This window comes from Dromaius novaehollandiae, chromosome W (assembly GCF_036370855.1).
Source record: "Dromaius novaehollandiae isolate bDroNov1 chromosome W, bDroNov1.hap1, whole genome shotgun sequence".
Classification (NCBI taxonomy): Eukaryota; Metazoa; Chordata; class Aves; order Casuariiformes; family Dromaiidae; genus Dromaius; species Dromaius novaehollandiae.
The window spans coordinates 17,816,320-17,960,498 of record NC_088130.1 but is presented as its reverse complement, the minus strand read 5'-3'; the positions used below and the strand labels follow the sequence as shown (position 1 = coordinate 17,960,498).

The following is a 144,179-nucleotide window of genomic DNA, read 5'->3' as shown; positions in this document are numbered from 1 at the left end:
ACTTATAATTTGATTATAAATGTAAGAGATTTTTCTTTTGTAGTGACTGCAATTTTATTTGCTATCACCTTTTTTATAAGCGTTATCTATGAATTAACAATTCATGAACATATAAATTAATTCTTATAAATAACCAATATTGTAAAAATCCTCTCACACACATAGGATCACATTTCTGACAGATGAGTTTCAGAAATATCTAATAGATAAGCTGCTTCAGCAAAAATCTAGTTTTACCTTTATTTAAATGTTGTTTTATCAGCTTCACTCACAGCAAAATTGGCCAGTTGTACTTCAAATGGGCAGGTAAGACTGCACAATTTGTACAAAAATATTCTCTCCTCAGCCATCTTACTTGAAGATATAGTAAAGGACTCTGCCTTGCACCAGCATTATGCACACATTAGTGGTCCTACATAGGAAATGTATTGCAGAAATTTTCATAACATAACGTTTCAGTCTGTAAACAATACTCACACCCACCCAAGCTCTCTGAATGAATCATTATGAGTCCATAGTAGTGTTACTGTTGCCTATTTTTTATCTGCATACTTTATTTTTATATTAGTGGAAAAACATGTTAAAACAACCTTCCATTAGCAGTCAGAAAGATGCCTTCTCAACTTTCCTTTAATTTCTCTGGGATAATACCTCACTATCAGAAATAAAAATAAAGATGATAAAGAACCCTCCTGTATTGCTTGATCACTTTCTACTCATAAAAAAAATGGTAGAGTGATCAAAAGAAATGTTTATTACTTACAGAGGTGACAACTATCCAGGCAGTATCTGAACCCTGAGACTATTAAGTAAAGGAGTCACAAACAAACAAGTTTGCCAGGATTAACTTAAATTGTCAGTGTAGCTTTGACTTTTATTATTGGGTATCTTAAAAGGAAGCAGAAACTCACCCAACAAAAAGTTTTCTAGAGGAAAATAAAAAAGTTGTTTGTTACAAGCAAAACAAACTCAGATAATTACTCAAAAAGCAAACCAAACTCCTAAACAGAATTCTTTGATTAGAAAAAGAGAAGGTATTATACAGTATATGTGAACTTTAATCTTTCTACACATAGATGTTTTAATGCCAGGCTCACAGAAAGGATACTTTCACAGGAGAAATGCTAACTAATAGTGCCAGCCACCATCATATGCAAAAGTCCTTTATCAAGAATATGCTTAGCAAGGACACCAGGGCGATGCCATGCAAAACATTCACTATCACTCACATTCCTGGGAATTATTATGAAGTAAAAATCTTCTTGGTTTCCAAAGAGTGCCAGAATCAAGCTGGACTAACATTTGCAGAAGTACCTCCCTCTTTTGGGTACACAAGCTGACCACAGCTTGTGCCTCTGAGCAGAGCAGCCAAGGGCAGAGGCACCCAAAACTCTCAGGCACTCCCCAAAAATCTAACCAATATACACCTCGGATAAAGACTGAAAGTCCTCTTTTGTACCAGTTGAAGAACTTCTAGAAGTTTAATAATCATAAAAGCTTAATCATAAGCATAAAAGCTTAATCATAAGCCTAAAAGCTGGTATGAAAGGTTAATGTGTTATGGCAGGCTCCTACACGAGGCAAAGGATAACAGGGTTTGGAGGGCAACCTACTCAGACAGTTTGTCAGCAGGTTGCACTTGGCTTCTAAGGCAATGGGATAATTATCTGAAGAGTGTCAAGTGGGCAGCTGCCACTGATAGAAGAGTCTTTAAATGATGCAATGACCCAAGTGACCTGCTGGTCTAGGAAAGATGATATAATCATATTCCATCACTCACTGTAACAAGTTATTACCAGAGACTTTTTCTAACACTGTTCAAAGCCCATAGAATTAAGACACAGACAGGGCATATTGCAGTGCATCTGTGACATGCATATCTTTTTTGTAAGATGAAGCCTTGAACACTACCATTATTCCAGTGCCTCACAGTGAGACAAAAGATTATTAAAAGATTACCTTTATTCACATTCCGACCACATCATTGACATACAAAGCACTTTTAGGAAAAGATGGTAGTCGAACTGCCCTGTCCATAACAGTGTAGCACCTTCCTCTCTACCCTGCTGTGCTACATCTATGGCATCCCAAGACTACAGTGGGGGAAACATTAGGCACCTGCTATTTGCCTCAGAGAAAATGTCTGATTGTTTCGGTGGTATTACAGCTCTTGCTAACCTTGCTGTAAAGAGGACCAGTGTACTAACCGCTCAGATGTGTCTGATACTTCATCCAATAGGAGACTGTATTACATGTGTGTGTACCAGTTCACACACTTACTACTCCAGTTGGACTGTGCTGATCTTTAAGCATCTGGACTTCTCTGTGGAAAAATATTGCATCTGGAAGCGGTAGAGACTGTTCTTTTTGTTAAGCAAGTTTTTTAGTCTGATCAGACTTAGCAGAGATTTCGACAAAATTATTTGTTATTTTTGGGCTTTCTCAAAAACCATTTTGTGAAAGTTATGGCAAATCCAAAATATTTTGGCTAGGAAGCTAAATCACACCCAAGATCTTTCCCATATATCCTTTTAAAACCTCTGGAGTTTAAAATACAGTATTGAATAGGAAGAACTTATACAAGTCTGCCTTCCTGTCACATCTGACTCTCCCTTTCTATTTTTCTGGTCTTCTACTATCAGCATTGCACGAAACAACGGTTTACTCAGATTGGTCAACATTGGCATAGCCTTCTCAGCATTTCTTAAGGATGGCTCATAAAGTATGACCCTGTCTACAAAGTAGACTCACAAGAACATAACAGGGTCTATGAGGCACTAATCTCATCAGCAATTCCAGAGTAGACAGTTGGCAAAAATATCTAGTGATGGCCAGACTGTGGACAAACACAAGAAAGCAAAGGGATTTCACAGGAGACCCAAAGTATCTATTCATCTAGTTGTAAAAAGCTCAGGAGCATGTTTTGTTTCTTCCTTCCATCATCCCGTTCTCCTACCCGCAGGAGCAAGTTTTTGTAGGAGACCGATATAGGAAATCCTGCTTCAGGCTTGAGGTTGCTGAGGGGTGTAAGGGGTTGTTGGTACCTTATTTCATTTCATCTCAAAGCAGTATTTGACCAGCAACAAACATAGCATATGATGCAATTTTTCTGTTAATTTCCTTTAGGAATAAACAACAGATCACAGCTTTTCAAGGTACCATTAAGGTCTGATAACCAATGCATATTTGGTGGTATCAGCAACCACCTTAGACACGCTGAGAATTTTAACGCCATCCACATTTGAATATTATGCATTTAGTAAGGAGAAATTCCCCTCATTTATGTCCTTTTTCTCATTTATTGGATCTCATCTCTATATTTTAACAAGCTCTATTTTTAACAGTATTTAAGCCAGAATTTGTTATAAATGAAAGAACAAGGCCATAACATGCTCCCCAGTGCTTTGCACTCTGTGTGCTTCAACTTTAGATTCATAATTCCCCTGCATAGTTTGTGCTTAATATCATTTGCAGTAGTAATAGGAATCATTTAAGAGCAACATATTTCCTTTGGATAACAACCTTCTATGATATCCTTTGAAACTACAGGACGTAGAAAAAGGGAAAACCTTTCAGAACATCTCATCTGAACTCCAGTGAGGATAACACTATATATGAAAGTATTTTTCCCAAGTTCTTGCAATGCCATTTAAAATCTCTCTCATACTGAGGCCGTCACAATATTGCAGAGAGCTATGCCATGCCTAGTCATTACTCTGTACCAAAAATATAGGTATACTATTTAACTATCACCCAAGGCCTGTTTCAATGCCTGATATTTGCTGCAAGGCAAAGTAAGCATCAGTTACCTATTCTTCTCAGGCAGCATACTTTATTTTAATAGCACTTTATGAGAAAGAAATTGCAAAGGGCTCAGCAACAGTGTCTGCCTCAGGTTAGGCTCCTGACTGCTCTGACCTCCAAATTGCTTTTCAGAAAATGAGCAAGCAGACCAACTTTAAACACCACAGGATGGCTGGTCACGATGCAGAAGAGCTGAAGAAATTCTGGGAAAAGATCATTCAAGAACAAACTAAGCAACGAGAAGGTGAAGAGTCTAGATTAAGCAGAAGTGCCTTGAACAAGTAAGTGTCATTTTTCCTTTTGCACAAGAAAGCAGGCATGTTATCACATGCTTTAGAATAAGGTAACCCGTTATTGTAGTGCTTTTTCATAGCACAGATTGTGTTCTGGATCTTTGGCACTTATCCTCTCACAGCTGTTTGTCTCATATTTCCATGGCTCTTCTGTATGGAAACTCAGACACTCCTCACCCCTGAACCTCATGAGCATTCTTCAAAGGCCTTGGAGCATAGCCACATTAAAATAAAGCACCTTGACACTATGACTTGTGACAGCCAGAAAATATCAGGATTTTTACCTGGAACTGGTGCAGCAAATAAAGAAAAACATATTATATTAAGGGCACAGAAAAACCACCCATTAATGTGGAATATTAGGAAATCCATAGCACCTTTATCACATTTAACAGCCCTTTATATCATTTAAGCCTACAGCTAGATATGCTAAAACCTGTTTTTCCCACTCCATGGAACACATTTCAAAACCATTCCTGTTTTATAACAGATAAAAAACAAGGCTTTTTGATTTTTTTTGCCAAAAAAAAATATAGAACAACAGGCACCACCGAAAAAGAGCTCTGGTCTTGGTAGACATACTCTACTGCAATGTGGGATACTGCTTCAAATACTTGCTCTACTTGTTGTACCTCGGGAGTTTGAACCAGGATCCCACACACACCAAGGGAGTCCCCTGACCAACAACTGAAGGGGCAAGAAGATAGGAAAGGTGTGTATTTTTTTTTTCTGATGGGGTTTCCACCTGAAGTTGACAAAGATGTTTTCCTGCTTAAAGTTTTCTCAAAACTGGAATATTCATATAAATTAATTTGATTTCAACAAAGTGGAATGTGCTGGTAAAGGATTTTCTTTAAGCAAAATTCCAGGAAATCTGTTCCTGGTGCCCAAGGAGAAAGCTAGGATAGTCATTTTAAAGATACGGGAACTAAGATCTCTGCAGGCCTCGTGTCCCAGCAGAACCAAGTGTAGAGAGCCCTGTTCTCGGGATCCTACTTCAGCTACTCACTGACATTCCCAATTCCCCAAGTTGCTGGAAAGAAGACACAGTGTTCATAGTGTCCAGCCAACATTAACAACATTTTTAACTTCACAAATGTCTTTTTATATGATTTTTTCTGAATAGAAAAAAAATGCACCAAAAGAACCTTGAATACGTCATAATTAGTTCAGGTCACAGCTGAAACAGACCCAAGCAGGTTCATTCAAGGTCACTTGACCAAAGCCCACGTTGTTCAAAAAGTGTTCTATAATTCAAAAAGAGGTACTTTTGGAAGGTTACTGACATTGTCATTATAAAATCTACAGGACCACTATCTCATATAACTGGCACTTGAGAGAATTAGATGGCTCTAAGTATAAGCGAGTGCTTCCTCTGTGACCCCTAGGATGCTAGCTAACAAGCAACAGCAGGGAAAAGGCAGTGCTTTGAATGGCAAATATTTCCTAACTAATTGCACTGATTTTTTGAGGCTTGACTATGCTCACAAAAGAGTAGTGAAGTCAAGGCAGGGCATACCAAATGGGAAAAGTTTAATAGACAATTTGCAAACAAACTCAGAAGTCAAACTAACACAAGTGTCCATGTATAACAGCTACAGTTCAGTTATTCTCAGATGAAATTTTTAGCTGCTATTCTTATTAGTACATCAGATGTAATATAAAAAAAACCCCAAAACTATATTCCATGATGCATTTGGCATTGACATGTGACATCTAATCCTATAGCATTGCTGGGTCAGGTGTTTCATAACATGATTTTCTTTGGAAAACGACCCTGCCAACAAAGATCTCATGGTGGTCCCTAGTGATTTTCTTTTCAGTCTGCACTATACTTGTATCTTAAAGCTATGTGGATCCTCTTGCATGTGACATTAATTCCTTTCATTAAACACATATAAGGTCTACAGAGATTTGGGGTCCTAACTGGTTACACTTTCTTGTTCATTTCTTGCTTCAAAGTAAAACCAAATGGACATAATTAAAATCCTGCTTTCACTTCTCCAGAGTACCTTACAACAAAGTTTAGGGAGTTTTAATTGTAACTTTCAATTTATACATTGCGTGACCTTACCAGGAAGGCAGTCCTTCTGTGTGGCTTTGAGAATACCCCAGAGGGAAAAAAGAGCACTTCACACTAATGACAGTACTTCAGCAGTTGTTTGACTCATTAGGAATCTAGCAGCGTCACCCACTGATACCATCAACGCTATCCCTTTCTCCCCTGCATTCCCAATCTAGTAAGCTAGAGAGATGTGTAGATGGTAAATAAATACGGGGCAAGTGCAATGGTGATGAAAGAGAGGTAAGCTTCGATACTGCTGAAAAGCCCTGGACACATTTGAAAGATTTGGCTCTGTGCTTGCTAAGTGCTTGTTCTCTCTTTGCAGACTTCGCCATGAATGGACTCAGAGGCTGGAAGGCCAAGCAAAACAGGTCCAGGCACACATGAAAAAGCGGAAGGAACAGATGACGCTGCTGTCTATTGAGGCTCTTCCCTCAGCAGATAAAACCGTTGCTTAAAGATACCGGGAAAACACAGAAAGCATTGGGCCTGACCCTGACCTTCTGCATGCACCTGTGAACGAGCAGTTACACGGCTGGACAGGCAAGAGGTCAGAATCAGGCCCTTTCCCAGACCAGCTGCAAGAGATACCAATAAAGCCCTGCTGAATTTCAGTGCAAGAATAGCCACAGTACAAATCTCCTAAAAACTGCTGAGAGAGAGACGAGAAGCAGGCACCGTTAATTTTGTATGATATATGATTGCTCTGATGCAGCAGGGCTTTGTTATGTAACTCTGCATTTTCAAGTCACGATAACATATTCCTAGGAAAGATGATCTCTTATTTAATAGGTATAATACTTTCAGATGGCTGCATGCAAATTTGCACATTTCCATTCACAGAGCTCATACACAGTCTGGCTTAATGCAGATATAATCTATCCTGCCTGTCTTGATGAGTCACTAGTGAAGGTAGTTGAGGATTAGTGTGATCAGCTGGCTGGAAGGAAAAAGATACTATTCCATTCTTTAATGGAATCTGGAAGAGAAAAAGGATGAGCTTTTCTGATCAATGTATAGGTGATTCTCCAGATCTTAATCATTAAATGAAGAGAGGAAAGGATTCTGGCTTTTCTGGGGTAGGTAAGAAAAAGACTACTGAGGTTACTATGAACTAGTTTGAGAAATGTCAGAGGAAGCGAGTATGAGAGTTTGAAAGACAAGGCAGCAAATCAGTTCATTATAACAGCACAGGAATACTCTGCAAGGTATCACTTGCCAGACCTGGTTTGCACTAATCCAAACATTTTTTGTATTTCATCTTCTTCTAGGTCAGATGAAATACATGAAGAAAATAGCTAAGCACAGGGTAACAGTGTGTGAATTCTGTTTACCTACAACTCTGTATAGTTAAATATCATATATTTTCGATGCAAACATTTACTCATCTCTTCAATTCATTACTTTGATACTAAAGAGAACAGTCATAAGTCTAAACAGTTATTTTTTTCTAGTGACGTTGAGCCAGATTCAATTTTACCTTACATCTTTATTTATACTGAGTACACAGGAATACATTTGATAAATTTTAAAACAAAACAAAAATCAAAGTAAACCATTTTGACCTTACAAAAATGCTTTTTTATCCCTTTAAAACCACATTTCATTGAAATACAGTTTTACAGGAGGTCCCCACTTTTAAAAAGTAGTATTCTCCCATAGGAAAAAAAACATTTTATCACAAAAATGATGCTGTTCCATAAAAGATTAAACATTTCTGCAAAGTTCTTTGGTTAATGAAAGCTTAAGGGAATGTAGAATCAGACTCTTCATATAATCCAACCCATAAAGCAAACATTTTTTTCCAGTGTTTTCTTCTCTTAGAAAAGCAAACTGAACAACAATAAAGTTGTAGCTGCTTTTGCCTTTGCTGTACTGGTCTCCTACTTCTACGTTCTTTTATTTCCCATATTTTTGCAAAAAGTTCTTATGCTGCCATACTAGCTAAGCACTGATCTCTTGTGAAATAGGTCAAATAGGGCTTGAACCTGCTGCTACTTACATACAAAACAAAATACTCCACTATTCCACAGCTGTTGCTAAGGGCCATAGGCAGGGCCTATTGAAATGGAGAAGTGTCCTATTCCCCACTTCTGAAAACCAGAGGCCTGATAATCTACTAATTTAACCACTGCTTTATAGAGTTGTAGTCTCACCTAAAACAGTGCAGGTTACCCTCACTTTATGCTGGGGCGACAAGAGAAAAAGGTCTCAGAAAACCGGCCCATAAGCATTTGTTGTTCTTTAAAGTTTAATGACAATATTTTTAATTACCAGGAACACTTTTATAACAGTATATCTGATTGCTTATTAAGTTATTGTTGATATTATAAAAGGTACGGTAAAAAGAGCGCACAAATAGATGCAATCCAACCAGTAATTTTCAGCACTCCCCAGAGAGTACCGGAGAACCACATTAGGTCCCTGAGCACCAGCTTTTCCATTTGGAGCTCTGAGGATGCTGCGGGACGTGTGAAATCACCTTCACTGCAAGCAGGTAGCATCGGACTGACTACACACCAGAGGAGTGTCACGGGCATTGTTTATCACAGCAAGTACATGGAAGCTATTTCAGCTGTGAATGCATCCCTGATACATTCACTGCAGAGCCGAGTTTATACATAACAAGTGTGAAAGACGAAAATCCTCCCACTCTTAGTGAAAAAAAGCTCTCTGGGAGATGTTCAAGTGCATATGCATTAGCCATGCTTACCAATTCTAACACATATTTTACAGGACAGCAGTATCCTGGCACCCCCATGATATCGGATATCAGCTGCTTTTTGTTCCCAAAGGTGTGTGTTCCTCCATTTTCACTGCTACTGCTCACACAACCAGAGTGAGAAAAGAATCAAGCGCTGGAAATAATAAAGTCTAGTGGGCAGATGTAACCAGATATGCTGCTTGCAAATTGAAAAGCTGAAGGCAGATAGTACGGTGAAATATAGCATTTTTTCCCTTTTGCCTTAGTTACTGAGTTGGTGGAATTCATGCCTGAATTTGGGCATTTCAGACATGCCTGAAAATGTGAAACCTAGCTACCATTAAAAAAGCAAGCAAACAAAACACTCAGGTTGGATTGTTGCATTAGAAAACATCTGTCTGATCCACATGCACAGTCCCCATTGATGAAACAAAACATCCACTGAGCATAAGCTTCTGGGATACTTTAAGCACAGTATTTTTCCCTCCTCTGTCCCTGGTTCTTCCCACTTTCCCATGAAAAAGGAAGATTCAAATGAGAATTTAGGCTATCAGCTCCACTGCACTAACCATGTTAAGAGCATCAGACTAGCTATTTGAGAGGAAAAACTAATTAAGCAGCTTTTCTTTTTTTTCCCCTGGAGTTTATTAATTTGTCTAGTAGAAACAGACTTGGAATTCAACATCAGTTAGTCGGCATGCACAGATCAGTACCACCTTGAGCCTGCATTAGCAAGGCATTACCATTCCTTACATCTGCATGTAAGCCAGCCCAGTACTTGCCCAAGCCAGTAAAGAACAAATAGAGTTGTAGTACAAGGCAGGGACTAAAATTTTGGTCATGGGACTTAAACCTTATGATGCATGATGCAATAGATGTGGATCATATCTATGAAGTAATGCAACTTACTTGGCATACTGGTGTCAGCTGCAGAACATCCACTAGCATGCCAAATTTATGTGCATGGCAGATGGTGTAAGCACATACTACACTCATTCACATGGTTACTATTAAGTACTGCTTCTGATCCCAAAACCAGGAACTAATAGCTTGAGAGACAGCAAGGAATGCTTTCTTAAGCTGTCTCTGAGCAGTGGCTTGCTGTTGAAGTCCTGCGTGCCCAAACCAAGGCAGTCAAAGGAGTGAATTTAAACCACATTCAGATGCAATCCAGCTTTATTCAGAGACTGTCCAGAAGCACTCACAGATACGAGGTGTTTAAAGAAACAGTAACCAACCACCTTCCAGCTGTTACCCTGGAGTTAGTATTTTAATTAAGAGCAGAAGTGACTTTTTTAAGTGAATCCCCCAGCTGCCTCCACTTACCACACACTGATTTGGCTCACAGAGCAGATCCAGTGCATGCAAACCAGATTTCGTTCAGGGGAAATTAAACTAGACCAGAAGTCTTGCTCCAAGTGCACACCAAAGGAGCCCCAGCCCCTTAGGATCTGAGACAAGTACTAGTTCTCCAGACATCTTTGAGCCACCTGTAGATTGGGGATGTTCATTTCAAGGAACAAAATTAGATGCTTTCTGAAATAAAGCCCTGAACCACATACACTCCAATACAGAGACCTCAGCACCAGTCACTTTGATATACTAAGCTGCTCATAATGCACTGAATCACTTGCTAATGCAGACAAGTGAATGAAACAATACAGAGGAGCTCTGTGCATGTTAGTACATTGCATGCAGATCCAAAGGTAGTACCTTCGCAGTTCTGATGCATCTGAGCTCAGGATCAATAATTTAATTATATAGTCATGCAGATGTGCCAGCCTGCATAACTATTTGGCTTGTTCAGCTGACCTGCCAGAGCTGGATGTGTTGGAACAGAGTTTACCCACACTAATATAACACTTGGTACAGATTTGGCTTTTGAAACCATAAAACAGCTACATGTGATTCAGTTCTACAATTAAATAATAGGATTATGAGGATAATTACTGATTTCCTAGCCCAAATGATCTTCCTAATTACAACCTGGCTGTGGCCTGAGGGCTGGTCTTCACTGTCTTAGCTATTAAACACACTTGATTGGGGTTTCACTGCCACAGTGTGAATAAGGAATAGTAAATCACATAAAACTTGTGCATTAAAAAAATACTTGTGGATTGAAAAGGGCATCTGTAGATAAACGAGGATGAAATAAAGAACAATTTTAGAAGATCTTATATTTCCTAGGGATGCTTCTGTTCATAAACTAAGCACTGCTATACCATTTCTTTCTAACAGAAAAGGCAGCAGTTATTCATGATGTTACATTTGGGCCAAAATTCCACGCAAAAATTCAGTAGTCAGGACTGCCAATACAAAAATCTCCTTATTTCTCCCACTTCTCATCTATTTCATCTGAGTGAGTTTATAGTACGGTACTTTTTGCACAGTGCTTCAAAATCCATGCTAAAATTTGTATGTTCGCAGAAGCATTTGTTATTATTCAGGCAGCAGACTTTTAGACTTTTAAACAGGGTTCAAGCTAAGATGGATACAAAGCAGGGAAAGGTCCAGCCCAAACAAGGGCAATCTGGCAAAGAGCCTGAAAACGTTTAAGTTACCAGGGAAGACAAACTGGATAATAGGTTGCTGTGCACTACCTCTATAATTAAGTGTACTTGTGTGAAATGCCATTCCTTAAATGAAACAACAATTTCCTATTACTGACTATCGAAGTGTGAGTCTACTGGCTTAATCTTTATCTGGTACTCAATGCCAGTTGTCAGCCTCTGTGGGTCTGTCTACTCATGATATGAACCGACTTCGTAGGTTCATAATCAGGATCACCATTTCTTCCATAGCAAACAGCATAAGCATCAGTGAGAGTTAAAATTTCAAACAACTGTAGCAATAAAATGTCGCGGCCCGAAAGGAGTCGTTCAGGACGACCTCCCTCCCCTTGGGGCCAAACGACCAAGTTCGTGATGCCCTTGGACTGAATTAAGGTGAAACGACACCAGCCAACCGGTTTTAAGATTTATTAACACAAAGATAAGGCATGTGGTCAAATAGGATAATTCAATGGCGAATACTGCAACTAGCTAGACAAAACAGATCTTACCAACATTCAACAAAAGAGAGGGGGAAAGAGAGAGAGAGAGAGAGAGAAAGATATCACCACCCGTGGATCCAGCGGCGTCCTGCTGGTCCTCTTCCTTTGGGAGTCTCGGCAGTGGGGGGGCTCCCGTCTGGTGGTAGGTGGGTCCTCTTCACCCTGGGTGTAAGTTTCGGTGGTGCGCGTGCAGTAATTACAACTCGAGTTGGGTCCGACCCTAGGTTAGCTCGGAATGACACGCGTGCAGTGGTTACAGCTCGAGTTGGGTACCTCCAAAGAGGGACCCTGAACAAAGAGATCCCTGGGCAATTATAGCTTTTTCAAATTAAGTTTCCCACCCCCCCACGTGGTAGTTCAGACCAATAGTAATTTTTGAGTCTGGGGTCTCCTGCTCCTTATTGGATCTCATCGTTGTTCCTAGGCAGGCTGTTTCTTTTCTCCCTTATCTTTTCTGTTGCAGTTTCTGCAGACAGGTGTGTCTTCCTTCCTATAGGTGTGTCTTCTTTCCTCGGGTCCCACCATCATCTCTCAAGGTCTTGACAAAGAGGTGGTAACTCCAGCAATTAGCACTGTTTCAGCAGTGCACAGGAATGCAAATTGCTGGTAACGCCCTTATCATTCCCGCCTGCAGCAGCTCTGGGCCCTTTCTCACTGTACTAGGGAGTGCGGCCTAAGGCTTCAGCAAATTTAGCCACTCATGCCAAGCAAGTTTTATAGAAGTTGTGCTAAAAACAGATCCCAAAGTCTCTGCCCGACTGTGGTCTCGTTCAGTGCAGGCTCGGTGTGTTCCGGGTGGTCGCAGGGAGACCATCTCAGGGGTCGCAGCAGCCCAGTCCTGTTTCCGCCAGGGACAGATGGCTTGTTCGGGGTTATGGCCTGCCTGCACCCCATGCACCAAGAAATGTTTAAGGCAAAAAATTCATTCATCTGTCCGCCACACCACCCCGTGACTTAAACATTGATTGGTATGTCTCCTTCCTGAAGTCTTCATCCACAGTGGTGATATGAGATAGAGAGAGAGAGATATCAGAAAGAAGTATAGAAAGGGTAGAACAAGTCATGGGAAGAGTAAAAGGAACGATACAGGTTCAGGTAAAAGGTGCTTAACAGTGGTTACACAGAGGTGTTGCCCAATGCAAGCTCATGCTTTAACAATTTTAGCAACTTTTAACTTCACAGAACACACATCAAAATTGAGTTAACGAAGGTAAGTGATTGTTACAACAGGTATAACAGCTGGCAAATGCGGTATGGATGTCAATATGCAATTTCCTCCTTCAGGGTAAACTGGGAATGGGTTTAAATGATGGGTACTGTGGTTGGCTGTGGCCAATAGATGGCACAGATTTTCTTTATGCCGTCGGGTGAGGTGGTAGGAACAAATTGCATGTCGGATTAATTGAACAAAGCAAGGAATTGTACAAGGTAAAAACATTAAAGCGGCAACTGCACCTAACAAATACAATATTAACTGTTTCACCCACGGTGCCCCCGGTAACCAGGACCACAAATTGCCACTCCAGCCGTTCCAGGTTTGGACGGGGACATGGGCTATTTTTCTGATATCTTTGGTTAACTGGAGAACTACCTCCCCTACATCATCTGTTTCTAAACAACAGTTGGAAATATTTAATTTCCCACACACCTCTCCCTCTTCAGCTAACAGATAGTCTAAAACCATGCGGTGCTGAAGGATTGCCATGCGCATCTGTTGGGACTGCAGAGTTAAAAGATCTTTTGCATCAGCGGTTTTGTTGGTAATAATTTCTAGAGCCACTTTTAGGTTGTAAATTGGTTCTCTTGCCCCCGATATTAGTTCATTAGGATTCCAGGTTGCAGGCCCGTAATGTTGAACTATTCGTTCAGGAGGCCACTCATTATTTCCCCATTTTTGCATCTCACCCAAATCTACCTTAATGGATCGCGTCTTACGGGCAACCCTTCTGTCTCCGAGGTTATCATATACTTTTATGCCTAACCAAGGTCCGCCTGTTTCTGGTAAAAGGAAAAACAAAGGTCTGATAATCCCTGTATAACAAATTCCCGACCACCCCGCGGGTAAAAATTTATATGCCGTGTGTCCACAGATCCAATAATGCCCCTTCTTAGCTCCGATGCCCTGAGCAAATGGCCTGTTTATCCCTGGTGGGAATTGAAAGTAAGTTGTGTCTCTGTCACCCAGAGGGCTGAAAAATGTGGTTGCCCCATCACCTATTCGGCCGGTACAATACCAAGCCCCAGAAGTGTCTTTCCATTCGCAGGCTCGCTTGTAAGGGGGATAATTGGGTCGTTGGTGAGTTACAGTTTCATTTTTGTTTGACCAGTATCCCCCAAGTCCCCAATTGTGCCCTGTTTCATTGAGCCACATCCATAGCTGGAGATTCCTGTCTTTATCGAGTAGCTTACAAGTGAGTGTCCATTGACTTTCCCCCACTTCAATCCCTCCCTCCTGGGTACAATTTAAACAATATTGTCCCATGGCTGGGAACTGAATTGGCCAGGTCCCACCGTCGTTCCACGTGTCATCCGCGGTTTCGCTGTAATTGCTTACGATCTGGTCTGGGGTGAGGGATGTGGACATCCACGGCCAGCTTGATAACCCTATCGGTCCTCTGCAAACCCAGCAGTGGCTTAAATTGAAAGTTTGGCTTACTGCTTTCACCAGCAACACGAACTCGTTGTTCTCGAAGAGATTAAATGAGTTGGGGGAAGGTAGAGGGAGTGGTCGTTCGTTGCCCTCGTGGATGCATCCTTGAATCAGGATGGTCCAGAGTAGTAGGTGCATCTTGGTCAGACCACCACCCTTGAAAACATAAATAAGAACAAACTCGCTCCTCAGGTCAGAAGGAGGGAATAATCCATTTTGTGTGAATCTTGTGGGTTTTCCCACTAGCATCTTTTGCTCTCCAAGTATATTTATTATTCTATTAACCTCCCAGCAGTTTTGCTCCCAAAAAGGAAGCCATTCCGGGCAGCCTTTGAACACCATATATGAGTCCAAGTAGATGTGTACAGGGGAGGTAGCCTGGCCTTTGCATTGGGATACGCTCCACACTGCAGCCAGCTCTCCCACCTGCGCACTGCCCTCTCCCTCTGTAATGATCTGCTCCTTAGTCCCCACTTGCAGCGCCACAGCCTGGTATCTCCAGGTTTTCCCTTTCTGCTTTGAGGAAGCATTTAGGATCTGATTGGAAAATGAGGGAGCTACTAGAATTACAGAGGGGAGTTGGGGGGTTTCTTTATTCAAGTCTGCCTCATCTTGTATATTTAAAACTTTAGCAGCTCCCTCTGTTACGGAGAAGACTTTGCAATAGTGCTGTATTTGTGTGTACCATTTTCGTACAGAGGCTCTCTGAGCCACCCCGTCAGGGGGCGGGGTCCCTGCCAGGACCGCTTTGGTCACCTTGAACGGACCTTGGAGAACTATGGGTTGCTTTCGAATAGTTCGTTCAGCCTCCCTTAGGGTGAGGCTGACTACAAACAGCCCCTTCTTCCATGTAGTGTACTGTTTTTCAGCGTCATATAATGGCCTGGCAATAATTGAAAAATCAGGAATGTGCTTCCTCCAAAATACGAGCAGCCCTAGAGCATGTTGCAGGTCCTTTTTGGACTCCAGCATTTTAATTGAGTCTAATGAGGACAGGGTATCCGGGGGAATGCAGGTCATCCCCCCCCTCCACCAGATTCCCCAAAATTTTACTTCACTGGAGGGAGTTTGGATCTTTTCAGACGGAATTGTCAGCCCTGTCTGCTCTAGGTGAGCAATAATGTTGCACTGTGTTCTCTCAACGTCCTCTACCTGGCTCCCTCCCATGAGCACGCCATCTATGTATTGATAAATTTTGACTCCCACCTGTATGGGGACAGTTTCGAGCTCTTGTGCTACCGTAGGGGGATGCTTGTACCCCTGAGGTAGTTGAGTGAACTTGTATTGCTGTCTCTCCCACGTGAAGGCAAAATGCTCTTGGTCCTCAGGCTGCAAAGGGACCATAAAAAACATGTATTTGACATCGATTGTTGCCATCACGGGGTGGGACTTCTCCTGGATAGTCGCTATTAATTCAGCAATATTTGGCACAGCAGCCGTCAGTGGGCCTGTATTGTTATTCAGATGCCGATAATCAATTGTCAATCTCCACTTTCTGTTTGGTTTACAGACTGGCCACACAGGGGAGTTACAGGGTGAGTAAGTGGGAATAATTATCTCCTGTTCTCGTAATTCAGTTATTACAGGGGCAATTCCCTCCCTTGCTCCTAATGGCAGAGCATAGGGTTTGACATTGATTATTTTTGAAGGAGGAAGTGCGGGTGCTGACTGAAGCAGCCTCGTCGAGGCTACAGGGAGGCCAAACGTCCATTCTTTTCCTCCCGAGTCTACCCAGGCACGGCCTTTTAGTAGGTCAAGTCCCATAATATTTGTTGGCAAATCTCCTAGTATCATTGTGGTTTCAACTGGAGATTCATCACCTGGCAGCCAGCATTTAATTCGGGCTGTCGGTTGTGGCTTAGAATTGCCAAAAACATCAGTGACCCAGATCGGTTTCTTATCAGCCACTATCCCATTGTTATCAGCAATATCCTTCCGAAGAGCTGATATCTGGGCCCCAGTGTCTACTAAGAAAGTAACTGGAGTTTTAAAGGGCCCTAGTGGGAAAGTTATCAACAAGTCTCCTCTGCTGTTTTCTGTGAGCCTCCTTAAGTGGACCCACTGGCCATTCCCCGGCTCACTTAAAAGGGACAGCTTGGGGGGTTTTCCCGACTCCGGGCTTTTAAAATCAATCAGATCAATTTCCTGGGGTGCAGACGGGGTTACTACTCTAGGTTCTTGGGATAAGGGAGCAGGATCTTTGGGATTAGAGGAAGATGGGGTTCCCCTTATCCTGTCCCAACTTCTTACCAAACTTTCCAGGTTGGGAGTTGGTAACCTATCCATGACTTCTCTGGGAATTCCCTTTGAAATGCCTTCTGCCCACAATAATTGTCTCCTGCTACCCGACACCCGTACCGGTTTCCCAGGATGTGGGGGTCGCGGCGATTTATGTTGCCTCCCACTTTCCTCAACTCTTCTTATTTCTGCTTTATGCTTTGTTTCCCCCTGGCCAGTGAACCCCATACGCCTTCCGTAATTAATTAATTCCTGTGCCACTTCCCCCCAAGTCATGTCAGGGGAGCCTCCCCTTCCCCTCGGTCGGAGAGCTCGTAATCGGTCTTGCAGCTGAACAGCATATAGCTTTAAAGCATCAGGAAGTCCCCTGATCAGAGGATGTAACCTCTCGGGGTCTGCCACACACTGCATGGGGGAGGGCTGCTGCGGAAGCAGCAAACGGTCATGCATCAATTGGAGGCAAGCAGTTTTCTGCACGCTTTCCAAAATGTGGCCCGCTGTGGGTGTTTTAATAGAAAAAGGGTCTCCTCTTTCCATTGGGTCTAATCCTCCTGCCCAGTAGGCTACCCTCTGGGTCAAGGACCATGGTTCCCTATTATCATTTGTGGTTAGGAAGACTCCGGGTCCCCAATATCCTCTAGCCTCATCTTCGCTCAGCAGAATGCGATCCCCCCCAGTGAGGGAGACTCTCCACACATACTCAGTTTCAGTTTCCCGGGAGCCCCGGGAGTATTTTTCCTGTATTTTAGCCAAGTCCTGAGGGGAATAGGGGATAATACGCGTGGTATGTTGTTGAATACCCCCTTGACCATTATCAATGGTTTCAGTTTTAATCAAGGGTCTCATTACTACGTTCCCATCTCCAGGATAAAAGAGGTTCCTGCTCTCTTCTAATTCTTTAATTGGATATATGGATTTTAGATCAGATGCCTGTTTTCCGTCTAGTTTTGCCAAATTCGAGAATCCCAGTTCACTATCATCAAACCCCCGCCTGTTTTCTTCCAGTTCAGACCGCAGGATTCTCTCTCGGTCTAATGAGTCCGATAAGATTGTTTGAAGTCGCTGAGTATGGTTGCGCTCAGCAGCAAGTTGACTTTGCAAGTTTCTCACCTGTTCTTGCAAAGACTCAATTGTCTCTTTGTCTCGACTCTGCGAGTTTCTTATCTGTTCTTGCAAGGACTCAATTGTCTCTTTATCACCTTGCCTCTCCCTCTGGGCAGCAATTAGTGCCGCCCCTAAAACAGCACAAACTGTTGCTTTTCCTTTCCCGGTTTGTAGTTTTCGTTCCTTTGCCAAAAGAGTGATCCTATCTGCCACCGCCTTTGAGTCATGCCAATTGTTTTGGGCCCAAGCCATGCCAGGAAGAGAGGGCAGGGCTTTATAGCCCTTCAATTTTTCAAAGAGAGGATTATCCTCCATTGTCGGATCCTCAAATCGATCCCAACAACAACTATCACACAACACAAAAGGAGACTACTCCAAATTATTCAGCCTACTGTGGGTTCACGTACCCAGTGTGGATCTTTACAACAAGATCCTCTGTACTCCAAATTATTCAGCCTACTGTGGGTTCACGTACCCAGTGCGGATCTTTACAACAAGATCCTCTGTACTCCAAATTATTCAGCCTACTGTGGGTTCACGTACCCAGTGCGGATCTTTACAACAAGATCCTCTGTACTCCAAATTATTCAGCCTACTGTGGGTTCACGTACCCAGTGTGGATCTTTACAACAAGATCCTCTGTCCCCGCTCCTGGCAGGCACTTCCCAAGGAAGGGGCCACGCTAAGGGCCCTGGTCCCTTCTGGTAGGTTCAGTATCTCAAGGGCATCCTGCCGACTACGCCAATTATGTCGCGGCCCGAAAGGAGTCGTTCAGGACGACCTCCCTCCCCTTGGGGCCAAACGACCAAGTTCGTGATGCCCTTGGACTGAATTAAGGTGAAACGACACCAGCCAACCGGTTTTAAGATTTATTAACACAAAGATAAGGCATGTGGTCAAATAGGATAATTCAATGGCGAATACTGCAACTAGCTAGACAAAACAGATCTTACCAACATTCAACAAAAGAGAGGGGGAAAGAGAGAGAGAGAGAGAGAGAAAGATATCACCACCCGTGGATCCAGCGGCGTCCTGCTGGTCCTCTTCCTTTGGGAGTCTCGGCAGTGGGGGGGCTCCCGTCTGGTGGTAGGTGGGTCCTCTTCACCCTGGGTGTAAGTTTCGGTGGTGCGCGTGCAGTAATTACAACTCGAGTTGGGTCCGACCCTAGGTTAGCTCGGAATGACACGCGTGCAGTGGTTACAGCTCGAGTTGGGTACCTCCAAAGAGGGACCCTGAACAAAGAGATCCCTGGGCAATTATAGCTTTTTCAAATTAAGTTTCCCACCCCCCCACGTGGTAGTTCAGACCAATAGTAATTTTTGAGTCTGGGGTCTCCTGCTCCTTATTGGATCTCATCGTTGTTCCTAGGCAGGCTGTTTCTTTTCTCCCTTATCTTTTCTGTTGCAGTTTCTGCAGACAGGTGTGTCTTCCTTCCTATAGGTGTGTCTTCTTTCCTCGGGTCCCACCATCATCTCTCAAGGTCTTGACAAAGAGGTGGTAACTCCAGCAATTAGCACTGTTTCAGCAGTGCACAGGAATGCAAATTGCTGGTAACGCCCTTATCATTCCCGCCTGCAGCAGCTCTGGGCCCTTTCTCACTGTACTAGGGAGTGCGGCCTAAGGCTTCAGCAAATTTAGCCACTCATGCCAAGCAAGTTTTATAGAAGTTGTGCTAAAAACAGATCCCAAAGTCTCTGCCCGACTGTGGTCTCGTTCAGTGCAGGCTCGGTGTGTTCCGGGTGGTCGCAGGGAGACCATCTCAGGGGTCGCAGCAGCCCAGTCCTGTTTCCGCCAGGGACAGATGGCTTGTTCGGGGTTATGGCCTGCCTGCACCCCATGCACCAAGAAATGTTTAAGGCAAAAAATTCATTCATCTGTCCGCCACAGAAAGGTCCAGCCCAAACAAGGGCAATCTGGCAAAGAGCCTGAAAACGTTTAAGTTACCAGGGAAGACAAACTGGATAATAGGTTGCTGTGCACTACCTCTATAATTAAGTGTACTTGTGTGAAATGCCATTCCTTAAATGAAACAACAATTTCCTATTACTGACTATCGAAGTGTGAGTCTACTGGCTTAATCTTTATCTGGTACTCAATGCCAGTTGTCAGCCTCTGTGGGTCTGTCTACTCATGATATGAACCGACTTCGTAGGTTCATAATCAGGATCACCATTTCTTCCATAGCAAACAGCATAAGCATCAGTGAGAGTTAAAATTTCAAACAACTGTAGCAATAAAACAATTGCTTGACAATAACCAAAGGGGAAACAAAGATGCAGTAGGAAATCTGAAAGATAACATTTAGCTTGGCTGTTTTCACAAACTGGTCAATTTCTTAAAGACTGGACGCTTCATTTGTTTTCCACTGTAATGATGCTGCACACCCAACCTGAGCATTGGTGCTATTTGATCAGAACTGTAACTTCCCTGTATATTTTGACTGTTCAACTGTATACAGAAGGGAAAAAAATAGATGTAAAAGCGAAAAGTTCTTAATTCTATTAGCTTTAGTATCTAACACAAAGGAATCATATCTGCAAAATAATGATACAAAAAGCTCAATCTGTATTGCTTATTTGCAAGTAAGTAGTAGAGAAGCATGTTTTTGCTATCATTTATTTTATTTTCACTCCTCTAAACTTCTATAATAGTAATGCAATTGTTAACCAGAATTGGAGTTAGAGTTTGCAGTATGTGTCACACATGTAATTAGGCAAGGAGAACATAGAATTATTGGAGTGGCCAACAGTGTATTTTGGATAAACCTTTTGAAAAAGGACCTGCATTTCCCCTGATATCTAAATTTTAATGTTTTCAGTGTGATGTTGATTCCACTGCAGCTTCTCAAAGGAAATTTATTCTGTAAGATGTGTATTAGTGCCTTTGTATGTATTCTAATAAGTGAAAACCTACACAATTGTTCATTTTTACGTGTACAAAATTCCAAATAACAATGCTTTCTCATTAACTACTGGATATTGTTGCAGCAGAGTTCTTATTAGAGCTTAATGATAAAGTATTAACTAATGAATTGATACTTTGCAGGTTTTGGACAGTATATGAGTTTACTAATTTTGCTGATACTGTCTCAATCATTAAATATGTATTTATAATAACAAGACTAACAGTTACTGAAAATAAGCCCTACAAGCAGTAAGGGCAGCCTAATGTGAAATATCAGAAACAGCAGTTATTATCCGCCATCTCAAATGAACACTTAATAACCTGGAACTAAATCCCTTCAGGCACCATTTATGATATGTACACACTTCTGTTGCAGTGATGACAAATACTCCATTTTCCCAGAACTAATGACCCCTCTATAATATGTACTGGGGGGCTGACAATTGTATAGAATGAGTCTGTCAACAAACTAACAGAGTGCAGCCATGTTTGAAAAGTTTTATGCCTAAACCACAGGCAAATTTCAGCAATTCCAGCCCATAATAAGCCCCTCTGGAGCCATATCGAAATTCTGTAGCATGTGTTTGGTCAAGAGAGTTTCTGCATATGCTTTGTTTATTTTCAGTTGGGTTACCTTTGGCTGTTACAGATAGTTAGGAGCAAAACATGAAAGTAATTAATATGTAACACTTCACTGTGTTCTAACAAAATATTAGTGTCTCATGGGATGTTTTACTGCTTTAATTGGTGGGTGCACTAAAGGATATCATCTTTATTTCAAAATGCAAACATGTTTTTATTCCAAGACACCTCTGAAGAAGATTTCATACTAGGTACTGGTGTATCTTACAGCTTCATTGCAGGGATTTGGACAGCACTCAGTTAATTTATCACTACAAAGATTAAAGATGCAGAAAATAAGTATAGCTTTAACTGCATTAACTGCTGTATCTATAGTTTAACTTGGACACGTCCCAGAATCACCAGAGAAGACAGTAAGTTCTGATGACAGACTAGCACCTCTCCCAACAAGCTAACTTTGAAAAGTATAATACAGATTAATCCAAATCCTGTTAGATTTGAGCAACTGTTTTCAACAAAAGCCAGCAAAGTTGAGCATGTGCACTGTCTGGTTCCATTAGTGCCAACTTACCATTCATTCAGGTACCCTCTTACCTTTCAACATTTCTTTTCTCTTTTGGAAGGTTTGTGTCTTAACAGCAAAATCACAGTCACATGTAAAATCATCTGTATTTGAGATGCATTTACCAAGCCATCCTTTCTCCTAAAAAACAAATAAACCAAAAAAACCTATGAGTTAAACTTGGAATTTCTGGCAGTCATTTTGTAAGGGTTCTCATTCAAGTGCAAATTCTCCCGGCTGCCTCAATGCACCTTAGTAAAGTCTGGTATTTCTGTTGGCAAGCAGGAAACAAGACTTTGCAGCTAGGCTGCAGAATTTTTGAATGGAGGAGCTTTATTTAAACTGTCAAGAGACAACAATAAAATATGAGTCAAGAAGACATATGGCCTACTAGCATGAATTCTAGTCTACGTGACAGGGCTTCTTGAGTTTTGCTCTATATGTGGCACATAATTACTGCGTATCTCTGACTGGGAAGCTGTATCTTGTAGGTTTAGAGCAATTCCTGACTTGCACACATACATTTTTTAACAAGAATATAGTACTTGAAAGACATGTCTCAGAAAATTAATCATTGAAAACAAGCAGAAATAAAAGCAATTATGCCTTGAAACTCTAGAAAATTACTCCAGATTAACATATCAATACAAAAAAAAACCAAGCTAAACACACACAAAGTAATTTTACCTGGGTGAAATATAGCTTTTCTAGCAAACACCTGTTAAATTTAATCAGTTACAATTGAAACAATGAAAGCCTTCCACATGGAGGCCTGGAATTACAGTTAAAGACAAGTTTTTCTGTTCCACTGAAAAGCACATGCAGACAATATCATAAATGCTTCAGTAATTCCAGTATCAAATTTAAGAAAATATCAATTCATAATTTCCTGACTCCAGCCTGGACACAATACAGACACAGTGCTTTTTCTCCCAATTTCTTAATATTTGGTGTTCTGCACAATTTCACCTAGCTGTTTGCCAGCCAGAGGAGGAATAGATCACACCAGAAAACCCTGCAAGGGAAAGTAAAACACTGATTCAACACATCTCCCCAGCAGCTGCAGAACGTGGGTTCTAGGAGGCTCTCAACACAAAATAAAGCTGCTTCCAGAGCAAAAATCCTTTTTTTTTCCTTCAGAGGAGTAGGGCCCAAGAAGGGACATTCAAGTCGCCATGACAGTGTTGGCAAATGAAGCCTCCAGTCCCTCAGTCTGGAACCAAGCTCTGCCTTTTCCTACATGACATGTTTTACACTTCTGTATCTGTGTGGCTGAGGTGGGTCTCCACCACCTTCTCAAAGTGCCAAAGAGAAGGACATGCAGATCTGTGCAACAGGTCATGCCAGAGGGGCAGCTGCCTCAACAACTACCATCCTGCCAGCAGCGCCAGGAGCCAAAGCTACAGCCTCATCCTTCTTTCATCTCACTTTTCACAGCCTCCTCCAGCTACTTCAAGCTGACTGCTAGTTACTAGCTATTGCAGCAATGACAGCCGGTGAGGTTCATAGGAGACGAGGTGGAAGAGACTCTGAGGAATCAAGATACTCTCTGACTTTCTCTTCCCCATCACCCTTAGATCGCATGTTTGCCTTTACTGGGCTGGCAGGGGCTACTTGAAAACTGCCTGCTGCTCTCATGTCAGGCCCTGAGGCAACCAGCTGCAGCAGTGGAGCAGTCACTGCACCTTAGGCAGTGGGCACTGGGCCAGCCTTCTCTTTGGTGCTCCCATGTAGCTGTATCACAAGAGGAGCAATGTGTAAGCAAGAGAGAGATGGAGAAGAGAAAGGAGGATCATGGCAACAGTGCCAGGGCACAGCATCAAGGAGAACAATGGACGTTCTGGAGCCAAACAGAAAATCCCTCAGAAAAGCTTTAAACTGCTTTTCTACATTTTTCTATGTAAATAAAAGGCTGTTCAGAAGAAAAATTGGCATGTACTCTTTGAAGTCTGCTTTCTCAGATGCCTTTTTTCCTATGCTAACATTTCTCAGAATTTCCTGTAGAGCTCTCTTAACAGTCATGCAAATTTTTAACCAGACTGGTACAAAAAAAACACCCACGCCCTATTACGCGGTACTGTCGATCCCTGGTATTCAAACACCATCGACTAACCTCCCAGAAACTCGTAATAGTGTTTAAAAAATCAAGAGGTTATTCATTAAAAATGCTGAGTTCCTATTATTCTTGAGTTTCAAGCTTTCTGGCCTTTTCCTACAACTCTGCAGGCAACAAGCATTTTTCTGCATTTTAAATCCCTAAATACCCTTAAAAATTTAACTTTTAGTCTTTTATTCTCAAGCTCTAGAGGCTTTTATTAACAGAGCACCAAACATGCTGATACTGAGATGCAATCTTAGAGTTGTCAATGATGGTTAATAGCCACATTAAATGGTTACATTGCAAACAAATTATGAGAAAAGACCGTATCTATCCTGACTCAGAGTCAAATTGCTCTGTAGGACTATTTTTATTGAAGAGAGGCTTGTGTTAGTTCCATCCCCTTGACCTCACTTTTAGGGCAAAGTTGCACAAAACAGTTGAGCTAGTGTAACATTAGTCACTGCCACCAAAAAGGGCCTTCCTGCCCTGCTTGTGCCTCTCGCTTCTGTCTCTGGTTTCATGTGGCTGCAGTGTCCAGCACTCCACCAACGCAATTCTCTAGCTTAGTGCAAACCTAACCAGATTCTCCTGGGTGAGCTTTCTGCTGGGTTAGCGAGAAGTGGCTCACCAAGGGGTCTGACCAAGACTGGGGCAGGCACAAGGAAGTGACGCGTAGGTGAAATTAGGAGGGGAGCTGAGGTGGGAAGGAATTACCTTGCATAATGTCACACCTCACCAGGGCGGAGGATTAAATATGCAGCCCTCACACCATACAACTACATTCCACATGTAATAAATGCATGTGCACAAAACATGTGGATTCAATGGTTTTCAATTGTCCAGAAGGTTCACGTACACCTTTGCTGTCTTTAGCCTTGAGCACTATGTAGGCTATTTACAAATACTCTGGAAACACTCCTGCGAGATCAAATTATTGAAGAATATAGCTTTGTGTTTCCAGCTTCATGGCAATAAATGTGAACATACAGCAATGGTATATTGCTCTCTGCTTGTTTCAAGGTGAGGACTTCCAATGATTCATGTGACCTGTTATAAGCTGTCATCTTTTGGCTAACCTTCTCCTTCTGTAATTCCGACAAGGCTTTGCAAGTTGACAGGGAAGTTCCTGCTTTTGGGGCATTCAACACTGATGCTCTAATTCTGACCACATTTAACAGTGAAAATCCAGCAAATTCCCAATGAATCTCAATTGACCAATAGTGCTTTCTTCATCAAATAGCAGGACTGGTTGAGTCCTGACTTTCTTTCAGTTCTCTTCATTGAGTCCAGTACTGATGACCTTCAAGTCACACTACAAGTCAGAAATATCTTAGTCAGCTAGCAGAGCAAAGGTGCCATAGAAATTAGTAAAATAATAATTCACTGTCCATGGAACTACTAAGAGTGGATGAAGAGAGACAAAGAAGAATAGGGATTCTCAGCAGCTTTATGTTTCCTCTAGATAAAATTCAAAAGATAGATAGTTTGAGATCCAATTTACATGGAATTGAGATTTCAATAAAATTTGCATCAAGAGACTAAGTAAATGCAGAAAGTTATTCAGACAAAGGAGAAGCTGGGAAGGAGCGTACTGACTACATTTAACATTTGTCTCCAAGCAGGGGAGGTATCGTTAAAAGATGCAGCTCAACTATTCTCAAAGGGGAAAAAAGTTTTACACAATATAGTTCACTTCCTAAAACTCAGGGGACTTTTCCTTTCTTAGATAGGGATAAGCTAATACTCTCAGGTAACAGAATTGATGTTTTAATTAGTAGTTTTAAACACATCTTCCCCCAGCTTCCAGGTAATATACCAACATTGATTTACCTACTGCCTGAGGAAAAAAGGTTTTGTTGTGTCATAATACCATATATACTCTTGGAATTTTATACTGCTTTGTTGAGAAAGTCCTAAGGATCTTAAAATTTCATATGAAATTGTATTTGTGAGAATTATATATTTTAAAAAAATCTTTAGAAAAAAACCTTCTTTCTATAGCACAGAAACAATCAATGCAGGAAATGCAAGATATGCTTCTTGTTGAAAATTAAATTTTTACAGGCAAAGACTGTAATACAAAATACAAATAAATCTGAATGAAGTAGATTACCAAGAAAAACAAACAAAAATTATTTTTAAAGTTATTAGCACATTGAATATATAAAATGTAATATACAGCATAGATATGTAATACAGCATATATGTGTATATACAAAATATTTTATCAATTACGCAGAACAGAGCTAGGATTTTCCCTACTTATGAGTTCACAATTTCATTCATGTCCAAGATAGGAGCTAAATATAAACATTTTTTGATCAGCTCAAAGCAATAACGAGAGAGAGGAAGAGAGTCAGAATTCCTGGACAGATCTGGTCTTCTTTTTTTTTTTTTAATGAAAAACTAAGTAGTAAATTCATTTTCTCGTCTCTTCTGAACAGCTTCTGCTGTATGACTTGAAAACTGATCTACTGGTGCAACACAAGGCAGAAGTTTCATTTTTGGTGTTTCTTAGGGCTCCTGCAGAGATGTGTTGGCAGATCTAGTACTACACCATTGTCTGTCCTGGCTGTCTGACTCTGTTTCCCACATTCCCAGTCCATAGGAGCTCCCAAGCACAATCCGCTGAACTAGCTTAAGCCAAGAATGAAGGTTTTGCACTAAGATCAATTGTCCTTGAGCTGGGACAATTCAGGTACAACTGCAATTTCTATTCTGTTATCCTTGCCAAGAAAAGTGGTAACCTGTAGCTGATAAGCAGAAATGGGTAGCTGGTAGTAACATCCTGAACTCCTGCAGCTAAATCTGCCATAACTCATCTGTCAGAGACCTAAAGCCCCAGCTGAAGCTGTTGCAGAGAGACAGCCTATGCAAACCATCTTAGTCAGCACTAAAGAAAAGTCGATGTTGGTGTATCCAGCCCAATCAACTGCTCTTCAGATTTATTAAAACAAGTAAATGAGCCAAGGAGGCAATTTTTAGGTTTTTTAGGATGGAGAATGAGCAAGAGGGATGAACACCTGTGGAGAAGGAGGAGTAAAAATTTGAACCCTTCACCAGGAAGACATAGTAAGAAAAACACCCACCTGCCTGACAAATATGATCACATTGCTTTGTTATCCGAAACTAGGAGATGAGCAAGAATTTAACATGAAAAATAGTTAGGCTCTTCAAACCTTCGTAAGGCTGAGAGATGTACATGGAAGTTATCTGCTTTATGCTGCCTTTTAACATGTTTGTTTTCCCTACAGATGAATCAAGGACAAGTAAACTGGAATAGAGGGAAGAGTGCCACAACTTTTGAAATCCAATCTGTCTTACCTTATACTGCTAATTTGGGGATGGAGGAAATTATGTGGTTCAATTTACAATTAGGATTCCTCGATAATGATGCCTTTTTTTTCCACAGTTCTCACACAGGACACACATCTTTTCCAGAGACCTAAAAATAAAGTATATTGCACAGTCCAGCTGTAGGGTTGTTTAACTTGGTGTGACAGACTGATCAGCACAAATATAGACAACTCAAAAGAGACGGTGAGGTGCTTTGACCAAACGGATGATTTGAAGGGCATGGCAAAGGAGCAATCTGAGCAGCTGTCAAAAGGTTAGACTTTCTACAATGCGGTAAATGTTCCAGAAAGTTCCCTATTATGTGTCTATAAACAGCTCTTCACAGTGAAGGAATGTATTGTTTTCACATACCGAGGCTCACTCATCCGTACAAAATTAAAAATAATACATGTAGTAAAGGGTAAAGCTCTCTGTGATCTAAGCACACCTGCAGTGAAGGCAAATCCCTTGCCCTTTACTATAAAAATGAAACTACATCTACACAACGCCAAAACTTGCTAATTAATATTACTTTTGGTTTTGGCTTGCCAGATTACAAGTTTAGCTAAAAACATTTCTACCCTTCAGGAATTTTGATTGCCACATCCATTAATCATGCCAAAATATCCCTTAGGAAATGGAACTAGCAGTTTGGATAATATTCTGTATGTTAGCTCAGAAACAGATTTTACTTTCAAATTTTTTTCTTTTTGGGAGAGGGAAGGCTGAACTGTTACTCAGAATGACAAGCTGAATGTCTAAAATAGCACCCACAAACTAAGAAATCACTATGGCTTTATTTTTTCACTTTACCAAAGTTTCACTACACAAGATCAACTACCCTGAATAAAACCAAAGCTCCATGGGAAACACATGTAATACCAGGAGCACAACAAGGTCTTAGCCATAATGCCACTGGCTGGCAGACGAAGCTCTTTCGGAACGAGATGCCCTAGTCTTGAAAAATGTATGCCCTTCTTTACCTTGGTACACAGGCTAACCTCACTGAGTCATTAAATTAGCCTCACTTAAGTGAAGCACATACAAAATTTTATTGCTAAACTAGATTTAAAGAGCATTCAGAACAAGTTCTGGTATTTCCCACAACTTGGCTACTCTTCATAGTACAAGTGATAGCCACAGATGAATGAAGGCATAAGTGTCATGAGGTGAAATCGCAGCCCCATTCAAGTTAATGGAGTTTTGCGACTGTGTTCAGCGGTGCCAGGATTTCACCCGGGCCTCCATTCATCAAGCACAGAATGACAGGGTGTTGGAACCACCTCGGCTTCAGGCGTAAGCACGCTGATCTGCTCAGAATCCCTTACCCTTACTGCGAATTTAGGCAAATACAGCTGCATAGTTCCTTCTTTCCTCCTCCCATAGTCTGGTCTTTCCGCTCCATTCTTTCACTTTCTCTCTTACTAGCAGCAGCTTTTCTGAAGGCCAGAAAAACCTCTCCTCTATCAAATAAAACATGCGAGCATTCCATGTCGGTGAGCAGTGTCCACGTGGTAGGCACTCCAGCCTGCCTGGGTGAGAATTGTAGTAGTCTCAGGAGATGATTGGAGAATATTAAATGAAATTACTGTGATGCATTTTGCAACATTTTATAAACAACAATTCCGCAAATTTCTTTCTTCTCCTCCCCTGTTATTTCCCCAGAATACAGCCTTCAACATATAATTCATAAACACATATAATTTTGGTGTGATGTCTAAAATAAAAGAATTATAAATCAATTTTTCATTATTTGCCCAGACTCTTCTGCTTTTGCAAGAGTTCAGACTCAAATAACAGCATAGCATTTACAGAAATTGTTAGACTGCCACCTATTGGAAATAGATGTACAAATAAAAAAGACTTCAGTTAACCTGCATAAAATAAGCATTTATTATCCAAGCTTTGATTTTAACTATACCAAGTTAAAAGGCTTTAAAATGCATACACTTCATGTTCTGTTCATAATTATGTCAAAATTTAGATCAATGTGTAGCTTTTAAAGTGAGCCTCTCCAAGGAGTAAAACACAAGAAAGGGGTAGAGATTTATAGACCTGGAGTATCACGGAGCAAAAATCAGAGCAGATTCACTAGAATAACCACCTGCTTAAAATCTGAGTCACATTGTTAAACTCCATATCCACTTTTGGAGTGAGTTTTATAACAGATCTTGGTTTGCACTCTGCAGAGATATATGTGATACTTAGCTTTCTCCCTTTAGTTATGTCTTACAATTTGAATATAAATGGATAATTTTCCCCAAGAAAAGCAGATGCCTTTTGATAAAACCTTTTAAAAGAACACTTAAAAGTCAGGAGGTTTGATTTCACAGTCTTGGGACAGTACAAACAATTTGTATAATAATGATCCTTAACAGTCATTACTGTTCAGAGGATACCAGGGTGATGCAATGAGTGAATTCTCTCCACTCTCTGCCCCCATGAACAGATAAATCTATGCTTTTTCCTCCATTCCCTCCCCAGAAGTATACCTTCAGGCCTTCTAAACTCCTTGGAGTCAAAATGTGCTGATTCACACTTGAAATTAAACTTGATCCAGTCTTCAGCCTTGAACTTCATACTTGGGCTGTCTGCCCTCTCTCCCCACTTACTGCCCGACAACCGGCAAGCTGGGAGCATCATGGCCTAAAGAGCATCACTACAGAAAACCTCACACATCTGCTTCATCTTCTCTTGCCTTTATTATTGCAGCCTCTTCCTCCACAGCTTTACAAGCTCCCACACCAAAACACCTTTTGTGTCACTAGCTCTTTTCTGCCCAGACATCCCAGGCTTGACCTCAGGATCACACTATTCCTCTTCCAAGTCCTTCTGTTAATTAGCACTGACCTCTGCCCTGCTCATGACAGCTCTTTCATGTCTCTGCTAAGGAGAGCCACACAAACACATTGAGCAGGTGCTTTTGCAGATGGATCTATTCTAAAAAATACACCAGCAAAAATTATACCTGCTAGTATGATGTAGAAAAGCAAACAGGAAGACTAACAAAGCACAGAAACAAAGCAAAGCAAAGTACACTGAATGTAGGATAAAATATAAAATAAATTATATATATTTACATAATGTATATTTTATATGATGTACTATATTAAATACATATTACATTAAATATATATTACATTAAATATGCTTGCTTAACATATTTCATCCTCAGATCATTCCCAAGGTCAGCCATTCTGATCAGTGCAGATATCCTCACTGGTCTAAAATTCCTGATTCAGATTTCTTTTGCTTGGTAATATTTTATAAGATGTTTACAAAAAATGACCTATGGAATGTCAGTATGAATTACTAAAATAGATGCTAGTCTTCCTTATTTGCAGTCACCTTTTTTATTTATATTGTTGATGAACTGACTTAGAAAGTGATTCTGTCACTGACTGTCACTGTTCCTAGTCTGTCATCCCCTTTATTTCCAGCAAGTATCTGGTGTATATTTTCTTTCTTCACAATCACTTCCTCTTTTTCCTGTTAAATTACATCATTCTACCATTGCACACTTTTTTATTCTTTAGTTTTATCTCTTCCTCCAGATCCCACAGAGTATGCTGCAGGCTTCTCTGTGGTTTGTAAAAGACCTTTTCTCTTATGGCTTTCTCTTGAAACTTCAATCATTTTCTGCCTCCTCTTGGGGCATACTCTCACCTATAATTTCCCTGCCTTAACAAGCATATTTTCTTATTCTGTGGACATATTTACAACAAAAGTTCAGGGAAACCAGAAGTAGCATTTCTTCAATGCAACAGTAGTGGACTCATGTCTGAGAGCAATGACATGATTCCTATGCCCATTTTAATATCTCCACTTATTTACATTGCATACTAAGAAGAAGTACATATGAGGAGAATAAGAACACTTCTGACAAAATTCTCGGTGAAGTCAACAGGACAAAATTTTTTTCTGCTCCAGGTGTCACGCCATATTTCCAACTTAAAATAAATACTTATGGCATAAATTTTTCACGTAGGAACTAGTATGGCTAAGGAGCACAGTGTTAACTTCTCTGGTGTTCACAAAACTCTTGCAAGAGGTATTTGTGATGAGAATTTTGTGAGCCCAAATCCTGGGCTCCTCCTGGTCTTCTTTATCCTTTCAGCCGCAACTTCTTGGCAGCTCCAGTAGCAGTGGACAAGGAACTTGGCCCATTCCCTCATTCACTGCTTCTCAAGAGTGGCAGTCAAGTGCTAGGCCCTTGTCCTAGCTATTAGGTCACCTCGCTATTCTAAGCATTCGCTTGCTTAAAGTTTCATTTTAGTAGCTTTTATAAAAATTGGCAGGGAGGGGGAATGTAGTTTGCTGATGCTTTTCCTGGTGGACTGGATGAAATGTAAATTAGGTCAAGTTAATCTCCGTGTTGTTGTTTAGATAGCAGTGCTCATTCAAATGGGAAAGAAAAATTGAATATTTTAATTTTTATCCATAGCCAGGAAGAAATTACAATTTCAATATGATCTTCAATTGTAGATAGCTTATTTCAATCACCTCCAAAATTTTTCTCAAAAACTTTCCTGAAGATATTTTGAAGAGTAGTATAGAATATATGAGAACAGGAGTTTAGATGCACCTGTAAGCTAAAAGCAGGAAGGGCAGATTTAGGAGTACTGTTGGCCGGGATATAAAAGAACTCTGGGAAGGAGATATAGTAAGTAACTGTGGATGGAAATTCATATTTTTCATAAACAATGTAGCTGGATACAAGCAGAAAAAATAGGCAAGCAACCCTCTTTTCTCTCACCTTCCATAAAAAAGAAAAAGAAAGAAAGAAAGAGAGAGAAAGAAAGAGAGAAAGAGAGAAAAAGAAGGAAAAATCCTAAGGTCTGAAACCTTCTTCAATTGTTTTAGGATACCACTGATCATATGATTTAAACTGGATACGTATACCAAGTAAATGAGGGGATTTATAGTTTCCACTTTATGGATTTCTCCCTTATGATATAAATATCAGTAAAAAGCTCCCATGAGGTATGGCAAAATATGCTTTTAACCTTTGCATACATAATTTCAGATCAGCCTGGCATCATTTGACTAAGAATGAAACCATATGTCACATAATGGCTCAGGGGAGATGCTGACATATGGAGCCTTTCATGCTTTCACTGCCAGTTTGAATCTGGCCCAGGTCAGTAACAACCAACATTGCTACCATCTGAAGGCTGTTGGGTAATCTGTGTGAAATGAGTGGGCCATCGCAGTTCAGATCCTACAGCAAAGTTGTCCACAAGAAAATTACCATTACAGATGGCTCAAACTGGCCCTCGTGTTGACAGTATCAGCAAGTCAGCTAAAGATTAAATAACTAGAGTTAGTACGCAGCTTTCACTTTGGAGAAGTCACTCCCCTAAGTAAGGGATAAGAGACGTTCACAGGCAGGACAATTTTTTGAGACAAAACCCTGTACTGGAAGCCACAGCACTCCCCAGCCACATTGGGTCACCTGTAGCTATTATGCATTAGCATTACACCACCTCCTCCCAGCTCTTCCTCTTTGCAATTTTAACCATTTAGACGCATCAAAGTTTAATGCCTGCCTTAATGCTCCACACACTACAGCGGTTATTTGGGTAATGACAACTGTTTTCTAAAGTGAAGGTTCAGACTTGTGGGAAGTGTATCTTTTTAAAAAGGAGAATACAGAATTAAACAGCATCATGATGAGGAGATGTTAAAACGTGCAATCATTTTATGAAGGGTATGGGAAGGGTAAGGGAAGAAGATGTTATAGGATAACAAGCAGTTAACTCTTCCTGAAATACTATCCTGGGAATAAGAAAGAATTAAATTAATAATATCAATATGTGCATTGCATTAGAGTACACTGAAGGCCTAAGGAAAAAAAAAAAGACATTTTAAAGCCTCTTAGAAAAAAAAAAATTACCAGGGAGCTTTCCCTTTGCAGTAGTGAAAACATTATATGTCTATATTACTGGTTCTCAGTTAGGCTTCCAAAAGTAAGATTCGGTTTCTAATTCCTACTGGAAAATTTATGAAGACAGATATTTTAATGCATAGCATGACACCAACATACTGTTGGGAAATGAAGGTAAGCAAATTAATTGATAATGCAGTTCTTTATGCAGTCTGTGGGAGCTGCATCACAGAGGAGGCTAACAGTAGGTGTTTACAAAGACAACAGAAACTGGGAGATGATTTTAAAAACAGGACTATTCTTCCTGATCAGACTACATTCCATGTATTGCCAGGTAACCAAAGAGCTTATGTGAACGCATTAGTGTTAGTGAATCACTATCTCGCTGATATAACAACCCATATATACCTATTTACACAGTTTTTTGTGTTATTAGGCTTGATATTTTGCAGAGTTTTTTCCTATCACAGTTTTGTGTTCCAAATATGCATATATCAAAAAGCAATACACACCATTTACACATTTCCCTTTTTCTACTATTGTAAATTATATTGTTATTTTAGAAAAGATACATATTATGTTAAACAAGTCCTGAAAAGGATCCTGTCAGATTCAATCTATACTCCCCTGTGTCACTATAGTAACTAGGCTATTATCTATATCTCAGCTCTTTCTCCTGTGTCAGACTTGACTCCGTTCACATACAAGGCCCCACACTCCCTGTCTCCCAGAGTCTCTTTTTTGCACCTCTCCTAGGTTGTTAAGCCTCAGAAGCAGAGCTGTAGCACAGATGCCAAGAGGGGGTGCTACCCCGGCATAACTTTGTGTGAGAAGATTTCCAATGAGGGCATATATGAGGGACAGCACCGGCTGCTGCTATGCAAGCGATGAGCTGAGCAGGCAGTAACTGCAGAAGAAGAAGAAACAACCGGCGAGAGATGCGTTCCATGCAGGGGGCTCACGTGGTCAAACCAAGGCTCCGAGGAGTGCAAAACCGAAGCACTGGCATGGGGTAATACCTGAAAGCCGCAGTACATTGCCCTCTCTGAAAAACGTTCAGCTAAATCCAACTGCTTATTTTTCCGGGTCCCCAGAGACATATTATCTTGACTTCTTCCTTAAACACTTCCCAACTATCTCGGTGTTTATAGCTGAGTGTAGACCAGAGGTTGCTCTGATTAACCTTAGCATTTGTCATAAACTCAAGCCATTTCTTCCAGAACGTTTGCTTTCAGATAGTTTAGATTATTAAAATATGTTCGGACATACAATATCTATTGAATTCTTTATTCCTTTCTAAATGTTAATTTTTGCCTTGGATTTCTATTAGGCATGGAGTTCAAACTCACAGAGTTTTTTGAACACGGACTACAGATGAATGGTGTCTACCCCTTCGGTTTTCTTTGTCCTGATAATAAGGTGCTTTCATTTGGGCTGCATAAGACGTAGAGGACAGTTTAAAGTGTACATATATTCATTAATCTAAGACTTTTTAGAAGATTAATAACAATATGTTCATGATTGATTTGGGGGTTTAAAACAATTTCATTGTTTAACCTAAGTAGGGTTCAACACTGTTTTAAAAAGAACGTACATTTTTCCATTTACCAACAGTAATGAATAACGAAAAAGACAATTGTCTTACTGGGCTGGGTAGTTTATCTGAACACTAGAAACAGTGCCCAATTAAAACACAAGGGTACTATCCTTAATGCAAGTAAATTGTTAACAGTTTCTAAAAGTTGGGGGGAAAACATTGTTCTAGATAATGGTTTGGTAGTATTTGGTTCAGCAGTACAATTGGTCTGGCTGAGGAAGAGATATCATGTAATTGGTTTTGGCATGGAGAGTTGGGATATTTGAATTGGATAAGGTAAAAGGGAATCAATACACAGACTGATGCTTGGACTAGAGAGCTGGCTGGAAAAGACATCCCTCCATTGTACCTCTTTCATACTTAACTTCCCTCTTCTGTAGTTAAAAAAAAATGTAAAAAAAATCATAGTAGTTAGGTAAGTGGTTGATAAAACGCACATATCCATCAGTAATTAAACAAATCACTGAACAGAAAAAGAACAGCCTGTCATCCCTTCTTTACAGATGGGCTGGTTAAATTTTCAGGCTGATTCCTCGTTAATGGCCAGACTCAAGCACAATTTGGGTTCGGGGTATCTTTTCTTTGATAGGAAGCTTACTGTATCATGACATGACATGCCTATCCTTTTTTGAACCTTTAACAAGGGCACTATATTTTCCCTTTGCTTGGACTAGAAAAATTTAACTGCTTAAGTCATGTTTCAGAATTTTTTCATATGATATCTACCCAGACAGTGGAAATTAAGGAGACATATATTCTAACTCTGACCTTTGCAAAGAGAAGTGGCTAGTAAAGCATATCATAAATATACACAGAGAGAGTAAAGGGTGGGTGGAGGGAAACAGGCAAGATATTTCTAGTAAAAGGAGTCAGCAGATTGGACAAACAGATGATCCCTGAGACAGACCTAACTGCCTGGCCTGGGGAGCAGCTCTGCTGGAAAGGTCTTTGTGGGACAGCAAGCTGAGCAGGTGCCAGCAGCAAGCCCTGGCAGCAAAGGGGGCCAACAGTTTCCCGGCCTGCATCAGCCAGAGGACAGCCAGCAGCCCAAGGAATCAGATTTTTCCTGGAGATGAAATTATTCCTCTGGGCACTTGTCTGGCCACACCTGGAGTACTGCATCCTGTTTTTGTCCACCTAGTTGAAGCTAGACACTGAAAAACTGGAGAGGTTCCAGTGCAGGGCCACCAAGGTGATCAGAGGGCTGAAGAACTTGACACATGAAGAAAGGTGGGAGGAACTGGGTCCGTTCAGCCTACAGAAGAGAGGGCTCAGGGGAGGTTTATTCACGGTCCCTCAATACCTAAACAGTAGTTACAGAAGAGATGAAGGTACTCTCTAAACAAGGATGCACGGTGACAGGAGAGCAGGCAACAGGTACAAGCTGATTCAAAGAAAATTCCATCTGGATATAGGGAAAAAAATACTTCACTGTAAGGACAAATAAATCCTGGAAGTGGTGGATTCTCCCTTGCTGGAAATATCAAAGACTCAGCTTGACAGGGCCCTGGATAATTTAATCTAAGACCCTGATTTCAACAGGATGTTAGAACGGATGCTATCCAAGGCTCTCTTTCAATGTAGACTTCTCCGTGACTCTGGATTTCTATTCTGCTGGAAACTTTTTTTTTTTTTTTTTGGTAATTGACTGCAGGCAGATTGGGTCAAAAAAACAAATATTAACAAAAATATTTATTACTTTGAAGCAGAAATTTTACAAAAAATGATTTGGAGATGTTCAGATATTATTCCAACTTAGTTCAGCAAAGACCTGTGCCCAACCAGCTGCAGCCCTGCCCTTACTGTAGTCCAGAGGCCTTGTGGCTCCTTTTTCTTCTATGGGCCGAATATCCAACCAGATAGCAGACTGCTGCCATCACAGAAATTGTGGCCAAAGTTTGGTCAGAAGAGAAAAATAAGAATACAAATTATGTCCAAAAAAGATATTTCTGCATTCTAAAACTTAGATTGTGACATCATTATGTTGCAAAATAACTTTAAGTGCTACTAAAAGTGCAGAAAATAGTGTCTGCCTATTCATACTTTCAAAGCTGTAAAGACTACATTCTTCCCCAGAAGGCTCCTTTTCCTTTTGTCAAAAACTCTGTTCATACTGATTGCTACAAAGGGTAATAAGTATCTTGTGAGTGTTGCTGAGAAAGATTAGGCATATTCATTGCTTTCTCTGCTTACTCATCTCTTCCTCAGAGATCATCCTTTTCTTTTAAAAGGATAACTCTAGGACAGGACTATGTGCCTATTACTGTTCTGAATGCAATATGATATCTTTGGATAAAAGCAATTACAAACAATATTGCCTATATTTTTGAAAATCACTGCCTTTTTTTTTTAAACTTTTATCAACACAAAACATTTCTCTCTTTCACCTCAAGGCTTTTTTCTATTTGGAATTATCTTTTTACCCTTTTACTCCAAAGTCACTCAATTTATAGTACCTCCATTATCTTTTTATTAGATATTACTCGGGTACTTGCTTCACCTGTTTGATTCTGAACTCAGTGCTGCACTCTTTCCCAGATAGTTATATACTTTCTTTCCTGTTATGACTGGTACTAGTAATGCTATTCCTTTCAGGATGCCAAAGTCCAGTCGCAGTAATGCTCATAAGAAATTGCAGAACTTGCACAACTTAGCATAAAGAGCTTGATAATAGTAATAATACTACTTGTTTTCTCTATCGTCTCTGCTATCACATCCAGATATCCACTCCGATGTATTTGTCGTTTCCATAATCTTGCTATTTATCACACTTCCCAGTAAGTTTTCCAGACTAAAGATAAACGCATATTAAACATTATTTGCTAAGAATACTAACAGCTTGAAATACTCCACTGATGTACACAGCTTGTTCCATCATTCTAAGTATGCCATAGATCAAGCTACCTACCTGCGATGGTGAGCATATTAAATCACTTGAAGTTCCATTTGCATGATCATCTTTCTAAACACTCTTGCTGTGTTGCTGACTCAAGCACTTTGAAAGACTCACTTGAAATTACTGTTTAAAAATGCGAACATTGTCTTCACTGAGTATGCAGGAAATGAAATGTGTTAGCTCTTATCCATTTCAAATTAGATTCAGCACATAACTCTCTAAAGTGAGCACACCTAGCTGTAGTTTACATTTGTCTCTCCAGTAAGCTTTTTAATCAAAAGTAATTCAGTGTTAAGCATATCGAAAAGCCTTTCATTAGCCATGGATGGGGCTTGATTTATTCATATGCTGCACAACATATGTTGCTGATGCTGTAATCTATCACATCGCCAATTTTAAATAAGTGTTTCCGTTTTTGGTTGCTATTTTGGCAAAGTGCCCATTTGCAGTTTTGCACTGCACAATGCAGGAATGTTCAGTGTGCTCCTGGGGGCTGGTTTGCACTGGTGACTCAACTGGTGGACTAGTCATAGGACATCAGGTGGCAGACTGAAGGGGATTTTTTTCTGTTTGCTTGGGTCATGCTGAGTTTTCTTTCTCCCAAAGTAGTTTCAGGCCATGGTTTTTATTTGCATACTGTTTTTGTAACAGTTGCAGTTACCTCCCTGCAGGGCCTTTGCAGAACTGAGATGCTGCTCAGAACTTTTCAAGTATGCAACAACCAAAGCCACAAGGCCTTAGCCTGAGTAAGGTATCTAACTTGAGTAAGATATTTCAGCGCACAAAGCTCAATGGTAACAGAGCAGGGCTGTGTCGAGGCACAGCCGCTGGAAGGGGTTCAGTGCCTACATTTACCGACATGTCACCAGGCAATTCACACAGGACCATATTTAGAGGTATATAGGAAGTAGAGAGGAGCTCCTCAGAGTCCTGTTCAGTTTGGCTTGGCATTAAACACAGGCATTTTTGATTCCTTCTAGGTACCCCTCTGCATCAGCCAAATACTAAAAAGTTCCTCCATAGCTTTCTCACACCTCAGTTTTCTATCTCCAGAATGAAGGAAAAAAAAAAAAAAAAAAAGGTAAGTTTTCTTTCCTGCCTCCTTTTATCTGCTTAATTTTAATGCCTTTAGAGCAATGAGCTTCTCATGTAACATGGCTGAAATACTGGGACCACTGAGGTGAGAATTTTGTTGCAACTTCACTGAAGCCAAGATTTCACTTGTTTTTACACAGTGAAGATCAAGGAGGGTCATTTTGGGCTTGGACCAGCTAGGTATTGTCAAAAAAATGAGAATCATACTGCCAGTCTCATATCAATACAGCACCAGTCACACAGAAGCATGTATAAATAGGCATTTTCCTCTGGTGCCTCAGATAACCCAACCACATGTTACCTTACAAATTTATGTTACTGAAAGACAGATATTGGAAACATTCTTACAAAAATGCTAACTGCTGATAACAAGTAGAAAATTGAAATATTCCAATATGTTTAAAAGTTCTTAGTGTCTAAACACCGAATACAACTAGGCAGGGCAATAGCATCACATGCTTTACTTCACTAAAGTGACTAGAATAAACTCAACATGCCAGAATGAAATCTTTAAAAGTGCATGCTTACAGCTCAAGGATTTAGTTATATGGAAGCAAATTTTTCTAATTCCCTCACTAGTGTGCACTTTTTCAGAGCTGTCTTTACTATAGGAAAGTTGCTGACCGTGTCTGGTGAGAACTGTTAAAATGCTCTAGCAGGAAAGATTAGCAGGCTCTTGTCAATTCAGGAGGCTTGAAGGAAGGTAAAAGGAGAGACGAGCAGTCCACCAGAATATAAAATCCAGTCCATTTCCATTCATCCTGAGAAGTACAATTCAAATGAATATCCATCACCCAAATATTTTTATCTTTGTTAAAATACGTGCTCTCTCATGTATGGCAGGAGATACAGTTCAGACTCATTTCCTCACTACTGACCCTGTGTCTCCCACGAGTTCAAGCTAAGGAACAGAAACTGAATTTTTACTCTGTTGCTCTCCCCACCACCACCACAGGGGATGAAAACTTGCTTTTATGTACTCTTGCTGTGTGCCCATACCCAAGTCTGTTTCTGCCAGTCTCTTTCCCCTTAGTAGTTTTTGACCCTTATGGCCAATTTCAACCAAGTAAGACACATGGGTCTCAAAGGAACTTGCTTGAAAATAGGCAGCCAGGGAAAGGAGAAAGACCACATTAGTGCCCTAAAGATGGAGAGGCTCAGGCATGCATTCTACATTATTAGACACCTGAGATAACCTACAGAAGAGAAATTTGGTGTTTCTCAATAATCTCTGAATATTCCAATTTCCAGAAAAGATTGGATTCAAGCTCATACATTATTAGACCCCATAAGGCATGGACAACCCCTGGAAACCTGGTTTTATTAGCTCTGCAGTTCCTGGAGCAACTTTTTTTTCCTTTCTCCCACAGCCCTGTCCTCCTTCCTTCACAGTCTCACAAATGAGCTTCATTTTTTGTGTGATGGACTGCTAAAAATTTGCTAACATGATTTCCTTCAGCAACACCCTTATTCCACTTTGCTTCTGTGAAAAGTAGTCTCTTGAGCATGGAGCCCTTTGCTCCCTGTGTATTTCTTCATCCAACCCCTTGGACTGATTGCCTCTAGTTATCCATTACCTCATGTAAAGAAGGAAGGCACCAAAGCCCAACAGTAATAAAGGAGTGAGGAATATCTTCTACACTGACTGGAAAGGGAGTTATTCCTACCTTTCATCAGTGGGAAAATATTTCCTATCTCTTCTGACAAGAGAACGTCCCTTCTGCTCATCTCACTGCCCCACAAAGACCTCCCTAATCTTTAGGGGACTGACTGGAAGTTTACAATTTGCATGTACAAGTTAGGACGCTCTCAAAAGCAATCTTCGACTGAGGTAGAGCAGAGTAGAGAGAGTGATACAAAGACAGACAGTTGACTTGCAATGTTTCCTTCTCTAAAAAAGGGTATTATTTGAATTATGAATGGACGTAATTACTTGTATTTGCAATGCAGACTCATCTCTCTCAATAAAATAATACTGTATGAACAAAGATGTATTTTATAATAAGGAGTGGGGGAGGGAAAGAAAGCACATTAATTTTACAGAACAATTCTTTATACAAAATAATCTAGCAATATTAAAACAGCACCTGATAGTTTTAATTTAAACAAAATAATCAAGATTGTTTAATTAAACAGTGTTTTTGTCATATGGAACTTTTTAATATTTTATTCCACCAGCAAAATCTGATGCACTTTAAAGGCAGCCCAGCAAAGCAGATAGAAATGGAATCTGGATAAACAGTGACATCTAGTGGGACTCTGCCCCACGGAGCCTGCTGAAGGGACCATAAGGCTTACTCAGGAGCAAGTTAGTCTGAGCTGGTATTGATAAAAGTTTTCTAGGACGCATAAGCAGAAGAGTGCCTTAAATGCAGGCTGCACAACAGAAATGCTATGGTTTAGGTTAGCTGGATCTTGGCCGGGATATCTTGGGAGCTAAGCTATAAAACCTTTTGCCTTTAAAGGGCTAATTCTGAGCCGTCAGTAAAACAAATCTGCTGTTCCATTCTCTGAGAAGTACCTCTGGCAGCTGAAATGCTCCATTTCACATACAGGAACAACACTCGATGAACAAGGAGACTGAACTTTTATCCTGCTCCCAGAGGTGTTGCCTTTAGGGCAGGTTTGACACAGAACTCTGGGTCAGTGTGGGGAAATCCAAAACACTCCCAAGATCTAGCAAACCAAACCCAGATATTGTACAGTTTTGCCAGCCTGGCAGCTTTCCGAAACATGAAATTTACTTTGAAAACTGAGATGTTTAGCTCCAAGCTCAGATGAGTCAGCGAGTTATTTGGGGGGTGATTAATGAATGCCGAATAAAGAAAGCCAAGGATGAGTCATATCGCCATAACACCAAAAAAGCAAGAGAGAGAGCACTCTTGGTTCTTACACCTTTTGTGGCTTTTGTTTGCTTGTTTTCTGTTTTTTCCTCTTCATTCGGAGTAATTTCAGGCTACTGCACTTCGATTTTAGTTTCTTTAATGATATTTTTCTATAGGGCTGATTCGTAGATCAAGGAGATATTTGTCTTCCTGGTATGGTATTAACCAGCCTCCAGACTCCAACCCGCTGGTCCTTTTTTCCATTGAGTCAGCTAGTGTTAGCCCTAAAGCCTTTTCTCCACGAAGTAACAAAGTCTAGTACCCTGTCTAGCATGATCATCCCTCAAAATGGATCAACTGGTACAGTTGGCAAGCAGTACCAGACAGCAGCAATACCAGAGATTACACCTCCTTTTGCAAGCTCTTTAAAAGGAAAATGCTATCCTCACAAGTTTCATAATACTTCACCCAAATCAAGACTTTGCTGGAAAGCCAGCTAAAGCTGAACTCAAATGAGAATAAAGTTGATGGGCAGTTACTGGGTAGTTGAGAAGACCAAATGTGAGAGGGAGGGTGAAAATCATCACTACACAGAGATGGAGCAAATGGGTTTCTAGGCAGATAGCATGGTCTTTTGGCTGAGCAAATAAATACGGCTGCAGCATGAGGAGAAAGAAGCAAAGATAACTCAGATCAGTTGCAACTTGAAAGATAGCTTCAAGGTCACTCAGTGATGCCATCATACTTGAGATAGAGACAGTTCATTCGTTTTGATCAGGCAACACAGAATTTATGCACTGCTTGGCCTACAGTACCAAACAGATCCCCTGCTGGTAGTCTACAAAAAGGATCACATCCATCAGTGAATAAAAAAAAAACAGCCAATTTTTGCTGCAAGGTAATAGCATCAGAGACATCAAGATGGGATCACAGGTACATACAGCAATACACTGGGTAGAAATGACATCAGTATCACTGTAGAGAAGCAGAAACAGGACCACAGATTTGGGCTGACATGAAGTTGCAGCTGCAGTGCTTGTGAAGAAAAGCTTGTGGGTTGCTTTCAGTACCAGAGACAGTCAAATAAGTGCTCACTGAGTGTTTACTCAGCTGCTTTCTTCTAAGGAAGAAGAACCAGCTCCACAAATGGAAGTGCCAGGAGTGTATGCTAGTGGTGACAAGTACCGGTGGAAAAATGTATCAATGATGTACCTAAATTCACCAAACTCCTGGCCAAAACTACATCTACTGATTGCAATTATGTACTGCGCAATTACATCTTGCATCATAAATTTTCATAAATTTAATATTTTTCATTTGAATGATCAGAGTTGCCTTTTTCTTACTCTTTGCCCCAAGGAGGGAGTTATATACCTGCAACAAGATTAGTATCACTACCAAGAAGGATGGGGCAAATGAAGTCAGGAAAAAATGCTCAGATTTCAGATCCCAGGCTAGGTTGGCAGCTAGAAAAAACCTTACATTATAAACTGAATAAATTTGTTACCAGCATCATTGAAAGAACAAATACACTATCACAGAATGTCAGCGATTCTGAACAAAGCGTTATACACGCCAATTCTTATAAACTGTGGTGACAGAGGTTAGAAAAATATCTTAGACCATTTTTTCCAAGCACTGTATAAAGCTTATTCAATATATTTCTCTAATTCCAAAAGCTGTATATAAAAATAAAACATCTCTGCCATACTCACAAAGCACCTCTTATAACCATCATACATTTTACTTATACAGTGAACTAGTCATCAAGGATAGCTGGCATAAAAGTTTTCTCCTTATTTACAGCCACTCCAGAAATGTTCTGTCTCTTTAAATAACAGGGACTATGAAATAAAGAACCTTGGCTCATACATGCTTCATTAACATCATTTCTTCTGGCAACAGACATACAGGAACAAACAAAAATCACTTTCCCTGGTAACATTTTTGTGCATCTCAGCTTCCTTAGAATACAGCTCAACATAAAGTTAACCCTGAAACTTCTGTGGCTACAGGAAGACTTGTAATAATAGGATGTGAAAAACTGAGCAAATTTGAAAGGACTAAAGAATCACATAACTTAGGATAAATTAAAATAATAATAATAATTTATCAAACTACCTGGCATGCATCTCCCCTGTAAGTAGTGTCTTGTCCTTCAACATGAGACCTGGGCTTGGTTCTAGCACTCAGTAAGAAAATCTAGCAGAATATACACTGCAAGAAAAGATCTTTCTGTTTCTAAGCCGAAGTACTCTAAGTACACACACAAACTACCACACAATACTTCCACCTAGAACCCCAGCACTAGAGCCAAGAAAATCCAAGATGATGTAGCACTTGGATTCAGAAGAGGAGAGAAGCTCTTGGGGAAGCTGGTGTGTGTAGAAGAACAGTGAAGATTAAGGACCAGAAGGTTACACATAAATATCCCTTTTAAAATCAGAGATGGCTGGCACTCATTCCTTCTCTTTCTTTATTTCATCCTAACCAGAGCCTCAGTGCAGTGCATTATTTAAAATCAGCAAATTGAATTGAGACTGTTCTACAAATACCCCTACAGGCCTATAATATCATTAAGCACAGACCATCAGCCGAGCACGGCAGCCAGAAACAAACAGCGGGCCTGATCTGCCTTCTGCCGTCTGCCTTTACATGCTGGTGTAAACAAGGTATCTCCATTTGTAAAAGGATGCAATTGCTCCAGATTTTCTTTGGTGTAACTGAGGGCAGATTTGGCCCAGCTTGTTCACTGGCCACCAGGGCTTACAATACACATGCAACGATGCACAGATGTGCAGTGAAGTCTGAAAAACATGCTCTGTCTTTTTTTGAAGTGCATACAATGAATATTAAACAACCCCGTGAAGCTCCTGTTGCCACTTGCCTAGAATCAGCATCGCAATCCCTATTACATGCAGCGCTCTTCCGAATGCTGATGTCTATTTAAACTAATTCAGAGCAGACGAGTAAAGAGACAGGGCAGAGACAGGGAAATGGCATTTAGTAAGTGCAAGACTCTTCTGTAGCTTTATGTATTCCTTTTCTCTCTTCTTTATTTCAAACAGACTAGACATTTTATCCAAATTGGACTATTTCTGATAGCCTCAGAGCATGAAAAAGTGATTTTCACATCCAAATGCTTAAGATGCCCACAGGCCAACTTTGATTTAGGGAAGAGGAAAGGCTGCCAGGTACCAGAATACCATGTTAAAGACTGGGGTGACTAATTGAATCATAAAGGAAATGGATATGAAGCTTCACAAAAAGTGTGGTATATGGAATTTCCCTGTTAGCCACGGGGCTTCTGTAACCTTATACTTGTGTCATAAGTATACTCACACCAGACTTCAAAGAATTACAGGACTAAAGTGGCAGGAAGCTTAAAAGTACATTTAGTCAGGGGACAGCAAACAGGTGATGTAAAAGCTAATTATTTACATAACTAGGAACGCTGTATACAAACCAACATACAGTCCTATAAGTTACCTCCTAACTAGTGTATCTCACATTTTTCTTATATTTTCTGAAAAGTACCACAGCTAATGCATATCAGCAATATCCTAAAAGGACCTTACTTTCTAGAGATCACTACAGCTTCCATTCAGTAACCTGAAAATGGGTTACTGTCATTTTTAATTGTTTATCTAACAGGGCTACCCATGGCTTGGAAGAACTAGCATTCAGTAGCCATCTCAGGCTATGGTAAATTACAGCTAATGTGATCTACTCTGTCTTCCATTTCTGAGCCTATGTCCTCTCAAGGGTATCTTCCCCAAGTATTCACTTCAGAAAGTCCCAATCTAAATTTGACCCATTACTATATCTTCTGAGAAATACTTCCTTGAACAGGCAGTCACAACTTAAATTTGGTTTTTGTTGCAGAGGGAACTTGTACAAAATGCAAACTGAAGTGGACCAAAACATTAACAATGGATGCTCTGACATATATATGGGCACCAAAAAAAAAAAAAAAGAAATCAGCACCTGAAGTACAAGTGACCGAGTGTGAAGACAACAACTGGGTATCCAGATCAACATACATGGTGTCAGATTAAGCTCTACTCTGTCAGAAAGAGAAGCCAGGACCTCTAAGACACTGTAATAGTTTCAAAGATGAGCTCAAGCTATTAAACTTGGAGATAGATACTGATTTTAAATACTCTAAAATGCCCTGACACCATGGCTTTGCATTTTATTTTGAGATATATGAAAATGTAGCACACTGTATTTCTCCCAGAGCAAGTTCTTGACTAGAAATAAGTATACTGCCCCACACTTCTATATTACATACCCACCCTTCTGTTCTCCACTCAGCTGATCAAGCCTGTTCCTTACTTTCTTCTTCATGCTCAGTACATGTCAAAGCAGTATAGTGGCAGGGAAACTGTGGCTGCACCATAAACAAGTATTCCTATGTTTTCCCCAGAACACAGCTAGCAACTGTTGCTGCTATGGCCTTTGCAAAGTGTTCACAAGGAAGAAGGGATGGAGACCCACTGTTCAGTATCTTCCTGAATACTTGTGCAAAGGTTAGAAACAATCTAACACAGGAAAAAAAAGAAGCTCATTTAAATCCTTAAAAGGAACATGAGGTTGTTACCTAGCTGTCCTTGATGCTCTTAACTCAGTTTATAGCATCCCTTTGCCTAATGAGAACAGGGGGAGTTATGATAATTTTTCAGTAGATGCATAATTTACTTCTAAATTCCCCTGTATAAATCATTTTAAGGTCTGAAAGCGCCTTTCAAAGGCATATTCTTTCAAGCTGCAACTCTCGGGGGCAAATTCTGGGCATAGAAGATTTCTCCAAGAAGGCTTGTGTCCTTTTCAAACCACTCCTGCTAAATACATTCCAACAGGGTGCAGTCCTACCAACATTTTAGCAAACCAAAATATGCAAATGAGCAAGATAAAGATGAGGGGAAATGAAAATTAATTATGAACACTGAAAGAGTGGAAAGGAGGAAAGGAAAAATAAGAATAAAAAAAATGAGAAGAGCCAGCCTTTTGCTGAAGCCCCATCTTAAAAATGAACCTGCACAGTGACAGCCACAATCAGCAGGAGACTGACCTCACCACATTCGAGCAACACAACACTGGGCTATGCTTTCATGACACCAAGTGGTTAATCTGTAGAGGTGCATTCTACTGATCTCATAAGAATTCTGTACTCAAAGGTGCTTATAGATATTCCTCCTAGGCCCACCCTTGTTCATGTTACAGGTCCGAAGATGGCCTTTCATAAGTGTCACACAATGTCAACTACATTTTTTATATTTCACTCTGTCCCTTTCACCTTTCAACGGAATTTTCATTTATTTGTATTCAAAATAGTACGCAGAAGTCAGATCAAGCAATTAAAAAGATCCCATCTTACTGAAATCACACCTACGGTCTATGCAGACTAGTAAATAACTACACAATATTTTTCAAAAGAAACTCACAAACAATAAAAGAGCCCCACCAGGAGTTAGAAAGAAGCCTGACACCAAGCTGACTTATCTTATTCCCTTACAGAAGTGAGTCAGAAAAGAAAGCATATGAACGAAGAATGGGAAGAACAAATGCACCAGCATGATTGTCATTTTGTTCAGACCAGTTGTTCCTCAAAGTTAATGATTCCTAGGATTCAGATGTCTTCAGAGTCTCTCAGCAGTAAAAAATCTGCTCCTATTGAGTACGATCAGCATTCAGGAAAAAAATCACATTTTCCTTCACAATTTCAATAGTCTAGTTAACAATTAGAATGAGTACAATTATGTTTATTTCTGCTTCTTGTAAGGCTGTCATCACCACAATTCCTATACATTTTCAAGTCATTAGAATATTCTGTGAACTCTTCACACTGAACCTTGCTCTCTGTCTTCCTGTTGGACAGTTAAGCCAAATATGTCCAAATTTTCATTTGCTTGCTCATTCCTTTCATTCCTGACCTCACTGTTAATACAATTCTATCCGAGGTAACATGGAAAACATTTTCCTAGCAGGTAGGCATTGCAAATGCAGTTTAAATTCAGTTTTATTTCATTGATTAGCTCCCTCCACAGTTAGGTGACCTCCTACCAAGAACCTTATCTGTCCTGAGCTTTTTAACTACAGTCTCAGAAACAGTGGTTTCTGAGAGCACAGCTATGGCATCAAGCTACAAATGAAGAAAAATAGATTAAGGGCTCTTGAAAGGATACTAGAGGTAAAACAAGAGACTGTGGAGGATCCTGGGAACTATAATAACCTGCTGGCGGTGTTAACGTTAGGGAAATCAACTGCCGCATTCACACCAGGTGAAGCTGCTGCCTATCACAAGCTTCAGATATAATTCATTACTTAGTCTTATGTTGAGGTGACAGTCACAGGGATGGATTGTCATCAGTAGCTTTTCACGGTAAAGAAAGAATTTTTGTCTAGCAAGTTGGCTGTGAAATAAGGCATCTCACTCTTCATGCTAATTCAGAGCTTTACAGGACTTGCCTTTGGTAACTGAAGACAGATACCTTAAAAGAGCATCAGTTCTTGAACCAATCCTTAACACATTTTGTTTCTGAATAGCCTCACTTTCAATCTCATCTACATTCATTTTGGATACACTTTTTTCAAACTGTTATGTTTAGTGGACACTGACATCTTTGAGGATGAATCTGTTTCAAGAGAGATGCTATTACCAAATCCAAAGTGCAATTCTCTTAATTTCTTATTTCAGTTTTAAGAGACTGCACCCACCTGTATAGGACACAAAAGACAGGGTTTTGGTAGCTGGGGCCTGCAGGGGTGCCCTGTGTGGGAGAAAGCCACGAACCACCCTATGTCAGTCACAGTCACTTCCAGCTAATTCTGAAACTGGTGTGAATGTCCCCCTCATGAACTAAAACTTTAACCAGTGGCAGGAGCATGTGGCACTTCTGTTCAGATGTATTTAAGAAAAAGTGGCAGCCTCTGTGGGGGTAAGGAGAAACAGGAGACACATGGAAGGGGACATTGTTGAGGATATGGCTGGAGACACACTCTTAGAAGAAGGTGCTCCATGCCAGAGGAGGTACACCTCTGCAGGTACTGCAGTCCGTGGAGGACCCACCCTGGGGCATGGACACCCCCAAAGGGACTGCAGCACATGGATAAGCCATGCTGGAGCAGAGGAAGATGAGTAGAAAGCAAGAAGTGGCAGAAAGAAACCATTATGCACGCAGCCCCAACCCAGTTCCCCGAGAAGAGGCTGTTTGGCCCGTGACACCACCTCAGCCAGGCCCCTGTGGAGTCCCAATGGGTCAAGATGCTCCTGCAAGTTCAGCAAAGGAAGACACCATATGGCACCTGCAGCTGAGCCGTGTTCGCATCAGGGGTACACAGGAAGTGGATCTCCCACCAGCTTTCCTGGCACACCCAGAGATGCTGGGCTTGTTTCAGTCCCAGCTTTAGTTTCACAGACTTATTTCCTCTGAGGAAATTGTACTGTACACTCTTATCCTCCAAAGACTATTACAAGTATGTTATATAAAATGCATGCTGTACACTTGCTTCCTTTCGAGGTAAGGAATAACTGCCACACAGCACTTGTTTCTAGGCAGATATTGGGCATTAACCCCGGCGACTCCATTTGTAGTATCCTTACTCCTAAGTTAGTATTACACTAATATCCCAGCAGGATGTCAGGGTGAGCTGAATTATTGGAAGCACTGTCTTTAAGATGCAGTATTAAATCTAGATCTGGAGTATTTACAATCAGAGATCTCTATGGCACTGTAAACAAGGTTATCCCTGGAGTTCTGACTAAATTGCATTTTTGCAATTGCATTCTGTCAGCCTAAATTTTCACTGCAGCTCTGTTCAGATACTGCATACTCCTTTGCCTCTTGTCTCAAACTGTTGTAAAGTATTTGTGCACACGTCTAGAAGCCAACATGTTTCTAAGTGCTTGGAGAGGAAAACACAAGGTCTTGTAGCATCTTCAAAAGGCAAACTGCTTTTATGTGCCCTCGGACTTAAGAGTGGTATCACTACATTCCTCCCTTCAAGTGTAGGCCATACTCTGTTAATGTGAAGGCAGACATCCCAAACACTGCAGCATTAATAGGAAGCATCAGAAAAAGGTGGCCAGCAGTGACTTCAGTATTGTCAACTTCAAATGTTCAGAAAACTCTTGACCTAGAACCCATTTAAGGGTGGTACATTTGAGGATCTTTTTAGCGGCATTTGAATTCTAGGCACATGGGCTGTATTTTCAAGCTTTCCTTCATCAAGGAAACAGAACTAATAACTTTCCAGTGAAAGCCTGGAATTTCAGACTGACACTTGTCCCTCAAATGGTCAAGAGAACTGAGACCTCTGCACCCATGACAAATTACTTTCCCACTCCCTCCATCCTTTAGAAGCCTTTCCATACAGTTCTAGTGCCCTGTAACAATGCAAGACCAAATTTTGTGGCAAAACTATGCGTTAAAGCAAACACTTGTCTAGATGCCATGAATGCCTCAGCAAGCACTAATGCATAGGAGATATTGCACCCAGGAAACTAGGGAATTTTTACTCCTGCTACAGCTTTTCCCCTTATTAAAGGGGGATGTAAGAAAATTCTTTCTGGGACTCTAATTCTTTAGAGGTTTAGTAAGGCATGACCTCTTTTTTTATTATAATACTATGATTTGTAGGGGAAACTGCAGACAGACTGACAGCCAGCCTATCATCCTCTTTGTGCACAGACTTGTCTATCAAACTTGTCAAGCACAGCAGTGCAGCTGTTAACTCCCTATTCTCCATGCTTTTCTTCCAGAACTGGAATCGAGTAAATAACTTACTCTGGAAGATTACAGTCAATCTTCCTCAAAGAAAGCAGTCCAGTTCAATTTTAAATAAAATAAAAGCTATTTTTATCTCATTGTTATATCTGATGTCACTTAAATGTGTCCTATGAAATTCCCATAGAAAGCTAACGTAGTACAACACTAAAGGACTTTTCATAATTTGTCTACAAATAGCCACAGAACTTGAATTTAAATCTACTTTAATCAGAATTAACTTTTGAGTGTTAACACTGTTACCTTGTTGGAAACAGAGGCTGAAATATAATAATCTAGTTAAGACAGAGCTGCACAAATTTACAAAGAAAAATAATTAAAGATGTGAATTCCAGAAGTATCTTATTAAAGCCACAGGTGTGGATTTCAGAAGTCATTGCCATAAGACACAGAGGTATAGGCCTAAGAAGCATTCTACAATAGTCACCCATACACATACTTCATGGGAAAATAGATTATGTTTAAATATATATACATATATATTTCCAAAGTGGACCAAGTGCTTCCCAAAAAAGATATTTTTGGAGCAGGATAAGTGCTGAGCTGACCAAAAGCCATTTGATGCACTTGTTAGAAAATAAAATATATAATTTAAAACATCCCTGCTTAGACTCATCTGCCTTGGCTCTAAGCAGCCTAGTAGGAAGTAGAAGGGAGGTAGAACGGGATCCATAAGGATCATCAAGACAACTCTACTTTATTTAGTCCTGCATTATGGGGACTTTCCATTTTACAAAAGCAGCAGTGGTTATAACCACTCAGAAAAGGCTACACAAGTTACATTAGCCGTGACTAAAGAAGTGGCTCCTGCGGGTATGGCAATTCCAGACCCTGTGCTGATCCCATGTAGTCTGTCATCCAGATTTCATTCATCATCTAATACTTCCCAATAAACTGATTCTTTAAAAAATTTCCCTTTGCAGAATTAAGGGTAGCTGCACAGAAAAAAATATGTTTTATGGCTTGACTGTTACAACACCTGGCTAATTTATTTGTGTGATCAAATCAATACAAGTCACTAGAGTTCTGTGTCAGAAACCAGGAGACTGTGGCAGGACCACAGGCTGAATGTTAATGTATCTAATGAAAATTTTTGAAGAGCAGCTGTTGATCATTTTTGAACCAAGAGAGCAAGTCAATTCAGCCTGAAGAAGTGTTCTGACCCCAGGATCATGCACTGCTGTGCAAAAATGACAGAAGCTGCTTTTTACGAGTTGCCGATGCATGATAATCAGCATCAAGAAAACTAAGTGTAAGTTGTTGTGGGCATTTTATAGGAGAACAGTTAGGAAAACCAAATAAAATTCTGTTAAGATTTTGAGGGGTGAAATTGACGGGAACCAGAATGTAATCAGCCATTTTTCATTCCCTTGCTATTCTCTTCCCTTGTTTTCTTTTTGTTTGTTTTTATTCTTCAGCTCTCATGCGTGAAATCTTTGGATGCAGACAGAAGGCTGTTGCACATGCTAACTCATAACATGAAAGACAACAGTATAAAGGAACAATAGTACATAAATTGGAACTAATTTAAATGACCTTTCACCAATCTGCAAAAGTAGATAACACTGGATCATTTACAGATGATTCAGTTACAGGAGTGTGTTTTAGCTGATATGTTAATACATTTTAATTTAAGACTTCCTGTAACTAAAGTGTATTTGACATATTGGTATTCCCTCCTATTCTGTTAGCTTTGTACATAAACAAATAACTGCAACAGAAATGTGTGTGTAAAGAGGAAAGAGACGTGAATGCAACTGAAAAATAGGGAAAGACAATAAATAACTTCATTAAGAACTGAAAATCTTCTGAAGCAGATTAACATCTTTGTTAAAGAAAATAATGCAATTTTGATGCAAATACCAGAAAAAAAATAGTTTTCATGTTTAAACATTGGCATACTGTTAACAAACTGCAAGGGCCAGCTTCTTTAGCCTTAAGCCAAGGATCAGTTCTTAAAGCACCAAGTACAGAATTCACACTGACATCAATGCAAATTCCAGGTTCAGAAAGCTTTAACGACCAGGCCTTCAGTCCCAGCTGTGGCACGAATCTTACTGACAGTGGTGGAAGTTTTCATCATTAAGGAATCAAACACAGTATTTCCACTAAAGACATTTTAAAAGGCCCAGCTGAAGAACCCTGTAGTTTAAAACTCCTGATGAACACTTCACATGACAGCCACTAGAAAACATCTTAACTTTAGACTCCTTTTCTTTAAATCATTTCTTCAGGAAGGACTTGAAAGAAACTTGTGGCTTACTTGGCCCAAGTCTGGTACATACATCATCTCAGCCAGACACACAATAATCAGAGATAATGAGGCAACCTATTTTAGTCATTTTCAATGCAAGGAGACTGTGCATGGGCCATGGACTTGTAGCCCTCAGGATACAAGCAGTCAATCAAGCTTAAATGCTTGCATGCCTGCACACACATACAAGCTACCTGTATATGGGAATTGGCCTGGCCTCCTAATTGAACCCTCTAGCAAAGAGGCAAAGGAGATGTATCTGATGTCAAAGCGATGCTACTCTTGACTATATACCAAGAAATAAATGAGAACTTTTGCAAATCTCTGCTAGAAGTAGCTCAGGTTATTAACCTCTAGCAACTATATTATACCATTCACTAGCCTCAAGAAGGGAATTCCTGACTGTAGCTAAATGTCAAAGCTGCCATATGTAACAGAGCCAGTTGAACTGAATCCACTGTTAAATACACAACCAGTTCTCTATGTACCCAGAAAGTAGAAACAGCAGCTGGAAAAAATCTTCCTACAGTATGTTTTTTCAGCATAGGCAAAAAGTAGAAAACTGTGGAAAACAAAGCTGTAGATTGTTCTGCTAGAAATAAAGGGTTTCTGTAAAGAAAAGCTGTAGTATCTAAGATTTTCAAGAAAGTATTTGTTTACTAGTAAGACACTAGAAGAGTCTTATATAAGAAGGCTTACTCTGGCATGAAAACTGCATGTGATAACCTCCACTTCTATTCTCATTTTTTATCTCATAAGCCTCTGATCCAGTTTACACTATAATTTAAACACTAAAGATAATTAGCTTACTTTCTAAGAGCCTTACTACTAACAAGATACATGATAAACTGCTTGGCCAGTTTGGATCATAGCATATCTTTTATTTGCTTTTTGCCTGCACTTTATCTATTTAAATAGGTCATTTCTTCAGGTGAGAAACTTGCTTCCTCTTAGTTCTTCAAAGAAAGATTTAAATCAGCCGCACTTACTGAGAGAAATAAAATGGTGTCTGCACATGTTATTTACTATTCTTGACTCAGAGCTGGTCATCCTAGTTTTTCATTTACAGCACACAAGGTACCTACACAAGGTAGGTAGCTGCAAAACAGAAATAGATGAGATACGGAGAGCTCTGACTAGATGCATTAAAGGCTCTGTTTATGCCTTGAGGCTACTTCAATATCCAGGTGGTGCTTATTTCACTTAGTAGTGAAATTTGTAGTTACTGCTCTCCCTGTGAGGTTTGTATAACAAAACTAAATATGTCCAACATATCACAGGAGGGATGGGTGGGAGGGGTGTTCTCCATGTGTAAGCACGATCACTGAGCTATAAGACTATATTTTTCATTACCTTTAAGTTATTTTTGTGTCATGAGACAACAGTGAATCAGCATACAATACACACCGACACTGCAAACAGACTCACAAAGCCCTTAGTCTTGTGAATAACCTTGAAAAACTAAAAGGACTGAAAAACAAAGTGGTCACGTGGAAATACTTCAGCAAGTTTTGAAACTGTAAACTCTCCTCTGTCAGTAAGAAAAAGAAAGAAAAAACAAAAAGAAGCCACATCAGGAGTTTAAGAGCACTTACTAGGGGAAAAAAAAAAAGAGATGAAACCAACAATTGCACCTTGACTCTTTTAAGGCCGTAAGCAATTCTCTTTAAAACAACTGTTTAAAAGCAATTTAATTTTAGCTAGCATATAGCACGATAAACTTGTAATTAGAATTCTAGAGTAAAAAGCCTTTTAAGTGATAATTAATAACCATGTTATCTCTAACTAAATAATACTTGGCCAAAAAAAACCCCATTAAAAATACTAGCACTAAACACTTGTAGTAAATTGATAATAACATGTTGCTTTATAAATAATCACTTGTAGTAAATTGATAATAACATGTTGCTTTATAAATAATCACTACATACCCTAAACAGGGTGGTATGCTACTTATATAGGCCAAGCTACTCTTGTCAGATATTTTGTTCTGCTGTTACAAATAAAAGGATTCAGGTTACATAATTACAGCTGGCGCTCTGTTTCATTAGCCAATACAAAACAAATAAACTATTCTACATCTGTGTCTAATGATTTTTCTTCCTCTTGAGATGGTAGGAATCTGAATGTCTTATCCACAACACAGAGCAACTCAACTGTTAAGTATTTATCTAAGTTTATCTTTAAAACTGTAAATTACATTGCTGTGAAGAAAGTTGTATGAATCTTGAATGCTGCATCATGATTAACAATGACAATGTACCAATCGATTCTCCTTAAGACATTAAAAAAGACATCACTCTGATGAGCACTATGTTTTCATGATATAAACGTTTCTGTATTTAAAGATCTGTAAAGAAAGATGAGAAAGGGAAAGGAGGGAAAGTCTTCCTAATCACAACTCACATTGTAGGACTTTATGGCTTTAGTGGACCACATTCTTAGACAGTCAGTACTGTCCAGAATTTCTGAAGACAACAGATACGGATTCTTTCTTTCCATCTAAGCCAGTGGAATTTATATCAGTATTTTTAATAAGTATATATTTAAATGAATAGTTGTAAGCTTAAACTTTCAAAAATGATGGCTAATTTTGAGTGATTCCTCTTTCAGAGAAAAAGTCATTGTTAAACTTTCTTAGTTTCTCTTCCTTCTCTGTAAAGTGGGGGATGATGGCAATTTATGTTTGTATTCTAGTAATACTTGAGAACCCCAATCAAAAATTAGAACTGTATTGTTTTAGGGGCTATTTTCTCTTCTTTAGAGAACCCTTTGACATCCTTAGAAGAAAGCTGTTAGTCATCAATAGGATATTGCTGAAACCAAATGTTAACAATATGCTTCTTCAACTAGTTTAAGATGGCCAAACAGCATAAAAAAGAGATGTCTTGAGGTAGCCTTGATTGGCTTAGGTGGAAATGTTTACCAGCTCCAGTGGATAAGCTGGCCTTCTCAGTGACTTTGTTTCAAGTCAAATGAGAATGAGCTCTCTGGAGTCTAAGTACAAGATCAACTACTTGCAATACCAGGCCTGGACTGTGTCCTGTGAGTATGTGACACCCTGCCTGAGTCTTTCCATGAGCAGACTCATCCCTCTCTGTAGTCCTGCACAGAGACTGTGATAGCAGATCCCCTGGAGCAGCACCACCTCCTGAGGAGGCTCTAATTGCCAGTTCCAAAGACAATGACCCTGCTCCAGGCTGCAATGACATCTAGGTGCCAAGCTGCTCCCCCTGCTCCTGCCTAGCAAGGCCTGTGTTACCCAGAGATTTCACTGCAGCTGTAACACAGCAAGGTTACGTGGCCAGCCTGCCCACTTCAGCCTCAAGAAGCGCAAAGCATGTCAAGACCAACCAGCTCTGCTTGCTCTGCTACATCCTGAGGTAACAAAGGGTAAGCAGGGTGCTCCCCACCACTATTGTTTAGGGGCCACAAAATGCTGCTGCACAGTCCAGATTTGGCTCAGGACTGCTAGTTGAAGTGATCTGTTTGATAGGATAAAGTATACGTAAATAACTGTTAAGTGAACAAAGAAGTCTGATAGCAACAACATGGAAGGAAGACTGCCCAAGTTCTTACCTAACAGAACATAATTTTCACAGTATTCAGAAATCCTCTACCAATTTGAGCTCATTCAAAACTATTGTGAGGACATTCTGGACCACAAGATTAGTCCTGGAAGTGTGCAGCCATACCAAAGTATACAAAAAGTGCTTTACTAACATTCAAAGTGTGATTTACTATATCAGAAAAGTGTTATTATGATCACAATTAACCTGGTAAAGCCACAGGTTAGATCTATACCATGAAATAAATGTCCTTGCTGAAACGAGAGGGTTAGATCAGTGGCAGGATAGTTCTGCCTGTATATATGAGCTAGAAACTTGTACATGGCTGTATCAGCCAGGGATTGCTTCCCCTCATATTGTGATTTACGCTGCAGTGCTGTTTTCTTCATTGTTAATCTGGCATAAAGCATTTAAGAGCCTTGATGTCCTTTTTGGCAAGAATTTTAAAACAGTTAGGGCTACCTCAACTGCGGTGTTCAATTATATTGTATCATCACATGTAAATGTCTTATCTAGAACTAATTTGACCTTTCAGACATTCTGAAGTTAGAGATAATTTCTTTCACTGAGCACTATCAGAGGAACAGTAGGAAAGCACTCCCTGCTAGGGAAGGCCTATTGAAAAGCAGCTGGGGGTTATAGTGGACCTCAGGCTGAATTCAAGTCAATAATGTTGTGCTGTTGCAAAAAAGATAACCACAGTGCCAGAATGTTTAAACAGATGTACAGCCCCTGAGATGTGTGAAGTGAACCTGCCACTTAGCTGAAATAATGTGTCTAGTTTTAAGCTCTGGACTTTCTGAATAATGGAAACCATCTGGAAAGTCTAGAGGAAAATACAAAAAATGTATTCTAGAAGTTCTAGAAAACATGACCTATGAGAAGAAAGAATTGGAAAAAAAGGATTGTTTAGTCTAGCAAATAGAAGATTGAGGGCAGCCTTGCAATAGCCTGCCCAGTGACAAAAACTTCGTGCAGCAAAGGGATTGACCTGTTCCATGTGCTCACTTCCAACAGCGTAAGAAGCAATGGGCTTAATCAAAAGTACAAGGGATTTGTGTTTGAGAAACATTAACAGTATAGATACTGGGTCAGTTTGCCAAGGGGCACTCCAGAATTAACACCATCAGAGGGCCTCAGAAAGGAGAATAACTTCCAGAGATCCACCCAGTCCTATTCCCTCTCATACTACTTTTCCTCTCTCTGTTAAGAAAAAGGTACTGTCCTCCTCATGAACTTTCAGCTAACAAAATACACCCTTACAGATTGAGATATTCTTCATCTGTCTGGTGTTTTTCTTATTTTAAGAAGGTCTGCTCAGTTCATTCATTTCTATGTGTTGTTTCTGTACCAATATGAACATCTGTACTGCTCAGTATCCTCTATTCTCTGTTCACCTGCCAAAGTCAAATAAAGTTCTACTTTTACTTCAAAACAGGAAAACAGGCTCTGCCCTTTCTGATGCAGCGGCTTGACAGTTCCTAGAAGACAGATGTTTCCAGCTCACTCGCAGTCTGCTGAACTGTTGCGGCATCCTGCAAAGTGAACTCTGATCTCGAGACCTTACAATAACATCAGTGCTCTGATTACACATAATTTCTGGTCGGTTTGGTTTGGTTTTGTTATGTTTTCCAGGAACAAACTGCATTCTGGCTCACCCTGATATGCGATGATTTTGGCAGCTGATTTCTCTCTTTATTTACTCAAAGGCCCCAAACTCATCAACTCCTCCTTAAGTGAGTGAAGCATCTGCAGACGTGGAGTGCTCAGCTGCTGACCTTGCTGCTATTGGAGGTGGATCTGTTCCAGGAATAGAGACGATACCCTCCCACCAAGCCTCATACTTCATCACGGTCACATCCCCCCTGAGTTTTCTGTCTGGCTCCGCCTTTCTTTTCTTCCGTTTTTTCCAGGCCAGGAAAGCCAGGCAAAGACGGCAAGAGCTGGAGTGAGGCCACTCAGCCATGGCATATCCTCCGGCAGACCCCGTCACGCAGCAGATCTGCAGCACGCACGTCTTGCAGCACCCGGAGCCGGAGGAACTGCGAGAGGCCGCCCAGTGTCTGGTGGTAGATGCGGACGGGAAAAAGATCCCCTTCAGGGCCCTGTACGGGGAGCAGAAAGCGATCGTGGTGTTTGTGCGGGTGAGGAGAGAGGAGTTTCCAGGCAGGATTAGCATGCCTGTCTGGAGCTTAGAGGCACTTAAGCAAACTAGAAAACAAGATACATGCAGGGAGCTCCAGCTTGGCTATAAATGGAGAAGGCCTTAAACAGGCTAGGCTGGAGCAGAGAGAAAAGAAAATATTATAAAGCAGATCAGTTGTTTTCAGGAACGCCGATTCTTTGGTAAAAAGATATAACTTTTATCTGAAGGGAAAGGAGTCTGCTACCATGTGTTTAGGGAAACAACTATTATGTTCCCTGATTTCCCTGTCTGATAAGCCAGCTGTCACATTCCTAGTGTAAATAACAGCAAGGCCTCAAACCCAGTGTCCCTGTTCAGCTTTGGATAAAACCAAGATCCTAATCCGAATTTGACTGTTGCAGTGAAGTTTAGTCTCTCCTGTTCCCAGTTTCTGGTCACCTCCAAGATGGTTTGTGCCTCAGGTCAGACTCCGATGCTTCAGTGTTATGCAGTTATGTCTTTCTGACATGTCCAACTGGCTATGTTGCAGAATTTTTTATGTTACACCTGTAAGGAGTATGTAGAAGACCTGGCAAAAGTCCCCAAGAGTTTTTTAGAAGTAAGTACAATGCCCTTAATATGTATTTGTACATGGGGTTGCTGCAGTCACACAGGTCTCTTAGCTCCTGCTGCAAGTTTGCATGGTGTTTAAGCCTTCTAGGAATAAAACAGTAGCTCAAAACAAAGTTAGTACTTTCATCGCTACAATTTGCTACAATTACCATAATGCATCTGCCTAGGAGACGCGTGAAGAAATCCATTGCGCTACGGGCTCATTTGCAGCAGCATTATTTCTCCCTGCACTATTAGCTTGATGCTGTTTTTTTGCCTGTGTTCTGAACAGTTAGATGAGATTTGACAGCCATTTCTTTCTAAATTAGTACTGCTCTGGGCAGCCACCTATTCTACCACCACTACCTACCTACTGCCCTTTCTACTATGCTGGTACAGCTGACTGATAGTGGTGCATGGAATGAGATCAGGAAGTTGATCTGGATTAAAAATAGTCTTTTTCTACAGGTTATTTGTAAGCTGCACCAGTTCTGTAACCTGTTCACCAGGCAGCTGCACAAACAGAAGTGACATAGTGACAGAAAGGAGAAATGGAGTAGGCAGGGGCTGCTACACACTGGTATTTGCTGAGTGGTAAGAGATACCAGGGAGAGACATTGATCCTCTGCTAAATTAGAAAGAACAATCTGTCTCTTCTAGTCTGCTGATTGAAATTTTGTCATATTTTGCTCCCAACAGCAGCATAGCTGATGACAGAGACCCAGCAGGCCTTAGATGTAATAGGAACTTGGAGATGTAGAGGAGCAACTTCTTCAGGATCCCTTCTCAGCAGAGAAGCTTCAGCTCCCCTTCTCAGGGCAAGATTTTTTCTAAATCATTTAGTTAATGTTACTCAGTATGACATTTTTTAAATTTGGCTGCTCAAATAAATATACAGAGAGAACAAAATTCTTCCTTGCTTTTTTTAGTACGAGTATTTGATTTTTAGGAGGACTGCTTTTGCTAAAAAGCAAAGTCAAAGTGATTCTACTGGGGATGGACAAGCATTGTATCATAATATTCAAATAATCTTAAATTCTATTAATGTATTACTGGCATCTAAATAAACTTACGTTTTGGCCTGTATTTTAGGCTCAGCCCTTGTGTTGCATCTGCAAAAGATATCAGTTGCAGTCAGTTGCAAACATGCTTGCAGTCGGTTGAAAACATGACTCTACTAATGTCACAGAGAACATAAAATTTACGTATCTGTAACTTTACAGTTACCTTTAAAAAATAACTTATCCCTTAATAAATTAGTACAGCCACTTACTGTAGGTGACAGACAAAAGTAAGTGCTCTAAGTATGTAAGTGACTTTAATTTCAAATAATTTTAACTCAGTATACCCCAATGACTAACTTGGAACACTAGATTCTGCTCATGTTTTGCAGCCATGCAGAAATAGAGTTCCTCTTTATAGTTTCAATATCTATGTTCTGTTCTAGGATGCAAATGTGAGGCTTATAGTTATTGGACAGTCATCTTATCATCACATCAAGGTAAAGTAGTCATTAAGTAACGTAATTAAGTAAAGAGTATATTCTATTGTATTTTACATTTTAACAATTTGCACTGAAGGATTTTGTTCTAGGGAAAAGATGGACATTTACAACCACAGAAAAATGAGCTATTATTTTCCATGAGGCAATCCTAATAGAAGTACATGAATAAAATAAATAACTAAAAATTTTGGTTTAAAATCCACTAAGAATTGTTCAGGAAAATCTTCGCTTGATTTCACTGGAAGCTATGTTTTAGTAAAAGCTTCAGGACTAAAAATTTTTGGCCTTTAATTTCATTTAACATGATGGATTCAGAGGTTTTAAAACCAAGATTTTTTCAGAATATTTTTCCACTGTCAGTAGACTCTAATTAATTACTATCTTAAACTAAAACATATTTTTTCTATGTACATATTTTGCAGCCCTTTTGCAGTTTAACTGGGTATATACATGAAATGTATGTAGATCCACAAAGAGAAATTTATAAAACACTTGGCATGAAAAGAGGTGAAGGTAACAACACACCAGGCACATCAGGTAAGAGTAATTTTCTCTCCTTGATTTGTCTTACAAAGAACAAAAGAATGCTCTGATAAAATAGTATGATTATGATGGAAATAGGAAGGGAGCTGCCCACCAGACCATCTCTTGTAGGCTGTACTTCACTTTGTCTAAACTTTGAGAAACTTGTGTTTCTACAGTAATCAGGAAATTGTAGGCTATTCATAGCAACAACTTAATTTTGGTTTTGCCTTATGTAGTTTTGTATTTCTAGGTAACAAGTATTTTGCTGTTTCATTTAGTGCAGAGCCCTCACGTAAAATCAAACATGCTCTCGGGAAGTATTAGGAGTATGTGGAGAGCGATGACTGGCCCAGCTTTCGATTTCCAAGGAGATCCAGCTCAGCAGGGAGGAACTTTGATTTTAGGCCCAGGTGAGCTTGTTTGTTCTGTCTGTAAGTTACAGTCCCCTCCTTCAGCTGTTTGCCTTATCTGCTTCTGTCTTGGCCGCTATCCTGAGGCTTCCCAAGGAGGAAGGAGAGTTGTGCGTTGGCTGTGTGAGTCTGTTATCCGGAAGAACCCTGCAGAAGTGGCATTGCATTGTTTCCCCTCCCACAGAAAGGGCACAAAGCTGATCACCATCCTGACCAACAGGAGCGTTGCCTTCAGTGTAGTGGAACAGTGGGCTTGAAGTTTGGAGGGTTTTTTTTTTTTTAATGACAACTCCATGTTTGCTTACACTCTGCTTTTACATTTGATCTTAGGCATTTAATGTGTTTTTAGCACAGGAATAAAGCATGGAGGGAAGCTGTAACATGACAAAATCATCTCTTTGAATCATTGGGAAGCATCCTGCTACAGCAGATTTAATTCAGTTACATCCCTCAATTCCCCTTCTGTCTATAACTTAAAAAATCTTCATTAAAAATCCATGCCATAGTTTAAAATACAGTATATTGCGAAATCTACAGAGCTACTGCACAGTTTCACAAGAACTAGTAGGAAATCGGAATGCTTCTTTAATTCACTTATGTCTTAAAATAAATGAATATTTTTTTCAACTATTTACATTTTTTTCTCATTCCATTCCAGGTAATGAAGTTCATTTTTTGCACCTTGATAAACACAGGTTGGATCATGCTCCCATTAACACAGTTTTGCAGCTGGCAGGAGTTAAAACAGTAAATTTCACAAACAAATCCCAGATCATTGACATATGACACTGAGACAATATATCATTGTTTGTTTGTTATAAGCTACAAGGACAATATTCCAGAGAATTCCCACCAGCATGAGTACTGTTGTGTCTTTATGGGACATCTGAAACCCTATCTAGAATACCAGCGCACTGAATAAACTACCTTGCCTTGAAGATGGACACAAAAGTGCTATTTCTATTGTATGTAAGATAAAAATATCTGAGTCTTACTGCAAAAATTCCTTTTGCTTATTATTTTCTAATCAAACAATCTTGTTAGCACATTTTAAAAATCTTTGTTCAGGATGCACTAAATGATGGTGGAAAAACCTCCAAACCTGGCTTTGCTCAGAAGGAACTTGGGATTCTTGCCTTTTGGTAGATCATACTGGCTTTTCAATTCAATACTTTTCAGTGATATTTTAAAGGTCCCAGCACTGTGCAACAAACATATTAAAATATACCTTGAAAAATCACAATTGCAAACAGTGAGACTTAAGCTTATGCATACTCTTGTATCTTGCACTGACAGACACTACAAAATACTTTTTATAATTTTAAATAAATATTTTAAATATATCAGCTGTTGTCTGCAGTTCTTTTCTGTCCACACAAAAAGGTAGGTTTATAAAACAGGGAGAGGTGTGTCTTAAACATGTTTCTGATCAGACTGTCAGTTTTAAAGTAGGCCATAGTTGGTTAACTGTCTTCCTATGGATATTCGCAGAAAAATTTTCACTTGTAGGTAAATTTTCCCTTGGTCTCTCAGAGCAAGAGGTCTTTGAAAAAATATCCATAGTTAATTCTGTCACAGACAGCAGAGCTGAGGACAATAACATTTTGGTTTGTGGTTGTCTGATTTCTCATTACCTTTTTTCTGGCAATATTTATGTTCAGAATCTATTGCTTTCATTAGAGTAGAGCTTCCCCTCTGTTATCCACAAGCTGCATTTTAGCAATTTTAAAATGAGATTGTCTGAGATTTATGGAGGAGCGCATCCTCCTCTGCAGCTTATGAGTTTTGGCCTTCACTGTAAACTGCTACTATTCATACATACCTCAACTGCGAAACCTTTCCAACTTTAATCCTTAACAATAATGCAATTGTAAAATGGTTTTCTATGAAGAGGTTTGTCCCTGCATCCTTTAAGGTCATGGGTAGGCCCAGAGTAAACTCTTGAGGGCTCTACACCATTAAGATCATGTGAAATTAAATGCAATTTCTTTGGCCAAAAATAAAACTCATGCTTAAAAAAAAAAAGATATTAAGTAATGTAATTCCGGCAAAAGGTACTATCCCACAGCAATTTATTAATTATACACATATGTTTTATAGATGATTCAGATGTTTGAGAGAAGGATATTATTACTGTGAAAATATTGTATTCAATTCCCTACTTTGATTAAACAGCACTCAAAACAGGACTAGAAGTGATCATGTGCAGACTTTGAACTCTCATGATGTCAGGGTTGGCCTGAGCCTTCCTCAGTATTTAGCATAACAGACTGACCAGCTCAAGAGCCTTTCTGGCAGCTATGATTCACAAGAGTAAGGTCTGCTTTTAATGAACCACTGCCTCTATATTCATAAATAAAGAACTATCCTCTCCTCTTTCCAGGGTTCCTGCACCTTAACAACATTTCTGAGTAAGCCAGAAACTCTGGATACTGACTGCCTGTATGCTACTGAAACCACAGCAAAAAGCAAGCTAGAAAACTGTTCCTGTGTTTGTGAAGCACGAGTGCTATTAGAAATGCAGAAAATTTAAAACATATTCAAAGTGAAAGAATGATAAATAACCAGCTTCTTTGTAGTGTTTCCACTCTAATTCATTTATCTGATCATCACTGTCAAGGATACTGAATTTAGCTCCACTTTTGTTTTGCAGCCATTTCATTTTCATGTTCTTGGTGCCGCAGTGCTTTGATTTTAAAGGAATTGTTTGGCTGGTTGTTTTTCTGCTTGTTTTGCTGTCAGTAGAATTAAAAAAATATGATAGGAATACTTCTACTGCCAAATTTTACGTACAAACTGCAAATAAAATTAACTATACCTAAAAGAAATGTGTACCTTTAAAAGGGATTGGAAGGCATTAGGTTGTAGTTTGACAGCTCTATAGATTGAAGTCATCTGTCCTCACCCATTTCAATACTGACAGGAACCACGCCATGGCCTCTGTATTATCCCAGCAAAATCACTTCTTCTTCAGAAAGCAAAGACAAACAAAAAGAGAGAAAAAGACACAGAGGAGGAATCAGTAGAACAATCCTAATTAAGGCATAAGCCCTACATTTGTTGCATGCAGATCGACTATTGCATCTGCCCACAGCTTCACTGGAGCTCTGTGAGACAGCAATCCCCCTCGTGCATAATAAATTGTAAGAACAATCACCATGTTTCTTCATAAGAGAAATGATTTTCAAAATGTCAGCACAATTTTAAGTCTCTTGTGCTATCTGAAAAAGTATTTTTAAAAAGGGATGCAGCAGAAGGTGGAAAAGAGTGGGACATAATTGCTGACCTCATACTCAGCTGAGGGTAAAGTACTTTCAGTGAGGGCTTTTGGCATGGCCAGTTAGACAGAGATGGGAGGCTGCAGTTTTTAGAAGTTGTTTCAACTATGCTCTTGGTTTATTTGAGCACCTACTTAAAATACTAGTGTATTTTAAAGTATCGTTGTGCTTGAGAAGTAGATACAAAAATAACTTTTCAAATAAATCACTTATATCTTCAGGACAGAAGAGGGATGCGTGTACTGGATTGTTTTCTTTCCAACCACATCAGTTGGTCTAACAAGAAAGATAAAATCTCTCCACGGAATCCTTGCTTTGTATATATTGTAATAGGTATCTGAGAGACTGACACACGTCAAGAATGCAATTTAAAATAATCCCTTCCAGCGAAGGCACAGTTTTACCTAAGAGCCCATGTTCCAGGCCTTCTTCTGGGGGCAAACCCCTCACGCTGCCTCACAGGTGACGACACCATGCCCGCAGCTTCCGCCTTTATGCCCCAAGGAGCCGTATTTCAGTGGCGCTACCTTCCGCGTACCCCCGTCCCCAAGAGAGGGGCACGGAGGCAGCAGGCGCCCCTCCGAGCACCGAGGAAAGGGCGGCGCGGCCCCGTGCCCGGCGAGGGGTGAGGGGGAGTCTACCGTTATTTAACAGCCATGTGTCTGGGGGGCCCCCTCCCCGAGCCCCTGGCTGACCCCGCGGAGGTGCCTGGGGGCCGCCACGGAGCCTCGCTTACACGCTGTTGCGGGGCAGCCATGAGCGGGGCCCCGCGCGGCGGCGGAGGGGCGGGCGGCAGCCAGGCCGTTAACGGCCGCGCTCGCGCCCCGTCCCCGCGCTCCCGCACACCCCCCTCAGCCCACCTGTTACGGCCGGCCACTATGACATCACCGCCCCCACCGCTCCGCGCTGGTGACGCCACGCCGCCGTGACCCAATCAGCAGCAGCGGGGGGGGGGGGGGCGCGGGGAGGTGGCGGCGCGCGGCCGCCGGTTCGGGGCGGGGGGCGGTAGGTGCATGGGGCGGCGGGAGGGGGCGGTGTCCGCGGAGACGCGTCAGCCGCCGCCGCGGCGGGGTCCCACCCCTGCCGTCCCCTCCCCTGCCGGCCGTCCGTCCCTCCCTCCCTCCCTCCCTCCGGCAGCCCGGGCCCCGCGGGGAGCGGCGCGGCGCGGCGGGGATGAGCCGCGCCGCCTCGCACCCACCGTAGCGGCGCGGCCGCCTCCGCCATGAAGCGGAAGAGCTGGGCCGAGGCGCGGCGCCGCGCGGCCCCGGCGCCCCCGGCTCTGAAGAGAACTCGGAGCGCGGCGGCCAGGGCGGCGGCGGCGGCGGCGGCGGCGGCGGGGGGGGGCGAGGCGGAGCAGCGGCAGCCGCCCCCCGCCGCCCCGGAGACCTGCGTGCAGCTCGCCGGTGAGGAGGCGGCGGCGGCGGCGGCGGGGCGCGCGGCGGGCCGAGGCGGCCCCAACACCCCCCCCCCCCCGGGGGGCTGCGAGTTGCCGCCGCGCAACTTGGCCGTTGCCGGCGGGACGGGACGGGACGGGACGGGGCGGGGGGGCGGCGGCCCCCGGGCGGGGGGTGTAACCGCCACCGCCGCCGGGGAAAGTTGCTGTGCGGGCGGGGGGCGGCGCTGCCCGGCGCGCCCGAGTTTCGGGCTGTGGGGAAAGTAGGATGGTGCTGTTCTAAAGTTGGCTGCTCTTGTCGCCGGGTGTGGCGGGTGGTGCCTCCTGGTGTCAGCGAGTGTCGCTGGGCAGCGTGTGGGCAGCCCGGCCCGGCCCGGCCCGGCCCCCATCCAGCGAACAGGTCAGCGCGGCCCGCGGTGGACAGCGGCCGCCCGGGTCGGAGCAGCCTGGCCCCGAATAGGCCCCGCGGACCGCTGTGCTTTCGCGTTCGCCCGCTTAAATAACACAGCGGAGCACCTAGCATCTGGTTGCGTTTTTCTCTGGGATGTCCTCATACAGAGCAGTATGTAGTATAACAAACTTGATTAAAATGCGGTAGCTTCTTAGATTTAAAAATCTAAGATTCTCTCTCTCTCTCTTTTTTTTAACTATGTATATTGGCTGCTGTTTGCACGTGTCTAATAACGGCACAATTATAGTCTAATCTTTATTTCACCAATATGATGTATTTGTTTTTTAACAGAGAAGCGATAAAACAATAAGCCCACAAGCTTACCTGTCCATTCAGGCGTTTTAAAACTTATTTCAAGTCTTGAACTGGCAGCTCTGCCTTTTTGATAGTGTGGTGCTGGAAATGGATTAACGTTTCTGTATTGGGATAGATAAGGACGTAAGGCCCTGCTCTTGCACATAGGCATACTGGTAAATATTTTGTACTCTCTATAGGCTAAAAGATCTGCACTAGCTTGTCTGCTTACAGAAACAGTGCGAAACTCATTAAGAACACTGCACGCTACCCTCGTTTTCATCTTTGCTAATGACAACAGTAGTAAACAAACCCAAATACCGGTAAAGACTGCTGAATGTAGCATGTTTTCTTGGCTGATGTTATATTCATACACAATAGATCTGTTAATCCATTATGTGCATAGATTTAATACTCAGAATACCTACAATATTTATTGCACTTCTTTCTTTATTTCCTAGTGAGTTTTGTCTATCAACTGTGTGTCTGAATCACCTTTAAAAAGCACTCTAAATATTTTTTCTTTGCTATTAAGAGTAGTTCAGGAAAACTATTCTTTTTTAAAAAAAATTTTATTATAGTCTGTTAAGCTGCAAGGAAAGTCGTACCGTTTTGTCTTTGTCAACTAATGCATGGACTTGCTGGTATGAATTCAATTTGCTGGGTCTGAATGCATTTCTGCAGTTTATTAGAAGCATATCCTTGTGATCTCTCAAAGCACCAGTTTATATAACTTAAAGAAAACCTAGCGAATTTGTTTGAGATGCTTGAAAGCTGTTGATTTCCTTTCTGTGGCTGTTTGTCCTTGCTCTAATTGTATAAGCAGCATTTTAAAGAAAATGTGGAATTGTAAGACATAGACTTTGGGCAAAAAGTGTGCATTTCTCCCTCACCTCTTCTCTGCAGTTAATTCCAGAATTAATTTGGCAATGACTATATCTGGAATTAAGTTATTTTAAGTGATAAAAAACAGTGGGGCATTTTTTGAAGGTTGTTTCTCCTGCTGCTAAATGGATATCCACTTTGTTTACAGTGAGGAACTAACTTAAAAGGTGATCTAAGCTGTATCATGTATGCCTTTTTTTTTTCCTCATTTAATTGAGAATCACTTTACTTGTACAGCCATTTGGAGTTTTCATGAAATAGCATTTGGTTTAATATGCTCATTCATGAATTCATTGGTTTCAACAAAAAAAAAACCAAGTTTTCTTTCAGTATTGCTGGTTTGTTGCTATAAAGCTTGTGCATTTTGGAAGAAACAAAGTTTTCTGGGAATGATGAGAACACTTTTATTGGATGTCGCTAAGCTTTTCAAGATTTTGACTATCAATATTTTCAGTTAGTTTTCATTATACAGCTGCCTCAGCACAAAAGTTGTATTTACTCTTTTATCAAAATGATCTCACTTACTTGTGAGTCTTGAACTGAAGATTTAAAAAGTGAGTTTCAGGATTTTACATTCTAATCCAGCAGTGAAAGTGCATGAACATGTGTGACGTAGGCTTGTAAATCTGACAGGAGCAGCAGCACAAGGACTATATATGTGATAAGTAAAATAACACGTTGTTGATCAGTCATGACGTGACCCTGAAAGAACTTTTCATGGTTGTCTCTTAAATAAAAAGTTCCTTTAACTTTTTAGTGTGTCTTCATTTTCTTTTTCAGAAGGCCAGGCTCTTGCTATACTTATCAACAATATCACGACTTAAATTTGAAGTATATTGTAGTGATGAGTGACTGAACCCTTTCAAGGATAGAATGACTTAAGAAAAAAAAAAACTTGCATTTTTACTTTTTTTACTTACGTTTTGACATTGCAACAGCATTTATGTCTTTTGTGTTTTCTATTGTGTCTCCTTCATATTTTGGAGCCTTTTAAATCTAGCTTATAATAAAATATTGTGTGCTAATTCTGAACTTATAAATACACTGCATTTTTGCTACAATAGTAAAAAAAAAAACAAAAAAAAAACCAAAAAAACCCCCTCCAGTTACGTCCCTGATAATTCAAAACAGACTTGAGCTGTTTTCAGTTGTACTGTCAGTCTCCTCTACATTTTTCATGTGAGGCATCTGTTTAACAATCAAATATAAAATTTCTCTGTTTATGAAATAATCTTTGCTGTTTGAATACAGACTTGTCCGCAATAAGTGCCTGCTCAGTGTTTAGTTGGCTCTTGAATTATTGAAATTTTTTTCTCAAAGGCCTTTACTGCAGATCCTAGAAACATCAGGCTTACTGAGAGTAAAGCAAAGGAGATTATTTTATGTCATCTCTAAAATTACATAAACCTGGTTATGGAGTGGTAGCTCTCAGTATTCTACACAGACATTTCCACGAAACACTGTTGATCTGAAAAACAAGTGAAATGCTTTTCTTCCTGTACGCATGCTGCAGTCAAATGCGTGATTATAGCTTGTGTAGACATGCTTGTACTAGCTTTAATTTCACCACTTCGTGTACCAGCAGCAGCGAAGCTGGGGTAGCGTAGCCTTCAGTTAGGGGTATACAGGCTTATTTTGCACCTGGGAAGCTTACTGAAGTTAATAGCCTGCAGTGAAGTCCATGTTTCTGTATTTTAAACTGTTTTGTTATTTGAGACTAGCAAAATTAAATGTAATTGAAGTGTATCTAACCTGCTGCAATCATATCTTCTAATTGCAGTGCAGAAACAGCCTGCAAACTGCATCTCATTCTTCTGATAGAGGATTAGAAAAATCCTATTAGTTTATGATAGTGTGAGGATGACCTTTTATCAGAAATTTGGAAGAAATGGAAGCGTTTAAGTACATTAAATGTAAATGCAATACTGAAAAAGCTAAAATAAACCAAGGGAACATAAAAATATATTAAAATGGAAGGCTTGCTCCTTCAGTCCAAACCTTTGTGGAGTCCTGTTGAAATCAATTCATCAGGGCTCCAGTGTATTATAGGTAATAAGCCCTGATCCTGCAATCAGATACTTAAGGCAGGAGTGCTCGTTTCACAGCGTATATTACTCCAAAATTAACACACTAATCTGTGGCTCCTGTAAACAGAACTGGGAATGTGTTTGCAAAAACTGGGTGAAAACAGATATAGCAAGTAATTTATCATTTTGTCTGATATCAGACTACTAAGTCAGTAGAAAGGTAAATACATTTATGGGAAAAGACTTCTCTGTATTTTCATTTTCATATCTCCCAGTAGGAAACACCTAAAAATGATGGTGCTTGCTGTTTACTTAATAGGGAGCAATTGTTACTAGTTCACTGAAATGGGCAGCTTGTCAGGGTAATGGCATTTGACACATGCTGCTATTATTGTGAGGTAGCTATGTAAATTCATTAAACTTGAGTTTCTAAGTGAAATTCTTTCAGGTGTCTTAAGAATAGCAACAACTAATGTGATTCAAAGATACCAGTGCAGAAGATAATGCCAACAGCAATTCAAAAGGCCATGATGTGCTATTCACTCAAAACATGAATTCTTGTTTTTGCAGAGGAGCCTCAAGTAAGCAAGTGATTCTGTTACTCCAAAATCAATATTACGTTTTGGAGCAAAGCACTAAAATCTTTTAGTCCTTTGACCTATGCAAACATATTTCTTTGCGTTTTTTTTTTTTCCTCCCCTGTTCTTGTATTTGAGGTTTTGGACTACTCTTTCTATAGTGCTTTTATATTTTCAGCAGTGATGTAAGGTTTGTGTGAAGAGGTTAGTATGCAGGAGGGTAGCACGTGAATTCTGTTACTACAGCTGTTCTGCGCCGACGTCGGTGTGGATGTTGGTTGCGTTCACCAAGAGCCCGGTCCTATGCGGTGGTGAGACTGGCCTGAAGAAGAGAGAGGTGCCGCGGGGGGAGAGCTGCTGGCTGCTTCCTGCCGCTGCTGACCCACATGGAGCTGGTTCAGGGAGCTCACCCGGAAGAGGACTTTCCCATGTTGGGAACCTGGTGGCAGCTAGCCATTAAACCAGTTTAGAAGTCGTGTGAAATTACAGCTTAGGCTGTAATGTGTTTAATCTGGCAATGCCTGTTTAAACACAATCCCTGGATATCATATCCTCTCAGTTCTTATTTTGACTTCCTCCTCTGCCCCCAGCCCTCCCTCCCATGCGCATGTCAGTGCTAATCCTGAGGGTGGGGGGAACACAAGCAGCCATGAATTTTATTTATTATTATTATTATTATTTAAATGTACCAGGACACCTGCTATAGATGCTGATCTGGGTTCACACAAATGTGTCTTGGCACAGCATAGGGAATAGTGCAGGGACAGATGCAGGGGAGCTGTGGGAGGCTGGTGTTGTCGTCCCCCCCCCAGCCCAGTGTCAGCCAAAACACCTTTCCGAGGCTGCCCCTCTGTGTAACCCTCCCCCTGAAACGCCTTGCAGCCACTCGGGGTCTTGGTGCGCTTGCTCCTCCGCGCTTGCTGCCCTGCCAGGACCAGTTCAGGCACTTAGAAAGTCACAGTGCTGCTCTGCCAGTTTGACCCTTTGGCTTGTTTTCAGGAAATGCTTTGGTAAATGCTGGAAATAACTTAAGTTTCTCAGCACGTAAAGCAGCTACATATTGCAGCTCCTGTGCCTGCATGATGGCACTCTTAGTAGGTAAATAACTCAGTTTGGTGCCTTGCTCCTAACGGAGAGTGCGAGGGAGGGAAGTCGGTGCCTAGCTTGCTCGGGAGCTAGTGTGCATCCCACGGGGGAGTCTGACCTGCAAATGCAGAAGTTAGCTGTTGGCGTCACGCTGGCGTTCTGCAAAAATGTGCGTTTACTGGATGTGCGCTGCCTGGTGTCGCCGTCGGCGTACCCCCCCCCCCCCAATATTGTTTTGCATAGGTGAGCGCTGAGCGTGCGAGCGTTGAGATAGAAATCGGGGCCTGCATTGGTGTGTATTTTGGTGTTACATTTTGCAGTCTATTTTGAAGGAACAATTTCTAACTGCTGGTGAACTCGTGGAGGCTTTTGGTTGAAGACACAGGGTGATATTTTTTTTCTGCTCTCAGAGAAAGGAGTTACAGTTCTCCTTTATGAAAAAGTGTGCTTCCACATTTATACGCAGGTCATCTGCTTTGGTATTTAAGTAAACATATCTCTTCCAGGCAACTAATTCTGCAGAAAATAAAATCTTTCCTTTTAGGTTTGAACTTTACCCCATATACTTTATAATGCTTTTTTTTTTTCAGCAGGAGGAAAAAAGTACTGCTGTGTGCTGCAAGGCCTCAAATTTTATTGACCAATTACCACAAGCACTGCAATTCACAGCAGCAGTACTGTCAGTGTTTAAAGTTCACTGAGGCTACAGCTCTCACAGCCATAAAGATAATTTATATCTATATGAGCACCAGTTGCATTTTTTTTTCCTCTCAGCTTAACAAAACAAACTGGGGCAAAACTAAGGTGCCTGTGGGCACGAGTGCTTGGAAGAGGCTGCCGGGGCCAGCTCGTGCTAGCCAGCCGGGGCCCGAGCACAGCCTGCTCCAAGTCTGGGAGACTCGGCTGGGGCGAGAGGCACCAGCGCAATCACCTCCTCGACCCTCAGGCGCGTGTCCTCAGCAAACTTTAATTTCACACCACCGCCGGCAAAATCGTTGTTTTACCGGAGGGTGGGGAAGCATCTGTGGCTCAGTGAGAATATAGCTTGTGGTTTAGTTTAACGTAGATGCTGGGAGATGCTGGGGATTTTGTGTTTGGGGCGAGGCGGGTGTTGGTATTTGGATTGCAACAGCTGGGGTCCGTTGTGTGGCAGGCTGTTGCCAAGAGGAGGTGGGTCTCTCCTGTGTGCATGGATGCAAGTCGGGTTCCTGCTGTATTTCAAAGTCTTCAAACAGGCAGCTTTCCTGGGAATGCTTTGTTTGGCAAAGAATACTAAAGAGCCATGGATTACAGGAACCACTCCTAAACAAAAAGTCTCAATCTTTGTGTGCCTCGTTACCTAGCACCCGAGAAATAATAATGTCTAGCTCAGTAATACTTAAAGGAAGATGTGGTTCATTTAAAACCATATAAAATTGTTCCATTGAGAGCAATACTTCAGACTTTCTGCAGAAAAATATGGTGTTTATAAAAGCTTTAAATTCTCTTGCATTTCAGATCGCCTTCATTTTGCAATTCTCTGCCAAAAACCAAAGAGTGGAGCTGCAAATACCCATTATTTCTGCATAGATGATGAACTTGTATATGAGAAGTAAGTACAGTCATTTTATTAGTCAGAACAAGAGTAATGAGGAACCACTCTAATTGACGTTCTGTTTTTAAATGTAGCTGAGGGAAACGCATCATTCCCATTATAGAACTAATTATACAAGTTCTGTCCTCTCAAACTTGTCTGCCATAATGTTTTATACCCCTTAGAATGGTTTCTTGGCTTCCCATCAGAATTTCTTAAAAATCTTTTCAAAGCAGAAGCTCTCATTATAACAATTACTGGGACGTGTTGCAACAATATCTATGCAGAAATGCATGTTGGATTATTGAGCTAAAGGGGATGTCTTTAGCTGCTCAAGTGTTAGGTGGAGTGTCTAAACTTCCTAGAATGAGAGAAGAAACTGGCAAACTTAATACAAGCCTGTATAAGCCAAGAATGCATATATTTCCCCTGTAGTGAACAGCATATGCCTTTGTATGTAATCTTAAATGCTACTGACACTGGAAACATTTTTGACCAAGGATATACTGTTTTTTAAATTCATTTCAGAGTTGAAATACAATGAAATTAATTCATGAATGAATCTTTGCTGTCTATATTCACTTTTCTCTAGCAGTACTGTGTATTGTATCTTTATTTCATTGAGGTGTTTTACTACAGAATGTACCAGGAACACTGCATGTATGTATACAAACTTATTTCCTTATTTGTGAGGTACTATTAATTGCCTTCTAAAGTAAAGCTTTCAGGTTCTTAAAATAGTTTCTAAACCGGTGCTACAGCGTGATACTTTACTGAGAACTTTTCAAGCCTTGAATATTCCAGTTAGTTTTTTGAGTGTTTTTTTGTGGAAAACAAAGAAAAAAGTCTCTGTTTTAGTCTCTATTGAAAGATGATAAAACTGTTTCCTCCAGTAAAATAGTATGGATGAAAGAAGGCAGTCTAGTGTTTAGAATCATGCATGTATATGTTATTACTCCTTGCCTAGTGCATTCACTTTAAAAAAAAGAAGGCATTTACAGAGTTCACGTACAAACAATTTTCCCCCTTTTTCCTACAAGCTTCTATGCAGATTTTGGACCACTCAATCTGGCAATGGTCTACAGATACTGCTGCAAGCTAAATAAGAAATTAAAGGTAACACTTTTATTATTATTATTCAATATTCTTGCCTTTTCAAAGAAGAAAAACAAATGGGCCCAAAGCTTTTTGTTCAAGTGCTTCCCTGGGTTCCTCATCAAGCCAATTTTTGAATGTGCATGTTAAATTTTATCAAGATGCATCTGGGGAGGAGGAGGGTCAAGAGAGGAAAACTGCTCACTTTTAAGATGCAAGTTACACCATCGTGGCAGTAATGGATATTAAACTCCTGGAAGATAGTTACTAAGTGGGTACAGACTTCTTCAAATGTAAAGCTTCCCTCCTCTGGAATTTAGTCTCCTTGGCGATCTGCCAATATTGAGTGAGCTTGAGGGTAGAATGCAACATATTTTTTTTTGAGATGGCTTGTGTTTGACTTGGGTTTCTCTTCTGGGCCTGACATCACATTTGTAATAAGCAACATTTGATCTTCAAATGATAGCATTTATGGCGTGGTCCTGAAACAGACTGTTACATTCACACTACAGGATTTGAAGGTTATCATCTCTGAGGGGTGCTTAGTAATCTTCAGGACTGGACTCGTGGTAGAGCATAGCGTCTTTAAAACAGAGAGCTCCTGTATTAATTAAAATGAACCACTGCAAGTTAGTTGACCTCCAACAGAAGCTGGAGTACAAAACCTGTTAGGCAGATAAAAAGCTTATTAGCATTAATGTGAATCACAGTTTGCCTCTTCCAAAGTGCTTAGATCTTGAAACTGCCACTGAACTGTTAAAATTGGGAAGTATGCAAAACATTATAGCTTAACAGGGAAATCTTTTTTTTTTTTTCCCCTTCTCCGTTCTTTGGTGGTTCTAGTTTGCATGATTCAGATTCATTTTGTGCCCATGACATTATGAACAGATTTGCCTGAGATATTATTTGACTTTTATTAACAGGGTACTCTGCAGCAATACAAGGCTATATTACAATCCTTTTGAATATGCTGGGTTGTAATATTAGAGAGGTGCGTTAAGATTGATGAGACTCTACTACTGTTAATTATCTGGGGTTTAATTGTCTTGAGTACCTTGAATAACTGAGCAAGTAACATTGTTATTTGGATAGTGATCTTTTATGATAGATTTGCAGTTGATCAGTTGAAATGTACAGCTTCAAGCGCATTGAAATTTGTCGTAAGGGCAAGTTAGTGCAGAGTTTTTGCTGCCATCGCAGATGTCATTGTCCTTTCTATTAACAGTGCTATTTCACCCCCTTTCCAAGTTAGTTAGAGAAACTGTATGGCAAGCACCGTGGTGAAATTTTTAAAAGTTATTTCTGGTAAGGTTTAGAATTTTTTTCAAAGTAGTTTAGTTTAATACTGTATTTTCCAGTGTTTCTGCTCAAGTCATATTTTAGGAACAGCTACTAGTAGAAAACTAATTTGTGGAGAGTCAGTATTTCTTTAAAAATAAAAAAAGTCTAAATTCTATTTTCAAAATTAGTTAAGACTTTAACATATCTGTGATGGTTTAAAGAATGCCATATAGTATTTACTTCTCATAAATGCATATCTGTTACATAGGACTACAAATCAGAAACGCTGAATGCATCTAAAGAGGAAAAACGAAATCAGTGTAATTTACATCAAATATGATTCAGGCTGGATGCTAGTAAAAATACTGAAACAATCTAACTAGGGATCCAATAGACTCTTAAGCTATTGAGGGATTAGTCTACAATATACTTGGTGCTCTGTGTACATATGGTTGAGAGTAGGTGAATTGTGCCCAGCCTGCCATTTCTCTGATTTTGTAAAAGAAGGCATAAAAAGTATAAACTGCAAAATTACAACATTGTTGTTCATTTTTCAATACAGTCATTTTCATTGATAAGGAAGAAAATAATTCATTATACTGGCTTTGATCAGAAAAAACAAGCAAATGCTGCATTCCTCATAGGCTCTTACGCAGTAAGTATTTACATTTTTACCATTACATCAGAGTGCTTAATGTTTCCATTCTTTCATATTCAATTTTAAAATATCAGGATAGAAGCAATTTTTTCTCTTGACTGATCTTTCCACAAATGTATTTTATAATAAGGTGCCACATTCAAAGACAATTTTTAAAGTTTAGCAGGTATGTGCAGATGGGGCTTTGGTTTGTGCCGTGCTGCCCCCCCCACCCCCCGATTGCAATCTGTGCTCCTTAGCCACTTAAATCCTTCTGGAAAAATAAAAGCACTGCTGGGGAAAAAGTCTTTTTGAATGTTTTCATTTAGAAAAAATGACTGCTTCTTGATATTTTTCCTTCCCCTTCCCCTCCAAACTCTCTGTTTTTCTTTTTCAAAATAGAGAAATGTTATCTTGCACAAAATATGGTGTATCATTTCCTGTTGTGTGCACTTTAAATATACCTTTTCTTCTCCAGTTTCTTTTCTAATGTGAGGTGATCTCTTCAGTTAACTGAGGAGGAGGAGCAAGATCATGTGTGGCAGGCATAGAGCCAGTATATAGCCTGGGAATGTTCAAGGTGGCTGAAAATTTACTGGGTCAGGGCCCTGATTGTGGAGGGGAAAAAATGACTTGCTTTGTATCACAACCACCTCTAAAAGAATTGGTGTTTCGTGCCACCAAAGGGGAATGTCAGAACAAAATACTTCGTGCTTAAGAAGAAAAAATGTGAGGTCCAGTATTCATTTTTTGCTTTGACTTGTACTATACCTTCATTGGGACCATATCTTTCTCTTGTTCACTCACTAAGAGAGTGACGGGAGAAGCTCTGCTTTTTCTCGTGTGGGAGATTTGAGGGGTCACGATTCGTGTAGCCTTAGGTCAATCCTTTTTATTAGCTGCAAGGCTGTGCGATGTACTCGCTGTGATGCTGGCAGTCTCCTTAGTGCTTCTTTACACTATGGCAGGAGTTCTGTTTCCTGCTCTGCAGAGTTTTCTCTGTTGTCCATTTTCCAGGGCACTTATAAATAAAGAACTTTACTTTAAAATGTGCCACTGTTTGTATTTGAAACACACAAAAGCTTTAGGAATGTTACTGTTGACCCTTGCATTCTTGGTTACTAAACTTGTTTGCAATTGAGGCTTTAGGTTAACTAAACAGCTGTAGCTTTTAGGAAAACTAAATTTTTGAAGTGGCCAGGTTGTATTACAGACCCAGAAAATAAGGATGGATTGATTTCAGTTATCAGCTATTCTTTGGAGGGATGTTGCTTTTGTTCTTGCCCAAACTTTCATTCTGAACATGGATAGCATTGCTGTGCAGCACAGCATCTGCCATTTGGAGCAGCATCCACGATGCCAAAGTTATTAACTAATGGCAAAACAATCTGATTTGAAAATACTGTGGTTGAGTATCCTAAAAATGAAGAAAAACCCTAACTTTATTTGTGATCATTCAGTAGCCCTGCCATGTTGCAATAATAACAAGCAGATGGAGGGAATCCTTGAATGGACTTGCATAAATACCTAAGGTCTTATATTAATATGGCTTATGGTGGTGCAAAACAGAGTAATTAAAAATAGAGATCTTTGGACAGAGTAATTAAGCAGTTTTTTGCTTCAGAGAACTGCACTGAAGGAGACAGGTGATGCAGAGTACAGAGAGGATGCTAACACAGAAGCCAGCTGAAATGGGAAGAGAGATTCTCTTGCATAGTCACAAGTTGCAAGTGGTGGGTAGCTCTCACTAGATCCTGATTTTGTTTCCAGTGCAATAAACTCTGGGTTTGGTATTGCTTTTCCTATAAAGTAGGATATAAATTCTTCACAGATTGATGTGGGAGGGATTCCAGTGAAGGAAGATCACAGAAGAAAGACTCTACCCCTGAGGCATACTTTTTTTTTCCTGCACTCTTTGATGATCTTTCATGAAGAGTTGCGCTTAATTACAGCAGTCACTTTCACAGTGTTCAGACATGCATCCAATGTTTCCACTTTAGATAGGGAGATTTTAGTTGTTCTTCATGTGGTGAGGAGTGGCTTAAGATCTGTTTAGGATGCATGATAATTGTATGTCTACAGTCATATTTCCTTACTGAAAGGAAATGTATTGAGGCTTTTTCTGTTTTAAATATATGTAGGTTTAAGCATCCAATTACTTCTTCAGTAGCAACGATAAAAGCTTTGCTTCCTGATGAAGAATGATCTGTTCAGCTACTGGTCAAAATTTTAGGAAGCTTTCCTGTAATTCTAGTTTATCACACCATGGACCTGTTGGTAATACTATTTGCTGTTTGAACTGAAGATCGTGATTTAATTTGTAATTTCTGATCTCTTGCTGTTTAAGTGGTTGGTTGTCAGTGTATTTTATATTCTGTGAGTTGAATTTTTTTTTTTTAAGCTTCACAGAGGATTCCCACTTCTACAGGTTACCTTAGGTTGAGGAAGCATGTGACAGTGCATCAGGCTGGATACGAAGAGCTCAGGTGCGAAGAGCAAGAGACTAGAAATGGGAAGTAGCGTCCACAGAGTTACCCATAATATAGTGCTTGTTTGTGTTGTAAGGCCTTCAATGACTTAAGTCTCATTTTGGATGCAAGATACACCACTGCTGCAGGTGCATCAAGTTGCTTGTTAGGAATAACAGACTACCAGCTTTCAGGAAGGGCGCAAGCACAATAACTATGTGCGCACTTTATTTTTTGTTTTAAACGCAAACATACTTTAACACACAGCTGCATTAATCTATAATGAAGTGAATATAACAAGTTCTTCTCTGGAACCTGTGTGTCTAAGAGCAAGCACTCAATGCTGTTATGCTAGCAACTTGCAAGTCTGTCATTTTAAAGGCTGGTTGACCTTAAAGTTGCATTCTGTACAGTCTTAAACAGATGTTGTTTAACTTCTGTTTAGACCAATTGGAATATATTGGCAAGATTTATGATTTGACCCCTTTTGTTTATTTGTGTGTGTATATATACATATATAGATCGTGTGGGGATATGCTAATTTTGACTACTAAAGCAATTATGAAAGTCTTCATTGACTGTGGTGAAGTATAAGGGCACCTGTTAGTGTTCTGGTTTACAAGCAAAGTCTGTTCCCAGTCTTTTCTTCACAGTTGGTGTTTTAATGTTGCCCCTGACTGCTTCATCTAACTTGTCTTTCCTTCCTCTTTAGTGGAGATAGTTTCTGAAGGGGCCATCCAGGCTACACACTCCTTTCTTCCCTCTCCTGCAACTACTGCTTCCTTCCAGGTGTACTTTGATGTGCCAGCACAGCTTAACTAAAGCTACAGGTTCTTCAATATGAAATGGCCTTAAAGATGAAGGACAAAGTTTTGAATACATTGTTATATATGTAGTTTCATGCCACATTATGAATTTTAGAGTGATTCTTAACAGTTTAGACCTTAATCCCTTTATCGTTCATCTTCCATCTATTTTAATACTGTATTTTGTTTAATTTTTACAGATAACAACATAATGCATAATGGGAATAGTATTCTTCTGTGTAGATTAGGACAAATTTGGCATGTTCAGCCACACAAAGGGTAGCTAAAATTCAGTGTGGGGGGTGAATGTCTACACTTTATTTGGGAGGTGGTGGGGGAAAGGAGGGAGGGGAAAGAAAACTTTTGTTCTTCACCTTTTAAAGAAGAATCGCTTTTCCTTGGAAGCTATCTGCACTGTTCAGGCCTTGCCACTCTACCAAAGCAGCAGTGATCTTCTGAGTTGATCTCTACAGTGGCTTCTCTTGATTCTCGCCAGGACTTGGCTGTGGGTGAGGAAAGTCTGCTTCTTCCACCGTTGCTCGTCCTATATTAAGAAAGAAAATGTACCCTCTGTGCCCTGTCCACCCGATTCCCAAGCTCCCCCTCTCCCTTTCACTGCATTAACTTAGTAACAGTGTTTCTTTCCTCAGGCTTGGCACTAATTATGTACTTGGAGGGCGACCCTCCGTGGGTACCGCCCCATGAACTGCTGTAATTCAGGTCACCTTCTCCAGGACTCATCTCTGTACTTTGTCTATTTTCTCATCTTCTTTCTTCAGGGTAAGCAGCGTTTCCTTCATCCATTCTGATCCATAGTACTGTTTTTGCCTTTTCAGTTTGTCAGTGTCCTCCCTAGCTGTGGCCTATCGTTGGGTAAAAATTGGAAGCTGTAGAAGCAATTAGTACCAATCTGTGTAATACCGAACTGCTCTGCTCTTACAGTGGCATTTGCAGAATTATCTCTGGCTAAGCAGTGGGGAAGTAGGTAAACCTGCCTGTTTCATGGTCCAAGAGGAGTAACAGCAAGCGGGTAAATGCTACAGCGCTCAAATTAGAGGTGGGTAAACTGTGTTTACCCTCAGCTACGTTTTGGCAAAGGGCTTGAAAAAGTGCTTGAAAAGTGAGTGGCAGAGAGGAGATGGAGAAAGAAGTACCCGCTTTTCATTTAAGAAAAGGTGCCTCAAGTCTTTTATCTTTCTCTGTATCAGCGTTCTCTAAAAGAGCTACCTCCTCTGAACCGTGTTTTGGAAATCGTGATTAGACTTCATGATGGCAGTTTTTCCTGCTGTTTCTACCAGGTTCTTCCTCACCATGTTCTCATGAGACTCCTTGTCTCCAGACTAGAAGAAGGGTTGCTCTCTAGGGTTCCCTCACTGTAGCAGTAGCTTCCTTTCTTAGCTGTCACGCAGCACTCCCAGTGTGCCCAGCCTGGTCTGTTCTCAGCTAATAGGGATTTTTACGCCTCCTTGCCCTCCACTGTTTGAGAAGTAATTGGAGGTTTCTTCCTTCTGCTTATGATGAACGAAGAGAGTTGCCACTTTTATCCACTTATGACTGTTTCCGTTAATAAAGGGACACTTGGCCACTCGTGCATTTCTTTAGGTCGCCACACAAATTTATAGAGGAGGCTTTTTTATTTTAATGTATTTCTAGTTTAATTTTGCTGGTTTTAACCTTGCCTTGTAAGGAATTTTGTTAGAAATTGCAATTTGTTAGCTGACTAGTATACTCAATGGAGGCTTTAATGAAGTAAAATATTTAATACTGTGAACTTACAGTAAAATTATGCGTGTGCCTGAGCTTGTGTTTGACACTGCTCAGTATCATATAGGACTTACTGTGTTTGTTCAGAACGGGTTTGTGTTTATTTGCAGTTTACAGCTGTTGAGATCACTTTTGGTGATGGTTTTTAAACAATTGTATCGCATGAAATATGCTTGTATTGATTTTTAAGTCAATATGGTTGGTAAAATGCATGATTTTGTTAGCAACCTTAATTAGATTTTGCAGTTAGGATGGGCAGAAAAACAGACTTGATTACACCAAGCACTTTATAAATGTGAATTCAGAGTGTTGTATACAGGCTTGCATTGATATAGTTTTTAATAATTTAATATATTTAAATATCAGGTTTAATTTTCCTGAAAAAGCAACAAGTTATCAAAGAACGTTATCAAACATATTTTGTCTTGCCTGCAGTATTGCTGTTTCACTTGGTAATCCCATGTATTGATTAAGGTGCCTTTTTCAGCTGGAGCCTTCTTTCCTTTTCTGCCAGGAATACTTTTTCCTCCAATTGTGAATATTATGTTCATGCTTTTAATGCTAATCAAGGAAACTTCTGTTTAAAATACAGCTGTTTTGAAAACGCTAGTAAGAACTAGACAGTGGCACAGCCTACTGAAAGAACTGTCATTCTATGGTTAATTTTAAATGCTCAGAAATAAGGACTAGGTAGCCTAGTCTTGCAAGCCCTTCTCTTTAATTCAGTGGACGTTATAATGGCCGTTGGACTACATGGCTATGTTGGCAGGAGCTGTGCTTGAGTGCACCTTTCCCAGTACTCAGTGCTTGGATGGTTCTTGACCATTCACAGAGCTGCACACAATCTCTTAATTGGAAACAGATGTCCTAAATGAAAAGGATGATTAGAGCAATGTTAATGGTTCAACTGCTAATCGCAAATTTATGGCTGTATTTTGAGCTCAGCAGGATATTTTTTGTGTGCATAAAGAAAACAAATTTCTAGAGAGTTGGTACACAAGTGATTATACAGGGCGATCAAACAATATAATATATTGCTTGAAAGATGTCAGTTTCCTCTTGTAACAATTTTTCTGGAAGGTCCCTAAGTAAAGGATTTTTAAAGGATTTTGAGAAGTTTTTTTTTCTCTCTCCATGTGCATGTGTGTGTGTATGTATCTCACCAAAGTGATTTCAACTCCTGTTTATTTTAATTTCTAAAGGTTTGCCCCTCAACACACATACATCTCATGAATTCAGAAGTATATCATGAAATGTCTTGGTTTTGCTGTTCATCAACTCAGTATTTCCGTTCTGTTTTGAAACTTCAGTTCTACTTACTGCCTTAGAAAGTCCTTATTTCCTTCACTTCCATCTACTACAGGTCTCTCTAACCCCTTTTTCTTTCTAGCTCCCATTCACTGGCTTTCTTTAATCCCCTGCTTTGGGCTCTCACATCACTCCAGTAAAATTGTTCTCCTTGAAGTGAGTGGCTTCCTTCTGGTCAGGAACATTAGCTGCCACTCTGACCTCGTGCTGTTAGATATTTCTCAGTGCATCTACAGTATAGTCTAAATTTGGTCAGGAATATGTTTTTTGAAGTGTACCTCTCCGTAGCCCTGCTCAGCACACTCTGGGTCACCTCACAGAGCCCGCTGGATTACTCCAACAGCTAGCGGGTGTTCGCTCTGCAGGAATGACTAGAACTAGTCTGCAGCTAAAATCCTTGAAAGCGTATGGTGAGGTCTCCCGTCTTCAGTACCAGCTCCTGGTCTACAGATCCGTTTCTGTTGGTGCACGCTATTTTCTAACATAGATGTGGCCTCTGCTGCCTTCACTTCTGTTGCTCCCCTGGGCTTTGCTGCTCTTTCTGTCACTGCTTCAGTGTCACCTCTTTGGAGAAAACTGGACCTGCTCACCCAGGTCCAGCTTCCCTGCAGCCTCACACCCATCCAAGATTTCGCACTGGGTGTTCTCCTGCGGTCTGAAACAGTGCCAGAGCTCATGTCCTCCCTTGGACTGTTGCAGCTTCCTGTGTTGTGTTTCTGGCAGGATACTTTCCTTGTGAACTAAGTATCAGTTTATGGTCTTTCCAGTTTTGTGTGAAAACTGAATGCTATTCTTCCCTTTTGAAGGACTGCAGACCATCATCCCAGCTGTCCAGATAACCGCAGTGCTAGCCAGGTTTTCGCAAGCCACTTTTCACTGAGAACACCATAGGACTGCTTTATGTACTCCCGTCTCTGCAGCTGTTCACACACCCTATCCTAGGTGTGTGATAGTGTCACGGCTGAAGTACAGCAGGATCTCTTGTGTTTCCAAAAGTTCAGAGAAATCCAACTCCATTGAGGAGCCTCCTTCTTCAGTGAATGTACTGTGTTGCTTCAGATGTACTGAAAGCACTTTCCATTTTTGCTTGGTACTGGTTCCTTTAAGCTTGCCCGCACTGAAAAATGCCGTGTCCTTGAAGTGCATTTTCCATACGTACTAAATGAAGTTAAACATTCTCTAAGTGCTTAGAGATCTTGGCGCCAGAAATCGTGTTGGCTTGAAGTGTCCTCATCTGTGGTGAGTGTTCATATAACTGTGTTAAGTAAATCTACGCTCATTCACATGTGTGTTCAAACAGTGTTTCTAGCAACTTCATTACTTACGTCATTTCTTAAGTCGGATCTATGCTTAGGAACTAATGTGTTTCAGTATGGTGTAATGTTACTTAGACATCTCAATACAACACTCAGGGCAAAAACTGCTCTTGCTGCTGTTACTCTCTGAGACAAACATTTTTGCTATTGGAGCTTCTTTTGTTCAAGAAGCTGGTGAGAGCTCAACACAGGTGTGCAAGGAGTCCTTGCCCTTTCTCAGCCACGTGTGCGTGCAGGGTTACCTGCTGTTAGCTGCATTTCTATTTGCCTGTAGTACAAGTAGTACTGCCTGTAGTACCCAGCCTTACAGCAGTGAATCCCAACTGTTTTTCTGGGTGACTCATTTCTGCATACAAACTCTATTTCTGCTGTTTAACTAGTCTCTTCCGTGCGCTAGTGCCATTTTACATCTCTGGTTTGTAAGTTTTTTTCTGGGGCAGGGCTTCCCCCGCAGTCTGACAGGCAAGCAGTGCTGCGTTTATACGGTTGTTGGCAATTTGTGTTCGTTGTGCTGCAAGATGCAAAGTATCGCTGTGTCAAAGCACACAACCTGAAGTTTCTTGGAACATAACCTTTATGTCCAGTTCATGCAATGACTTGTATGTAGTGTACGACTGCAAAATCTAATTAGAAGGTGAACTAAGGCACCTGAAGAGTAACTCTTTCATGATATTTTGGCTTTTTTAGTCTCTTTCTTTATTCTGGGTTTACGCTCGTGGTTATAAACGCAAAATCCACCAACCCCACCCTGATGAAAACAAACGGATGCAAGAAGCATGCAGTTTTCATTACTTAACTAAACTGCTTAAAACAGACGGATTTTTTCCTTTGGTTCTGCTAATTGCACAGGAAGAATACTCAAAAAATACTTGACACAGTAAACGAATTAGAGGACAAACAGAAGGAGTCACCCATTTCCATGTGTGTTTAGCCCTCTGCTGGGGATATGTTTCAAGCGCCCCCCCTTTTTGGCAAACATCCGTTCCACCTCCCATTCTCACCCCACACGAAGGCATGTGCATGTGTGTAGAGAGGATGTTAAAGGTATGTGAAACCATTTGTTAAGGGTACCTTTGCAGCAGCATAGAAGAAATTTGGAAGGCAATGCGAACTTTTCAAAGAAAAAAATGGCAAAATCAACAAAAAAACAAATATGCCAGACTTAGATTTTTGGAGGGTGTTTGTTGAATACTCATTAGGAATCTTACTTTAAAAATGAACTCTAAGAAAAAAGGTAATTTTACAGGAAATGTAAATAATTTTCCAGAACTTTAATTAAAAAAAATAACTTCCTGGAGTGTTTTAATGCTTAGCTAATGCAGTCTTAAGGAAAAAGGATAAACTTTAAATTACTGAATGTTGACCTATTGCCGATAGCTTGTTACTACCAGTTATTCTCTTCTGGCCACGCTGGTGATGGTGTTTGATGGTATGGACTAGAAAATTTTGGAAGACATAATCTGCATAAAGAGAGTACCTAAGGAAAGCTGAGTGTTAGAGGCTATCAAAGAGGGATCAGTCATGTGGTGAGGGAAGAGCATATAGATATTTGTTGGGAGTTGGTCTTTTGTGAATCTGGTATTATTTCCTGAATGTTTTTGACAGTAAAAAGCTTGGTATTTAGTGTTTTCAGTACATTGCTTCATTATGTTCTGAGGATTTTGCTTCTTAAGCTACAGATTTCTTTTTCCCTTTATGGCATCTGGATTTAGTTACTGGACGCTGCCTCGCCAGTGCAAAGAAGGAAGTAAAGGATTTGGAATAAGCAAATCTTCTTTTGCCATAAGAAAATCAAAACATATACTAATTACTGTTTTAACCTTGTCTACTGAGTACATACGCTGTTTTATAGACAGGCTAATTCAAAGCTTTGCTGGAATATTTGAGGGGTTTTGTACTTTAAATTACATCTTAAAAGCTTAATTTATAAAAAATCTACAAACTAGTCCAGACAGGTTGCAATAAAAATATAGAAGAGCCCAGAGTGACAGACAGAAGCTGTTTCACTGTAGCCTAAAGCTGAACAATGCCTGGGGAAATCTATAGATTTGCTATAGAAATAAATGCATATATAGCTTGAGCAGTATTTTATATTGTTTTGCTTTATTTTGGTTTTATTGTTACACACATGTATTCTTTTGTTCTTGATACCACTCTTTTGAGCTGTGATATTTAGTTATGCCTTCTGTAGTAAGCAAATGACTTGAGTATTCATATCGATCTTCAAATAACCATAAAAATGTTTTGTCTTTCCTCACAAAAATAGATAATATACCTGAGAGAATCCCCAGAAGATGTGTACAGGCTTTTATTGGCCGGAAACGTTTCATATCTTCCCTTCAGGTAAATATAAAGATATTAGAACTTTCCATAGCTTGATTTTTGAAGAGTAGTGTAGCATTTAACAGTCCTGAGATTGGGGTTTTTTTGCTAGTTTTAACACACGACACATGCACTGGCTGAGCTTTGAGTACAGACCACTGAACAGGGTGTTGGCAGCTAGTACTGAAGTGTCGTGACAGACATGGAGGAGCTGAAGTAGCTACACTGCTTTGTATATACTCTCATTGAGCTTTTTAATCTACACTGCTCTTGCTTGGCAGCCTGTTTTTGTGCCAGTAGGTAATAGTTAAACATATCAAAATATCTGCCAGTCATCACAAATGGCTTGTAATACTTTTGGTACTCCATTTTTTTCCTTACTTGCTGAATGCATGAAGCAATCTAAAATACTATTTTGTGCAAAAAGAGTGCTAGCTAACCTCATATGATTTAGTGCAACTTTAAAGCATTTCTTTTTACCAACAAGGAGAAGTGTACAACCATTACTTTATGGTTGCTTGACCCTGAGGGAATGTAATCTTAGCTGTTGCAGACCACAGACTTCTCATTATGGTATCTACTATGCTGCTTTATGTAGCAAATATGGTTGATCCATCCTGCAGAGGAACAGCTTTTTAACAAGAGTTTCTAAAAGTTGGTCCAAACTAGCATTTCAGTGGCTGCCACAATATGCAGGAAGGAATGGCGAAAAAGCTTTTCAGAAAGCAAGTCGACTGTCTGTATGTTGTTATGGGGTGATTAATTCAGCCCTTGCTTGTTTATGTTTTCCAGCTGCCTTGCCAAGAGCAGGGCTTTTGGTGTTTTGAATTTACTTCCCCCTCCCACCCCCCCTCCCACAGTGCCAGCGTGTAGAAGCACCTCTCTTTATTTGCACACTTTCATCATCCGGTTTTTCTCTCTTGAATTCCATTTTTTCTATTCACAGAAGAACATAAATGCTCCTTAAGGAGACCTGTAAATTTTGTTTCCAAAGATCGTATAGGCATGTGTAGGAGGGGGAAATAGTAGCTTTCAGCTCTCTTTGTAAACCCTGCCAGAAACCTCAGACCATCATCCCTTCAGGGGAATACTGAAAGAAATGCAAAGATGTGTTACATAATAGGAATTACTGAGAGCTGACTTCTGAAGACAGCATAGATATGTCCAGCCTCTAGGATGACAAATACAGTATGAAATCCCTACCCAGGCATCTAGGAACGTTACCATTTTCTTGAATCTACTAGTGCACTTAAATCAGGTGCAAACAGAAGAATTCTGATTAAAAGAATAGTGAACTGAGATGCTGCTCTGGAGCCTGTTCCTTTCAGGTCGTATTCATCTCTGCGAAAAGCAATACCTTCTCATAGAATAATAAAGGGTTAATCAGGTAGTTGCTACTTCTGGTCATTATAAACAGGAAATTTTTTATTAGCAGGATGCAAAGAATTTCTTTTATCAGTTTCCTGAATGGGATTCTATTATTTCCTTCTCCTGCTGATTTTTTCCACTTCACTCTGATTCATTAGGGAGGAGAAGGATACAAAGAAAGCCTAGAAGTAGTCATTCAGGTACTTCAGAAGTACATCCTTGTGTTAGTTTAAATTTGAACATAATGGTGTATATATAAATATATATATATTTACTTTATGTCACATTAATGACTCTGTTTGTGCATGAGAGCTGTATAGTCTTAGAACTAGGTGTTCTGCCAAAACAAAATATTCTTGGATGTAGAGTCACAGTTTAATTTTTTTTTTCTTTTTTTACTTGGCTATAGTATTCCTGTAGAAAGCTTATTCTACAGTGCTTATGGAATCCACTAATGATCAGGTACTAAGAACATGCTATTCTAGAATCAAGAGGATTTAAAAAATAGTAGTTGAAAGCTTGAAGGCTTTAGTGAAAAATATTTCTCATGTTTAAACAAACTTATGCATCTCAAAGAAAGTCTTTTAATGTAGCTTCATAAATGTGCATCTTGACAGATGTATATAAATTCATGTGCACAGCAACTTTTTTATTTTAAATGGAGTCTGAGGAAAAATCTTGCAGTATATTACAGTTTGAAGGAAGAAAACTTTTTTTGAGAGTGTACTTCAAAGGAAAATGTTTTAAGAGTGTATGTCAGAACATGACATTCATTTTGGCATTAGTTTTTGCTATGAGGAGTTTTTGTGATTTTTTTTTCTTCTTTAAATATGCCTGTCCTTTTTTAAAATTAAAAGTTGAACATATCAGTTTTACTGAAACGTGTAATTGGAGTAATCTTAGTCTTGGCTCATCTGTTAGCATAATCTATATTATGTTTTGTTATTATTAGCTGCAAGACAGGGGAATTAATCATTATTTTGCTGTAATAGTAATTATCTTGAAGTAATCATCTTTTAAAGTTGTTTTTTGAGAAATAATTGTAATTGCTTTGACTTGGATTCAGATGGGAACAATTTTGGTCATGAAAACACATGTGTTACAGGGATGCTTCATTTGGTACTTGCAGTTTTCATCTAACATTGCTGGATTGTTTTCATGCAATAAACAAGGTCAGTAAAACAATATTTTTCTTACGGCGAAAGCTCAGCTGAATGTGGGCCTGCAAAAAAAGGCAGCTTAGGAAGCTAGGAGCCAATTAAAGGGGTTCAGTAGCAGATTTCTGATTGTTGCCTAGCTGATACATTGTGCATTGTAACAAAACCAGATAAGGCATCAGTAGAAGCTGGCTGATATATAATCAACTAGAGAAGTTTTTAAATAAGGAATTTCGATTTTTTTAGGTAATCTTTGCAGGCCAGTCATTTGCACTTCTAAACACTAGGTGTTGCCTGACAGATTTATCAAATGGCCATCTGGTGTTGCATTTTTAGGCTGAATACTCCCTTTGAAAGAAGTTGTGCATAGCTTAGTGATGCCTTTTAGGCATTTGCAGTGTGTGCTAATGACTTCAAGTTTTGCTTTAGAAATACAAATAGAACAAATGGTAGTAGGCAGGTGCCCCTTTAAAAAAACAAAAAACAAAAAACAAATCATCATCATCTGGTGTCTTATTGCAACACAGTGGTGAAACAATGTGGCATTTAAGGACAGGGGGATTTTCTATACATTCTTCATTCTTTTTAGTCTGAGCAGCAAAGTAGGGAAATCTGTAGCTCTCCACCCTACTACTGCCTTTTTTATTATGGGTGTCTCTGCCAAATACTAGTTTTGCTGCTGATTAAGCCAGCCTCCTGCAGCTTTGTGATTTGCAGGTTTTTTGGACAGTCTGACATTGGCTGCTCTTCTGCCAAGAGCGATGAATTGCTATTCTTGTCAGTACCGGTGGGCAGGACGGAAAAGCCCAGCAGGTTGTGCAGCGGAAGAGGAGATTAGGATGTGGTATTTAAAATATCTGGAGATACGGGATTGTTTGTGTTTGTGCTTCCTGACTTAACAAGTGGGTAAACAGCCAGTTACCCAAATATTTAATACAGTATAAAAATGTAAACATAATGCTTGTGGATAATTACCGAGCATCAGGGACTGGGCTAAAGTCTGCTTAGGATTGTAGACAGGCTCCATCTGCAGCCAATTTAAAATCAATGGAGATATTAGAATTGCAGTGACAGAGAATAATGTTCATGCACCAGAAATATTTGTAATCCTTGAAAGTAGAGTTTAGAATATACTCCTAATTTAAATAGTTATTTTTTGCCAACTATTTTTCTCTTTGGCACTCTGTACTGCTAGCAGGAGTAAAAAGAAAGAGTGAATACGTACGTAATCCAGAATTTTCTAATGATTAAGTGAAAACAGAAAATAAGTGGGCTTTCTTGTTTACGGTTACTTATACTAAAATTCACAAATGTGTTTTGAACCAAGACTGAGTTGATCCTTACTTTGGCAGTTAGGTTTTCAGTAACCTAAAGGAGTGATGAACTGTCCTCACTGACGGAATGTTATCTTTGTTTAAAAGCTGTATTCTGAATTTTAGGCTTTGCGGTATGGTTTCCTGGATTTCAATGTGTTTGATGTAAATGAATATGAGCATTATGAGGTAAGTGTTCAGTATCAGTCTTCTGCTTTGTTTGCAGTTATTACTGCGAAGGTGGCTGTTTTATCATTTGTACTGTTTCTTTTGTAGCGTAAGGTTCCATCTGTGTGTTCTGCTTTGTCTCCTTAAGCTTCAATAGTTAAGTAAAATGTGTGGTCAGAGAGAGTAAAATTCAGATTTAAGCACAGTCAAGTGCAAAAGTGGGGGGGGAAAGGTGGATGCTGCAAAAACTAAAAGGCAAATCAATTTTTTTCATGTTTTCATTAAATCCCTGGAAGATGAGGGGGAGAGGGAATTTGTTCCTTGGCCATCTTTTAGAGGTTATGCATATTCCTGAGCAATCTTGATAGGAAACTTGAGGACATAAAAGTCTGTGTCAAGTTGGCTTTTGGAAAGCAATTGAAGTATGTATCTATGAACGGATGACAAATGTCTGATGCTCCTGAGGTAAAGAGAAAAACAGGGCTGGGAAAATCCAAGCCTGTAAAATTCAGTCTGGGGCATGGGAAAGTAATGTGAAGGTAAAGGGCTACAACACTTTACTACATATATTCTCACAAAGGCAAAGCAGTCACTTATCTATGAGGAGCAAATTAGGTGTTTTTAGAATCTAAAAAATTACTTAGTGGACAGAGGTAGTGCCAAGGCCATAATTTATAAACCTATAAAAAGTTTAAAAAATTGAAGTTGCCCTTCATCTGAAGGGCATCAGTTGCATTACTCTAAGACTGTAATTTAGAAAGAGGAAAATACAGGCAAGAAGAGTGAGGTTGAGAGCATATGGCATTCTCCTGATGAAACAAAAAGCAGGCTACTAACACGCTTCCTTTGGCAAAAATTGTACATCACTTCTCTGTAGCATGTATTTTGAAACAATAAGGAAAAGCCTGAAAATACAGGGTTAATGATAAACCAAGCATTTTCTCTTGACAGAGAGCAGAAAATGGAGATTTTAACTGGATAATACCAAACAAATTCATTGCCTTCAGTGGACCTCATTCAAGAAGTAAAATTGAAAATGGTATGCTTAAAAAAGGAGGTGGGGGACACAAGCCCACTGCTTTTAGTTGATTGTTACCAGTAAGAACAAGCTTTAAAAATTGTTCCTCAAACAGTGTGTTTTTTCCTTGGCTCTTTTTCTTTTATAAAAATCCTGACAGTAAAATTTTAATGCTTGGTTTAATTGTATCTGAACTAGGTGCTTATGTTAAAATTCCATTTTCGGTTAGTCAGTTTCTTTATGTTGAACGTGAGTTTTATTTTGAAAGAGTTCTCGTCTGTTGGTTTTGGGTCTTTGCGTATTTCTGCACTTTGAAGCTTATTCTATTTTTCTTCTTTTTCCAATAGGCTATCCCCACCACGCTCCAGAGGCTTATTTCCCATACTTCAAGAAACACAAGGTCACCACTATAATACGCCTCAACAAAAAACTGTATGATGCCAAACGATTTACAGACGCTGGATTTGAGCATTATGATCTCTTCTTTGCTGATGGAAGCACACCTAGTGATACTATAGTTAAAACATTTCTAAATATTTGTGAAAGTGCTGAAGGTGTTATAGCCGTTCATTGCAAAGGTATAGTGTACAAACTCTTTATATAACAGGTGATGCTTCTAGTTACAGTTCCTGAGATGTTTCACACTATAACTCCCATTATTTCCAGTTATTAACAACTCTGCTGAATTGCAGCTTTTTCAAACAAATTCTTTACATACTTTTGTTCTGCATTTCTTTTTTTTTTTTAAAAAAAAAAAAACAACCTACTTTAAGTTCCAGCAGAATCTTTTCAGCAATTTCCAAGAATGAGGTTGGGGGAAATGAGCTTGCCAACATTAATAGTTCAAGCAGGGACTTGAAGTACTGGCAAGGTTTATAGTATGTCTTTTAGAAAATACAGTCAAATACACGAAACTGTAAACTGTTAAATATCAGTGGAGCTTGTTGAGAAGAGTCTTCATAAAGTATTGGAGTGTTCCTCCAGAACAGCAGAAAACTTTAGCCCTCAGAAACCCTTTTTACAAGCTGCATTGGGCATGCTCTGAATATCTGTTCCATATACGGGAAGTTCAGCGTTAGACTGCCAAATGGGGTTTCCATCATAGCAGAAATGGTGTTTTCCTCCTTTCATTCCTTGACTGGGATTGGAAGCCGAGATAAAACTTCCCATTTTCGGTTCCATACACTTTTTACACCCCTCTTTACTGAACAACATTTTAAAACTTTTATTTCCAGTCAAGGCCAGAAATTTATGATTTCTGCCTATTTTATTTCAGAGTTTGCCTCAAAGCATTTCTCGTTGAGTCAACAATAGAATTGTTTGTGCTGTTGCAATACTCAGGTATCCTTCATTTGGCTTCAATGCATTTCAGAATTAATATGCTGGACGGCTGCCTAGCTGTACTGTTTATGATCAGTAATCAGCACATTCTTTTAGAGCCAGGAATGGGTCATTCAAACCATAATTTTAACACTCTTCTGCAAATAGCTTTGTAATCTGCTCTTCTGTAACAGCATTCTGCAGGTATTCTTTACTCCTTTCAGTTTAGCTGGCAGAGGAGCGTATGTGTCTAAATGTCTCATTTAGGCCCTTATGTCCGATAGAGGAACCTAAATAGCTCTGCTGTTGCCTTTTAATGTTTCACGTTTTTCTTTAAAAAAAAAAAAAAAGTAAAACCATATAAACAAACCTATCTTTAACAGAATACAACATTAAAATGTCAAGCATTCAAAATGCAAAATACTAGAAATAGTTGCCTGTGAAATGCTAATACAGCTCCCATTGCACACCATCTTTAACTGTCTCTGTCACACCCCATTTGATCTCCGTGAACTCTGCCTCCGTAGGGTACCTGATATAGTAGTTTCCTTCACTGTAGGTGAAGGAGAAAAGCCTTTTCTTAAAGCATTTGCCTGGGACATGCGAAGACTGAATTTTTGTTCCTGAGTCTGCCGCTCACTGGCTGCATGTTTAACAAGATTCCACTTGCATGAAGTGGAAGAATTGGTTAAAACTGCTGCTTGACTGTTGGGAAGCAAGTGAAGACTGACTTTCCACACAGGTGTGAAATTTGGGCATATTGGTTAACTGATAGCACTTGAATGTTGGGTAGCGGTGAGCAAGTTCTTTGTTTTCATCCAGGCTGAGATGTTTTCTGATCTCTAGCGTGATTAAGGTGTCTAAGACGACCTCTTCAGAAAGCAGAGAGTGCTGCCACCTATTCTTTAAGTTGGGCAATGCATGGAAAGTGCTGTGCAGTTGTCTTGGCTATCAGACCATACTGAAGTTTCAACACTGGTGTTGATCAGTCAATTCTGAAGAGAGATCTGGTGATGTGTAGCTTGGCATTTACAGCAAATGATCAAGGAGAGGAGCACTTGAGCTTGGAGCTATCTTCCTTCCTTTTTCACATTTGCCAGTGTAAATGGAACTGTTTCTAGTGCTCTTTCAGAGAAGCCTTCTCAGCTTGGAGTACTCTTTACCTGTCTTGGCTAGTGCCCAGACTTCCCTATTGCAAAATTTAGCTCTTCCTTGAGAAGTAAAAACAGAGTGTTTAGAGGAGGGATTGGAAGAGAAACTGTTGTTAGTACAGTTTATGAGTAATTTACAATTGAAGTGCTTTGAGAATATTGGGAAGAGGCAGCTGTTTGATACTGTGCATAAAAGATTCTCATAAAAGAGACTCGTGTGTGTGTGTGTATACATATGCCTATATTTATATATGCTGGCTTTGGAAAGTCACCTCACTCAAAAAACATGTGAGTGATATGTTAGTAACCCTGTAAATGGGGGGGGATCAAAAGGTAAGTTACGCTTGCCCAGCTTGACCAGTAACAGGTTTAATAAGCTAGGAAGTCCAAGTAACAATGTCTGTAGCTACAGCAGGTTCCAGATAAAAATGGATACATAAAAGAAGCCATTCTTCTGTCTTATACAGCTGGTCTTGGGCGAACTGGCACACTTATAGCCTGTTATATTATGAAGCATTACCGGATGACAGCTGCTGAAACTGTTGCCTGGATTAGAATAAATAGACCTGGTTCGGTGATTGGACCACAGCAGCACTTCCTGATGGAGTAAGTAGATTGGCTAGGATAAATAATTTTGAAAACAGATCTAAATGTTTTTCTCTTCTTTTATTGCACTCTTTATCATCCTTGGTTTTAATTTGTTACTTTGCTTTTTTTTTTTTTTTCCTTTTTTGCATATCATGATAGGAAACAGGCAGAACTTTGGACAGAGGGAGATATTTTCCGTGCAAAGCTGAAGGAAAACCGTAACATTGCTGTAACAAAAATCCTGTCAGGAGTAGATGATATTTCAATTAATGATGCAAAAAACAGGAGAGCCAGCCGAAAGGAGATTGAACTGGTAACTGTCTGAACATAGTGCTGTTGTAAGAGAGGTTACTGCTGTTGAGGATCTCTTAGGTTCTGAGCAAACTTGTGGGTACAGTATGTTACTGGACTCTTCTTGTACATTCCCATTCTGTACCAAGAGAATTGGGGGCAAAAAAAGTATGGTCAGCAAGTATGAAAGATGAAATGCAGTGCACACATGAAGTAAGGGTATCCTTACCGTGCTTTAGTCTTGTAATTCAGTCGATATTAGAACAGGCAGGGACTCAAGATCTGCAGTCAGAAATGCTTTGATTTAATTTTGGATTCTCTTTATTACATTACCATGTGTGCTTTTGGGGAAGGGATGAAGAGCTTTTTGCTTTTTTTAGTTTCTAAGTAATTACAGATTCTGTAATACTTTTTTGTGCTGGCTTTTAAAACACTGGTTGGTAGTGCTGTTTTCAAAAGGCAAATGGAGGAGGAGAGAAATGCTGTGGCTGAGTGAAGATTGTGCTGTACCTAGCAAAGGTTTGGGATGTGTTTCCACTATTTTAAAGGTAGATAACATTCCAATGCATAAAATACATGACCGCTTAATAGTTTACAGCTTGAAAAGCAGCAGCTAACAGGCAATAAAATTATATGTATGCAGGTGAAATTGCTTTCATTTTAGGATGGAAAACTTTCCTCCTGTTGAGATAATTCTGATTTTAAGACTTAAAATAAGGTTAACTCTTAAATGTTTAAGTATATATTTTAATTCTTGGGGTTGGGGTTGGGGGGGTGTTTGTTTTTTAACTTTATCCAGTACAGTGATGAAGACGAAACAAACTGTGTAACACAAGGTGATAAACTTCGTGCTCTGAAAAGTAGAAGGCAGGCAAAAGCTACAACCACATCTCCACTAACGTAAGTCAGTTTCTGCATGTATAAATGCCAGAAATATTTTTACCCTTTTCTCGTGGACTTCTTTTAATCCCTACAAGTTTGTTGGTAAGGCATTTTACACTCATTTAAAATCAGCAGGAGGTTCACTCTTTCTCTGAAGGCTTGATGAGTGTTTAGGAGGCAGGAGAGTTTGGTTAAAGAACTATATTACTCAACTTTTAGTTTGCTGTTTTGTTTTTCAATTCCACTGCTTTGTGCTGTACAAGTTCCCACAGTACTTCCGAATGGTATAGATTTAGTTTAATTACAAACATTCCCTTGTCCTTCCTACGGTAGTATAAAAATGGAAGAATATCAGTCTATACGGTAGTGTTTGACTGGCTGGAATAAGGTATGCACTTGTTTTTGAAGTAAGGTCAGCTACTTGAAAAGAAGAATTGAAAGAAAATCTTTAGCTTTGTTTGATTTCCTCTTCCTTGGAGAAGAATCTTCCCTAAATCCTGCGGGCTTTAGGAGAATGACTGGTAGATTTGCAAGGCAGGGAGTAGCAGTATTTCACTACATAAATTTGAAAGGAGTGCAGTTCTATCAGGGAGCCTGGTATGCTGGTCTCTTTATTTGTTGGGTAAGTAATGCAACACCACCTGTAAAAGAAAGTTCATAGTCGCCTTTACATCTGTTGTAGCTTGTGGCAACTGCAGGCAGAATAATCTTCCGGCTGGCCTTACTTGCACTACAAGAGAATATGAGAGTTGCAAGATATATCTGAGATTTCTTTTGATTGCTGGGAAATGAATGACTCCTGCTGTCAGATTTTAGCAAGTAATACAACTCCAGAATCACAGACCAAAGACAACTTGGGTTTTATTAAGCTGTCTTTCTATAGTGGATGACGTTCCAAAGTTCATAGCTAGCTTCTGGCCTTTTTTGTTTTATTTTATTTTTAGACCAAACCTTTCTTTTACTGAGTATTACATTGCAGTAGCTATGCTTACAACAGGGGAAAAGAAACCCCACTACCACCAGCAACAAAAGACAGGTTCTACAGAAGACATACGGCATTGCCCGACTTTTAGAAAAGCAAGAGGTGTGTAGTAAATATACACTGAAAGTGCAGGGATATGCAGCAATGTGTGAAGGTTTCTAAAGACATAGGAGTTCTGCATTTGTTTTAAGAAGTCTTTTTTGTTCATGCTCATCATTTACACAGGCAGTTGTATAATAAAGAACGTATTCGGACCAAAGCCCATACTGAACCAAAATAAATAAAATACACCACCTCAGTTTCCTTCAAACGGTACAGTAAAAAGCAGCCAACTTGCACATAGCCTTAGTTTCTACTTTGTAATTCTTTCTCATACGTGTACTTTAAGTATACGTGTACTTTAAGTCACTTAATGCAGTTTGTGAAAGATCTCATTTACTGTATGTTCCATAGAAAAATACTGACTGTAAGATACAGTCTATTCATAGCCGTTGTGCTAATATGCAGAAAGTCTAGCAACTGTTAAAATTCATGAAGCATTCTGCGTCACTGCTTTAATTAAAGCAACTAGCTAGTTTGTATTTCTGTAGAATTAAAATAAATCAACTACAGCTTATAATAGTCTTCCATAGTGTGCATTGTGGCTAGAAGAAAAATTCTCTGAATTGCATTTTCACAGGAGTTTGAACTGGCCTCCTCTTCTTCTCCCAAAATATTTGTGTAGTTTGCAGCTTGTGCTGAAATAATGTGGTGAAAAATGTATAACTTTTTACACTCTCTGAATTATTATTCCTAAAACAAAATGCCACGAGATATATTTAGCTGCCTTACTTGAGTTAGGAATCTTCCCTACCTGAATAGCTGTCAGTCTCTTTTCCTTTTAGTTCAGACTCTTAATAAATAAATAAATAAATAAATAATAAAATTATTCATGCCGTGAAAATTAATTTTATCTAGAGAATCAGAAACAGACTTCTAAATCCTCTATGTAGATTTATTTCAGAGAAAAAACAAGTAAAATAAGAACACGAGAAGCTGGTGAGAGCTAGAGGCATTACTCCGTTTAAGTCACAAGGGATTTGTATTAAACATTTGTTAATATTGGCTGAAGTTGGCTGTATAAATTCTCTGTCTTGATGAATGGATGCTTTCTATATATATGTTCTAATAAGCAAGCTGCACCTTTGGCAAAGGGATTACTGAATTATTTTTTGCTATTTTGAATACAGGAAGGTGATATATCCTCGCCATCTGGATGTTTTGCATTAATTGTTTGGTTTTTTGTTCCTAGAAAAACCAGTCTGGCTCTGATTTAATGTTTTAGTATTAAAACACAAGATAGTGAAGTAGAATCTACGAACAAGCTGATCGAACTGCGTTCTTAAATAAGAGATGGCAACAAGTGGTCAGAGATACACTGCTGTAGAGTGCATTTATTTGTGAAGGAGTGGTGTAGACTTGCTTTGGAATAGAAGACTTCAGTGAGGATGTCAGAAAAGTTGCTTTATGTTGATTCCAGTAACACACAGATAGTCTATTTGACAAGTCATGGTTGCATGGAGCTGATACAGCCACAGGAAATGAGAAAATGCTTGGCAAAGATTATAGAGCAATATGCTTTTAAGAAACTTAAAACAAGCTAAAATGCACCAATAGCTTTTGCTTTTGAATTTTTGTTCATCTTTTCCTCCCCCTCCAACCCCTTTTTTAGATGGCTCCTAGCTATGCTGGTGTCTACACTGTGTAGCATTGTCATCTGGTGGATTGTATGTGGCTCCCTTCTTCCCAGCCTGCTATTCTGTCTAGATGGTTTAAGAACATAGTAACCATCAGGACCCCCTGAGAGAGAGCCACTGTGTAAGTGTCCCATTCCATTTCTCTACAATAGCTCACGCTTTCTGTCTAGTATGTCTCATAAATGCATGCTCTCATATCATGTTTCTTACTGGCTTTGTTGCAAGAGTAAATTTCGCTCTCTCGCACTTTTGTCTTTTTGTATATATGATTTGGAATAACAGTGATTTTTATGGCTGACTTGCAATACAAAACGTGCAGAGCATTTGTAATTAGGATACTTCATAAATTTGAAGCCTTTCATTTCTGTATGCTCTTGCAAATAATCAAAGCTATATTTGTAAAAAGGAAAGAATAGTGTTTTAAAATTGATCTCATCCTTTGCATATTGCAAATGAAGAAGTTAAATCCAGTCTTGCTTCGAAATTCATTAACTTGCAAAGGTGCTTAGTTTCCCAAAGGATGGTTTTACCCTTGCGATAAACCGCGAATTAGAACTCAGAAATGTCAGTAGGTCTTCGGTTTTTGCTAGGATATTATATTACTGTGCTGTAAGAGGCAGTAAAACAGGACAAATGTGTTTTTGTTTTGGGTTTTTTTTTCTCTAACATAATGGAAGACAATGCAGGTTGGTCAAGGCACACATAACACTTCTTCACCTAGGCAATCTGGCTTCATCTTCTTTTGTTCTTAATTGTTTTTCATAGGGCTTTATGAGACTAGTTTAATCCCTTCTTTCTGTTACTTAGATTCAGGAGCTGATTAAATCATTACAAACATATTAGTACCATTTTCACTTTTTCTTCCCCCTCGGTTTTGTCAGAGTGGCTGCACAGATTGCTGTGCCTAGCCTCCGCTGAAGAGGTGGGTTTTTCCATCAAATGGTGACTTTCATCTTTTGGCCAAATAAAACTTCAGCAGTACACAAAACTGCCTGGCAAACCAAACTCTCCTTTCTCTTTCTCTTTGCTGCCCTACCTCTATGGGGGGAGGGGTAGGGGGAGGAGTTTGTTTTGTTTTTCCTTTCTTCCAGATTGCCAACAAGCAAAATGGTTACTATGGGAGCATGCTTGAAATGTCAGTGCTCTCAGAGGGAAAAAGAAATTGGTCAGAAAGTGTTTTACATCAGAGTGATAAGTAAGAAAAGGCCTTCTCCCTGCCAGAACTTTAGAGTTAAGAATTCCTATCCTTCTCTTCGGCCTTGCAACTTTTTATTGCCCACACCTCTAAAAAGCAAAGAACTCTTCCTCTAAAGTAAATGATGCAATAACCAAAAATGAGAATTGGGGAACTTGGGGGCAATTTAGTTATCCTGTTAACTTTAGCTGAGATCATCTGGTTCTTTTTTGTTTTTTGTTTGTTTGTTTGGGTTTTTTTGTTTTTGAGGAAAAAAGAAAGACTTAAAGATCAGTTGGGTTCTTTTTCTCATAGGTACCTACTTTGTCAAAGAACGTATTTAGACAAGAGGCTTGTTTCCCAAGTTTCACACTGAATTTAGCAGTAGCTTTCGTCTCAATATTTTATAGAATTCAAATGTCAGATTTCTAAACACAGACTAAAGAGCAAAACTTAAAACACTGTTCAAAAAATGAAACAATCTTTCCTTTTGTTTTCCTGAATTGTAAGGTGAACTTCACTCAACTGTCTTCCTTCCTTTTAACATGTCTGTGTTCTATCTAAAAACTCCCTTGCTAGAAGGAAGGAAAAAAAGACTTTGATGTTGGTAAATTCGTCATTATACAAGCAATTGGGATACTGGTGCTGCCACCTCATATCCAGGACTGATTATCATATGGTGTTTGATGGGAAGGGAAGAGAAAACAAACAAAAAAAACCAACAAAAAAGCTAAATTAATGTGTTCCGTACTGTACGGCTAGTGTCTCTTGCATATTTGAAGAGACCAAATTATCAGTCAGGATCTCTTGGGCAGCCAGGTAGTGCTGTAGACTGAAGCCCTGTAGGCGAAAAAATATCAGTCATTTGTTGGTTTTTGGGTGACTTGAACAGCGGCAGGTGTCCAAGCATTTCGGAGGAGGGTGGCCTGTTTTCCTAAAAATCATGAGGTGACTAGGGAGAAAACAATATTGCATGTGACAGCCCTCATATAACAGATAACCTTGGTAAGAATAAAACTTCCATCAGGAGATGAGAGAAGATATGGTCTTGTGTAACCTCTCTTCCCCTCACCCCTCCCAATGACACTGCAATCAACTGACTTTTTAAAAAACTTTTGATACGCATTTATTTCTCTCCAGAGCATATTATCCTGTTGGCTTTCCAGGTTTTAGGGGGTTTGTGGTTCTTGTCTTGGGTTGTGGTGTTAGGATTTTTGTGTCACGTCCCTCTTATTCACTCCCACCCCTCCCCGAGTTAACTGATGAAACAAAGTTGTGAAGCTATTTAGAAGATAGTTCCTCTGACCTGAACGCTGTTCCACATAAGCAGGTTTTGATTTGTTTGAAGGCCAGTATATTAGACTGAATAAGAAAGCAGTGTGTGAATCAGTACGGTGTCTGGGGAATGTGTTAGGTTCAGAACTACGAAGAGATGCTCCCACTACAGATTAACTGGAAATGAAAAATTCTTGGGATGCATGGATTACCTATTTTAGCAGTATACATATTATAATATCTTGTAGCATGCATTCAGGAGACTTTCTGCGTTTTTTTGGGGGGGGTTGTTTGTTTTAATCATATCTCATTAAGATAGGATATTCAATATACAGAAAGGTTTTCTTTCTACTGACATTTCTGGTTGTTCAGTTGTACAACATGACATGTCATTTTACTTGCACAATTTCAAAGCAGTAAGGTAGGTGTCCTAAGGATCTCATCCTTGTCTTATATAGTGGGGGATTTTGCGGGTGATAAGCTTTTAGGAGAATTTCCTCTACTGTGGCCTCATCTCATGTTCACCACAAAACCTAGCCGCTGCTATAAAGTGAGGCTACTAGTCTCATTGTGTGTTAGATAAAAATCCCATATATTAAACCTGGTTTCTTCACTTAATTTACCTTATAAATGCCTGGAAAAACATTCTCTAAAGGCCTTAATGGCACTGTAGCTGCTCCTAAGCTAACAGTTGTTAGGCCAGAGGACAGCTCTGGGTGTTTAGTTGCAATGCTGCATCAGACACTGGTATAAATGAGAACTTGTCTGTCTTCCCTGAGGTGCTACAAGCCTTGCAAGTCTGGAATTTTAGTCCGATTTAAACAACCCTATTTGAGCATTCAGCAAAGTGGTCATGTTTTGTTAACAGGGATTTCAGTTAGTCTTTACTCTTGGAGTAGCTGTGTGATGTTTTATATCGCTTACAAGTGAAAATGCCATAGCAGCTAAAGAGCAAGTGACACTAAAGGTTCTACTATGCTCCAAGCTGGCTCTTAGCTGACCTGTAAAGCAGCTCCTTCTCTCCCTGCCCTCTGGTAAATACAGGAGCGTTAAGAGGAGGATGTCATGGCTGGAACAGTGGAATTGTATACGGTGACAGTTCTTCTTAGTCACCTTCCCATTTAGAAATTTTTTTAATTTCTGCATTTGCTCTGAACACAAAATAAAATTCTGTGGGAAGTAAGGACCTTTGCTTGAATCTCTGTGTTATGTTGATAAGATGAATATTCAAGTGTTTTTGCAAGAGAATATCATAACACTCTGTGGTATTTTAGCTCATATTAGATGGCTGTGGGGGATTAAGCCCTGTGAACTGACATCCTTTCTGAACTTCTAGTATCTGGGAAGAATGCATACTTTTAAGAGAAACGATTGGATCAGGCTCCAATAATATTTGCTTTGTTTTATATATATGCATATGCATATATATATAAATTGAGTATGTAATTTATATATACATTTATTTTTCTAAATAAATTTTATTAGATTATTTTTTCAAACATGTAACCTTGAAAAGTATAAAAGCCAAGAACCAAGACTTTATGAAGACAAATTATTTTGATTTGGATCTGGTGTTTGCTACATTTGAAAATGCTGCTGCTTTCCAGACTGAATACGTAACTGAATTTCTGTATATTTCTCCATGTAGTGAGTGTAGAATAGGATTGTAAAGTGTGACCAAGTTAATTTCCTGTACCTTGCCTTATTGACTGAGATATTGCAAAAATTCTACAGCTTTTTCTGTAGTGAAGCAGTATTAGAGGAATGAGAGTCCCAAGGAAAGAGATTGCTTGTGCCTCTTAGCACATATTCAGTGTTAAATTTAAGGAGAAAACATATTTCTTCCATGTTTCTGTTTCCACAAGCACTAATAAACCAGCATGTGACATGATTTGGGCATACTCATATTTCAATGATTAAACGTGACAGGATTAGCAGGCTTTGGATCCGTACATTCATTCAGTCCTCGAAGTTGCTGGTGGCACAGATAAAAAAGATACAACACCAGGCTCTTTTGCTGTTGGTATTATTTCCAAAGCTTAGTTCAAAGCGCAAGAGCCCAGAATCTGTTCATGTTGTATGACGATCATGGCAGTGAAAAGAGAATTGTTAACATTAAAACTTGTTAGAATTGCTTCGTAACAGCAGTAGAAGTTATAAAGTGAACTTTAACGTTTTGAACCATTTTACTGGTTACCATAGATTTTTGTTAGAAGAACCTGTGTTGTCTACTGAATTATTCTATAATTTTGAAGGTATCTGTTATTTGGTTTTCAGCTTCACAAATAGCTGATTAAGTTAAATACATTTATGTTCCTCCAATTTTGTCTATGTTGTGTTTACAGTAACACTCACCTTGCCTTATAGTAGTCCTTGCAACAGCGGTCTTATATTATCTTGGAGGAAGAGAAGATTGTTTGGTTTGGACTTCTTACAGATTAAGTTACAAGATTTTGCAAGTCTGAAATATTAAAAGAGATTTGTTCAAATAGAAGTTTAAAATACTTCAGCTTTGTGGTTCTATAGTCACCTGTTTCCCGAACAGTCTAGGAGTAGGGGGTAAGCAAGGTTACTGATCAGCTTTACTGCTGCAGAATGGAGTACAGAATGGATTTAAAATTCAGTTGTGTTACGTCAGGCACGTTTGCAGATTCTTTCTGTCACTAGTTCTCGTATCAGACCTATCTAAAACAACAATAGGTTAAGGCTTTTTTTTTAATTTCTGCTTTCAGTAATTGCCTTTTGAAAGGAGAATCTGTTTTGAAAATACTGACTTTTTTTTTCCCTCCTTGTGTGCCAGTCCACTTCCTTGCTCTGAAATTCCGTATTTTATATTCATATCTAGGAGTCTTTGAAAACAGTGTTTTTCAGAGTATTAAGCCACCAAACTACAGTTTATATAACTTAATGAAGGCTTTGATTTTCAATCTAATACAGTCTGCTGACACAGATGGACTCAGTGAAGCTGATGAAAATTAGAGTGCTAATAACTCTGCATGAGAGAAAAGAACAAATTTTTAAATTACATGAATGTCTTAAATGATGCATATTTTTATAGCTGGAAGCTTACACAGATAGAATGACTAAGAAAATAGACCTATACGATGTTGCAGTAAATAGATATCTGTGAATACCATTGACCTGTTGTCAGTTTTATCTCCTTAGTACGATAATTTTACTGCAAGTATATAGGAATACAAAAGATGTTGTCTCCATACAAATCAGTTGGCTAGTGGCTAAAAATATTGATTTATTTGCATTTCACAATCTCTAGTTCTTTCGTTAGTCATGCTGACACTAGGATCTGTTTGTCCGCCTGTTTAGGGAGTAGTCAGTACATCGCTGTAGGGAAGCTGTTGAGCACAGCCGGTGTGAAGCTGGGTTTTAAGTGTGGCGTGATCATTCTCTGTTGGAGCAAAATGCTGGTGCATTCCATGTTTTTCCCAGCTTACTGTATTTCAAGGGAATTTTTCATGGTTGATGATGGGACATTTAGACTCTGGTCCTCAGGAACTGAATTACTTTTTCTATATTTTGTTTTTTAAATTCCTTTTTAGGTCAGTCTGGAAAATAACATTTGTTTTTGTTGCATCCTTCAGATTTGCTCTTTTTTTTTCCTTTTGTTGCAATATACTTAAAATATGTTTTATAGGGTTTTTTGTCTTCCAGAAACCTAGAAGAAAATCCCAAACTATTATTTAATCTGTTTTTTGAAAGAGAAAAAAAAATTAATAAAACAACTTGCATTAACTTCATTCCTACAAGGGTATTATAAAGAGAAGGCCACATGCTTCAGGCAGAACTGTTTGCTTTTTGGAATGATTAGTGGAAAGCCATGTGATATTTGTTAGCTCTGCTACAACTGTGATATCCTCTTTTCACTGTTTTTCTAGAAACTTTCAGGTTATATAATCTTTCTTTTTTCCTACTCTTTTCAGAGTAATTCTACAGTCCAGTGTTCAGAAAACTAAAACCTCTGAACCTAGCATTTCTGACTGTACAGACATTACTAAAAGAACTACCAGGTCTGCTGCAAGAAAAAACAGTTTAAAAAGGTGAGAGTTACCCTCTTTAAAGATCCAGACACCATTTTCTAGATAAATACTTTGAGTGGGTGTATCCATTACTGCTAGGGGCTTTTGCCCCAGTTCAACACCTTCTCCTAGTAAGGAGAAGCGAGTAACACTTATCTGTTTTATGTCATGTACTAAGACTATCTGGAGCTTTAAATCTCATGTCATTTGTTTATGTTGCCGAGTCTTTCAGCTTTCAGGATTTTATATTGTGATTTCTAATGTGAGTAAGAATGACTGGAGGGTGAGGGATTCAAATAACGCAAAGCTATACTTTACCAAATCCCTGCCTGGAATAAGAGGACGAAAAGTGGTTCACAGCATTGAGCAAAGTATTAGTACTTCAAGTCAAAACCAAGAGGAATTAGATGGACAACTGAAATGCAGGCAAAAGAACAATCTGGCTGTGGATACTGGAAAGGTGAAGTGTAAAAGATGTGGATGTATATATTGGTATGAGATTGAGAACGAAGAGCAGCTAGAAATCTGAACTAAACCGGTGCCGTAAAGCTTAAGGAAATGTATAACTTGGATGGATTTGTGCACGACTGAAAGCGCGTTTTGGCCAGGAAGCATGTAGCCACGCTGCAAGCGTATTGCTTCTGCAGATGCTGGTGGGTGTGGGGGTGTGGGTGTGGGTGTGTGCGCGCGTGCGCACACACACGTGTCTCTAAAGCTGTCTTACGCTGTAGGTCAGATCTCCCAGGCATTACCAAAGAAGAGCCTGAGGGTCTAGCTTTAATCTTTGCTTGCAGTCCTAGATTAGGAGAATATAAACACCACTATTTCCTTCCTGGTGTTGTCTTGCTTTCATGTGTGCAGACATCAGTACACTACAGAAAAGTTATGCTAAACTGGCAAATGCCAGATAAGCAGATTTAAGCCCTATTTTAAATGAAATGGCATAAAACAATTTCTGAGCAGTTTCCAGTTACAAATGACAAGAATTTTTTTTGTGCTTATAGTGAAGAACTTTCAAACAGGTCTATCAGGTACTGAAGAGAAACTTCTTTTTGCTGAGAAGACTAAAAGGTGGCAAATAAGCTTTTTTTTTTTTTTTCTTCCCCCACAGAGCTTTTTTTTCCCTCTGTCTTCATCCTCTTTTGAAGATAACAGGAGTTACAAGAAGTCCTCTCTATTGGGCAGTGGAAACACTGTATTTAATAGCAGCCTGTAGGGATATGCTAGTCAAAGACTTCTTAACAGCAGCTATATAAATTATCTTTTGATTCATATAACAATTTGTGTAAAAAAAAAAACAACCACACACACACAAAAACAAACAAAAAAAAACCACAAAACCACACCTCTTTTTCCTGAAATACATGTTTTACTAGAACCTCAAGTATTTATGAGCGTTTTCCTGATCTGTCGTCTTTTTGCACTGTTTTTACCACGTCAGTTTTGGTCCAGACTGACTGCTGTGATTCTGGCTGCTCTTCTTTTTCTTCATGCCTCTCCCAGTTTTAAGGTCCTTGCAACTCTTGGTAGCTGTATACATGTGTATGTGTCATTGAACAGACATGGTCAGTTCCTGGAAAATGCACTTTGGAGTAGATGTTTGTGTTGTGAGAGATGAGAATACCTATTCTTAGGAGGAAACAACATCCCTGTAATTATTTTGTGGAAAATTTCAAATACTTTATAAAGTATGTGATATTTTAATGTGTTTTCTAAAACTTCTACCCCACATTTCATTCCATATACTGTTTCTTTTTCCAGCTTCTGAGATAAAACAATTTCAGTCAATTTATGCTTGGATCCTGTCATCAAGGTTGTCTTAAATAGTTATGTCATGGTTCTGGAGTTCTTAATTTCCTCTCATCTGAGAGGGCTAATTGGTTGCAGGTCCTTCTAAATAGTATTTGAGTACGATTGTACAGTTTCATGGACTTAATGCATTGCCTTCCTGTTGTCCTATTGGTGTTCTTTTATTTTCCCTGTAGCATTTGACAAAACCCTCACTCCATTTTTTAAGCCTAGCTTTTTCTCTTTTTATCTGAGGTTTATTCAGATTTCCTGAAGTGTATTGTTTGTGTAATCCTGTAGTGCTCAAACTGATTTATTCCCATTCAAATGTAGTGCAAGGTAGAAGAGAATAACTGTATGTATTCTTAGAAAGTTGAAGTCTTGCCCTAACCCAACATCTCTCTCTCCTCAGGACCCTATTACCTTCTCCAAACCTCTGGTGTTACCATCTACCTTCGTTCTTTTATTTTCTTTCTGATGGGTTCTAGTGGAATCATCTTTCAGTATTTTTATATGAATCTAATTTGATGCTGTAGCTCATTTTAGTCATGTCTTACCATAGCTGAATCACATTTGTGATCCTTCCTAGCGCAAGATCATCCAGAGTTCATCTGCCATTTCATCCTCCAGACAGAGTGTATCCAGAACGATTCTTATCTTCAGCCAGAACAGCCATTTACAGCTAAAATACTCTCTTCTGGTTTTGCAAAGGAATTTTAGGGAGTTTCAATCCCATTTATAATGTTCAGTGCATTTCCTTTACAGAACATATCTAGATGTCAGCTGCTATCTAAGAAAGATAGCACCGGTGGACATAATTAATACATAATGTCTTGTGACTGAAACAGCACAATCATTGAACGGCAGAAGGTCACATTACTAGAGCATTCTCCACAGTCTTTTTTCTGTGGATGCCCTTTCTCTAAGTCTTGTTTCTCCAGCTGTGTGCCTTGTAAATATGCTACTTACTGAGAAGTCAGTTTGTATTTTAACAATATACGTGCACTGGATCACTCTAAGAACAAATGCATTACTTTTCCTCTCCTTTTTTTTCTCTTCATGTTCTTGCTATTTAAGCACTTGTAGTAGGTAGAACAATGTGCTATCTCAACTGGAAAGTGAGTAGGATGGAAGTAGAAGCCCAAAGTCTTAACCCTTAGCATAAACAAGCATCGTCCAGTTCGATCCCAAAACACTTGGAAGATTAGCATGGCATCCTCCTTTTACAGCTGGATGAGTAGAGATACCTAGCAAACCCACATCTGTGCTGGGAAAGGAAACCTGTGTGTCTCAGACAACAGGGTGTTCCCTTTCCATAGATACCCAATAAATCTCCAAACCAGCTGAATCACAGTACGACACAAATGAAACTGTCTTTCCTTTGTTATTGCACACTACAGAATTAGGATTGTGTCTATAACGAGTAATTGATTAGAAATGGGACTTTGGTGACGGGATTTTGGTAGGTAGTGGCACTCAGTGGACTGAAGATTAGAGTTTTACAGAAAAAGAAGAATCGTTTGTTACTCTGGGAGAAGGAAGGAAAATGTATGAAAAACTGTATTGTGTAGATTCCTTTACTTCTTTTAGCCAGAGAGGTATATCACAAAAACTAACAAGGAGGAATACGCCTTGATAATCTAATATGCTTTTGCATTGCTGGGAATTGTAAAGAAGCCTTCTGCTCCGTTGTTTAACTGAAAATAGCCTGCAGCATTTCAGAGCTTTGTCTATGTGTAATCTAAATCCAGCTTTAAAAAAATTAATATTTCTTTACTATTCTTTCTACTTTTCCTACAGTCTGATACCTCAGAGGGAGAGAAGGAAAAGGAATGCTTTACAGCAAATGCGCTTAATGAAATTATGGTACTTTGAATCCTCTGTTGCTTTTCTGAATGAAACTGAGCCTTTTCTCGTATTGTCTGTAATCAGACCGATCTGTGCTTTCTTTACAACTGATACTGCTTTGTTCTTGAATGCAGTGAAGTTTGTTTTCTGTTTCTTTCTTTGAAGTATTGTTGGCTTATTTTACATTGCCAGAAATGTTTGCTTGAAATACTGGCTTTTGAGAATATATTTAACTTTTTTTCCTCAAATATATGTTTTATCATTTCAGCAGCCAATCCGTCCCAAGGACTAGAACAGTATTGCGTTAAATTTCAAATAAGCAACCAGTGTTGAAGAGAATATTCAGGAATGAAAGGGATATCACTAGAAAGGACTTAATGCAATTCAAAAAAGAAGATGTTTTGGCTTCATTTTGCAGCAAAGATTAAACAGAAAATCTTGTCTGATTTGTAGAATAAAATGAACTGTCAACATGCTTAATAGACAGCTTCCTAATGTGCTAAACACTTCCTCAAACAAAACCAACAAAATCTGACTGTGTAAATTTAGACTCAGGTGTAAATACCTAAGCTCTCTATTATAAAGAGGGCTTGCTAGTACAAATGATGCATGCGTATAAATTGTGATGGCAATCACTTAGTTGCTGAGCACCAGAAGTGAAAAGAGGGTGGGAGCTTTTAAAATATTAAATCTGTGTTGTCCATTCAGATTGGGCTTGGGCTGAAGTCTCCAATAGAGAGTGGAACTCAACTGCAAAGTCTTTATTCTTATAGTGTGGGTACTCTCCTATGTTAATTGGCTGTCCTTTCTTATTTTGTATGAAGTTTTTTTATGAAGCTGTCATGTTGAGTATATAAAGTAATTATCATCCACCAAAGAGTGCTTTATTTTCAAGGATTGTGTATTTTCTCTTTTAAACCTAACTAAAAGCAATTAACTTGTTTTTAATAGTAACAGGTTTTCAGTTGTTCACAAACTAATGGCTGTTTTAACTAGTTGTAATTGCTTTAAATCTGGTATGATTGTAAAGGGGAGGAAAAAGAGTTTACCATTTAAAGCAGTGCTATTATATTGAAATGTCACTATTTCCTTTCCTATTTACAAGCGTTTTTGCTGAAACTCTATACTGTACCTAAAAGGTAAGAAATTTTCCCCAGGTTTTATTGGTACATTTGGTAACATCATTGGATGTCCCTATTAGCTTCCTTTGAGACACTAGTGAGTGCAACACACAGAAAAGGAAAAAATAAGATTGCAGAACCACTGAAATGGGCAGTGGAACTCAGGGACAGGTATAGTCCATCATGTTAAAACAAACTGTTTCAAAACAAGTGTTTAACATCTGACTAACGCTTCAAAAACTACAGCTTACCCCTGTTAAAAAGTCTGCGTAGTTTTTAGAGGAATCTGTTGAGACTTAAATTTTCTCCCACTACAAGACTATCTTCAAACACTGGCAGCATTTTTCCCTACCCTTTTTCACCTTGTGAAAGCTGCAGGCTTCATCCTCAATGATCAATCCTTGTCTGCCAGCTTTAAGTTTATACCTGCACATCCCTCAGACTAGATCTGTTACCACATAGCCTTAAGTAGAATATACTTATCTAATGATTTGGTGACAGTTGTGTTAGGGAGGAGTAGAAATGGAGAAATCTGAAATGTTTTAGCAATAGACTACTATCTTAAGTTTTTAAAGATAGCTCTAGATATAAATGACTTCTGCAAGGGGGGAGATTTTCTTTCTATGAATGTGAGTGGGCAAATTCAGTGACTAGTTCCAATATATTAATTTTTAAAAAAATTAAGATTTCTAGTAGCAGGCTGGTGGTTTTTGAATGCGAATAGGAGAAACACACACTGGCTTGAATACATCTCTTTGATTAGGCAGAACATCATGAGTTGGAAGGTGGACAGGGTGTGGAATACATGTGAGGTTACAGGTAGGATCTTTGAATTTGGATTCTCTTCAACTTTGCAAATACAAATACAAAGAAAACAAAAGGCTTGTATGATGCAAAAAGAACAAAAGAATCAGTGAGACTTGGAACCAAAATCCTTCTTGTTTTCCCTTAATCTTTACAAGAAGCACCTAAAAGAAAGGGACAGAATTCACCCTGCTATTGGATTAAAGCTTCTTGGCTTTTTTTTTCTTTTTTTTCAAATGAGCCATTTGCCCCAAAAGCTGATCTCTCTGTGACCACAATAGTAGGTATGTTGTGTAAAAGTAAATCTATGTATTTGTTGTTAAAAATTCTTATCTTGGAAATTGTCAGTGAACTTACTGACAAGTCTTAATAGGCAGAAGGAAAGGATAAAACCAGTAAGGTGGGAGGATGAGAGTCAAAACAAGAAAGATTTAGTAATATTTAGTCTTTGGCTTGCCCTTCCTCTGCTGCTGCTGCTTTGATATGTAGAATTTCTGCTAACTGAGCGCAAGGGATTTATAATACTGTGATATTTGCAAATATTGGATGCAGCAGTAACAAATATCGTATTTGGATCAAAAGAGTTAAATAATAGTAATCTGCAATAAGTATGCTTTTCTTGTTCTGAAACTAATTCTGAGAATCTGTATTTTTACCTGCAAATAATCAGGTTACTCCACACCCCTTCCACATACCTATCCCCAAAAATGAACATTGGGAGGAAAAAAAGAAAAACCAACAGCACCTTTTAAGTAACCAGCAGAACCATTAGCACTTTCAGGTTTATCAGAAATAAATTTGCATTAAAAAAATGCATAAGAAACACTAACTACAATAGCAACTGTAGCTAAACCAAAACTGCATGTTTGGCATGAATGTGTTTCAGGCTGCCATTTCTACCATTGTCTGTCTTACCAGAAACATAGGAACGTCAACTGGCATTTTACATTTGAATTCTCCAAACAGCCTTATATGGAAAACTAATCCATTACCTCATTGTGTCCCATCTAATTGCATTGCTTAATTTGCACTTTTGAGTTTTAATACTTTGTCTTGCATTTTTATTACACTGCACCAAAGCTGTCTTAAATACAATTATAAGGAGTGGGCATGGGTGAGGAAGTCCTTGGTTTCTAGGTCTTTCTTGAGTTGTAAAATACTGTGTGCCAAAGGGAATGTGTGTGCAGCAGCTGTTTTGGAGGTACTGCATGGAGTTGCTGAAGAAAGTAAGTTATTTCTGCTGTCGTCACTTAACACTTTTGGTTAAACTTCTAATTCTTCCTCCTCTATTCAAATTCATAGGGGGGAGAGATTCTCCCTTGATCTTCTACTCAAATGCTGCAGTATCTTGGGTCAAATAGCTGAATTCCATCAGCATCAGTAACTTACACAAAAGTTAAGCCCAGACCTGTCTTTTTGCCCCCGTTAGATAATAGAGGAAGTGCTGCTGTTTTAAAAACAAAAATTAAGATTTGTAGACTCATGCATTAAATGGGAAAAAAGAGTGGTATTCACCGGTTTGTTGCACTGCAGTTTTTATATTAATGGTTTGCAGACTGTTTGTCTTGTGTAAACTCATGTACAGACTATCAAGTTCTAAAATTTGACTAATCAGTACTGTTCATCCTGATTATTTTTAAATTGTATATTTCTAATCATATTTTTTTAACTTGGATTGAGTGACAGAATGCGAGTTTATTTTGCTGAAGGTATTTTTAAGATAAAGCTTCATATTATCTTGTAATATTAAGTAGTTCAATATGCATTTGTCTCTCATTTGAAAATACTGCATATTGTATCTGGTTTTATACCAAATATTGAATAGTAAGAATTGTAAACATGAATTGTGTAAAATTAAAGATAATAATCAGCAGCTTGTTTTCTCACTTTTATTTCCAGCATTCTAAAAAACCCAGAACAGAAGACATATTTGTATAGGTAATTTCTATGACACTTTATTTTTTTAAGAGCACATATGTTATGAGTTAATCTCACCTGCCTGAGAACCTTTAATTAAAGCACAAATCCTTAACAGATGCACCTTTTCTAATTTCAAAAATAAGTAACATGTGGCTCCACACTTCAGGGGACTGCCTTTGGAAAAGGGGTAATTGTATTTGAATTATGGGGATACTATTAACCAGTAAAATAAAAAAATAAACCAAGAGAGACTCACACACCATGGGGCAAGCTAGAACAACAGTGTTCTTACACTTCTTCCTCTGCAATTCCGTAGCAGTCATTTTTGGAAACTAGTGAGTTGTTAAATGCTACCATACCCTGATACTTACTGTGCAACTAAATTCTCAGAAGTGAGAATCTCCTTTTAGGAACACTCTTTTTGCATAAGAAGAAATGATGGTGGTCTATTTTAAGCCCTTAATTTTTTTTTAATACTTTGAGAAAAATATATTGACCATTTATAGTCACCCTTACCTTGCACATATTAAAAAAAGCAGAATATGCATCTCTCAAGCAGAGCCTGTTTCACAAACAAACTTTATCTGCGCTTGCTCCAGGAAGTGAGAGGTTCGTTTATGCGTGAAGAATCTCTCTATGCTTTCACCTGGCGTGAGACAGCCCTTCTCAGACTTGCACAAAAGTGTTAACCGCCTTTTCCTGGCCAAACTAATCGCCTGCTGAAAGATTTTGTCAAGAAAAATATCAGCGCACGTATCTTATCTAGAGCATAACATAGTTAACCTGTGGTTAGGGATTTCAGCAGTATTGGCAACATGGGGGAAAAAAAAAAAAAACAGAACAAAACAAACCCACAACCTAAAAACCACTACTGAGGAAGACACTTGAGCAGTGGCCCAGGTCAAAACCATTGATGTTATAGCACTACAATGATAAGCTGTTTGCAGTCATTTCCAGAATTGATTAAACTTTGATTTGATTAAACTTTGATTTGGCTTCATTTACCCACTTTAGTATTAGTTTCTACATAGCCCATGTAGGAGCAGAGAAAGAATACCATAGCAGAAGTATTGTGATGCCTTTAGAAACACTTTAAACTGGGCTTAAAAGAGAAACTACATTCTTTAAGCCTAAGTGACTACAGGTTTGTTGATGGAGAAGTTGTTTCTTCCCTCCAGCTTTTGCAGGGGGGGGAACCAGGAAATTAGTTCCTTAAACACAGCTTGTGGCCTGGTTCAGCCCCCGCCCCCCACCCCCCCACACACACTATCTGTGCAGACCACGCTGGCAGAACCAAGGTCTTCCTGGCTCCCGAAACCACTCAAAACCTGCGAGTGTCCCAGCTTTTGGGGATTCAGGTGTCCCCACCACCACCCCTGCATCCCAGTACACATGGACGGACACACACCAGTATCAACACCTCTGCCTCCCAGCTCTTCCAGTTACCTCAGTCCCTGTGGTCAGCCCCAGACTCCTTGTGCTCTGAGTGGACAGAGGAAGCTGGTCCTGCAGCTAGAAGACTGCCCTTGGCAGTGGCTATTACTAACAGGGGAAAAAAACACAAAGCAGCCTTTTAGAAGCGAGTTTTGCCAATGGCAGGAAGATATCCGCTAGGCAGATGCTGTAGCAGACCCGTTTTCACCACAGTGGGCTTACGCTTACCCCGTCAGTGCCACCCTCGCGGAGGAGGGTGGGCATCCCCCCGGTTTCCTTCGCTGTAGGAGAGTCCAGCCTCCTCAGTACCCCCTTCAAAGGGGCAACTCCCCCCCCGGCCTCACCTGAGCTTCTGTCCAAGTCTGGGTTCTGCCATAACCAGATTCATCTCTCATTATTCTTCCCAAAATTTCCTGCTTCTAGGGCTGCACATCTACCCAGTACCCACCACGGGCAGGAGGACTGCATCCTTTTACCTTCACAGGTCCAGAAACTTCTGGAGAATCTCCTGCTCCGCTCCCTCTGCAGGAAAATCCCAAGAGCTCTGCTGTCCCCTCACAGCAGCTTTCAGCACACACCGGCCTGTCCCCGGCGAGAAGCTCCAGCTGGGGCAGGAGCACAGCGCTGTGAGGACGGAGGCACCGGCGAGGCAGCGCCGGCCACCTCCTTCCCACACGCCGCCTGCGCCCAGAGCTGCTGCTGGCAGGGCTGCACCTCATGCGCCCGAGGAAGCGCCAAACCCCCACAGTGGATTTTTCACGTTTTGTACGTTAAGACTCCACATCAACTACTGGCCAGCAGCCGTGCTCCTCACCCCCCGCAACACACACACTATTTTTTTTTGGGGGGGGGGGGGGGGGGGGGGAGAGGGGAACACACAGCCCACACCTAATTGCCTCAACTCCTATTCTGTGGGGTACGATTGCTCCATCAGGTGACACCGAAGTGGCAGTGTTACAAGACAACCCTGAGAAGCTCAGAAAGAATGTCTGAAGTAGGTAGATTTGGACAACTTCTATCTTAGATAAAATTTGCTTAACATGAGTAGCCGCACACTTGCTTAGCATGAGTAGCTAAATTTGCTGAAGCCTTAGGCCGCGCTCCTAGTTCGGTAAGAAAGGGCCCCAGAGCTGGTGCAGGCTGGAAAGATATGGGAGTTACCAGCAGTTTGCATTCCTGTGCCCCACTCTCCGAAAGGGAGGATGTCAAGGCTTTGAAATAAGGCCTGCTTGGGCGCCAGGACCTTGGGAAGCAAAGCCTCCTCTCACTGTTGAAACAGTGTTAATTAGGGGGTCTGGATTATGTCCTCTTCGTCAGGACCTTGGGAGATAACATCTACTGACCTAGCTGGGGCAGTGTTAATTGATCAGGACCTTGAGAGGCAGGGGTGGGACCCAGGGAATGAAGAAATCACTAACCAATCAGTGTAAAAGGGAAAGTCGCAAATCAGGCAATTTGTTCGTATAAATGCTACTTGAAAAGTTGGGGGGGTGTGCTTGATTTGTGGGAAACCACCGAGCACCCAGGCTTGCGCAACTCTGAAATAAATAAACAAATGTCTCTCCTGAGTATGAATTATTGGCTTATTGCACACCGGGCAACGAATCCGCTTTTTGGACAACAGCAGCTGCCATGCCCCATTTCTGTGCCCCCAGCCTGAGCAGAAAATAAAAGCTTCCCAGCGTTGCATGGCTGGAAACACTTCCAGTACCAGACCACACCTTCACCTACCCCACTTCAATAACACCAGTTACAAGTACTAGCTCTTCACCAGCCTCCATTTGCTGCATGTGAAGAAAGGGAGAGCAAGGGAAATCAGTAGTCACTTTTTCTTCAAAGTCACTCTCTCTACCCCTGCCTTCCACTTTCACACCAACTTTTTTATTATTATTAAAGATACTGTTTAATGTCCCCCCCCCCTCCTTATTTGAGGAATTCCCTCCCCCACTGCTGAGGCATTTTCCATCCAAGGCTCTTTTTCACTTGAGGGGAAGCCTCACTGAAAAGGCTGCTAGGTTTTACCTTTCCTCACATAGCTAGGGCTTCCAAGTCCCAGAGCCTTCACTAGAGCCAAGAAAAACCCAGGGTCCTGGCAGTAATGCTGTATTACTCTGAAATACCAACACCTCTGAAAACAGCATTCAATCCATAAATATTAAAAAAGGAAAGAAAAAAAACCACTTGCACTAACAAGCTCGGAATTCCTGGATTACATCAAAAATCATTAAGTCAGATTTTTTCCTTGCTAAAAGATACCAAAGTAAATCTATACCTTGTTTCTGCTATTTTTATCTTTCGGCAAGGCTGTCCTGCATTATGCAGAACTCTTAATATCTTTCATTCAAGTGATGACAACTGCTATACACATCTAGGCAGAGGAGCTACCTTTGCCAACAGCAGGCAGCAGCTTACTGTTTCCTGTTACTAGCTAAAATTAAAACATTGTAGAGACAAGAAAACGGAGATTATGGATATTTACACTGGTTACTCAAGCAGGGAGAGCAAAAACATTATTTAAGCCATTCAGGGCTAGTTTGCCTCAAACATAGTGGTGCCAACTGTGTGATGCAGCAACGTTGCTCTGAAGGCTGAACCATCTGCAGTATTTGTTGCATCACATCTTCTGAAAGGCATTTGCTTGCAGACAAATAAGCCCCAGCTGAAGATTTAATACATTTCAAAGAAAATTTAAAATAATAGAGCATAAGCATAGCAGTTGTTACTTCTTCCAAAGACTGAAACTTACCCCCCAAGACACAATTCCTCCCACACACAACCCCCCCCCACAAGCTTATTCAGTAACTTGCCCAGTACAAATCACTGAAAGAGAAAAGCTCTAATTCCATGTTTGTTATTCAGTGACCGAAAGGTACTTTTTCTACAAAGATGACCATGTTTCAAATTCAATTGTCGGTCCAGTTACAGTGAGTTAATGCTATATTGTTTTCAACACTACATAAAGTTTATATACGAGTGTAAATGTGTACAAGTGTGTCTATATGTGCACATGTCCCTGTGAAAACTCAAGGGGAAAAAAGTATGAATGGCTTCGGCATTACATCTTAATAGCATAAGCATTCAAGGGCTAGGGATTTTGTCCTTTTAAGCCCAAAGGCGGTGCCTAACCCCAGCACCCTATTCACACAAAAAGTGTAACAGTTGAATCACCTCCCACAGGCTGCTTCAGTGGTTCTGATAGCTTAATATCCCTATTTATCACCTAAATTTTTCTCCCAGGCCATTTTGCTACTGAGTCTTTTTATCTTCATACATTAAATACAGACAGTCCTCCTCTAAGGCAGTCTCATAGGAATCTAACCCTTGCCAAGTCCTATGCCACAATACTACATGTTTCAGCTACACCACATAATGCCATTTACAGCTGAGAGTGTTGGTATGATATCTAAGAATGATCCTTTCTCTATAAGCTTAGGGTAACTTATATTAGTCTAAAACATGAAACTGAAATGCAGTAGTCTTTCCGAGATGACTAGAGTAACTGTAACAGCAGAATACCTTGTAGTAGTGCATTAAAGAGTAGCATGACTGAGATCTGCAGCACTGTTCATTCTCTAAGAGGTATGCCACATTTTACTAGCTTTTGCAAACATATTTACACACACTACCATTTGGTTTACATGAGGGAAGGTAAAGCTGAACCAGGAGTCACTGGTAGTAGCAGACATGTGCAGAACAGATACAGCTATTTTGGTATCTAGACCTTGGATATGACAGAACATTAAGGTTTAATAAGGTGTTCATTTTTGAGGGGTAGGCAAAGTAGTAAGTTCACTGTTACAATTAATAACAATAATTTCTTCTCTATATTTAGATAACAGCAACTAGGGAAACTCTCAAGGCATATTCAAGTCTGTCTGGGAAAAAAAAAGTCACACCTAGCTGTTCTAAGACACACTTGATTTAATGAGTAGTAATCAACCACCCTAAACCTCATTCCCACCAATTTTTTTTTTCACCTCCCCAAATGAAACAGAAAGTCTTAAAACCAGCCCCCTTTTTTTTCTTTCCTCTTCTTCTTAAGCAGGAGTTTTTAAACAATCTGCTGGCCAAACTGCTTATTTTACAGATACACTTTGACAACTGCTTTAAAGCACTCCCCATACAACCCATTTGTCATCCTGTTTTAAAAACAGATCAACATTAGAGCAGTAAACAGCAACTTTGCAGCAGCAGGTACAAATTTGGAACATACAGGTGATCCTTCCACACCTTCCCAGAGAATGGTCAGAACTGGATCAACTGCAAGCTTCATACTTTCAATAGAAAAAGGGGGGGGGGGGTGCTTTTAAGTACTTCATTACTTTCCTTAGCAAAAAGAAAAGCAAGTAAGATAAGAGGCAACTAGAAAAGATACACCTTGAAAACCTGATGGAAAATAAAAGCGAGTCCTCCAAAGAGGCTCTCCAGGCACTCAAATGAGGAGGAAAAAGGGGGGGGGGGGGTGGAAATAAAGACTTCTTCTTCCCTATCTCTTGGGAAATAGGGGACATGGAGGGAAAGAACAAGCAAAAAATTCCAAGAGCTCCATAGGCAGGATCACTTACATTTCATAATCATGAAAATTGCCCTTTTGGGGAGAAACACTCAGACACTTATTAAAAGAGCAACAGCATATAAATCTTAAATTGCAATGATTTCAAGTAGTAGCTTGCTCCTACAAGGTGAAATAGTCCTTTACATTATTTCATCCAGCTCAGTAATGCAAGAAACAGCAGCATTGGTTCCCATAACACCAGTACCTTTGATTGCTTTTACACATTTTTTTCTGCTATAGTTTATCAGATTATCACTATGCCATTAGAATGAGCTCCTTTTGGAATTTAAAATCTCATGTTACAGCAAACTGTCATATAGCAGAATTCAACTATACAAGAAGTGCCATTAGGGCAAACAAAGTTTAGGCAAACACTGTGTGGATCATATTAAAAAAAAAAAGAAAAACACCAAACAGTGTTTTTTCTAGGATTATATCCTAATTGCATAAAGCCTTACTGAGATAAGAGTTACTTTAAGTTTCTAAACACTCTTATTAGAGCTTGCTCCAAAGCAAAGTAACAGGTTTCCCCCCCACCCCAAGTCTCATCTGCCATTTGCCCTCAAAGGAGATTGTTTACAAATGGTATAAAACAAAGTGAGGCAAAGAACAGGAAAAGAGAAAAGTCTATATTCATCCTGCTTTCCCAGTAAGCTGACAGAGTCCAAGTTGAGCAGGAATTTGAAGACTCCTTTGTGGCTGATAGCCATTTCCAGTATGTCCAGCGTAGTTCTCCCATTTCTTTCCCTCATCGTTTCTGGTACGATTTGCTCATTTCTCTCAGATCCCCAAGAACGGCTCTGAATACTCCCTTTGACAGAGAAAGAGTTAGGGTATCTGATTCAAGTCAAGAAATCATGTTAAAGCTGCAAGGAAAGGACCATCCCATTTCATCCTCAATGTTACACAAACTTCTTGATAAGGCAATAGACATTCTAGCGTGTAGTTGCTCCTGCTAAAAACAGAAAGCTTCCTTAACAGTTTGGTTCCGTCTTTAGATCAAAATTACGATTTTACTTCACCTTCAACATCTTCAAAGTAGTTGCAGATTATAGCTTGTTACTGAAGCAAGGCTTGTTATAGTCAACTATCAGTTAAAAGTGCCTGTGCTGTCTTACTTTTAAGATCATTCCTATCTAGAGAGATGATCACTGTTTTGGGTGAGTAACATTTGCTGTTTATGTTTCTGGACTACAGTCAAACAGCAAAAGCTTCAATCTGCTACTCTGACTTGTGAAAATAACACCTCAAACCCAAACCAATGAGCACTTTCCTTTATTTGCCAGCCTCCAAAGAATTGCAACTTGTAACTGCGTAAGATATGCAAAGGTACACTTCACTCAAAGAAATAGGGAAAGCAGCTTTCAGATGTCTACAGTGATTTGCTAGAGTCCCAATTGCAGACCATGTTGTACAGCTAACATTTCACTGTGCTGTCCTGGAAAACTTGATATAATTGCTATATACACAATTTAAACACTGTACTCTTGAACTTCACTTGAGTCCTTATAGTAAAGTACCATATGCCTTCACACAGTTTCCATAAACGGAGGCAGACACAGGAACCTGTGACAGAATCTTAGTCCACTGGTATCTCCAGAGCCCCCTTCCAATAGCAAAGGGGTGCAATCATTTCACACCAAAAAGAAAAAAAAACAAATCAGTTTTTTGTGTAGACTCAGACTTTCTTTTTCCACAGCAACATAAAATTGGTCTCTTCACAGCTATACCAAAGCTACTTTGCGATACCATCATTCATGATAGCTCCTTCAAGCTAAAGCAGGAAAATCCTCAGGGTCATCAGGATTTGGAGCAACAATTTGCACCTATAAAGTGAGAAAGGAAGGTTTATAAAAATTGTATGCATTTCAAAAGCATCTGGCAGCTTTTTTTTTTTTTGCGCCCTGAAAAAGTTCAATTCTTCTAGTCATCCAAACTGAAGATTTATACCACTCACTTTCACAGAAATACTAAACACTTATCTCCGAAGTTATGACTACCACTATTGTTATGGTGTGAACATGTTTATAATGCTGGTATCCTGCCTGGGCAGAACCAGAAGATCTGCAACACTGAAGTTAAAAAAAAAAAAAAATAATAATAATAATAAAGCAAGTTAGCCTTTCAATCTCACCCATAACCCTGGTTTTTAGCAGAGTGCATTATTAGCCTTCTACATTCTAAGGCTGCTGCACATATTTGGATTGCAGTTTTAAAATCTGTGCTCCGATACCTTAAAAGAGCATCTTTCATTCAGATGAAGCAAACTGCATCAAATCACTTCCATACCATTTTTCAAGTTCCAAACTTTAATTAAAGCAAGTATTTTACTCAGACAAAAGTAAACTGAGACCTTGCATTATTGTGAAGAATAAAGATATTGTTTTTAAACAACCAAACGCATTCAGATCTTGTTCATTTTAAGAAAAAAGCCAGTGGAAGTTTGTTTGTCTGTTGTTTTTTTAAAATTAAACTATTTTCCATGGAATCAGTCAAATAGTCACTTCCGCTTACTTAGTAAACACTTATAACCTCCTGTGTCTTCGTTTATTGGGTCCCAGATTTACTGATTTCACTCTCAGTTAAAGTACTATCAGGGTATAGCTGATATTTCTTGTACAACATACAAGCCTTTAGTCATTTTAATTACTTCCCCATTTATATGAAAACTCATTGCAGAAACAAGTCTCCATTGCATCCCTTCCTCTGGTTACCATTAGAGCAAATAGTAATTTGACCTTTGAAAGTTATGTGTTCGTTATCTAAGCTGAACTGGAATTTAATTTTAAGTAACTCGATACGGGTCAGGAACTCAAAATAACCAGGCTAACATATTGTGAGGTAGGAATTAGAAATAATTCTGCTGTCACTAATGAAATCTATAATCTTGTACAAAGTAAAAGCAGCAAAAAAACAACAAAAAAACCCATTACCGCTACTTCTGGCCGAGGCCCTGTCTCCTCAACTCGTCTGCCACGACCACGACCACCTCGTGCTCCTCTTGATCCACGGCCAGGGCGAGGGAGACTCCCAAAATTAATATCCAGCTGAGATGTTATGTCATTCACTGCTCTTCGAAAGACATGAGAGTCATCTTCAAAGTCTTCTTTTTGCAACTAAAAAGAGCATCTAGTTAGAGCCTAAAACTTCCACATACAAACTTTCTCCCTCCCCAATACGCACACACTCATGTTGCAAACTAAGCAGCAGATTAGTCAAGATGACATCCAAAATAGGAGACAGACCTTAACTTACACAGGGTGTGAACAGAAGCAAGACAATCAGTTTCCCAGATGCCTGGGCTACTTCTTTGTTGTCTCAAATAGTGCTGAGGACAAAGTATTCTATACTAGCTCCATAATAACAAAGAAGTTTTCAGCAGTACGATCTGCAGGTTTTCTAAGGGACTAGAGAATCCGGCTTACGCTTCTTACTCCTACAACTATCTTGAAGTAATGGTTAGAAAGCCATACTAAAGCACAGTAACTACATTTAGCTACTAATTGATCTATTACTCTATTTGTCTGCAGCTACAAGATTATTACTGTTTTAAATCTGTGCGTCTGCAGGAGCTAGTGGATGCAAGACTATTCTCATCATTTCATTGAGTTATTTGCCAATATATATGTAAACTCATCCCATGCATTGATGAATTATTATTTGATGAGTTATTATTGTATACAATGTCTGAACTTGTCCATATTATGCAATTCCTGTACCTCTTGTTCTAAGTTCATTTCAATAAGGTCCCTTGGTACTGCCAGCTAAGAAAGTTTAGGAGCAAAAAGAATAAGCTTGCATGCGTTCTTCAGACACTTGCATATACTCTTCAGAGCCTGTGAAAGCTAGTCATGATTTTTCTTTCTTGGTGGGGAAAAAGGGAGATGGGGATGATGGTAATTGCAATCATGCTAAAAAGGACACGGGCAACTTCAGTATTAGAGTCAGTCCCCAGAAGTGCTCAACAATCAAAAGCGATTAAGACTTATAAAAAAAGCTGTAAGTTTGGATGTTAATATTAGAACTACACAAAGGATAAGATGTATATCGCACACATGCACGCAGACCTTAACCAAGGATCAAAACTCCATCATGCTAGGCTATGACTATGCAAATACTTCTGCAACCCCCAAAATTTAAACTCTAAGTAAGCAATAATCTATGAGTGAATCCTCCCCCCTTTCCCCAACACCTCCCAATCATATCAAAAAACTACAATTCCTCCCTGAAACATCAGTACCAGTGATATGGTGGAAAAAGAGTTTGGGAGAGGGTGGGGAAAAAAAGCACATGACTACGAAACAAGCTCTCCAGAGTTACTTCTAAGAAGCAAGACCCTAAAACTTCAAAAAAATTCTTCATATATTCCAAGTGCACAGTGAAAGCTGGGATCCAACAGAGATGAGAAACAGGACACTCAGCATCCAGACTAACAGATGCCAAAACCAGAATTTTCAATATATACATGCAAGTGTATACTGGCAAGTACTCTAAACATGATTCAAAGTTACGATACAAGAAGTATTTAGTACATCAAGTTTCTCTAGTGATGTTACCAGAGATCTACATAGGTGGCAGCAGCAAGGACATAAATTTTGTATTGCTAAACTTGAACTACAAGGTAGAACAATTTGAGATAAGTATTACTTGATATATTATATTTGCATTACATAAAATAGGGATGATGATTTGAGAGAAGAAAAATGAGTAGGTAATAAGTTTAAGGCAAGTTTGAGGGCACATATACGGTTACAGTAACAAAGCTTGAATACGAATTTCTAGCCTGCTCAGATTATACTAAAACAAGTAGAAAAAGAATAGAGGCAGTTTCCTAACCCTGGGCATAAAGCAGAGCTTACAGAATTCCTCAGGCAATGCTTACATCATCGCTATATTTTGACTTGTGAATCACCACTGCTTTGGAAGGAACAGTGGATTCTGGCTTCCGGATGTTGAATTCAGGCTTTGGTCGACTCTGTTGCTGAAGATTTTTCCACTCATCTAAGGTCATTTCTTGAACTACTTCTTCCATTGGCTCCCCTTCAGCAACTCTAAAGGTTTATAGTTGTAAAGTAAAAACCATTAGCTTGCAACATGCCCAGATGAACAAGAACACTAGTCTCTAAAGAAAGGATATCATATTGTAAGTTCAAGCACTCTGGATTCTTGACAGAGACAGTCTGTCTTTGATCTGGCATATTCTCGACCCTACTGTTTCACCAGTGGATCTACTCCTAACAAATACAGCCATAGTTATAAAAAACACCCACACATACATATACATATACCAAGCAGCTTAAACCGTCCCAACTACAAGGTTCTATTGACTGCAGAATGACAATATGAGATGGAGTCATGTTTCAGTACAGCTTCCAGTCCTCTAAAAAGAGCCAACAATATTTGGAAACTTCTAGATCATTATTAGTATGTCCTTTGTGAACTTCACAAGATTTTTTCCATGTCTTTTGTCAGATGCAGTAGAGTGCAAGGAGACAGAGTTTATCACCTGCCAAAAATAGACAGATTAACCCTGGTCCAAGTTCAAATTTGTCACACAAAACGCAATAATGCTGACATGATCTAGGAAAACATACTGAGCATGTCAGAGTCTGCTGCGTATATCTTTGAACTAAAGAAAAAAGGCTGCATGTCCAAGGCTGTATGTCTGTGTTCACAGATACACAGGATGAGACTAAAAATCTTTCTCCTCTTCCACCCATTGCTGCTTGACTATTCTTCCTGCCATTTTTCTGATGCTGACCATCGCTACCTTGCCCAGGACCAGCAGCTGCAGGTGTACCTTTTAAGGATACTTGCAGAAAGCTATTCCCTACCAAACGGGGTCAGATGCAGAGAGCACAACTCATTTCATCATCACATTTGTTTCTTATTATGGAACAAAATCAGGTACCATGAACTACAGGAAGCCTTCCAGTGATTAGTCCCAGATACTTGAGAAACTGTTTCTCTCTTCTTCTACCCCAAACTATTATGCATGGCAACAATAGTCGAAGATGGCTAAATATTTCACTAACACTATTTTCCCCCAGTTTATTTCCCTGGCTGGATCAGAGTTCACGTCTTCTTCTACCAAATCCTGAAGATTAAGAGTAGAATTTTCCAGTATAAATACACAGCTGATTAGATGCAAGTTTAGAAATTAGTTTTCATCATGGAGAGATGTAGAGACAAGTAACAATCAGTGAACTGTGCATTTTGTCTTTGAAGTGGTACTAGTACCCTAGGAGAACACACTCATTTGCTGGGAATGCTCTGTAAGAGCATAATAAGCCTCTGTAAAAGCAGACTTATTCTCTACTTGATCTTGCACAGAATTATCTTATTACCTGCCAACATTATATCATTTTCCTGAAGCACCCAGTATGTGACAGGTAGAAGCACAGAACTGAACTGAACAGTAAGAGAGCTTTAGTTTTGGTTTAATTCAGAATACAGTTTTAAATAAACTTAAAAAAAGACACAAGTCAAAAACATGCAAGTCCTGTACTATACGCCTACCCTCTAGCATGCCTTCATACCCTGTTATTCAAAAAGTTTCAGGTGTAAAAAACTGAAATCTAAGATGACTGGTAAACAGTCTGTAATTCCAAACTGACTAAGAAGATCTGACCCTATATTATTAGAAGGACTGTCACGAGAAAGGTAATCTCATTTACCGAGTTAAATGAAAAGGATGAAAGATGCAGCTACTTCTAGAAAAAGGACCAACAGATCCTGTTCCATGTGCAAAAGCATTAAGAACTGCTTGCACCCCAAGCACTTCCATTTGTCATCTTGAAGAGGAAGAAATCAGATAGTTTTAGGCCAACTATCTGAAGAGTCAATTCTGGGAATATTTTTTAGAAAAAAAACCAAAACTATTTTCAAGTATACAGGAAAAAAAACACCCTCATAAGAAAAGGGTTTTATCAAATCAGGCTGACTTCTTCCTAAAAACAAAGCAGCAGCCCCTTTGACAAAAGAGAATCAGTAATTCAGATATCTGAACTTCAGGGAAGGCTCTTGACCTTGCCTCCCATGAAATTCTCAACATGTTACAGAGTCAGTTTCAGACCTTGATGAGACCTGTAGGAAGATACAAAACTGGCTGCAACACATACATGGAAAGTAGCTATCAATCTTTTAATTTACAAAAGAAAAATATGTATTGGAGTGGAGCTTTAAGGCCAGCTTTGTTCAGTATTTGCAGTGTAAAAAGTAATGTTCACTGCATTTTCTATGGCACAAAGTTCAGGGAAGAAAAGGGCAATAGTGCATGTGTTGAAGATCACTGAGGCACTGACTGAGTGTTATGAGATCCTAAAGAGGCCAAATAAGCTGTTAAGAAAAATAATTTAAAAAAATAAAAACAGGATGCAAGTCCCAAGGACAAGCAGAAACACTCAGGCAAAAGTATTAGCTGCTCAAATACAAAATGAAGAACCATAAGCGAGGTAAAAGCTCTGAAGGAAATCCCCTTTGCACCCCCCAAAACATTACTGCAGGTAACTTAGTCAAGCCGAACTTTAAAATCAACAGCATTTGCCCTTTTTGAAACAGTGTAACATTATAAGGACATAAGTCAACAGGCGTTTTGCTTGGAACAGACATCATTGCCTAGTAGAGTAGAAGGATTATGCCAATGTCTCAGCTGAGTAATATATTCCAGCCAGTGCCAAGTGGGAACAGCTAAAGAGTTCAGATGAGAATAACAAGATTGATATGAGTTCCAAAATACATGACCTATAAGGAAAGTCTTTGAAGAGGAGCTGAGGAAGAAAAAAAGCCTAACATTAAAAACAACAAAAAAGTTTGCATATCCATGGTGATTAAGACAAGATTGGGGGGGGAGGGGAACACCACCACAGTAGCTTCTAATGCTAAAGGATAGAGAAACACTGAAAGAATCCAGGGACACTGAAAAACATCACTAGAGGACTTTAATAAGCAATCAGACAGGTATTAAGAGTGGTAGAATTATAGTTGGTCCTGCCTTGGGTCAGCAAGACCCCTTTCAGACCTAATTGCTTACGGTCACAGTACAACAGAGGACATTCTGTTATGTTGCAATCACAAGTGTTGTTTAAACAAGTATACATGTACCAAAAAACAACCATTCCTATTGCAAAGGAAGCGCTGGAGAACCTACACAGCAAATTTTTGGTTTCTCAACTTGAAAGTATGATTTGACCTTTACTTGAAAGAATGGTTTCAACTGCTAGGTTATTAGCATAAGAAAGTTGTTTTCGAACACTGAGAATCCAAGGGGAAACATCAATGGGAACCTATGTGTCATATTTTGGATAGAGACCCAACTGTAGCTAGTTATTTTGGGCACAGAATCTGCCTAGAAGTGCACTCTCTGCATTACCTTCCATCCTCTAACCCTATTCATTTTTAGTAACTGCTTATCGTGCATTTTCATTAATCAAGTTGATAAGCTCCTTGGCACACCAACAATCACGTTTACAAAATAGTGCCAAATACCTAAGTGTGGCCTCTAAACATGAGGAAGCTGCAATCACAACACAAATATACACCAAGATACCAAACTGGGAGCTTTTAGTAATGGTTCCTACTGCTTTGGTGTTTTTAATGGATGACTATAATCCTTAAATTATGCATTGTTTACTACGTATATCTTTCTTCCAAGAACTGTTCTGCATGAACACAGTAATATACAGAAATGAGGACCAAAAGAATGGCAGTCAGTTCCACTGCTCAGCTAATTTTCATGATATTAAAAGTACGGATGCTGGGGCTTTTTCTGATCATTTTTTTCCTATCACTTAGCTGCACAATGCTTTCTTGATGAAAACCGAATAACAATTGGCATGAGTCTTTCCTACTAAGTATCATTCACAGAAACCATGGCACTTAGTGCATTACAACCACCAGTTTAGGAAACTCTGAACTTACATAAGGTAAGATAAGATAAAGCTACAACACCACAAGTTAACTACAGAAGAAAAACACTGAGCCAAATACTTATAAAGATTTGGTCCAGTCTAAGGATAGCTTTATATCACTTTTAAAAAGGCAACAGATGGGTAAATAGGCCAGCAAACTTGAAGACAGATTTTTCAAAGCCTCCTATTAAATGACCTGAAGTACACATAGATCCACCTAAAAGAAGCAAGCTCCTGTGTCATCAGGAGATGGAAAGAAAACACCACAGAATAAATACTAACTCTGCAAATACCTTTGATAAGAAATTGATTAGACTGTGTCATACTGGAGAAAAAAAAAATATTCATTTGAAGTACCAGGCAACACAAATTTATTATTGTTTGGGCTGTGAAGACAATTCCAACAGAAACTCAAGCAGTCGTGAGGACAACTGAACTAATATTATTTTATACTTATTATTTGCAGGAAAAAAAAAAAAAGGCATGCAGTTTGGGGTGCTACAAAGAGCAGAGAGAGATGTTGTTGAAGAGTCAAGAGAATCTGAAGATCTTGGAAGTTATAACTTTGTTTATATTATGCAAGTATAAAAGAAACTGTTGTCCAGCAACACTTCACAAATGGAAGCTCAACAGCAGCAACGTGAACACAGTCCTAAAGGCAAGAGCCAGTAGTTTATAGAAATTTGCAGACATCTTTGTAGAGTTGCACTGAAGCTGGTCAGTACAACACCAGAAAACTGTACAGTATCTCCAGTCAGAGAGATTATTTCCAATTTCCAGGTATTTCTTTCCTTTTTAGAAACAGAAACAGTTATACCAGGGAGAAGAAAAAACAAAACAAAACAAAAAAACTCAAGTTTTTCATCTCTTATCTCAATACAAGCACACAACTGCAACTAAGCAGTAGAAGAGAAGTAGATTCCTTGAATCCTGGCAGTAGCTTAAAAACAAAACAAGCAAGAAAACCCACAAAATCTTGAGGGTCTAGAGAGAGCAGAAAGTAGCCCTGCTAGAAACTTTTGGTCATGTACGCCACCTGCCAGAAGACAGCAACTCTGGAGAGCAGGGGAACCTAAACAGAGAAGACCTTAAAATTCATTTTTAAGCATCTCATGCCTGAAAACTGTATTTCACCAGCTTCTGCCTTTAAGTATTAAAAGAATAAAAAAAACTAGTTCCACCTTGTTACAGAGTATTCCATACAGCCATCCCTAATTATATAGGCACTACTTAGCACAATATTCTTTCTTTAAAATAGAGTCACCAAGCTGACATTAACCTCAGGAGTAACTGCAATGAGGTATATGTAGTTTGCACTTATTTTGTATACAGATTTGAGATTCTTCAGGATATTTACAGCACTGAAATACTACACAGAAGTTTGTATGATATAGGTTACTTGCATTTTTTAATCCTACAGATTTCAGTGGACTACCCCTATACTAAGCTTCTTTAAAAAAAAAACATGAAAAGGAATAAAGCCATGCAGAACAGCTCACAGTCTGACTAAACACCTAGTTACCTTTGAGAAAGTGAAAAGAATTAAAGTCAGATGGCAGGTTCTGTTAGATGCTTTTGCCACTAAGTACACTTTTCATGTCCTGTGTTCCACATGGAACTGATATCAGGACACATTTACAAAGTGAGCTTGAGTTTCTGGCTATGATTTCAGCTACCATGAAGTGGAAACTCATACAAGCCTCTGAAATGCGTAATGGCATCGCAAGTTTTTTAAAAAGCTGAATAGCTATTTTAATATTTAGCTAAGTTAACCAGTACAGTGCAATTTTGACAGACTATCTACACTACCCATCTGATTTAAGCTAAACTAGAAACAGTTTTCTGGAAATGCAATAGCCCTCATTCAATTCCAGAGACAGATTTTTTTCCCTCATGTATAATAACTTTTAGCTGTAAGTTAATAATAAAAAAGTCAAAGTTAGATCAACTCAGTCTCTTAGAGGGTTGTACAGTTTGAACATAAAACAGGTTTTGTATGCTAGTCAGTACTATAACTTTTGAGTTTAAAAAAATGAACCAAGGCAACCAATAAATATAGCTGCACCACTAGGGGCAGGGGAAAAGTCTTCGGAACAACAAAAGAGAAAACAGACATATTTCACCCCCTTTCACAGTTTAAGGGACATGCACTGTAAGCAATTAACCTGTTCTTTGAAGTTTCTTACTTACACAGAATTGTCTAGTTACTTTTTCTTACGGCAAAATGTTTATTTGGTCTGAAGTAAATTATCTCATCTGAACACTGACAATAATGAATGCCAGAAGAGGAAGGGCAGATTTCTCTCTCATTTCCCATAATTTCAAGGCTCACTGCAAAAGCATTTACAGTAAATCTTTAAGCTCTATAGAGGCCCTTCATGAATGACAGACATTTGCATGGTATTAGTAATTCATCAATTACTGCCTTGAGAATTTATGTTAGTGTATTTTAAATGTGTTTGTATGATTGCACAGCTATCTCGAATACCTTTTTCTTATAGGGTACCTTAAGAAAAGCAGGACAGCTTTTACAGGTTACTCAAATTAAACAGGTAACCGACAATATGCAGGCCCCCTGGTAGTCATCGTTAAACCTTAGAAGTATAAGCATTACTGATCAACCAAATGCAATTTGAAGTTGTTTAAGTTAAACTAGACTTTCTGTATGTACAGACTACCAACACTTTGAAAGTTTCTACATTATTATTATGGCAGTGTTTAAATGCTTTAGAATTAGGGACTTATTTTGTTGAGTAATGCAGAAGTACAGAAAAAGCTTTTATATTTTCAAATATTTGCACTACCAAAATTTCCCAGTTCAGATTTCAAGAAGTGTACCTTCCAATACAGATCAAGGATATCAGTAACAGTTTTTTTCTTTGCATTTAGAAAGAAAATATTTTAGTCAGACTATACTTGTTCAGAGGTTCTCCTTCAGGTGCCCCTGGCTGCTCAGCTGTTTCTGCAGTCTCTTCCATTGGAGCAGTCTGTTCCATCTCACTAAAACAGTAAACAAAAAACACAAGAAGTCTTCATGGGTCACACTGGGGGAAAAAAAAAACTTGTAGATCAATACATCACATTTTTCAGGCATAATTTCTTGGGGTGGGGGGCAGGCAGAGGGGAGGAGGTGAATAAAATTCTGTGGTTTTAAGAAGGAATTTGATCTATTAAATAACTAGATGAGTGACTAAAAATGAGAAGTATTAGGAAAACTCTATTTCTATGTACTTCTATTCCCCCCCAAAAGAAGTGAAAAGCATGCATGAAGACAGTCTATTCCAAAGATGAAAACTAATGGCAATGCTTGATTACAGTACGCCGACTTTTGGTTTTGTGTATTTTATTTCCAACTATTAAAACAGAAAAATTCATACTTGATGTAGAAGTTCATATATTTTCTGTAACACTGACATTAGTTCACTGTCAAATAAGAGCAATGGCATACTTATTTTAATTACACTGATAAGCATACACTTCATAAAGTTAGTATCTTCTAGCTTTAATGCATCATTAAGCACAATTAAGGCACAACAGAGATGCATTTACAATTGTTTAGACAATCCCAATTAATGTCACTTCTACTAGATTCATCACATTACACAAGAAGGTATTGCTATCTCATAAGCCATGAAGCTGATGCTACTGAACTAAAAGTTTTAGGTGGGAGACAAAATAAGTAATCTTAGCTTTCTTGAACTTTATGAAGCTTACACAATCTTCCATGACACCCTAAAAAGTGTATTTACACACGTTTTGTACTGTTGGCCAGGTACTTTGTGTTAGCATATTTGCATAGCTGATTCCCATTTTGGAAAGCACCTAACCAATTTTTACTAAGAGATCAAAGTTGGTGCAGCCTTTCAGAAGAACTTGGAACATCAAAACCCAAAAAACTATTAGCCATGAAGGTTCTTTTTTTAAAAGAAAAAACCAAACTTTTAGCCAGATACGATTAAGAAATCTAGTATACACTGACAAAAATTGCCATGTTTGATTGCCTGAAATCATCTTTCTAAGTTATATACATGAAATTATATTTTTAAGCATGATTTTGTGAATGAATGCACATGTGGCCGAAGATCTTTGCTGAAAGCCAGAAGCTCCAACTTTTCTCTGTCCACAGAGAACTTCCATTTAAAAAGTGAAGCTTCATCAAAACTGGCTTGTGAAAAGTTGGTCTAGCCACATATCGGAACAAGTTACTTTCAAGTAACTTTTGAAAGCATATTTTGAGGTGCAAAGAATGGAAGAAAACTGAGATTTCTAGTGAGTTTTTGCAAGCCCAAATAGAAGCCAGTAAGAAAAATACAGAATTGAGGTTTTTAAAGAGGGGAAAAAAAAGAATCCAGCTGACTCTTAATAAACCTCCAGATTCTGTTGCTGATCTTTATACACTTTATAATGTATTTCAGTAGCATGGTCAATTAAATATTATCTCTAGAACTACGCTGAATTGCATTACAGCTTTGCCATCTATAATTTAGACACAATATGTAGGACTTAAGAAAATGGGACTGGATCTTATGCCCACTGACAAGGTTTCAGTTTTTAATTGGCATTGCAGCAATGTCAATAAACACCAGAGTCCCACTTACAAGAATATTTAGGGGACGGGAAAGGGTCATAATTTATTCCAGTTAAAAGATCTCTTAGTCCCAGTCAAGAAGATTTTGGCCCTCATTCAAGGAATGTCACCATGCTTTTGGCTACATTTCATCTCACCAGCACAAAGAAGGAGACAAGAGTTCAGAAGACTGTAAAATTATGCTCATCACAACAATTAATAAAAAGCAAGAGGAATAAAGCTTAAAATACCCATGAAACTTTGAAACCACGACCATATCCATTCCACAGAAAATGATGATCTATGGTGGGCACAAGTATATATTGTACCTCATATCATCTTTAACTGTTCCCCAGTTGCGAGCTCCACTTCCACCCTTTTTGTCGTCTGCTTTCATTCCTCTAGAGAGAGAAACAGTGTTTCTTAAGTTTAAGAGCTTTCCTTCCATTAGCGTCTCAAACTAAAACCAATAGTGACTTTTTGACAACTCACTTAGGTATAGAAGAAAGAACACTTAAAGATAAAGTGCCGAGTGTAGTATTTACTTGTATACTGCGTGAGAACGAACACATGAGAACACCTACGTTTTATCATTCCCGCTTTGTCTTTCAAATTCCCGTTTTCCTCTTTGGTCAAAGCCATCAAAACTTCTGTTTATTCCACCACCTCTTCCTCTGCCTCGCATTCCACCTCTTCCTCCTCCGCGTCCTCTTATTGGCCTTTCACGGTCAAATCTTTCAACTGGTCTAAAGAGAAGTTTTCTAGTCAGATTTTTGTTGTAGTTGTGTCATTAGAAATGCGCATAAAGTGAACACAAAGATGGAATTATTACATATAACAGGAATAGAAACTTCAGCTGTTTATTGAAAACAGTGATAACATTAGAAAAAATAAAATACTTTAAAAAGCATCATATCTTTGGTGACTTTATTAGGCAATAAGCCCACTATTCAAACCCATATTTATACACAGCTGCTAACGAGGTCTTTGGAAATTTAAAATACCAACTATTGTGATGGAAAGTAAGAACAGCCATGCTCTTAAGAGTTCAGATGGAATTATTCTGTTACCTACAGAGAAAGCAAAAAGGACTCATTATTCAAGTAGTAGGCGTATGACAAATGTATATTTTGAGTTTGAACTGTAAGATCTGTTCTAATTTGAATCTGCACATGTTCTGAAGAACTTGGAGTTATGAGAATTCAAAAATAGAATTTGTCTTGCAGACTAAGGGTTAAGTTTCCAGATGTTCACACTTTTGTTAAGTGTTAGAAATACAACACAACACTAAAAGCAGCTCCAAATCAATCTGCAGGGAAGCTGAAGTTACGGCTCTGACAGATGTGAACTGGCTCAGTAATCTCACACCAAATTACGCACTATAATGCAACTATGCCTTCAAATCACCTCTGGCTACTAGGTGTTCAAGAAGTTCAAAGTCTTTCCCTTCCCACCTCTGTGCAGACCCCTGACGAGGCACCTTGCACCTCCTTAGATGATACATACTTTTCTACTGTGAATTCCGCTTGTCTTTCAGTTTCATAGGAACGGTATTCCCTGAAAGAGGGTCTCCATTCAGATTTGTCTTGTTTTATTTCTGCTCCCCTGTTGTCATTCCATCCTTGCTGTTCTCCCCGTTTAGGAGCTCGCTTCTGGCCTGCACACACAGACGAAAATTACTAAGTTTAAAATAATCCACATTAATCAACTGAACTGCAGTTAAACTACAGACTGAAGTGAGTTGACTGGACCTTACAGCCTGCTCCTTTACCCGCTCCAATCCTGAGTCCACCAAAATATCAGAAGCACATAGTTAATGTTACCACAAACGCTGTCTGTTTCAAATACAGCTACTTACTTTCCCTTCTGTATGGATGAGCGTGTCTCAGGCAGACATTCAGCTGGTATAGACACAGTTCAGCCATTTCCAAAAATATCAAGCTAGAGGAAAATCTCATTTTGCTCACAGACATAGAAAAGGAGAACAAAAACTGTTTCTGCTATGTTGTCTCAAAGAGCTTGCTAGCATACTACAGAACAAAACAGAGAAGCTTGGCTGGAAGATACGAATTGCAAGACTGCTGCAGGAACAATGAAGAGAAGAGCGAAAGATGAAGGTAGTTACAGACAGGCATTAGTTCTTGATCATCAGACAACACACTTCCTGCTAGATGGACTGAATTTAGAAGCTGAGCCTACACTTCTCTACTTCAAGCTCACAGCTTATGAAATCCAACAACAAAACGGGGGTCACCTTCTTCTCTTCCTGCTCTAGGGAGAAGGGAACCATTTACTAACACTATGAGTCACTGAGTTTAACTAGCAGAAACCCATACAGTAAGTACAAGGGCTCCAGCACTACTAATTAATTCTAGAATATCAAAGTAGTCCAAGATGAAATTTAAGCATTTTTGCTTTTTCTTTTGTTCAGCTGTCGTTGTGGTTGAAGAGGAGGTTGTGGGTGTGGGGAAGGGGAACTGCATGTTAGAAAACAGAATAAATTAATGTTATCCATTCGACCCATGTACATCCAGCATAAGAATAAAGTTCATTATACGCTTCCTTCTCCACTTTCCTAAATTCTCTGCTCTATTTAGGACAAAGTTCTCTGGAAGGAAGCAAGCCTTTCATCTATTAGACCCCAAACTTACACTGTTGATTGCAGAAGTTTTAGGTTTAAGCGAATCAGGCAAGGAACTGCAGCAACAGAAACTCTGATCTCAGCTCAGTGAGACTGAGCTCTTCCTTCCACAAGGAGTACCCATGCAATGCTGAGGAAGTTTCTGCATTCAGGTTAGTGGATACATGACAGGCCTGCCTACTGTGCCTCAGTTTCTAGTACATAGAAAGGAAAAAAACCTACTCTGTGTCACAATATTAAGATGCAAATGAATTCATAGCTCTGTAAGGAGGGTGGGAAGGGGGAGGGAGACTTCTGTTCAAACAGGTGGCAAGCATAAAGGTCTGACCTCACTGTCTGAAAGAAAACTTTGGAGAACTATCAACTCAGTGATGGTAAATAAAGGTTTTTGTTATGCAGTAAGGACAACCATATTTGTATGTAGAAGACAGTTTAATTTGCATTGCACAGGCAACCCTAATTTTGGTGTTCTTTAAATTGCAAACCATCTTATATAGTATATTCTGACAACTGTGTTTTCTCAAGGTTTAGAGTTCCTCATTCCTTACACAACAGCAACTGTACTTGCCTCCTAAAAATTAAGATGTAAAATCTGAATAAAGAACAACTTTGAAATTAGCCTCAGATAAAGCTCTTCAAGTTCGAATGCTTTAATAAAAAGCAAAATTATAAATACAGAACAAAGTAATTCAAATGTATGTAAGCTTATTGCAGTGCTGTTTGGAAAAACAGTCCACTGTATACACACTCCAGTTGTATCACCTATTGTACAAGTGTCACTTCTAAATCAGGAATCTTGCTATGCATAGGCAGTAGAGAGACTCCTTTTGATCTCATTTTTGATACCTTATGGATCTGAATGGGGAACTGCAACACAAGGGCGCATTGTTATTTATTTTTTGAGCCTCTCACTGCCTATCAGAAACATCAGTTGTTCCAAATAGAGTAACTTAACAAGAACGCAGTAGTCAGAAATCACCTTCCCTGCATACTTAACATTAACCTCAATTTCACCCAGATATTCAGAGAACTCCTTAGCAGTAGCAAAGCAATGCCAAAATAACGAAGATGCAAAAGTAATTTTAAAGGAGACAATCACAGGTTCTGTTAGCAACTACCCCTTAGAAGTACTTCAAAAAAAAAAAAAAAAAAAAAAAAAAAAGAAGAAGAAGAAATAAAAGACTTCTTACCATACATGCCAGTGTAGCACATTTCACTAGCACTGACTGTGCTAGACAAAGTAGCCAGCTCTACTGATTTCAATGTAAGGCTATTTCACTTTGATTCTAACAGATGGCTGTAATTGCTGCAGACACTGAAGATGAATTTTAAATACCAAAGATTAATTGGGATACTTACAACCCATATGAAAATATTTTTTAAATGTGTTTGACAGACGCACAGCAGTGGCTTAAAAGTGTACAACTGTAGCAACCACACCTCTCTAACAAACAGCAGGGCAGAAACTTGTGACCTCTTGTGAATCAGTACAAATACAACACAACTTTCAGCTCAGCATATATGGGCAAAGCAAACTTGGGTTTGGCAGTACTGACAGCATAAGCTATTCATTTTTAATCTTCTGCCATACGCCTGTCACAATGATGACCCATTTTTAAGTAGCTGAAGGGCCACCTACCCTTTTTTGGGGGTGGGGGTGGGAGGGGGATAAAAACAACAGCAGTCTTGTATAGTGCTGCCACGATGGTTTTCCTTTACAATGAAAGAATTGGGCTAAGCCTTGAACCTTCATTACTTACTTCTAATGTACTCCAATTTTGTCCATTTGTTCACATATACAGAATAGTAGACAGGCTTCCTTCAAAACTTGGAAACAGCTCAAGAGTTTTGCAGACCACCTACCTGAGGTCTTACAAACACCATGCTGGAAAACTGTAGATTGCTCTTCTCTAATTACCAAGCTTAGCCTCTATTTAAGGTGTTTTTCACATGTCTTCCAGTTGCATCAGCATTAAGCTGAAGAGGTCACCCTTGCTCACCTCACCACTACTCTCCTGGGAAGTTCCTGCACCAGTCTAGTCTATCAGCTGAGCTGCCCATCACTTCACTTTCTGAACTGATGAATCAGAACAATTCTCATGCTTACACTGTTTCAACAAACCTAGCTTTTTTCCAGCAGAGATAGCCAAGCCATAGACAGAATGACTCCTGTAGATAGTAAAATTACCAGGTACTAGAAGGAGACATTGTCAGTTAGTGACAGAAAAAAATCATTTTATCAACTATTGCTAAAACTCTACATCCTACAGAGCTAGAATACTTCAATAATTTTCATTTTGTCACAGTAATACTTCACTATCAGTATTATTTTAGCCTTTATTGCAGCATTTAGGCAGGGAGACTTTCTAGAAAGTGTTTTTAAGAAGTCCATTTCACCAAATTCTCAACTGGGAAAGCAGGAATGCTATTTCTAAGAACTTGCAGTGTCTAGTTCCCTGCCACTAGACATCTATGTATTAACAAAAGGATTTAAAACAACTCAGCAAATTCTGGCTGCCTTTTGAGTCTTTTCCTCTAGCTTTCACCCAGAGTTTCTCTATCCATAACAAAAAAGTAGAATTCTTCCTGGGGAAGAAACATTTTTCTAGTTTTTGTGGGCTACTCACGGATCCCTGCTGAGACATAGCGCACTCACCATTTTTTTCTTCTTAAGGGAAAAGGCAGGAAATCAGCAGCAGGCTCACTGTTTTCCATTAGCCAAACACCAAAAAGCTCAACTTGCAATTGCTATCAGTCACCACAAGCTACAGCAGAAACGTTGTTCTGACTCCCCCATTCCCTTATCCAAGGAGCATGCAGGTGATGGCAGCAGTTCGCATGCAACTCATGGGCTGAAGGAGATTACTGCTGAAAAGAACACCAAATTCTTGTATTCAGACCCAAAATCCAGCTGACAATGCTGTATCAGTGTTTTATGGATTCTCATAAGCTTGAGACTAACTCATTCCACTAAAAAGCTGATATTCAAACCTAGTTAGAAAATTGCATCGATACTTTGTTTCCACAGACACAGCTGTAAACGAGGAAGTACCAAACTAAGTTATTTTGTATGACCTAAGTAACATACACTGGAACGGAACAAAGACACATGTTTTGACTCATTTAGGGTGAATATTAGAGCAACCATAGCAGACCAGACTGAAGATTTATGTATTTTATAGCAAAATAAAATTAGCGAAAGAAAACAATGGCCAAACACTTCCTGACTTCTAGCAATCTACACTTTTTTTTTTTTTTTTTTTTTTTTTTTTTTTTTTGGGAGCACTAGTTTTATGGAGGGACAGGCCCACAGAAGGGCTGACACATTTTTACTGGGATTTCTCTGAACAGATACATACTTTTGTCATCGTCCTACAGCAAGAACTGACACAGGTCAGTTACATTCTACAGAAAAAGCATTCCTTCTCCTTAATTTACAAAAATCTGTCTGAACTGATATCCCTTTACTTCTGTATAATAAGAAACAGTAAATAAATGTTCTGTCTTCTTTAAGTCCTACCTGCAGTTCTAGATATGCTTCTATTGTACCCTCACACAACTCTCTGCAGAAGAAAAGCCTCAGTTTAATTTCTCCCAATACATAAATGATTCTGTAACTTTGATCAGGCTTGTCACTCATTTGTGTACCTTTTCTAGTTTTAATACCTTTCTGAAGCAACCAAAAGAGCACACACTCTTCAAGATGCAGAAACACCAGATTCACTCAAAAGGTATAAAAATTCTGTTTTCCTTTCTAGTACTGTTTCAGTAATTCCTAACACTGTTTAACTTTTAGACTGCAACTGGAAATAGACCTGCTCTTTTAATACTATCAGTCCTAATCAAACTCCTGTAGTTCAGGAAAGATAGCTTAGAAAAGTCTTTTATGGTACAAACAGCTAGCAACGTTACACCCCCATCTCCATGGGCATTCTCCCACACATATTACTTTACATTTGCTGATACTGAATTTCATTTGTCATTTTATAGCTCATTCACAACATATACTGCAACATCACTTAGCAGCTCTTGGCTATTTTAGTTCACTCAGCTAAATTACCTTGTAACAGCAAATCTCACTGGTCATTTATTATTTATCCCTTTTACAGATCTTTTTGCAATTTCCCACCCATATAAACACAAAATAAAGAATTCAGATTGGATTTTAAATTTTTCATTTCCACACAAGTTTCAAATGCCTTGTGGATATCCAAGCAAACTAACAGCAGCACATTCATTGGTCCTAAAATTAAATCTCTCTTTTCACTTATTCTAAGAGACCCGTCAGCCCTCAGCTTTCAGCTTAACAGCTCATTTTTAATGAAGTAGTCTGTGCCTCAAGAAACAATTTAATGGAAGTTCTGAAGAGAAAGAACAAAAACAGAAATACTGCTCTGCTTGCTCTGGAATGATAGCAAGTGGAGAAATGACACTGTCATTCAAGGATCCCTGTCATTAATGAAGGCTCCATGGAAGGATGCTACTTCATTAGCATTTCAGTAACACAGTAATATGTATATGGTTAACATATCTTACTTTAAAATGGCGTAACTGTAAATATTAAAAATGGTTCTCACCCACAGGCACTTTTTATTTGGGGATTAGAATATAGCAGATTTAAGACTGCATGGACAATCTTAGCTCTTCCCCTAGGTATAAGTCCATGTGATTTTAATTCCAACCTTCTTGATTTTAATTCTAACCTTGAAGTGTTTAATTTTGTGAACTAAAACATGGGCATGGCTAATTAAATGATTTGCAAATTAATACTACTGTCTCTCAAAACACAAAAAACAGGCTTCAGCTATTTCATGCTACACATCAAAGACAGCTAAATGGGGCTAGAATCTACTTTGTGATATTTTGTTTCCGTGTGTACCAGTACTCAATTACAGAACTGCCTAAGCAGCTTCCTCCTGGACAACCCTTATGACCGTGTTTCTGAAAGAACCATACTCAAATTATTTAAAGAACATGAGAACTGCAGTCAGCTAAAATTCCTCAGAAGCATTCCATGCCATATTGACCTAAAACAGTAACTAAAAATACAGTCAGATAATATTCAGGAAATACATCTAAATGTTACATGATTTGTCAAATGTACATGAAAGAAGAAAACCTTTTAGAGGCATTAGCAACAAAGGTTTAGAGATTTCCACTGAACAGAGCTTATTACTGCATACTCAACAAATTTAATTTGCCTGGACTGGTGAAGAATGCAAGCTCTGCAACTGGGCCTTTTGAATAAAGAGCTGGCAAATGCAGTTTGCTAAGAGTGAACTGAGTTAATGTTAAGGGATGCAATTACAAGAGCTGTAATACCTACAAACAGCCTTTACCCTAATCCTCTGTCTCAGTTTAAGAATGACAAAATGAGAAAAATCAGTAAAAAAGAGAAATAAATAAATCATGATGGCCAAAAAGTAGGTTTAATATATTTGGTAGACTATGAAATAAGGATTTTTTTTTTTTTAAGAAAGATTTAAAAAAAAAAAAAAGTCTTACCATTGCATTAATTCACAATAGTTTGGATCCTAAGGGTTTAAGTACTGAATTACCTGGTAAAGTCAATTTCAGAGACTTGTTTCAAATTTGAACAATTTCCAGAAATTAAGTAAAAACTCTTCTGGAAGTGACAGTCATGAACCAAATAAAAATGAAGACATCGGCTTACAGTGTTTTGTAAAGACACCTCCCATTTTAACGTCAAAATGTAACACTAAAGAAAAAAGGTCTCTCAGTACTTCAAAGCCTTACATTTATTAGAAGTTTGAAATTATACAGAAGGTCTAGGCTTGCTTCAAGTCTTTAAGTAAAGACTATTTTGTTCAGATTTAGTAGGTTCAAGGAATAATACAATAATGAAAAAGTAAAATAAACTTTTAACAACATTTTTGCAGCCCAGACAAGCAACATATCCCAGTAATTGGATAAAAGTAGTACAATGCAGACTGAATTTTGTCATTTTAATCATAAAACCAGAATCTGCTTCAGCTGTTCAGATGCTCCTGTATGGCATTTAATTCCTAATTAGCGAAATGAAATTAGAGGAAGTTGTACCCTAAATCTGACAGCTTTAAAAAAAATAATAATAATGAGAGACAGGAAACAAACAAGATCTTTCAGTCCATTTAGTTTTTCAGGTCTGGTCAATTTAATGAATATTATTTATCCCTCAAATAAAGGGCCACACTTCCAGTGACGTGGCCATCATTAGAGGCTTTATGGCCAAGTTCAACTGGTGAGAGGAATTTACTGACTGGTTACTTATTCTCACCCATTAACCTGACAGCTGCCAGAGTCTTTTATTGTATCCAAAAGTTCTCAAGTTGAATCCTGTATACCAAGTCTCACAACACTGCATGACCCAAATAAAATGCCGTTTCCCCCCTTCCAAAAACCTAGATTTCTTTTTTCCTCTGCCCATCACTTGCTTTATATTTGTCAGCTATGCTATCACTGAATGTGCACTAAGCCAGATGGCATTATCTCAGCAAGCTTGTCCCAAAAGAGGAGTTGGGCCTGCAGCAAGAGCACATCAAGAGCAAGAGCGCACAGGCAGGCCCAAGTCCCAACTCTCTACCCTAGTTTATCATCCTGAGCACTGTACAGTTACAATCCTTACTTCACAACAAGCCAAAGATGCATACACAGGAGCACACAAAATCCAGGAAAGTCTCTCTGAAGAAGGAAGTGCAATATTTTTTCAGAGCAAACATCAGTTCTTCTTAAACCAGATCTTAAAGCCTCCTATAAGTCAGCATTCTTTTTCCCATCCTAAATTAGCAGGAAATGAGAACAAGGTGCACACACTTGATGCCTCTGCATGGAGAAACTGGGTTCCCTGACATCAAAGTAACAGAAAATAATCAAAGACAGTTCACAGGGTTACTGAAGACACTGTTTTACACTGAATTATGCCCAGAATCTACAAGCCAAAGATGTCCATGGACAAGTAGGAGGTAAAAAGTTCTTAATCTATTCCTATGGACCAGCAGGCTACTAGTAATAGCCACTACTTGCTCTAGAGCTTTCAAATCAAAACTTAAAATTTGCTGTTCACTGAACAGGCTCCTTTGCCTTATGTTGATAACCAAAGGAAAGCATTCTTAAAATAAGCCAGTTACTAATGTGAATAATGGTCTTCTAGACGGAGATCTAGAAGTCGCATAGGAATCTCAGAAGATTATAGTTTTAGACAACTGTTTGGAAATGCCTACTTGTAAGATCATCCTCTACAAAGATGGTCATTAATTAGTGCATATTTGGCATTGAAGAGTCTCTGATCCACAACATAAATAACTGCTTTTGGGTAGTACAAGATTTTAAATCTAACTAATGGAGTTGGTAGCACTGGCAATGCCTTAATGAAGCAACAATGCTGATGCGAGGAGCACATGACTATGGACAATACTTTTGTATAAAGTATTAAAATATGTGGTTCAGTTGTTACTTTGAACCTAACAGAAGCGGCTGCGCTGAGCAGTTCTATACTTAATACTACAGGAGGAAATGAAAACCTAATGCTGTTAGTTTCATTGCAATTTTACCTAGCAAGAGACTGGGAATTCACCTGAATTCAAGCAGAGAACTAGTCTTCCGTGCAAAGTTTCTCAACATTAGGCAGTCATCAGCCAGCTTTTGTATACTACTTCAGATTTTGTCTCAAATCCAGCAACATGAAGCTCAACACCAGTTTTTTAAAAGAAATGAAACAGCCAAAGGGGATGGGGGATCCAAGCCCTACAAATGCAAGATATAGCCCAGCAGAATGTTCAGCTGCAAAGATGACACTTCCAGACATTTTGAGATAAAAGCAGAACGGTCAGACTTACCACAACAAAACTGGCTTCAAGCATCAAAACCTAGCAGCTGACAAGCAAATTAGACCACTCCTGAACATTACGCTAAAGAATTCACCCAGGAAATAACGAACTTTTATTTAAAAAAGCAGATACTAATGCAAGTTTAAGACAAACTGAGCAAAGATCCCAGTCCACGCTATAACCTTGAAGAACCTGGGGTGCTATAAAAGCCACAAAGATACCAAGAAAGCAAGGTTAGAAGGCTCAAACCACTGAAGGAAGATGGCCAAAATGCTAAATGTTGAAATGTACCAAGAAGGGTGTCAAAATAGCAGTTAAACAATAGATGCCACAGTGGAACTGTTAGTACCAACACAACAAGATGTTTTTTCATTTATCTCTTACAATTATTTCTAAACTTTTAATTTCAACATCTAGAGGCCTGTTTCCCCTTTAAAGCCTTTTGGGTCCATCAAAACTCTGCAAGAGTAAGTCTGAAGTACAGTCACCCAAAGCAACACTTTGATTATCACTCATTTCCTCAAATGGACTTTCAGGTATGCGTTTACCACAGAAAATCCTGGGGCTTTTCAGTACTGTGCGAGTCCAAATATAAAGGCTTTCGGGCTTCAGAAAACTGCAGGAACACCGCTTGTTCCTCCTCACATCAGGGTCTTGAAGCAGTGAACTCCATCACAGAGCGAGGCAAAAGGGGGTGGGGGGGCAGCGAGAGGCTCACCTGGAAATAAGGAGAGCACACCCACACGCCTCTCTCCGGAGCCGCAGCTCCCGAGCGGCTGGAGGAGCTTGTGCTTGAGCATAGGTAAATGGAGTTACAAGAGTAACTCCTGAGCGTTACTCGTAGGTGCGCTACCTTCCTCCGAAGGGCGCAGACTTAGCACATTCCCACAGCTCGGCGGGCTCCGGCATTTCCCCGGCTCACTCTCAGAAACGCCGATCTGATTCCCGACAGCAGTCAGCTAAATTTACCACCGAGGCCATCACCGGCGGCATCACCCGCTCCGCTGTGTCAAGGCCAGAACGCATACTACCCCTCCCCCCCCCCCCCAAAAAAAAACCCCTCGGAGAAGACCCAGAACCGCCGCGGCGCGCGCCCTAGGTGCTGCCCGCGCTCCAGCCGCGTCTCGCGGCGCCCAACGGCCGGCGCCGCCCGCCCCCTCCCCCGGCGCGGGGCCGCCGTACCGGGCTGCGGCGGCGCCCCGGGCGTGGGGGGGCTGTCGGGCTGCTTGCGCTCCTTCTGGGACTCCCTCTTGGGGGCGCCGGCCCTGCCGCTGGGGCCGGCCCTCCGGGCGGCCGCCGCCGCCGCCGCCTCATCGCGCTTCTTGCGCTGCTGCTGGCGGCGCTCGGCCTCGCGGAGGATGTCGAAGGGGTCGGACTCGTCGTCCAGCAGCTGGTAGAAGCGGTTGGCGACGGCGCAGCCGAAGCTCTCCTGCATGACGGCGGCCACCGGGCTGCCCACCACCCCCTTCATCATCGCCGCGGCCGCCCCCCGGGCTCCCGGCGCTGCGGCGGCTCCCGGCGCTGCCACTGCGCAGGGCTAAACCAACCCGCACCGCGGGGGGGGAGGGGGCGCTCGGGAACGGCCGCCGCGCCGCTCCCGGCTCAGCGCCGCCCAGCCCGCCGCGCCATCGCCGCTCGCCTCGCCCCCTCTCGAGCCCCGGCAGCCAATGGGCGCGCGGCAGCTCCCAGCCGCCCGAAGCCGCCACCTATCCACGATGCCGGCCCCACCCACCACCAAAACGCTACGACCAATGCTAAACAATGGCAAGTGCAAGCAACCAATCGCAGCGCTGGCCTCCGCCCCGCCCCTGAGCTGGGGCTGCAGCGCATATTCAATAATGGCCCGCCGACCAACGCGGGCTGCCGCCAGCGCCGCCTGCGCGCAACCAAATGAATTATTCATGAAGCTATGAATTATTCATGCATCACCCACGCCCCGCCCCGCCCCGCCCCGCCCGCCCTCCCTCCCTCCCTCCCTCCCTCCCCGGCGCCCCTCGGCCCGGGGCTCCCGCGGCGCTGCAACGCCGCTTCCGCGGCCCCGCGCCGCGCTGCGCTGCGCTGCGCGTGCTAAAGGCGACGGTGCCAGCAAGTGCAGCGGCGGGGTGAAGCCCAGGCATCCGCAGTGCATTAATTGATCAGTTTTTCTTGACACAACGATCCCCGAGACTGGCAAACGTACAGAGCCGGGGAATGAGGACACGCTATCATTACTCAAAAAAAAAAAAAAAAAAAAAAAAAAAAAATCAGTATTTTCTGTTTAAAGG

The 144,179-nt window shown here is 39.8% G+C and overlaps 3 protein-coding genes and 1 long non-coding RNA gene across 14 annotated transcripts; 2 read left to right on the top strand and 2 right to left on the bottom strand.

Moving 5' to 3' along the window:
- Positions 1-27,403: 27,403 nt before the first annotated feature.
- On the bottom strand, positions 27,404-65,703 carry LOC135324449 (uncharacterized). Its single transcript, XR_010385826.1, has 3 exons — positions 65,622-65,703; positions 64,319-64,451; positions 27,404-27,504 (listed from the first exon to the last, which is right to left on the bottom strand). It is a non-coding gene; the product is annotated as an uncharacterized LOC135324449 (long non-coding RNA).
- LOC112978791 (peroxiredoxin-like 2C) lies at positions 57,836-63,977 on the top strand. 6 transcript variants are annotated; one of them, XM_026092523.2, is made up of 6 exons: positions 57,836-58,451; positions 58,983-59,051; positions 60,492-60,545; positions 60,971-61,085; positions 61,352-61,483; positions 63,867-63,977. In XM_026092523.2, the coding sequence occupies exons 1-6, from the start codon at positions 58,272-58,274 to the stop codon at positions 63,896-63,898; spliced, it is 582 nt and encodes a 193-aa protein (XP_025948308.1). In that variant the 5' UTR covers positions 57,836-58,271; the 3' UTR covers positions 63,899-63,977. The 6 variants fall into 6 exon arrangements, with proteins under 6 accessions (XP_025948308.1, XP_025948306.1, XP_064356929.1 ...); XM_026092521.2 differs by lacking the exon at positions 63,867-63,977 and adding an exon at positions 62,142-62,826 and having other exon boundaries at positions 58,037-58,376; XM_064500859.1 differs by lacking the exon at positions 63,867-63,977 and adding an exon at positions 62,142-62,826 and having other exon boundaries at positions 58,039-58,373.
- A 139-nt stretch (positions 65,704-65,842) lies between the features above and the next one.
- Positions 65,843-111,936, top strand: LOC112978792 (dual specificity protein phosphatase CDC14C). 5 transcript variants are annotated; one of them, XM_064500851.1, is made up of 15 exons: positions 65,843-66,164; positions 72,973-73,066; positions 74,089-74,164; positions 75,987-76,079; positions 85,990-86,066; positions 88,519-88,585; positions 90,010-90,072; positions 91,003-91,090; positions 91,417-91,647; positions 94,008-94,146; positions 94,288-94,441; positions 95,219-95,319; positions 104,407-104,523; positions 108,091-108,156; positions 108,407-111,936. In XM_064500851.1, the coding sequence occupies exons 1-15, from the start codon at positions 65,984-65,986 to the stop codon at positions 108,444-108,446; spliced, it is 1,587 nt and encodes a 528-aa protein (XP_064356921.1). In that variant the 5' UTR covers positions 65,843-65,983; the 3' UTR covers positions 108,447-111,936. The 5 variants fall into 5 exon arrangements, 4 of the variants coding, with proteins under 4 accessions (XP_064356921.1, XP_064356923.1, XP_064356924.1 ...); XR_010385823.1 differs by lacking the exon at positions 108,091-108,156 and adding an exon at positions 97,995-98,140 and having other exon boundaries at positions 65,845-66,164; positions 108,407-108,467; XM_064500853.1 differs by lacking the exons at positions 104,407-104,523; positions 108,091-108,156 and adding an exon at positions 97,995-98,140 and having other exon boundaries at positions 65,845-66,164.
- A 7,295-nt stretch (positions 111,937-119,231) lies between these two features.
- Positions 119,232-143,569, bottom strand: LOC112978769 (intracellular hyaluronan-binding protein 4). 2 transcript variants are annotated; one of them, XM_064500855.1, is made up of 8 exons: positions 143,098-143,568; positions 132,955-133,105; positions 132,033-132,194; positions 131,778-131,849; positions 129,798-129,881; positions 122,855-123,023; positions 120,906-121,088; positions 119,232-119,798 (listed from the first exon to the last, which is right to left on the bottom strand). In XM_064500855.1, exons 1-8 carry the CDS (start codon positions 143,387-143,389, stop codon positions 119,742-119,744), a joined length of 1,170 nt encoding a protein of 389 aa, XP_064356925.1. In that variant the 5' UTR covers positions 143,390-143,568; the 3' UTR covers positions 119,232-119,741. The 2 variants fall into 2 exon arrangements, with proteins under 2 accessions (XP_064356925.1, XP_064356926.1); XM_064500856.1 differs by lacking the exon at positions 131,778-131,849 and having other exon boundaries at positions 143,098-143,569.
- Positions 143,570-144,179: the final 610 nt, after the last annotated feature.

What these genes read in the sequence shown, in the direction of transcription:
- LOC112978791 (XM_064500857.1), top strand. Translation starts at nt 58,272, where the DNA reads ATGGCATATCCTCCGGCAGACCCCGTCACGCAGCAGATCTGCAGCACG. An exon ending in CAACACACCAGGCACATCAG is followed by an intron (nt 61,086 to 61,351) that starts GTAAGAGTAATT and finishes TGTTTCATTTAG; the next exon opens with TGCAGAGCCCTCACGTAAAA. An exon ending in AACTTTGATTTTAGGCCCAG is followed by an intron (nt 61,484 to 62,141) that starts GTGAGCTTGTTT and finishes ATTCCATTCCAG; the next exon opens with GTAATGAAGTTCATTTTTTG.
- LOC112978792 (XM_064500851.1), top strand. Translation starts at nt 65,984, where the DNA reads ATGAAGCGGAAGAGCTGGGCCGAGGCGCGGCGCCGCGCGGCCCCGGCG. An exon ending in GTTTTCATGCAATAAACAAG is followed by an intron (nt 88,586 to 90,009) that starts GTCAGTAAAACA and finishes TCTGAATTTTAG; the next exon opens with GCTTTGCGGTATGGTTTCCT. An exon ending in ATGAATATGAGCATTATGAG is followed by an intron (nt 90,073 to 91,002) that starts GTAAGTGTTCAG and finishes TTCTCTTGACAG; the next exon opens with AGAGCAGAAAATGGAGATTT.
- LOC112978769 (XM_064500855.1), bottom strand. Translation starts at nt 143,389, where the DNA reads ATGATGAAGGGGGTGGTGGGCAGCCCGGTGGCCGCCGTCATGCAGGAG. An exon ending in GCGGAATTCACAGTAGAAAA is followed by an intron (nt 132,195 to 132,954) that starts GTATGTATCATC and finishes ACTTCTCTTTAG; the next exon opens with ACCAGTTGAAAGATTTGACC. An exon ending in GAAGGAGAACCTCTGAACAA is followed by an intron (nt 123,024 to 129,797) that starts GTATAGTCTGAC and finishes ATAAACCTTTAG; the next exon opens with AGTTGCTGAAGGGGAGCCAA.